General features: G+C 40.5%; 1 protein-coding gene across 2 annotated transcripts; it reads left to right on the top strand.

The window, feature by feature from the left end:
- The first annotated feature begins 21,481 nt into the window (after positions 1-21,481).
- Positions 21,482-95,459, top strand: Hsd17b4 (hydroxysteroid 17-beta dehydrogenase 4). 2 transcript variants are annotated; one of them, XM_060377284.1, is made up of 24 exons: positions 21,482-21,691; positions 23,312-23,365; positions 37,247-37,354; positions 39,642-39,701; positions 41,794-41,815; positions 41,919-41,965; positions 43,830-43,914; positions 45,472-45,659; positions 51,349-51,440; positions 54,460-54,484; positions 56,577-56,705; positions 61,469-61,569; positions 63,497-63,733; positions 65,444-65,495; positions 68,785-68,856; positions 70,049-70,152; positions 71,402-71,467; positions 74,753-74,822; positions 75,659-75,765; positions 76,955-77,041; positions 79,996-80,082; positions 81,724-81,862; positions 89,744-89,871; positions 95,127-95,459. In XM_060377284.1, the coding sequence occupies exons 1-24, from the start codon at positions 21,634-21,636 to the stop codon at positions 95,214-95,216; spliced, it is 2,208 nt and encodes a 735-aa protein (XP_060233267.1). In that variant the 5' UTR covers positions 21,482-21,633; the 3' UTR covers positions 95,217-95,459. The 2 variants fall into 2 exon arrangements, with proteins under 2 accessions (XP_060233267.1, XP_060233266.1); XM_060377283.1 differs by having other exon boundaries at positions 21,516-21,691; positions 71,402-71,499; positions 74,680-74,822.
- Positions 95,460-115,168: the final 19,709 nt, after the last annotated feature.

Below are 115,168 nucleotides of genomic sequence, written 5' to 3'. Positions count from 1 at the left end.
TAAAGGGAAGAACTGAATCTCACAAGTTGTTCTCTGACCCCCCAAAATAGGCACACACAATTTTATTTTTTGCTTTAATATCTGATTTTTTTTTTTTTTTGAGGCAGGATTTTTTTCATATCTAGCCTTGTCTCCCCTTAACTTGCTTTGTAGACGAGACCAGGCTGGCCTCAAACTCACCGAGATCCACCTGCCTCTGCCTCCCTGAGTGCTGGGATTGCAGGCGAGCGTGACGCACCCGGCTACTATCTGATTTTTTAAAAAGTAAGTATTTTGATTCACAGAAGTCGACTAAGGCAATAGATTCCTCTGTGCTTTGACTTTTCCATTTAAAAGGCTTGCAGACAGCTAAGTCATCTAAAACTGCCTAGCGTGTGGTATAAATGTGAGGCAGATAAGTAAAGGACAAATATCTTTATTGTCACCGCCACATGGGATAATTGATTATGTACCAGACATGCTGCTCTCATTCCTCTAGAAACAGATTTTTATCAGCCCAGTAGACACTGCCACTTCTCTGTGCTAAAGAGCATCCTCATTGTCTGCTGCTAAGATCACCCCTCCCCCCAAAGGATAACTCCCCACCGGTAGCTGGCTGGAAGTCACAGCATTGCGGCTTTCACCTGAGCAGGGACCCTGCTTTCACAGCTGAGCAGTCACACCTTTACCTTGCTAAATTATTCACTGAAGAACAGACTCTGAAATCCAAGGGTGGAAACATTCCATGGTGTTTTCAAACAGTGTGTGTCAGGAGTTTGGCATCTCTTCCTCCCAGGAAGTCGCTGGAGGGTGACTAGGTAGACCCAGCGGGGTACAGCGCACGCGCATCAGGCGGAAGCCGGCAGCACACTTACTTCCTGCTCCCAGCTTGCCAGGGAGCTTTCTCTCCAGGGCTCTAAAACTGGTATAGAATCAAGTATTTCATATCTTCATTTGAAAGATTAAGTCAAACGCAAGGGCCTATGAAAGCTGAAGACTGTGCCTTCATGGGATGCTGGTTTATTGTTGGCCTTCTGCCGTTACCCAAGAAGCAATACAAATAAACCTGAACCGAAAAGGAATCCAGCTACAGGCTTCAACAGATTCAGAGAACCCCATCCAATCCTGATCCCCTTTAAAAACCTGGCTTTTGCTTTCAATTTAGGAAAATTACTTTGGATTGAGTTGTGAAAAATACCGTCTGGCTGTTATTTAGGCATCACCTCTTAGATACATGTCTGTAAATTACTTGATCGTTTCTGCCGGCGTTGGTCAGCTATTGCTGTATCACAAGCCATCAGCAAGATTCGACGGTTTAAGAAAAAAAATAGCCTTCTCTCATGATTCCTAGGGTTAAAGGGCTCAACCAGGCCATTCCCTGTTTAGCTTTGGGACTGGGAAGTGACCTCTGAACCTCTTGCATGTTAATGCTAAGTAGGTGCTACATGCTCTGTACTTTTGGCATTTCTCTTCTCTCATGGCTTACAGTCATACTGCAGCTGCCGATCAGCGGAGGACCCTGGGCTGACTGGGCCTCATGATCTTATCTAGCATTTTCTACCTCCTTAGCGTACCACAGGTCCAAAAGCAGACGTTTCCAGTCCTTCGCCTGACTCACACCAAGACCGATCTAGCTTCACTTCCGCTCACTGCGCTAGTCAAAGCACGCCCCCGCCCTTCTGGGAGTCCCCAGCGGTACTGCTGGGGTTGCTGGTTCTCTAGGAGAACTCAGAGAACTCCAGGACAAGGTCACACGCACAGCTACGGTTTGTTACAGTGCACAGATACAGTCAGCAGAGGAAAAAGTGCACAGAACAGAGGCCAGGAGAGACTGATCTGAATGTTTCCAGGGGACTTCCTCCAGTAGAATTTTATAGCCCACTTAATTTTTCCAGAAGCAATGTGTAACAACATATGCAAAATGTTACTAGCCACCAGGAAAGCTCCTCAGACTCCTGGGATCCAGGGCGTTCACTGGGGCATGCAGCATCCGCTTGACTGACTTTTGTTACTGAGCCTCTAGCTTCTCCAATGGCAAAGGAACACAAGATGACTCGGGGCCCAGGGTGAATTTTAAAAATGGACACCCAGTACCAATGACATCTTCAGCATAAACTATTTGGCAGGCCTTCTGGTTCCTAGGTACACAAAGAAATTTTGGTTAAGCAAGGTATTCTGAAGTATAGAAATGATCTTTCAGAGTCTGGTGAAGGGTCTGTGTTTTCTTTGGAATGTGCACACACATGCAGCCTGGCTTCAGGATGGGAGGAACTGTGCCAGGGCATGAACTCTAGAATGAGTAGTTCTTTGAAGCTGTCTTTACAGACTAAATACCGTGTCATTATTTTTCTCTCCTGGCTCCAGCAAAGACACCAACACCTGGGGGGTCTGGAGTTTTTCAGGGAATTGTTTTCAACTAAAAACAAATACAAGAAATAATGATAGACTAACCCATTCGTACTTACATTCTTGTCCATCCCCACCTATGCCCGGCAAATTAATTTAACCATGCTATTTAAGAAACACTGGGCTCTGCAAGAACGCCTGAGTGCTCTTCCTAAAGTTTGCCGACTGATGGGGAGGCTGACAGTGGACAGTTAGTTTAGACCTAAATCTGGCTTCCTCTGTCACTGAGGATCTCAAGATATGCTTCCCAATATGAAGATTTTCAAACAGTTTGGATTTAAATTGATGTTTTTAAGGCAATAAGCTCAAAGTGGTGGCAGATTCCCTTTTCAATATCAATGGCAAATGTATGGAATTGTCTGTGCATGTGCATGAGCATGCATCGATGCATATGTATATTCTTTCTTGTATGAGGAACAGCGTATGTTTAAAAAATATGTATGGGTTTTTTGTTTTTATTCAAAACAAAACTGGTCATAAATGATATCATGGCAAGGTTTAAAGTACAAACCCTGCTAAGTAGAAGAACGTGAAAGCAAAGAACAGTTTCATCAATAGTTAATATTTAATTCATATTTAAATTTTCACAAATACCTGAGTGATGGCAACATAGAGAGAGGAACTCATTTTCTGAGAAAGAGTCTTGGTTATAGCCCCGGCTGGCACAGTACTCCTAATCTTCCAGCGTCCACCTTCTGAGTACTGGGATTATACCATACTTACTTTAAAACCATTTTTTCTTTAAATCATTTATCTTGAAAAGTAAACTTCTTCACTTTGGGAGGTAGAAGTAGGTGAATCACTGTGAGTTCAAAACCAGTCTGTTCTACACAAGTCCAGAACACCCAAAGCTACACAAAGAAACCCTGTCTCAAAAAAGAAAGAAAGAAAAGACAAGAAAAAAAACAAAAAAAAAAGGAAAAGAAAAGTAGACTTCTCCGTACGGAATGAAGTAGACAAAATCTGACTTCATAAGCTGTGTTCATTACATGTGGTCCCCCTGAGCCTCTGGGTAAAGATCCAAGAGTACACATTAGCACTTTTCTGAAGAGAGTGGCCTCCGTTGCAGCTATATTTGTGGACTTTTTTGTCGTTGACTCAGGAGCCAGTGAATTCTTCCCAGCAGTTGGCCACTTGTCACTGTCCTGTGTTTACTGAGTATTGGAGGAAAAGCACTACCAACATATCCTATTCTCTTGTTGACAGAGGTTAGAGAGCAATCTCAGGACAGATCCCTGAACATGGGGCCTGAAGTGGCGTTCAGACCCTCACTGAGACCCAACCACAGTGGCTTTCTCTGTCTCTAGGAAAGACAGGGCTCTTCTCCTTCACTGAACCATCCAGAGAGCTGTTCCAGATCTCTTCTAGGCAAATTCCCACACTTCCTGCCACTGGCTGACCATAAAAGAAATGTTAATTTTTCATGATAATGAAGACATGGGATTTTGAAATTTACCATTTAGTTTAACTTATTTTTAAAACATGGAACTGGAAAGACTGCTTTGTTGATAAGGAGCTTGCCATGCAAGCATGAGGACCTGATTTCAGATCTCTGGCACCCTCATTAAACAAACCAACCAACCAACCAACAACAAACAAAAAAACTACTGTTTTGCTTCTGTTATGAATTTTAATGTAAATATCTGTGTTTTGCAATAGGCAACCCCTGGGTCATTCCCAAAGGGTTGCAACCCACTGGTTGAGAGACAGTGTTCTAACTAACACAGCTGAGTAGGCCATGTAGCTGTAACCTGGGGGATTGTGAAATTGAGACAGGAGAACCTCTCAGGCTTTCAGGCAAGCCTCCCTCCTACCTAACCAAATTGGTAAGCTCCAGTATAGTGAGAGACCCTGTCTCAAAATAGAAGGTGGAAAGCATTGAGGAAGCACACATATGTCTTTGACCAGCATACGTGTGTGTGTGTGTGTGTGTCTGTCATCTCATCTGAAAATAATAATGTAAACATGTATGTTACTTATAGAGCACTTTGTGTTTTGAATCAGCTTGGATTTCCACAGCAGGCCAAGAGAAACACCTTACTGGCAGTCTTTGCCACACTTCCCACCTTGCCCCCAGGCTTTTAAAGAAACCTTTCCACAGACAAGACTGACTTGCCATTCCTTCCAGCTTAAGGAAAGAGAAAACTACCATTTTTTAAAATATCTATTATATGTGTTTGGGTGTTTTGGCTCTGTGTGTGTGTATGTATGTATGTATGTATATCGTGTGTGTTTGTATGTGTGTATGTATTTGTGTGTGTCTGTGTATGTATGTATATATGTATGTATGTGTGTGTATCTGCGTGTATGTATTTGTATATGTGTTTCTTTGTGTGTATGTACGTGTGTGTCTATGTATGCATGTATGTATGTATGTATGTATTTATTTATATATGTATGTATGTGTCTGTATGTCTACTGTGTGCATGCAGTGCCCACAGAGGGGAAAAAAGGAGCATCAGATCTTTTAGAAATGGTTAAAAGTCACCATGTGTGTTCTGGGAACCAAACCCAGATCCTCTTAAGAGCAGTGAGTGCTCTTAATAAGAAGACATCACTCCAGCTCCATCTTGATAAGAGGCTTTGACTTCCTGGCAACAGTGTGATTTGAATTTGGAATGTAAAACAAACCATGCTGTGGAGAATGGCCTAATACTAAAACAGCAATATTGAGGTGACTGGTAAGATGGGGCAAGGATGGTTTCATCATATTTCCTGGAATCTGGGGACCCACCAACATTAGCTTTTTTGTCACCTCACCAAATGGTGTTTCTGAGAGCATCTGGGTAAGAACAGAGGTGAACGCCTGGGTTCACCTTCTCCATCATTCCTAACTGGTGGCTGGGCCGCTGCTAGTCTAAAATCTTCTGAGTACAGATGAGAGTGAACCAAGGGGAAATCTGATCTGACTTGTCACATGATAAAGTTATTTGTTCCAGAAAAGAGGAAGTAGGGCATTGTGGGTACTTCAGGATTAGTTCTTGTGAAGATAAAATGGGCTTGATCCTTTCTTGCCTTTTTTTTTTTTTAATAAGTTCTGTCCCTTTTACAGACATTTTTCACACGTTGGTTATCTTGGAATTCAGAGAATTCCCCTCAGAGCATGATGCTGTCATAGCCAAGTGTTCTCTATGTGCCCACACAGAGGTGCTGGGCATTTGACGTCATCTTCTCCCACCATGAGTTATGCAGCAGCACGTTCCTTTTCTGAAGAGAAACTGGCACATCTGCTAGCTCAGTGGTTCTCAACCCTCCTGATGCTTCGACCCTTTAATTCGGTTCCTCATGCTGTGGTGACCCCCAACCATAAGATTATTTCTTTGCTATTTCATAACTGTAAATTTTAATGTAAATATCTGTGTTTTGCGATAGGCATTCCCAACGGGTTGCATCCCATAGTTTGAGAAACACTAACTCATACAGCTGGTAAGGGGTTGAGCTGACTAGGGCTTCAATCCACAAGTGTCAAGAACCCTCCTTACCCTCTGCCACTCACCCTAGAGCTCGCCAATGGATGGGTGGCTGATATGGGTCCCAGATACGCATTTGAACAAAGCACTCTGGCTTAAAAGAAGTTGCTGTCAAAACCTACTTCAGTTACATTAGCTCTGTGTTTACCTCTGTGATGCTTGCTCATGCATATGCAAATCAAAATGCCAACAGTCGGTATAACAACCAGCTTGCTGCTGCAAGTGTGAAAACCGGACTCTCTTGCTATTGTGTCCTCAGCTCTGATGGTTATTAAGCATAGAGTCGAGAAGGCACTAATCGGCCGTGATGGTGTGGGGGTTGCTTACGTTTATTGAGTAGAATTGACTGTAGCGGTCACACATAATGTATGTAAGGCATTTGAATAAAACAACAACAACAACAAAACAAAATAACAATAAACAAGTCCTCACAGTATGGGAAGGGCTCTTTTGTCATTAGCCTCTAACACCATCGCCATTGCTACTGCTGCTACCATCCCTATCACAACCGCTGGCATCATCTGCAGTACCCTTGCTGTCACCTACAGGATGGTGGCAGGATGTGAAGGGGATGAGAGTTTGCTGAGTGTAGACTGAAGCGGGTAAGATTCCTCTGTAGCAAACAGTTTCCTCTCCCAGAAAGGTTCTAAAATTCACATTTGCAGTACGTATCACCCATCATATGAGCTGTTTTTATTAACAGGGAAACCAATACCAGGAGTATTTAGGAAGCTTGCTTCATACTTGGGGCATTTTAGCTGATAGGTTGAGTGGACCTCATGCAAAATTCTTGGGATCAGAAGTAATTCAGATTTTGGATTTTTTTTTTAATTGAAAGAAAAAAAATCCTAAATGTTCCAAAAATCCAAAGACTTTTAACATGTGTCAGTTTACACGTAAAGAAGATTCAGGTTTACAATAAAATGTGAACCTTCATTTTGGGACATATATGCTGCCTATCACTTTATATCATGTTTTCTAAAAAAAACTTCTATAATATAATAACATATTTAACCGTAGGTGCCAGGGTTGTGCTCAGTTCCATCCAACCAAAGCCAAATTCCGACTTACTGTCCTGCTCACTCCCTCCAACAATGACCCCTGTCATTCCCCAGTGCTCGGCTGAGATCATGTTCTTGGTGCATTCTCGCTCTAAGAAAGGTGATTGGTCAGTTCTCTTTGAACCGCTCTGGCTCCTGGCTGTGGCTTTGACATGAATTCCATATGTACAAAATGTAATCCATATGAGCATCGCCTGAGTAGAGCCGGTCTTTTCTACTTGCTCTTTAAGACACACAAAAAAATTCTTAGTTTGTTGCCCTTGGTTTGCTTTGGTTTCGATGGTGGCTCCACTGTTTAAAATCCTGGAATTTCCAAGGTCATGGTATAGGGGAAGGGGAGTGATTGACACTTGTTATATTACTCTGCATTCATAGGTGTTGACCCTGGCTTACGGCTATGGGGTGAGTAGTGCTTTCAATTCACTGATTAAATCATCTCTCTCAGAACATAGACCTCTTTGCCCATATTACAACGGAGGTGACCCGGCCTGGATGTTATGCTTATCTTTGTGTCTGGTATTGTATTTTATTGTCATTCAATATGCTGAAGGGTTATTTAGGAATATATATAATCAAGGTCTCATCAGTGTTTGTGGCAGTTGACATCCACTGCTGAAGCCCATTCCCTGTTATACTATAACAACATCGTATTTTTTTCCTTAAAAATACCACCTGTCTCCATTTCACCTGCCCCTTTCCGGTAACAGCTGGACCAGGCCAGAAAGATAGCTCAACACTTAAAAGCACATGGCTTCGAACGCCTGACAACCCTGGAGGTCGTGTAGAGGAAAATGAGAGAATCAGAGCCACCTCACAACATCGTCTTCTGACCGGCACGCTCACTGTGGCGAGCACACTGAGACTCACATTCACATCCACTCAAGCACACTTAGCCACACAGACTCCCACACAAGTCCAAGTTAATAAAACAAACACAAACCAGCTGGGCATATGACCTTCTTCTGGCCAGTCAGAACATTTCATTCCTGTCCAGTAATGATTGGTTCAGGACTGAATAAATAATACAATGATGCAATCAAGACTGGCTTGGCTGTAGGGAGTAGGGATTATTGTAGCCTTGTTCAACACAAACTGAAATTTACAGGTCCCTGCATTCAGAATACTTCCCAAGTGCACAGGGTTCTTGGTTCAAATCCTGAAATAGATTGTAGATCTTCCCAGTCGTTTTTACTTATTTACTTTTTAACTGGTATTGGAAGGAACTGAGTCTGGTGCCTTGAGTATGTTAAGCAAGCATGCCTTGGCTGAGCTGTGTCTCTTTCCCTATTTTTACTTTTTGAGAGTGGGCCTTACTAAATTGACCAGGCTGTCCTTGAACTTAGTGAGTAACCCAAGGAAGTCATGATCTGCCGAACCTCCTGCCTCAGCCTCCCAAGTAGCTGCAATTACAGGCTGCTTATTGCAGTACAGCACAGCAGCCTCAGTTTATTCTAGTATCCCTGCTTGAGATAGAGGAAGAAGCCATCGTCTCTTCCCACTGAACAAGAGACAATGAGGCTGTGAGTCTGCAGCTTCCAGGAAGAAAAAGCCTGAGGAAAAACAAGTCTGTATTGCAAAGCCAACAAAAGAAGAAGAAATAGAAGAAGAAGAAATAGAAGAAGAAGAAGAAGAAGAAGAAGAAGAAGAAGAAGAAGAAGAAGAAGAAAAAGAAGAAGAAGAAGAAGAAGAAGAAGAAGAAGAAGAAGAAGAAGAAGAAGAAGAAGAAGAAGAAGAAGAAGAAGAAGAAGACAAAACATCCACTCATGCCATGACCTCAGGCCTAGCTGACATCAGTCTCCTTAGGAATTCTTCAGGTTCAAAGCTAATACACCACTGTCACCACCACCGCCACCATCATCATGCTCATCCTAGTCACTGTTCTATTGCTGTGAAGAGACACTGTCCTGGCTAGTTTTCTGTCAACTTGACACAAGCTAGAGTCATCAGAGAGGAGGGAACCTCAACGGAGAAAATGCTTCCATAAGATCAGGCTGTAGGCAAGCCTGTGGGGCATTTTCTTTTTTTAATTTAAATTTATTTCTATAATTTTTATAATTTATTAACTTTACATCCAGTACCATCCTCCTACCTCTTCCCCACCACCCCCTTTCCTTACCCCTCAGAAAGGGAGAGCCCTCCTCCCCTACCATTTGATCCCAGACTATCAAGTCTCATTAGGACTGCCTGCTTGTATTCTCTTCCTCTGTGGCCTGGCAAGTCCCCTTTCCCCCACCAGGTGGAAGTGATCAAAGAGCAGGCAACAGAGTCCATATCAGAGACATTGAGTATTTTCTTAATTAGTGGTTGATGTGAGTGGGCTCAGCGCATTGTGGGTGGGGTCATCCTGGGCTCCATAAGGAAGCAGGCTGAGTGAGCCATGGGGAACAGGCTAGTAAGCAGCACTCCTCCATGGCCCCTGCACCAGCTTCTGCATCCAGGGTCCTGCTTCATTCTTACTTCCTTCAATAAGGAAGCCAAATAAACCCTGTCCTCTCCAAGTTGCTTTGGTCATGTGCTTTGGCACGAGAATAGTAATCCTAACTAAGACAGACACCATGACCAAGGCAACTCTTAGAAAAGAAAGGATTTAATTAGGGGCTTGTTTAGTCCATTATCACGGTAGGGAGCAAGATGGCTCACAGGCAGTCCCTGGAGCAGTAGCTAAGAGCTACATCCTGATCCATAGGAAGAGACTCTGGGCCTGGCCTGGGCTTTTGGAAGCTCAAAGCCCACCCCCGGCGATAACGCCTCCTACAAGGTCACAGTCAAATCCTTCTAATCCTATCAATTGAGAAAGTGCCTTTATCAGATTGATCTGTAGCAAGTCTGTAGGGCTATGTCTTGATTGATGGTTGATGGGGAGGGGTAGGCCACTGTGTACACTGTCAGCCTTGGCAGCTAGTCCTGGCTGTACAAGAAAGGAGGCAGAGTAAGCCATGAGAGCCGTCCTGTAAGCAGCAACCCCTCCATGGCCTCTCTTGATTCAGTTTCTGCCTCTAGGTTCCTGTCCTGTTTTGAGTCCCTGCCTTGCTTTCCTTCAGTGATAAACACTGATTAAGGATGAAGAGTTGAGTATTTACATTCTCCTTGTGTGATCCAGTTCGGTGCCTGGCAGTACACGCAACCCTCCTGTGGTCTATCTGTCATAACTCCAAGAGGTAGAAATATCATTTTGCAGATGGGAAAACTTAGGCGTAGAAGAAAGGAATTATGGACGATTCCTAGCCTCTAAGCTATGGCCCAGGCTGTGTAGGTTCAGAGCCCCTCCTTTGCTCTTACGCAAACTGCCCACGACCTTCCTCCAGCCTGTGCACATCCAGTCTGGCAGGATTTGCCTCTGCCCTCCAGCTCCTGTGTGCTCTATACCAGGTCTCAACTCAGCAGGAGACTCAGGTTCTGGGACCTCCTGGGTCATCTGCAAGGATCATCACTGTGGGATTTTTAAGTGGCAATTATGGATGATGGAGACAGAACTGAATCATTTTGAGGAACTAGGATAGCTTTTATGAGAAGAATTGTTATATTTTGTCTGCCTGGTTCTCTATACATTTGAAGACGTCTCATTGTGGGTGGACAACCACCCTTTCCTAATGAATCACAATTGATTTCATTGTGCATGGTTGTATTGCAATGAACCAGATGGTAATGAAAGGTAATAACTTAATTTTATCAATAACGCTCTAATGGGAGGCAGAGCTGGCCTGAAACAAATGATATTTATCCCATGTGCATTCCTTATTGATAACCCATTTTGCTTCACAATAAATTTGAAACAGAACACTTTCCACTGTGCTATAGAATCTTCACGTTTCCCATGTCATGTCCCTGATTATAATATACATGCTGTGCTATTTGCCACCTGTTATCATTGTCCTGGCTTGTCTCCTGGAGACTGCGTGTGTATGTAGGTGACTTGGTGACAACAGAAATCAATGAAAGTTGTAGGCAGACGCTGAAACAGCACTGAGTAATTGGATAGGAGTGATTCTCATGATAGCAATTCACACACGGCTGCTGAAAGTCAAGGCTGTCACTGTGTATGACCCCAAAGGATTTGTTTGCATTGTATTTAAAATTCTAGATAGGCTGTATTAGGTGACTTCTATGGTTTAGAAGAGCAATTCACAAAGTTCCATTTGTTAAAGATTGATTTTCCAGTGTGGCAATATGGGGGTGGTGCTATGGATCCATAAGAGCTCAGACTTGGGATGTTCTTAGATCTAGACTTGGGATGTTCTTAGATCTTTGGAAACATGCCCAGAATTACTGAGGTGCCCTTACCCTCCTTGCTTCCTTTCTAGCTTGAGACATGAACACTTGGGCTTGTTGGACTATGGGTATCCACCATGAAATGGGACCCTCATCAAAGGCTTAAACAAATTGGCCTATCTCATCTTTTACTTTAACCTGCAGAACCATAAGCCAACATAAGCCTCAACTTTACAAGCAGCTTATAAAATAATTCATTATCGTTATTAGAGGCTCACTGATGTAGGGGGATGGCTTAGAGAGAGACCGAGGGGACTTGCCTTGATTCTTGCCTGCTCAGCATTTATTTCCTATAGTCGTTTAACCCATTCCAGTAAGTTCTTGTAGTGGCGATTCCAGTGAAGCTGATTTCCAGTGTTGACGCAGCTTTAGAACAAGTCTGACCAAATTCCCATTCTTGTGGCTTGATTCAGAGGCGGGAAATGACAAGGCATAGGACGGCCTTTATCCTCTTTTCTGAAGCTTCTAAGACAGATCTTGACTTCGTAACTTCTCCGAGCTAAAAAGCTAGCCTGGGGGTCTCTCAGGAATCCTGAGCTTTGGAGCCAGGTTGTAAATAACATTGGCTCTAACAGGTCTGGAGCTGGGAAACGGAACTGATAAAACAGCAGGGATGGAAGCTTATGGTGATCTGGAGTCCTGTGTTTCTCCATAATAAGTGAGTCTTGTGAAAGAGAGGCAGCACTAGTCGCAAAAAGTCTAAGGACAAGGAGTCTGTGACGGCGTACCCTGGGACTTTCCAAGTGGGAAATCTGCTGGAGGAGTCCGTGATTCTGGATGTGAGGGTGTGAGGACAGTAGGCTTCCCTGTGATGCAGTACAGGCCTCTCACCCCTCCGGATATTTTCATGCCCCAAAGATTTAGCTTTTCTCTTTCAGCAGTCCTTATCCCGTTAAGACCTCTTATTTTGGTTCGCTTCCACTCCTGAGCACCTTCTCCGCCACTCTGCTTAAACCACTTCTCACTTCGGGCAGTGTTCAATGAAATTCACATTTCCATTCAGCAAATGTGCTGGAATTCTTTGGAGACATGTTCTAGATGAAACCTAAAGTGTTGGAGGGAAGAGGAGAACTCAGTGACAGGCCTTTAATTCCAGCATTTAGGATGCTGAGGCAGGAGGATGATATATTTGAAGTCAGCCAGGCACAAACCTGTCTCACAAAACAAAACAAACAGAAAACAAAGTCCCAGGCATTTGACGTTTGTATTGGGCTGCATCAGTCAGGGCCTAAGGAATCACAGTACCATTGTGTTTCTCCTCGTACTTTTTGACTACCGGTTCTTCTTGTAGTCTGACTACAGAGGAGAATCATACTATTTGGCTCTATTAGCCATCCCTTTACTGGCCTACACTGTAATGAAAAACCAAATTCCCAAGCCCCTGTGTGGTTCCTGGGGATAATATGGTACCATTTATTGTAGCTGTTTTTAGGATATCCTGAGGAACAAAGGACCCGAGAGTGACAGGGCATTGTCGTTGGAGATATGTCCTCACACCATTCAAGAAACTGTTCCCCAACTCTAAACCTGATCTTTTTCTGCTACAGCCTACTATTGGCCTTTGAAAGTTACCACTGGTCCCTAATGTCATCCAACTGCTTGATGGCAAACTCAAAAAAGTAACTGAATTGTTAAAACGGTGATCTGGACTCTGGGGCAAATCAGAGAACAGACATCAACGCTGAAGGGTGTCCTGGGCCTGGAGACCCTCCCCCCCCCACCCCGTGCCATGGAATCAGTATTTACTGCATCCCTTTGTAGCATCAGTCTAGGAACACAGCAGTAGAAGCTGTTCTCAGCTTTCTCTGCCTCATCTTTGCAGCAGGCGCACAGGTGTTGGCTTTTCTCAGCTTCCGGATTATGAGGAGAAAGAGGCCTAGAGGAGTTGGAACAGAAGTCCTCACTATTCTCCAGCATTAAGTGGATAATAGCTTGAACACCACGTACTGACGCAATGTGGTGGCTCATACATGTAATCCCAATGCTGAGAAACGACAGTTGTCAAGAGTTCAAGGCCACCTTGAGCTTTAAGTAACTCTGTAGATGAATAAATAAATCCACACACCAAGTGAGCTGCTACTGTGGCTCTTTACTCCCTCTTGTGGTGGTGTGTTGCCACTGTCATCCACAACATACAAGCCTGTTTGGCGTCACAGTTCAGTTCTTCAACAGCAGGATATGATTGGTTATACAATCCAATGGGGGGAAGGGTTGGGGATTTCGCTCAGTGGTAGAGCACTCGCCTAACAATCCAATGGGGCAAAAAGCAAGAGAGTGTATGCCAAACGTGGGTACACTTTTCATAGAGCTCAGGAACCCAGCTATGAGAAGTCGTATAGGAGCAGAGGTTCCATAAGGGCCTCCTTTAACTGGCTGATGCTTGCTTGGAGTCAAGGTGGCTGCTAGCATTTGTCTCACCCTTCATGCTGGAAAAACTTAAGGCTCTTCCCCAAGATCCTTCCCTCATGCTGTTCACGTCCTGTGTCTTTGTATCTGAACTCTATTTGCTTTGAGTGCCCAGAATATCACAATAATAATGGGATATCACTTACAAAAGTAGGTTATTACATCACTGCGGTTTGACAAAATCTGGAAGCAAACAAGATATTTTTCTACACTGAGGCACATTGAGACACCCGAGTAATATCCAGCAATAAACACTGAAGGAGCCATCAAAGTCATGAAAACACACACACACACACACAGGAAGCCTAAATGAAAGAAGTGAAAGAAAGCCTAAGTGAAAGAAGCTCATCTCACAAGGCTAACAGGGATGGGGGGGTGGATTTCAGATGAGCTGACAATTGGGAAAAGGCAGACTGTGGAGATGGCAATGAGATCAAAGGAGTTGGGAAAGCCGTGACATGCATCAGACCAACCTCCAACACCCTCTTCATATGGAAAATTAACCTTTACTGAGACATTACCAGGGAATGTAATTCAGGAAATTAAGGACGTTTCCAACTCTATATAGATAAAATAAGAAAGGAGGTGGGATGCAATCTGGGGTAGGTAAAAATAGCTTTATTTCTCTTACAGAATGTCTTATCATATTTTAATGATTCTTTATTCTCCAGGCTAAATAATCAGGCCTCCTCTATCTTCAAGGTTGGATGGGCCATGCCTTTGAATCTGAGTTGTTACAATGATTTCAGTGTTTTCATGATGCCCAGCTATAAAAATCCCAGTTGTATTGTTTGTAAAAATGGAGGTCTACTCCCTTTGGTGAATTCAGCATGTTTTAGGGCTTCCCCTTTTAAGTCTTGCCCTAAAGAATTAGAGCTTGACACCAAATGAGCTCATAAGGCACTCCTTTCTACAGTCACTATTTTCTAGTAAAATAGCAATCAGAAAAAAGTTTCCGGATTTTTGAAATCTTGCTAAGCTTCTCCTGGTTTTCAAAACAGTTTGGGCCTTTTCTGCGTTCTGACCTTCTGAATAAAGAATTAGTGGAAAGCAGCATAAGGCAAAACAATATATAAGGTGGAAATGGAAAGAGCAAGATATTTAGAAAACTACATGGATAGTAGGATATTTTAGATATCCTAGAAACTAGAGTACGAGTAAGAAAGATATCAGAAGTAATATGAGCTACAAACTTGATCTAATGGCCATATGTAGAGACCAAGACCAAAAAACAAAGCACACATTCTTGTCAAATACATGTGGAATCTTTATTAACGCTGGCAAAATGATGGGTCAGAAGGCCAACCTGATATATTTCAAGAGATTAAATCCAGCGTGTCTTCTTTGATATGAATATAGTAAGTTAAAAATCATTGCTAAGAAAGATTATGAGAAACTCCTCCTGTTTGATATTAAATAAATCTGTAACTAGCTAACACGGGTGAGGTGGTGAGGGACCGCAGTGCTTGGAGATTTAGGTAGATGGTCTTTTGTTAAAAGCTTAACTTTTATATGCTGGTCGGCACTGAGTACCATTACTATAGTTTGTTCTTTGAAAGAAGAATTGATGTAATCTCCTCAAACTTCTAAGATAAGATTAATTTCAGCTGTAAGTCTCTCATGAATCTTACTTTTGCCAAATGTACACAATTCATACGACAGTGCAGAAACAGTTGCCTGCTTGCAATATTTAGAAAACACCAGCAGACAGTATGGAAGGTACAAACATGTTGCCAGATTGCAGCACAGTCCAGACCTGTGTAGCAGATGCCAGTGAAGTGATTTAAGGCTATCGAGGGATGCAGAAAAGAGAAAAAAAAAATCCTGTTTGGCTTTGTTGGATTTTCAGTCTACTGTTGCTAGCTGACCAGAGTTGGTGAACCTAAACTCCGCTGGGAAATATTTTTTATAAGCAGATAATTTATGATTCTGTCTGCTCCTTCTGATACTCTGCTGAAACCCAGGGCTTTTATTCCAGCTGTGTTGCAGCTACTGTTACCGCTGGGACTGGGCTTCAAGGCCCACTAAGGGCAGAGGACATAAACGTTGCTGCTCCAAAGGATGTGTAAGTGTCTTTCCTAGAAACAACTTCCTTTCTCCTCCTGCTCCCCCTCTTTCTCGGCTACAGGATCTCATTATGTGACTGGCCTCATCTCAAAATTTATGCTCCTCCCTGCCTCGGCATCTTCAGTGCTGGGATAATAGGTTTGTGCCACCACACGTGGCTTCCTGCAAACATTTTCTTCCCAAAGTCATATCAGTGCATATTATCTATTTATGGAAAAGTAAGATAAAGGATGACACAATTTAATCTCAGGTAGATACAGGAAGATGAGGAAGGTGCTTAAGGTCATCCTCAGCTACATAGCAAATTTGAAGCCAGCCTGGACTACAGGAAACCCTATCTCAAGAAAAAAAATTGTAAACAAACAAATAAAGAAACAAAATCCACAGTGTTGGCCAGGTATAGTGGCTCCTGCTTTTAGTCTCAGCATTCAAGAGGCAGAGGCAAGAGGATCTGATCTCTAAGGGTTTGAAGTCAGCCTGGTCTATATAGGAAGTTCTAAGCCAGCAAGGGCTACACAGTGAGACCCTCCAACCAAACAAAACAAAGAAGTGAGCAAAACAACACCACAAAAAAACAGACACACACAAAAACCTGTGTTGTGTTTATTTTGCTGGCTGAGTTTGAGAAGAAACCCAATCTAAACTTTGGCAAGCTACCACCATTTGTTGATGGCTGTGTTCCCCGGATGATTTCTTGTGATCTTTTAAGAAAAACATTTCCGTTTCTATCCACGACTTGACCCTGACTTCTGCAGTGGAATTCTTGGACGGCTTGTATTACCCCCAAATGAATCAGTTTTGCTATTTACCCCTGCTACTGAGGTAAATGTGAGATCAGCCTGTAAAAGCTGCATCCCCAAACCAGAATGTGACTCCATGCTTCAGCTACCTAGAAGTGTGGTTTTCATCACAATTCTTCATGTTTTGGTTCCAAGAAGGTAGTTCCCACATGTTGCCACGTTTGACGCCGCTAATTGAAGGGTTCAAAGTGAGTCTCTCTCTGTTTCACACACCAAGTTCTTCAACTGAAGATGGAAAAGTGAAGACTACAGGAAATAAGTCATATAGGTGGAAAACAGAGATTAAGCTCATTCTCTCCCCTTCTCCCCCAGGGCCAAATACACCCAGGATGCCCTTTCCTGGCTTAAGTGATAATCTGGACCAAACTGCCATACTAGGAAAAGGGGACAGCTGAGCCTCTTCCTAGCTGAGAAAGAGTCTTGGCAGCTGGTTGGTCCATGTTACAAGAAAGGAAGTAGAAGGAGGAAGCCCTCTGGAGAGAGGTGGGAAGTGAAAGAGAAATGGTAGGCGTGTGTTACTTTTCGTTCATGATGGTCTTAACCATCGGTAAATGTGCCTCATTCAGTGAACATCTCTGACTCTCTCCAATCAGATCGATAGTTCCTCTTTGAGGAGAAATACTAAGTATGGTAGTCTATCACAGGGTTGAGAAATGTCTTCTGTTTGCTGTGACCAAGGCTTACAGTTTAGAAAAGTTCTTCATCCCAGCTAATGATTTATTCTAGATAAGCTTGTGTAAACAGTTCTCTGTGGTACCTGCTGCTGGTTCCCTTTCCATCATCTCTGTGTCCTTGCACAGATGCTCTGAATTTCAGGATCACTCAAACACTTCCTCAGGGATTCCCCTTTTTCTAGCCAGATGGTGAATATAGGGATTCCTTGCTTTCTCTTGGATTCACCTTCCCCCAACTGCCCCCTCTCTCTCTCCCTCTTAATGCTTAACAGTTTCATTCATTCACATCCACAGAATCAACACTTCTTTTTATATTACTAGTCTTTTCTATTTTTAAATTTCTCATCCCTCTCCCTGCTTTCCAGCTTCAGTTTTCCAAATTCTTTCTGGTTTGCCTACAAAAAGTCGTCTTTGTATCTTAAAATCTGCAGGTCACCCCAAATTTATCAACTCTATCCATGTTACTCCTGTTTTTCTGCCCATTGACCTTGACAAACCCTTTTCTGCTCTTGGGGTATCTCTTCCACCTAAATCCCTTCAGTTTAGACCAATGCCTGTCTTCTGTAACCTCTTCCATGCTGTTGTGCCTGGAATTATATGCTCTTGTCTTTGTGTAATATGCTACTTGGGTTTTTGTTAACTATGGACTTGATAAGGATTTTGAGGAAGCTGAGATTTACCTAATTTGAAAGTGTACTTGGTTTAGCATAGTTCAAAGGATGGTGGTGGCACTGCCCTTTAATCCCAGCACTCAGGAGGCAGAGGCAGGCAGACCTCAGAGTTGGAGACCAGCCTGCGCTACAGTGGTAGAACACATCTACCCTGTGAAAGACCCTGGGTTTAATCCTTAGCACTTTAAATTAATTTTGATTGTAATAAATTGACTCATATAGAAATTACTAAAAATAGTACAAAGGCCAAGAGTTAAATTACAGCAGGTTTGAAGAATACTCAAGTCCACATACTCATCTCTCTAGAATTGAATTGGAGCCAGCTGCAGGTGGGTTGAGGACTGCTGAGGGAATGAAATAGACCATTTATTTGTCACAGACCGTATTATCCTGCCTTTAAGGAACATTTCCATTCTATCAAGCTTTTCTTTTATTCTAATGTACACTTAGGCCAGAAGACAGAAGAGGGAAAAATCCTAAAGGCCATCTATTTACCCTAAATACACCAAGGTGTGTATTTAAAACAGTCTGACTCTGTAGTCCTGTCTGGCCTGGAACTCTTTATATAGACCAGACTGGCCTTAAACTCATAAAGATCCACCTGCCTTTGCCTTCCCAGAGCCGGGATTAAAGGCACAGACCACTATGACTGGACCATTGTACTTTTAATTAGCACATATTGGTCTCTTTTTCTTCTCCAAATGGTACTAGAACTTCAGGGCAAGACAAGACGATTGTATAAATATATGTATAGAAAAATCCATACTTATAGAGTATGGATTTTGTAGTATATGAACTCTTTTGTAGTATATTAAATCAGACACAGTATTCTACTTGGATGATTATAATTTCTAAATATGAAGTACTGACACATTTATCTGTACACTTCCCTTGTTTGTCACCTTCATTTATCTATTTCTGTTGGCTGTAGTCCAGGACAAGCTAGAAAAGCCAGAACCGAATTTTGAGATTGAGATTGGCAAGTAGAATACCAACACCTACCCACCCCCAACTCCCCAGTTGGCTCAGGTCTAACAGGTGTGATCCAGAATGCACCTTCTCACAAGCTACAAATGAGTTAATTTTGCATTTCAATTTCTGAAAGCAGGAATAGCATGGTTAGACTAGTTCTTAAAAAAACCAGAGTGACAGGTTATTGGATTAATCAAGACAGATTATAAAACAAGATCAAAACATATTTTGCTATGGTAACTTTGGAACCTGAGCTACCCTCCTTTGAGCTAGCTTGAGGAAGATAGGCTCCACATTGTTGCCATAACTGTAGAGGCTTCCCCTTGAGGCCACATAACCCACAGTGTTTCAGAGTTGTCACCACGCTTATACCTGAGTCAGGTTCCCCACAGCTCGACTCACTTTTACATTTCAACTTAAGCTCCTGTTTAAAAATGCTTACGTGCTGGGCCTGTGTGGTCAGCAAGGAAAGTAGAAAACCCAGCTAGGAGCCGGCAGAAGTGCCTTGTGGGTGGAGGTCTGGGATAGGTTAGAGGTTGGAAGGTTTGAGGTTGGAAGCCCCAAGGTCTGGAGCTGGAGAAGCCCATGGTGTACTGTACCTCCTGTACCTCTGTCCTGTTTTCCTCCTTAAGCTCTTCCTGTGGGTGCTGAGCATAGGGCAGAGCCTGGAGCCAGGTAAGCAAGAGCCATCAGCCCATCCCTAGCCATGCCCCTAATAACTTTCTTCACTGGCTCTGCCTTTTCTAGTTGAGAACTGTCCATAAAATAATGTGCTCACAGTCGGAGTGAAGGAGCTTGGTTTTACCAACAGAGGTAAAGGCAAGGGCTTTAACAGAGTTGGAGAGGGCTTGAAACAAGCAGAACAGAAAGCAAAGTTTTCCTTGTAAGGAAATAATAAGAGTCAGGACAATAGGCAAATAATGGGTTAATTAGCATGTTGTTACTTTGTTTTATGTAGATTAAGCTGGAGAGAACATCATTATCTTGGCAATTGAAACTGGCCTGTGGAAAATTTGACTGTTATATGTCTAATTTGTTGAAGGCTTTGATATTTAAATTTTCATTTTCTTTTTTTCTCTTTCTTTTCCTTCCTTCCTTCCTTCCTTCCTTCCTTCCTTCCTTCCTTCCTTCCTTCCTTCCTTCCTTCCTTTCTTTCTTTCTTTCTTTCTTTCTTTCTTTCTTTCTCTGTAATGTTGAACCCAGGATATCAATCATGCCAGGCAAGCCTTCCACCGTTGAGAGGCATTTTCCCTCTCACCTTTTATTTTGAGTCCCGTGTGTTCTTTGAGCTCATCTGCTTGGGTTTCAGTGAGCATGGGAACTCAAGGGTCAAATGTGATAAGCAGATGGCTCAGAGAACAAAGTGCTGGCTTATCTTTTAGCTATCAGTCAAAGGACATGAACTTTGGCACTGAAGGTTTGGGTTAATCAGCTGGCAACTCCTCTTGCTCTGCTGGAGCACTGAAACCACATCTCCAGATCTCAGAACTAAAGTTGTTGGCTAGGAACCTACCCCAGAATCTACACTCCCTTTCCCCAGACACAATTGCCTAAAACTGAGGCCATATTCTCATTCAGGAGTGGCTCTGCACACTATTTGTTTTGATGAATGGTGCACCATAGCACAGATTGTCAGGACAGAGTGTGTCTTTCAGTTGCTTCTTCCTTGCATCCAGAGAGCCATAAAGACCTATTCACTCCATACAAAATGTATCCAAAATTTTCCTCTTCAACATTTCCTCTTCTGTCTCCTCTTTACTTTTCCCAGGTCCTTTATATGTTCTTGCCCATCTTTACTTAGGCCTCCTTAAAAGGATAATGTGATCTTTCCGTAAGGAAATGTATTTTAAGCACCTTCTGGGGTAACCTTGCTCAGAATAATTTTCTGCGTGAAATTCATACATTGAAATATGATCTAACTATCTCTGTTTAGTTTTGTGGCTCCATTCTCTTTCTGTCCCAGCCTGGCTAGTATCTCCCTTCTCTGTAATGCTCCTGTCGTTATTTAAGCACTTCACCTCTGCTTCACTTCCTTGGGACCGCCTTTCTTCCCTTCATGGATGCATAGTGTTCCTTTATTTTGCCACCGTCCGTTAGCTCACTCACACGCTTTTCTCTCAAGCCCTGTCATGCTGCAAAGCTACTGAAAGTTAAACACCGTACTATCACTAGCTTCGATAGCCCTTTTGTTCATCTGTAAATTTGTTTCAAAGACCTAGCTGCTCAACATTTGTTGGATGACTGACTGACCCTGTATTGGCGTTCCCAACATGTAAATACTCATCAGCAGCATTTTGTTTTGTTTTTGTTTTTGTTCACTGTGTCTGTTTGGAGACGGAAGTAGTGGAAATGGGGTCCAGGATTCTGTATTTTGACAGTTTCAGAGTAGTTTTTCAAATAGTAGGTCCAGGGGATACACTCTGAGAAGTCTTGATCACCGTGAAGGATAACTTTCTCTTTTAGGAGCTATGGCAAAAAGCTTCTCCAGCATGGAAGCCAAGTGTTATTTATCTAGGTCAATGGCTGAACTCAGAACACGTTGAGTGAATGATGAAGCTATAGAGAAATATATGCAAGTAGAGTGCGTTATAAGCAGATCCTGGTTGCGCTCTTTTCTAAAAGAATTTTCAAGCCACTTCTCTTGGACAATTTCCCACTAGATGGAATCGTACTGGACTACATTACCCATGATGCCAAGCCAGACACACGCAGGCGCACTTGGAAATACAGGCGCCAGTTTCCTGAAACCGGCAAGTCACTTGCTGGTGTCCCGCCCCTCCCTTCTCTGCCCGCTGGCTTGGTCTCGCCAGAGCGTACCCGGGGGCACTGCCAGTGTGTGCGTGGTGCAGGCTAGACTCATGGCTTCGCCTCTGAGGTTCGACGGACGTGTGGTCCTGGTCACCGGCGCCGGGGGAGGTGAGCCTCGCAGCGCGGCTGCGGCACGCAGCTGCGGGGTGCGGAGCTGGTGATGGAGCGGGAAGGGACCGGCGTGGGCCGGGCGCGGAGGGTCACTAGGCACCCCCGGGCAGGGGGCATGCTTGGCAGGTGCTCCGGGGCCCCAGGCCGGGAGGGAGCGTCCAGGGCCTACGTCTTTCCCAGGGGAGATGTCAGCAAGCTTGCCGAGTGCACAGCTGGGTAAAAAGTTCGCCCTCTCTCCCGTGTGTGGGCATAGACTTCTGCCTTTGGACGTTTAGGCCTCTGTCAAGTCACACATGGGCTTAAACTTTTTTTGGGCCTGGCATGACACCCGAGGAGTTGAGATGCCAGCCCCTTGACTTTGAGTGCTAAGGCGTTCAGTGTTTGTTTTCCTCTGGTTCAAGTTCTTGAGAGGGCCACACACCAAAGTTCACCGGAATTGTGGCAAAGGTCGCAAGCTCATGTGTGTGAAAGGGAGAGAGATACTGAGGGCAAAGGCATTTCTAAAGTGAGCCAGCCAGTGGGAAAGCTGCCAGTCTTTGCTTTCAAGATAGAGAATTGTGATTGAAGCAATACCAATTTTAAAGGCCAGAAAATTAACCAACTCACGCCCAGGTAGATGATTTCCAGTGAGATTTCACCATTAGTTTCACACGAGTGAGTGGACTCTAACCCCATGTGCAGGGTACTGACTTAATCAACCTTTGGTTTCACACCCGTCCTCCCCCCGTATCTAAAGGGCTTTCATTTACCTATTGTTTTTATTAAGGCAGGGTCCCATCTAGCCCAAGGTGGCTTTTAACTCCTGATCTTCCTCCCTCCATTTGTATATTTATCAATTTATCCTAGATATAAATTCACTATAAGCTTCTCCACTTAGCAATGAAATGTGTCAATTAAAATAGGAAAAAAAAAAAGTTAAAAAAGTTTAAGCCAGAGAGAAATCTCCCATCCCTGGCTGTTAAGTTCACAGGTCAGTTCCCCAAAAGATTATCAACTACTTGCCAGTCTCCTATATTCAGAGTTAAAATGGTTTGTAGTTGACAGTTGCATATTCAAGGTTATAGAAATCACGAGCTAATTTAGAATATGAAAGAATTCGGCAGAAGCATTTTGGAGCTCATACCTTTGAGCTCTCTTTGGATCTCTGTCATTGTCCAAGTAGCCTAAGACTTCAGGGACCTAAGTATGGAACCTGCCATTGAAGGCTAAGGAGATCAGATCAAGAAGTTGCCTCTTCAGGCCCTGTTTCTAAGTACCGAGGACATTTGAAGAGAAGCAGCTGCTTAAGCAGCAAGTGGCAGAGTCCTGGTAAGGTGGTGTCCGTCCCACTTTGACTCTTAAAATTTCACACAAATGCGACTCGTGGGAGGCTCCAGTCCACACTTGGCATTTTAGAGGTGAGGGAGAATGATAGGAAATGGGTGGAAAAACATGGTCTGGCCTTTTCTAACTTTTGCAGTCAGAAGAGGGTTAGGAAGACATTCAGAGTACTAACGAAGATGCTGTCTTCTGCTATTGTAGCTAATTGTTAACTTATTATTTTAAAAATGGAGATCAAGTTTCACAGACTAAAATAATTATACTAACATGTTTCAACTTTAATTTGTTTCTGATTAGGATTGGGCAGAGCTTACGCCCTGGCTTTTGCAGAAAGAGGAGCATTAGTTGTTGGTGAGTTTTTGAATTTTTCTTTTAAATTAGTAGGCTGTTCACAAATATACCATGACTGGTTTAAATTACTTTCTAAAGTAAACTACTTCTGCAGACTTTCTCATTGAATTGCTAAAGAGCTATTCATTATATGAAAGGAAATTCTTGACTTTTTGAGGTACAAGCTCATTCACTGACGAGATTAAAGGAGAAGCCCTTGATGAGTACCTTGGTAAAAGTAAGGAATAGTTGAAGGTGGACGTTTGGAGACAGGAAGTCGTAACTATGCGTTACTTATTGATTAGTAGGTGGATTAGACAAAGACAATCAGATTCTCAATGTACAAACCCGTTGTCTATTCCTCAGTTAAAAAACAACAACAACAACAAAAAGAAAAATGAAAGCTTTTTAAAACTTAAAAAAAAATGAATGCTAGAGTCAGTTATCTGAGTGTTAGTTTAAGGAAGGGAGCCAAGAGTGATTGAAAGATGTAGTATTGAAGAATACTGAAGGATTCAGCAGTGTGAATAGTTAGGATTGGCATCATGTGTTTGGACGCTGGTGTGGGTACATGAGCTGGTTTGTCCACAGTTGGGAATGAATGAGCTAGAGCAGGGATGTATGTGGGCAGATGCTCTGGCCTGCTGATATTTTGTAGCATATTTTCCAGGATAAAGCTGCTGGCTGGCAGTGGCCGCCTAAAGTGATATTTGGCAAGGGTGTGTATTCTAATCTCTTTGTCTAGTTTTCTTGAGGATGTTTTCTGTCCAGGCCAGAAGACTTGTGCTGTTACTGTTTTATCTTTCTTCATGTGCTTTGTTAAGTACTTGGTATTTTTATCTTTAGCCTGTTGGTTTACCGTGTAAATTCTACTCACTTTTTGAATTTTCACAGATCTTGTTAATCTTTTCTATCTCCTAAAGGACCCTAGAATATTTCCTTTTGCAAAGAGGGCATTTTGTTTGTTGATACTTTTATTGCTGACATGTTCTTTTCTGGAGGAGAGAATTTTTCTTTTTTTTTCATTTTAACTAAGATGTGAACATAGTATATAATAAACTTATTCCAAACCAGAAGTCATGGGGATTCTAGTAATCCTAGTATTTAGGAGGTGGAGACAGGATCAGAATCAAGGCCAGTTTTGACTACATAGTGAGTCCAATGCCAGCCCAAGCTACATGAGAACCTCATTCTCAAAAACAAAACAAACAAAAACCAAACTAAAACAGCAAGCAAACAGGCCCCACCACAAACCAAACCAAAACTCCCAGAACAACAAACTAAACACACAAAATTGCATACACAGCACTCACCCCTAAATCTCAAATCTTCATAAGTAATTTGATAGCTGGCAAGCTTTGACTCTAGAGTCAGGCTTTTTCTCAGAGTACTAAAGGAAATACACTACAGTGATGTAAGAGTCTCTGCATCAGTTCTTGTGTTCCTGTAACCTTCAAATATTTTAAATTCAGATGATGAGTTTTTGAATTGAAAGAAGAGACCAAATATACAAGGACAAAATGTTTATTTATTTTCTCATTGCTTTGGTTACTGTGGTAGTGCAGTGAGTCCTAGCTGTAAGTCCAAGGTGGCAGAATTAAAATATTTGCTAAACATGTCAGAAGAGATGGTTTTAGTTAGGTGTTAAAGGGCAGGATTCAGTTTTTGTTAAGCTACACACAGATACACACACACACACACTCTCACACTCACACTCATATTCACACACTCCTAAATTTCAAGACAGTTCTTCGTAGCCCAGCCTGTCCTGGGCCTTTTTGTTTGTTTGTTTTTACTAACCCTGGCTGGCATTCACCTTGCTTTCTGCTTCAACCTCCCAAATGCTGGACTTGGTTTCAGGTGTATATCACTACACCAGGCTTGAAATGGCTGACCTTTTTGATGGCTGCTTACCCTTTTATCATCTGTGACTTTCCTGGGAACTTTTTAGGGCCACTACAGTATTTTGTTCCTCCCTAATCAGCACCCTGCTCTTCCTTAGCATTTAAAACATTGCTTCAAAGCTGCAATGTATAGCACTAATTTTTTTGTTAATATATTTTTTTTGTTCATTGTGATAGTTTGGGTTATCTTGTTTCTGGAAGATTGATCCATCATATATCCTGTAATTGGCTCAGAGGACAGTAGGAAGTTTGAGACCTCAAGAAATAAAGTAGCTTGTCTCTAATCTAAATAATTTTATGTCAGATTATTGCTAGATTATGATGATTTTTACAGTCTTACATTGTAATGGCTTGTTGAGGTAGACTTCCTTTATGACTGTTCACCTGTTCCTGTGCTGTGATTCCAGATGATGTTATAGTAAATAAAAAAAAAGAATGTTGGGCTATATAATTATTATTTGCCCTAAGATTATCACAGCAGTATTAGCTAACCTGCTATCACAGATAATAAGACACAGACACCTGTTAGATGTGTAATTGCCCTGGGCATATATTTCACCTACACTGTCTCAGTATCCTCCAGTCCATCTCCCAGCCTCCATCCAATGCCATCCACCTTAATCCTCCTTCTCTGTTATACCTTCTATCCATAATCTCGTGGTACGTGCTTATAATTTTCATTTTGGCCTTTCCCCGCCATTATTGGAGTCCTTGCTCTCTGCCCACGTGTTTTTTTTCCTTCCATACTAATCCATTGTGGTGTTCCTCTTCCCCCTCTCTTCCTGTCCAGATTAGCTCTTGCCTGAAGTATTGCTATAGGGTCAGAGGGACGTGGCGCTGTGTGACTGATGGTTTCAAGTCAACTTGAATAGCTAAAGTCATCTGAGAGGAGGGAGCCTCAATTAAGAAAACACGCCCAGAGACTGGGCTGTAGGCCACCCTGTAAAGCATTTTCTTAAATCAGTGATGGATAGGGGAGGGCCCAGCCCTGGGTTCTGTAAGAAAGCAGGCTGAGCAAGCCACAAGGAGCAAGCCAGTAAACAGCACTCCTCCACGATCTCTGTATCAGCTCCTGCCTCCAAGTTCCCAACTTGTTTGAGTTTCTGTCCTGACTTCCTTTGATGATGGACTATGATGTGGAAGTGTAAGCCAAACCCTTTCCTCCCCACCTTGCTTTTGGTCGTGGTGTTTCATCACAGCAGTAGAAATCCTGTGAGACCTGCTGGATCTACCTGGTGGTTGGCTCTAGAAACTCCTACTCAGAAGTGGTGTGCTATTTTTGCTCCTATTTCTGTGACCAAGTCCTTTAAAGCCTGACCTTAAAGGAATCATTTAACAGAGGAAGACAATGCAGCTGGTCCTGATGGGCTAGGGTCAGAGGGAAGGGGAGGAGGACCTCCCCTCTCAGGAGACTGGAGGAGGGGCATAGGGGGAGAAGTAAAGGGGAGGGTGGGACTGGGAAGAGATGGGGGGGCCACAGCCGGGATACAAAGTGAATAAATTGTAATAAATAATAATAATTAATAAAAATGCAAACAAAAAACAAAACAAAAAGATGTGTTCTAATTTCATGATAACAAATGCTATGTTTTATATACCACATTATAAAGTATTTTGGAATATTTAAATTTGGGCTGAAGATTTGTTTTAACTAAGATACAAACTTCATTTTAAACCTCGTTTTTAGCTCCATCCTGTAATCCCAGTGCTTAGGACTTACAGTCTAACAACCTACATTTGGTTTTATATAAATTACACATTTCAGTAAAGGTTTGCACATGCCTGAGGCAATTGCTGTGAACTGGGCAGAAGGAGCTGTGCCAAGTCCTCTTGAGTAAGGTGGGCTCTAGAGCATGAACACAAGACAGGTTGAGGTCTTGTAGCAGTAACTTTAGTTGAAAAGTCAGAAAGTTTTGTTTCCTTGAACCAAGGAAGCCACATCTTGGATAAATTAAGTTACGCTTTTATGAACTAACCTAACCCTGACCTAACCTAATGAACTAAGGTGGACATGGCTCCTTTCTGTGCTATACTCAGACAGTAACAGATAAACCAAGTCTCCAATTAGGGCTACAGTCAGAGTGTTTCAACCCCTGTGTTACCATGAGAGCTGGAAGGAAAGTCCACTGATCGCCCTACACAGCAGGTGAAAGTTCACACCCTGCCTCTGTTGCCTAATTACATGATCTCTTTGTAGCTACCTTCCCTAATCTCTAGGATTAAAATGAGGTTAAATTGTGTGAAAAATTGAAGACCTTTATTGAGAGAAGATAAAGGAGCCAGCAGTACACCAAGTACATCAGCACCAGACTGAATTCGTTAGTCAATTTGAAAACGTAAAACAAATAAACAAACAACAAAAAAAATCCCCAAAAACCTTTTACATGAATTACATTTTATTCGCTTTGTATCCCAGCTGTAGCCCCCTTCATTCCCTCCCAATCTCACCCTCCCTCCCTCAAAAAAAAATAAGATTAAAGGCAGTTATAATATCTGAATAAGATCAAAGAAAAGAAACCTTTTAAAATTCATTTTTTACATCGTGTGTGTGTGTGTGTGTATTAAAATGGTGAAGCCTAGTCTGATAATGGTGTTTAGAGGTGGCACCTTTGGAGGAGATAAGGTTTCAGTGCATCTCTCCTCCACCATGGTTGAATCCTGGTAGCTTTCTGAGGAAAGAGAAGAGCCAGGGAGAGGGAGAAACACTGGTTCCACCTCTTGTCATGAGGTCATGTGACCCTCTGCCCCTCCCCTCTCACTGTGTGTGTGTGTGTGTGTAAATGTCAGAGGTTAAACTCAGATGCCATTCATTAGGAGCTGTCTGTACTGCTTTCTGAGACAGGCTTTTATTTGCTTGGAGCTCCAATTTAGTCAGGCTTGCTGGCTAGCAAGTGCCAGCTTTCCTCCTGTCCCTGCTTCTCCTGCCCTGGAATGTGTGCATTGCGATACTTTTCTTCTCTTTTCATACAGTTCTTTTATATGGGTTCTTGGGGAGCAAACTCAGGTCTTTCATGCTTGCAAGGTACATAATTTACTGACTGAGCTATATCCCAAGCTTTATACCTCTCCTCTTTGAGACAAGATCTCATATAACCCAGGCTGGCTTTGAACTTGAACTTGAACTTCTGATCTTCCTGCCTCCCTCCCAAGTGCTGAAATTGCAAATGTGCAACAGGTGCTCTAGAACCTAGGACTTTGTGCATGCTAGCAAGCATTATACAGATTGAGCTATAGCCCCAGCTGTATACAGTAGCTATATAGAATAGCCTGCTCTAGGCACTTAGTTATGGTAATGAAATGCACCACTAATCTGCAAGAAGTGGCAGTAGTTTGGAAAGGATGGTAGGAATGGAGGTTAAACTCTTCTGGGTATATTTTGAAGGGAGATAGGGTAGGATTTGTTGAATGTTTGTATATGAATTGTAAGGTAAAGAAATGTTAAGGGTGATCCAAGGTTTTTGAGGTGAGTACCTGAGAAATGAAGAGTTTTCATTTCCTAAGATAGGGAAGAATGCGGGAGGAACAGGCTGGTAGATGTGGGACATTCCTATTAGATTTGCAGTAGGCAGTGGGAGCAGCATCCTGAGAAGAAGGCTAGGGGTAGGTAGACACACATCTCTGCCTTCTCTATTTCCTCTTCCTCTCTCCCTGTCACTGCCACATGTAGCCCAGGCTGGCCTAGAATTCAGTCTATTGTCAAGGATGGTCTTCAACTCTTGGTCCTCCTGCCTCCACCTCTTGAGTGATCAGTCTCTGTTATATATTCACTCCTGGTCTCTGATAGTTTAGTTCCCAGGCAGAAAACACAATGTTAGGTTCAGTATTTAAGTGAACCAGAGCTGCTCCAGTGTCCTCCTCTGATGTGTAATCTGAACATTCTCCCTGCACAGGTCGACTGGAGCACCTGGAGTATGGATGAGCAGGACAAGAGGTCCAAGCATCAGTCTCATTCTTTCATTTCTCGTTTTCTTCTCCTTTAAGGATATGCTTGCCTCCTTCCTGGTGAGGCAAAGAAAATCAGTTACAGAGATTGCTAAGGCTTGACTGATATTATTGAAGCTGAATCCCAACTGTGCTGAGGTGTGGCCTTTTGAGTAGGATTAAGTCTTGAAGGCTCTGCCCTCAGGAATGAGATGATTAGCACCCATCTAAAGGGATCAGGGTTGAAGGGAGCTCTCTCTTGCACTTCCAACACTTTTGTCATTTAGCTTTAGCCTTCTTTCTCTCAGGAGGATGCAGCTACAAGACACCATTAAGGAAATAGAGGCCAGTCTTCATCACGTAACATTTTTGGGGCATTTTAATCACTCTAAGGGTAAAAATAAGTTCTGTTTAGTAACTACACATTCTTAGCACATGGTCCTGGCAGTGCAAGCCTGTCACTTGAGATTTTGCTTTCTGAATGTCTCTTCCCTTCCGAGCCCTCCACATATTTACACACATCTGTAGCCATTTTAGAAAAGATTCCTCCTGAGCCAAGGTGACTGTTTTTCTGCCAAACAGCGGGAACAATAAAGAGCCAGCTCAGTGTTTCCCTCTGTTCTCTGGCAGTCAGGTATAGCTTATGGGAAGCCTGACAAGGTTCTCAGCAACCACTGGGTATGCCTTCCAGAAACCTCTCTTTCTCTAGTGTATGCATGTGTAAATCACACACACACACACACACACACACACACACACACACACACACACATACACACACAGAGTATGTAAGAGAGAACATACATATAACACCTTGTTAATTTTTCTTTTCTCTCTCTTTTGAAACAGTTATTATTGAAAGATAGCCTTGCCTGCCCTTTTGCCTTCACTCCTAAGTGCTGGGATTACAGATATTTTACATTTAAGTTTTTACAGTACTTTTGAAGGCCAGTGAGATTGCTTAGCAGGTTAAGGCCCTTGCAGAAGAGCCTGATGGCCTGCATTCTTTCCCCAGGACCTATATGGTGGAAGGAGCGAGCTGACTCCTTCCTTTAAATTTTTCTTCAACCTCCACGTGAGCCTCATGGTGCCTGTGCGCCTGCCCTCCAAATACATACCTCTAAAAAGTCTTTTTGGTAGTGATCAGGACCTAAACATAAACTGGTTAAAAAAATCCATTAGGTTAAGCTATTGTAAAGTTAATCAAATGCTTTTCTTGGGATGTGGGAGGTGCTAGGGATTAAATCCAAGGTTTGTGCCTGCTACACACACACTGTGTTTTTCCTGATCTCTCTCCCCAGGTGAAGGAAATGACCTTTCTTCTTTTCTGGGAATTGAACTTTTTTTGAGTTTTATGCATGCTGGGAAAGTGCTTTTCCATTGAGCTATATCCCCAGCCCCAAAGTAATTACTTTAAAAACAAATTTCAAATTACATTTATTATTATTATTATTGTTATATTATTATTGTGCGTGTGGTGGGGGTATGCACGCCATTATGTACATGTAGAGTTCAGAGGACAGCTTGTAGGAGTTAGTCTTTCCTTCCTCCGTGGCAGTCCTAGAGATTGAACCATTGTCAGGCTTGGTAATTAGTTCCTTTACATACTGAGTCATTTTGCTGGCTTTCATCTCAGTGGAACTGGCTATGACTTGGTGACAAATCCTTTGAATGGTATATGAACATGAGTATGTGTACATTTTACAGTACTCTTTAAATTTTACCAGTATTACTCTTAATAAGTGGGTGGAGAGATAGGAGAAATTGCTTTAAACTATAGTGGAAAAGGAGCCTGTAAATGACAGAAGTGCTGAAGTGAGCCTAGGCTACATGACTTCTTCAGAGTTGGCTAATGAGTAACAGGAACCCCACTACAGGTTTGAGCAAGGTGCTCAAACTGACTCTACAACAGCTGCCTTGAGAACGTGACTCCAGTAGAGGGGTTAAAATCAATAGGAAGCAAGCAACCAGGCAAAGGGCGATAGAGAATTCCTCAGAAAGTCTGGCATCTTCTCACTGCGAACCTGAAGTTTAGAGTATGAAGCACTGCCATGGCACTAGATCCAAACTGGGAGCACAGTAAACAGGTGAAGATCCTGATGCAATTGAAAACAAACGGAATGCCTTAGGGCCTGTGCTTTTCAGAACTGGGAGGACAAGTGTTGTACAAATTAAAAGTGAGCTGGTGCTGGAGAGATGGCAAAGTTGGTGAAGATGCCTGCATCGAGGTTCTGAGTTAGATTCTCAGAAACCATGTTAAAAGAAAATGCTGTGTTAAAAGAAACCCTGTTAAAAGAAATGCTCAGGTGTCTGTGATCCTGGCACTTGGGAAGATAGACAAGTGGATACCTGGGGATCAGTGGCCACTTAGCCAAATGCAATCAGCGTATGCCAGGCTAATGAGACCCTTTCTCAAAACCAAGGAAGATGGGTCTTGAGGAACCACATCTAAAGTTGACATCTGATCTTCACACATCTGTGCAGATGCCCATGTGCACACATAGATCCTGTGCAAACGCATACACAACACAAAAGTACACTGTACTTTTATTTCTTCAGTTATGGCTTAATATTCCCTCCCTTCCCCTCTCCTTCCCTCCCCTCCCTTTTTTCATCCTATTTTTTGGGACAAAAATCTCATAGCCCATGCTGGCTTAGTCCTCATCCTTGTAGCCCAGGCCGGCCTCTGATCTTAGCTCTCCCTGCCTTAGCTTACCAAGGGCTGTGATTGCAGAACTTTATTATCATGTCTGACTCCTCTCTCTCTCTCTCTCTCTCTCTCTCTGTCTAATACAAATGCTCTGTCTGCATGTACACCTGCATGCCAGAAGAGGGCATCATATCATATTATAGATGGTTGTAAGCCACCATGTGGTTGCTGGGAATTTAATTCAGGATCTCTAGAAGAGCAGTGTTCTTAACCACTGAGCCATCTCTCCAGCCTCTGGCTCATGTTTCTTAGTATTTATTATTATTAACTGCCTCTAAAGAATTATAAAGTGCTAGGGCAAAAGACAGAGAAAGAATGAATTTCCAAGAATCATGCCTTGCACAGCAGATAAAAGAACTACAGACAAATGCAGATTTTACTATCACAAAACAGTGAAAAACAGTGCTATGATACTCATAGAAACACTCAGGTAGGACCTTTCTTTCTCAACATTTTGGTAAAAGGATTTATGATTTGTAATACATACAAAAAAAGCCATTTGAAAATATAACAAAGATAAGCTGGGCATTGTGGCACATACCTTTAATCCCAGCAGAAGCAGGCGGGCAGGTGGATCTCTGAGTTTGAGGCCAGCCTGGTCTACAGAGTGAGTTTTAGCACAGCAAGAGGGGAAAAAAAATACTGAAAAACAAACCAAAAAAAAAAAAAAACAAAAACAACAACAAAAACTAACTGCACAAACAAACAAAAGGCCACCAGAGAGACATACCCCAAGTAAAATGTGGTGAAATAAGCAGGCAGTGCGTAAAAGATATACATGACTAATAAGTGCTTCAGAATAAAGTGTTAAGTTAATAGTGCTCAAAGAAATGTGAGTTAAAACAATGGTCTAGAGTTTATGGCTGTTATTTGGATTGACAACCTCGATAATAGACAATACTGTGAAAAGTGGGAATTCCCAGACATGTAGCTCTGTCAGGAAGATTACCACAGCTGACTGGATGTGTCAGCACAGGTTGACACCCTGGTGGATCTCCTCTTAGGAGGAGAGGGGAGAATGGGTATGTGTTTGTGTGTCTGTGATGAGGGACTGGGAGGAGAGGAGAGGGGGCTGCTATCAGGATGTAAAGGGAATAAATAACTTAGTGGAGAAAAAAGATTACTAGAGCTGGATAATGTCACACTTTTAATTTATTTACCTGTGTACCTAATGGTGGAGTACTGTGTGTGTTTGTGTGTGTGTGAGAGAGAGAGAGAGAGAGAGAGAGAGAGAGAGAGAAAGAGCACATTAGTTTCAAGTGCAGTTCAGAATTCTGTGGATCCATGAAATTTCAATACAGCTGTTATTTAATGAAACTCTGAGAGTAAATTTTTAGGAGAGCCATCCCCCCAACCCAACCCAACCCAAGAAACAGAACCAAACCTCTACAGCCCATATTAGACTACCCAGCTAGCTCACCCATATGTGTAAAATGACAAGAAAAGAGGAAAATAATTTGCTTAAGAAGCAAAGAAAACCTGCCAGAGTGTGAGCTGATTATTCTTTTTGAGAGAGGATCTGATGCAGCCCAGGCTAGCCTAGAATTCAGTGTACCTAAGGATGACTTTAAAACTCTTGGTCCTCTGTCTCCCATGCACTGGGCTCCAGGGGTGTGCCAGGACACCTGGCCCATGAAAGGCAGTTTTAAATGGAGAATTTACAAATATATCAAGCTTTAGGAACGTGTGGTGGCTCTAGCTGAGACACTATCTGTAGCTGTCGTGATCTTCCATGCATGTCATTAACCTGAGAGGAAAGCCTGCTATATCCTCTTCTCTGAATTTTTCTCAAGCAAACATGCTCAGAATTTTTAGTAGAAATGATTGTTATTTTTTAAGGCTGAATAGCCTGGGTGTGAGAGAGGAGCAAAGTGCTGTTGTAGTAGGAACTCCTACTTCTAGACTAAAGTTTGCATTTAACGGTCTGAGAGTCTGGGTTAGTGTGTAAACTGTGTTTTCTGTCCCTGGTTGAAAATGACAGCAGTAGTTGTCATTGCAAACTCTTGAAAAGCTGTGGACATTAAATGCATCAGTGCATAATTGGTAACAGATGGGAAACCTACATCAAAACAAGCTGCTTGGTTGTTGCTTATCAACTGGAACTTTTACATGCATTGGAGTGGCGGCCATGCTGGATAGTGTGGGGACCGATAGTTCTTCATACTTGGTTACGGGTAAACTTTCAAGTTAATGCTTTCCAAGCCATTCAGCGCTTGAACATTGTGTTTCTAGCCCCGTGTTTGAGAGCTGGAGATTGAATGAGTTTGTTAGTTTAGTCCTCTAATGTAGAGAGAGACCTTTTGACTATCTGTTCCGACACTCTTTTTTTTTTTTTTGAATTTTATTTTTTTCTTATCAGTTACATTTTATTAACTCTGTATCCCAGCCGTGTCCCGATCCCTCATTCCCTCCCAGTCCCTCCCTCCCTCCCTCATCTCCACCGTGCCCCTTTCCAAGTCCACTGATAGGGGGGACCTCCTCCCCATTCATCTGATCCTGTTTTATCAGGTATCTTCAGGACTGGCTGCAAAGCCCTCCTCTGTGGCCCAACAGGACTGCTCCTCCCTTCGGGGGTGGGGAGACCAAAGAGCCAGTCATTGAGTTCCTGTTAGAAATAGTCCCTGTTCCCCCCACTTTGGGAAACCAATTGGTTACTGAGCTACCACAGGCTACATCTGAGCAGAGGTTCTAGGTTATATCCATACACGGTCCTTGGTTGAATGTCAGTCTCAGAAAAGACCCTGTGCCCAGATATATTTGGTCCTTGTGGAGCTCCTAGCCTTTCCGTATCAGACTAACTCCCCTTCTTTCTTATGATTTCCTGTACTCTGCCAAAGGTTTGGTCATGAGTCTTTGCTTTGAAAACACTGCTAGTTAGAGTCTTTCAGATGCGCTCAGTAGACTCCTGCTGTTCCGACACTCTTTAATGATGCATTCTTTTTCTCAGCATTAGCCGCTCTTCAGCGTTTATGTGTTTGGCTGCACTTTCTAACTTCTCCACTTGGAGGTAGTGTTTCATTACACAGTGGAGCAAGTCTCTCCATTTAAACGCCTTGGAAGTTCTTGTGGTATTTTACTTTGTTTATTTATTTATTTATTTAAAGAAGGAATCAAGGGAAGAGTGGAATGATATAATTACATTTTAATTACAAATGTAAAATTAATTTAAAAAGTCGTAAAACTCTTGCTTGTCTTAAAATTTTGATTATTTTAGTTTTTTTGTCATTTGAATAATTCCATGGGAATAAACAATTAATAGAATTCAGATTTTCAAGAATCATTCCCTTTTCCATGTCTTGGGGGTTAATATAAACTTGTTTATTATTTGTGTCTTTACAGAAAGTTTTAATTTTCAGCAAGATTGGTAATATTACTTGATTAGGAAAACATAATCTTGCCTAAATTTAGGAAAACTCATTTCTTTAAAAAACATCAAAAGAAAGAGACTGAAAACATATTTATTGTGGCTAAGTGCTGCTTTTTTTCTGTGTCATTCCTTTTTCTCCTTAGTCATACTACACCTTGAACCATTACTTTAATTAAAAGGAACACTTTCTTCAGAAAAGAAAACAAAACAAAGCTTATCAATATTAATTGTAGAGTGCTGCCTCTCACCATTTGTAATTAGCAGTTTACTAGGATTATGGTCCTCAGAATCACATGATAGCCCTATAGAAATGACCCGTTCACAATACAATCTCCGGCCCAAACATTTTTCTTGAATTCTGTTTTTCTAAGTTACTTGGCATTGATCTGTATGTTTCATTAGGGCTTAGATGCTGTTTTATAAAACTTGTGTTGAGTTTGCCATCTGTCCCTAGAATTTGATTACTTTGGCTTTGATGTTTCCTTTATGCTAAAGTCTTTCATTGTTCACTGAACTTTCAGTAAGTTAGAAACTGAGGGTGAGCACCATTCCCATGCGTTATGTGTTGCACTGTAGGTTTTCTCAGAAAATCACCAGTGTATAGTTGATGCTAGCACTTATATAATTGAGGGTATGGAGATTTTGTGTGTTTATTTGTTAAACATAGATGAAATCATACTATAAACTAGTGATCAAATATATTGTTTTTTTTATATAATTCATGGTCTCCTTTAATAGATATTTTCTTGAATTCTAGATTATGACATCTTGTTTTAGGAAAATTTACAAATGTTCTTCTCTGCTTAGTGGTTTAAAATCATATATATATATATATAATATGCACATTATATGCTTGCACACCTACATTAAATAAAGTGTTTTTGGACACGAGGAAGTTACTTTACAGTGTGCATCTTTAAAAACTTTATTGTAGCCTCAGCTTTACAGTGCACCGTTAGTATAGGCACTGTGCTACGTAGTGAGTCTATGTCAGTATTCATCTTGCGTAATTGAAACTTTAGGCCTATCAAAGTTACCCAGGTCCAATTTCTCCAAGTTTGTGGCATCCATCCTCCTATTCTGTGAGTCTGTGAATCTGACTCTTCCCAAAATGACATATAAGGGGAACCTTTAGTGTTTGTTCTTTTCTGGCTGCCTTACTTCACCTAGCCAGCGTCCTCTTACCCGCTGTCCCTTCGCCTGCAGTGGATGTTGAGCTGTTCCTGTACCTCAGCTGCTGTGAATGGTGCAATGCTTGTGTCTTGCCACTATTTGAAGAGAGTTTCTGTTTTTTTTTCTCTTTGGATTTTAGTTCTTCTGGCTAGGTGCATTCAAATGGATTGCTGGTAGTTTTCTTTTTAATTACTTTTTATTTTGTTAAGTCACTGTAATTGTACATATTTACGGGGCTCAGCATGCTATTTTCATACATGCATATGGCATGCATCAATCATGTCTAATCTCCACCTTTCCTGCACACTTACTCCTCACTCCCTTCTCTATCCCTCGTCATCATTAGGTCATTTTTAGGCCAACTTCTTTATTTGTTCTAAAGTTTCCAGAAATCTCTGTATTCTTTTATATTCTTGAAGTGATTTTTTTTCACACCCTTACCCCACTCATCCCCCACCTGCCACTGTTTTTTCAAAAGGGATTAAGTCCTCTTCCTTTCCATTCCAAGAGAAGAAAAGCATAGTGAAAGTAAAATATTCACTATCTGAACCTTAAGTATTTTTGCTGCTTGTATCTGTGTTGAAACGTAGTTTTCTTGGTGCTGGAGATGAGTCGGCCTTACACATGTGAGGCAAGACTCTAGAGCAGAGCGACATCCCAGCCGAGAGGCCCGTTTGATAACACGTACTTTACCTTGTGTTTAGGAAGATTGGTGATCATGGGTGGGAAGTGGGCACGTTGAAGAAACACACCAATAATTTGAATTTTATATCGAACACACTTGGGAGGTGGGAAAGAGTAATTGCTTGCTTGTTTTTGCATTGCAGTGAATGATTTAGGAGGAGACTTCAAGGGAGTTGGTAAAGGCTCCTCGGCTGCAGACAAGGTTGTGGAAGAAATAAGAAGGAAAGGCGGGAAAGCAGTGGCCAATTACGGTATTTGACAGACATAAACTGTTTACGTTCCTTCTGTTGATGAAAACTGCTCGCGTTAGTAATCCTTGAGAAATAAGTCAGCATTAACAGTGTAACTATGGAAACAGAGTTTATCTAAATCCTTTGGAACATACTTTATGTTATATGTGAGAAATCTCTAAACTTGTAATGTAGGTGATTTCACAAACTGGTCTGATTATTTAAATTTTAAATGGGGCTGTGTGTTTAACAGGCTTGTTTAAATTCAAGGTCTTACACACTTGCGCAGCATCATTTTTAACTCTTCATTTCTCTGGAGCTGGTTTATCTTAGCTTGGCTTCATTTTGACAGCTTACAGGGAAGAAACCAGGATATGATCCATATCGGATATTTACATTATAAGTCATAACAGTAGCAAAGTTCAGTTATGATGTAGCAATGATAATAATTTTATGGTTTGGGGGGTCACCACAACATGAAGAACTATATTAAAGGGTCACAGCATTTGGAAGGATGAGAAGTTGTGAGAACTTCAAGGATAAAAATCTCAGGCTCCTCCCCTTTGCAGCTCTCATTTGCTTAGTCTTTATCAAGGGGCAACAGCCCCTCCAGGTTTTCCAAGTGCTAAGGCTTTCCTGGGTTAGAGGCTCAGCAGCCATTGGAAGCACCGGGCAGGTGAGGCTCAGGAAGCCACTGGTGGCTGTTGGAGCAGGTATAGTCCTATTAGGCTTGCCTGGATGAGCCCTCAGTCTTACAGGAAGTGTGCATTTTCAGTCATCCCGACAGTGAGCACTGATGATCGGAAAATCTGAAATCCAAGTGCTCTACAGCCTACAGCTTGTTGAGTGCTAATATGGTTTCAGAAGAAGAGCATTCCACAACCGACCTCACCTGACAGAGTGTAGTCAGTCCAGCATAGGCACAGTAGAAATTATACATGAAATTACCTTCAGGTGTGAGTGTAAGGTGTCCAGGACATGTGAGTAAATATTTTGCATAGAATTGGGTTACAGCCCCAATATAGATCATTATGTATAAGCAAATACTCCAAAACTTGAAGAAAAATGATAGAAATACTCTGGTTCCAAACACTTTGGAAAATCACACACACACACACAGGCACGCACATGGGCCCCCCTCCCCATAACAACTACATCAACAACAACGAAACAGTGTTTCATTGTGCAGTCCAGGTTGGCCTGAGAACTTGAGATATCTTTCCCCAGCTCTACCACATTCTGGGATTCCAGGGGCGTGCTATAGCATCTGGCCTCTACCTGCATATTTTACCAAGGACGCTATGGATTCCATGGAAAGAAGTGACAATGTTACCTGAGTTCTGGGAAAGAGATAACATTACTCCTGCGTCTCATAGAAGGGTTGACATTTCCTGGGTCCTGTGAAGGGACTGATGGTATTTCCTGGGTTCTCCTTTGTTAATGAAGAGCCTATAGCGGAGGCCGTGGTAATGGCTGACAGCAAGCAGAGCCCCGCTTTAAGCTTACCAGCTAAATATATAAACCCACATCATTTGCTTTACTTTTTGTAGTTAATATTGCAAAATGGTGTATCTATCATAGGCAGCTATATAATAATGCACATGCTTATATAGATTAAATGTGTACCTCCATCTCTCACATCTTAATTTGCCATTAAGGTAAAATGTCTGTGTAGTTATGTAAAATTAAATATAAATTAAATTAAACTAAGTATTTGTTTGCTATGCTGGCCACACTTTTGGATACTCAGTAGCTGCGTATGCTTACTTTGGTTACTATATTGTGCAATGGTGAAACTAGGGCATTTTCAAATTCATAGGATGTTTAAAAATTTAATCAACATGTAATGACTTCTTACCTCCTTTTCTTTCCCATAAGCAGTTTATTGGATAGTTATGCTCTAGTTAATCCTTGTCAGCTTTTTCTTTCTTTCTTTTCTTTTTTCTTTTTTCTTTTTTTTTTTTTTTTTTTGAGACAGGACTTCTCTGTGTAGCCCTGGCTGTCCTGGAACTCAGTCTGTAGACAGGCTGTCCTCGAACTCATAGAGATCCTTCTGCTTCTGCCTCCCGAGTGCTGGGATTAACAGCTCTTGTCATAATTTCTTATTCATTTTATTCTATTTTTATTTTTCTGGTTAATGAATTGTCTGGCATAAGAATTTCTTTGGTAACACTAGACTCTGTTGATTGCTAAGTGCCTTTTTTTAAGTTTAATTCTGTTGGATGATAGTATCACTTATGTGCTCTGAGCCACAGAAAGACATTTGTAAGGGGGATTATTGAAGTTTTGTCCTCATTTCTGTTCCCAGATTCAGTTGAAGCAGGAGAGAAGCTTGTGAAGACTGCACTGGACACTTTCGGCAGAATAGGTGATGCTTGCTTCCTTACGTTTATGGTTTTAAGTTCTGTTTCTGTGGTAAAATATCCCCAGGAAAGACAACTTAGAGAGAAAGGGATTTATTTTGACTTGCAGATCTCAGATACAGCCTGCCATTGTGGGGGCATTGTGACAGGAATTTGAATACCAGTCACATCAGCAGTCAGCAGCAGGAGTAAATGTGTACCTGCTGCTTGCTTACTTGTACTCTGCTTGTTTCCCCCATCTTATAATTTAGAAAACCCTGCCTAGGGAATGGAGCCACCCACAGTGGCCCAGGTCTTCACATAGGCAAACTTAGTGTAGACAATCCTTCAGTGAGGCTTTCTTCCCAGGTGGTTGTAGATTGGTGCAAGTTGACAATGAAAGCTATTACATGACTCTAATGAGGCACTTTCTAGCTTCCTAATATAAAAATTTCAAATTGACATTTGTTCAATAAACAAATCTCTATTGCTAATTAAAATTTTGGATTTGTTTTATAATTTGAATATTTTATTTAACCTATTTTATTTTATGATGGACTTGAGGTGATGATCTTTTTGCTATATATATATTTGGCTTTTTTAATTTTTTGCATTTTAAGACATTAAAAAATTTCATGATCATAGCTCTTTTCCCTTTTTAATCATAATTCAGTTAAGTCTCAAATACATTTCTGAGATAAGTCAGTATTTTGGCAATTAATGGACTGAGTGCATTTTTTAAAATTATGTTCATTTGGGTTTAAATGATTTGATATCTTATAAATTTAGAAGAAATATAATGATGTATTAATAACTGTCTTAAATATAATTGTTAAATATAATTGTCTTAAGTGTAATGATAAGTATGTTAGGGTTTTTATGCTGTGATGAAACACCATGATCAAAAAGCACATTGGGGAAGATGGGTTTATTTGGTTTACATGTCCATATCACTGGTCATCACTGAAGGAAGTCAGGACAGGAACTAAAACAGGGCAGGAACCTGAGGCTGGAGCTGATGCAGAGGCCATGGAGGAGTGCTGCTTACTGGTGTGCTCCTTGTGGCTTACCCGTAGTGGGCTGCGCCCTCCTCCATCAATCACTAGTTACGAAAATGCTCTACAGGCTTGAGTACAACTTGAACTTATGGAGTCATTTTCTTAATTGAGGTTCCCTCCTCTCAGATGTCTTTAGCTTGTGTCAAGTTCACATAAAGCCATCCAGCACAATAAGGCTCTTCATTTTAGAGATATACTATAGATCCTTCCTCTTTAAATATTCTTCCTGACTTAGTCCCACACATTCTTACTAAAATTAATGGACAGCTAGAGGGAAACCAACTACGTGTTTTCAGTCTGGGCAGTGCTATTTGTCAATTGAATGTATCCCTTCTTTGTTTAGTCTAAGATACTCTAGTTTGGTTAGGGAAAAGCCATGGTCATGTGCCATCTGAAAGGGGCAGAAGCTACAGAGTATGAAGGCAGAGGACCTGAATAGCCACAGGATTCCAGTGGTTGAATCTTTGAAAACTTCACTTTCTTTGCATAGTGAGATTACAAAGATTTATCAACTAGAACATTAGTTTTTGCCTTTAGTGGGTTTGTTGAAATGCTTTCTTTTTATTATTTATTTATGTATTTATTTATTTATTATTACACAGGGTCTCATGCAGTATAGGCTATGTTCAAACTCTTTCTGTAGTTGAGGACAATGCTGGCTTTTATCTCATGAGCATTCTGCACTTGCTAATAAAATTATTGGATTACAGGCCTGAATCCCTGTCTTATTAGCTAAATGCAAGATGGCGTATGGTTGGTTCTGAGTACTCAGAACTCAAGAGGGTACAGTAGCTTTTTGAGCTAAAAGAATTTTGGTAGAAGAGAGGAGATTTAAATATTTGAGTCTGAGAGAGGAAGATATGATATGATGATATGTTTTTGTAAGTTGTTTTTTGGTATAGGTATAAAATTTTGTTTCTACAGCATTCTTGTTTGATTTAGTTTTTCTAAATCTGATTTTAAAAACAGTTTTTAAAATAAATGTGAGTTGTAAGCAAGTGCAAATTAATATGGTTGCTTTCATTTATGTAACTTCGATTTTTTTTTTTTTATATTGCAGATGTTGTGGTCAACAATGCTGGGTGAGTTTTTCTGTACTTTCATTTTTAGTAAAGTATATACCACTGTGTTTACTGCTGTGTATTTTCCCTTTCACTCTGACCATACTTACTATCAATATTTTAGAATCCTGAGGGACCGTTCCTTCTCGCGGATAAGTGATGAAGACTGGGGTAAGCTGTTTTTCATGCTTCTTTGGAACATTACTATCCACTTTGTCTTTTTAATATTTAATGCATTTATTCAGTTAAAGAAATACCTTCTATTTGCTATTGTTAATGTAAATACATTTACTCTATTTAAAATTATTTATTTAAAGAAGTATCCTATTTTTTAAACATTTGTTAAAAAATAGTTAAGTCATTTGCAGAAGGTACTGAAAGTAGTTTTGTGTCTTAGTATTAACTTTTTCTAATAGCTTTTACCACGTTTTATCTAGGAGTGTGTGTGTGTGTGTGTGTGTGTGTGTGTGTGTGTGTGTGTGTGTTTTCCGCGTGAGAAGAGCAGGATGTAGAAGAGGCTAGGGCACTACAAATTAAAAACAAAGATCTTAAGACAAGGGTAGGACAAAGCCTGGATATAAATCTGAAGTTTCTAATAAATAGGAAATATTTTTCATTTTCCTTCCCTGTGTTGCAAAGGTTGAGTTTATATAACAATGAAAGCAGTTTATTTTTGCTTTGTTCTGTTTGTGGTTGTTTCCATTGGTCATCGAAAGAAACAAGCCAGTGGCTGAGATGGGGCAGGCACAGCAGCTGAGGTGTGGTAATTACATCATTGCTAAGAGCTCAGCTGCTGCTCCTAGAGCTTTTGGAAGAGGCACAGTGTCCTTGTGACTGAGAACCAAGCAAAGGAAGGCTTTCAGTTCCTCCCCTGGTACAGCTGGGAAAGGAAGCTGAGGAGGAGAAAAGCTAAAGGATGAGATTCTGTCCTGCCCAGCATCTCCCTCCTGAGCGCCCCTTTGTCTTGCCTTACTTTCGCACTTACCCTTCCTTTCATCTAATATTTGTATGAAAACATTTTTCTTTTCGGAGTTGCAGAATGAAACCAAATAAGTAAGAATGGTCAAAATGGGACAACACTCAATCCAGGGTTTTTCTAAACAACACTCAATCCAGGGTTTTTCTGACGTGTTCCCTAAGTGGTCCACTCTTTGGCTTGAAGTCTTTGAAAAATAGACTCCTCTAAACATATTTGAAAGTCTTGAGATGATAGTGAGTAGTTTATGAATATTCCCTGACGATGAGCTGTGCCGTCTCACAGTGTTTTTGTTATTTTAAGTGTATGTTATATATGTAAAATGTAATATGTAAAATAACAATAAAAATGAGTATTTACTGTTTACATGCTTTTCATGCATGTGTAACAGTTCATGTAGGGGGGTGAGTATGCATCTATGTTTGAATGTCAGAGATGTTAGGTTGTCATCCTCAGGAATGCCACCCTCCTCCTGTGAGACAGGGCCTCTTATTGGTCTGGAGCCCACTAATTAGGCTAGGCTTGTTGGTTAGGAAGTCCCAGGGGACTGTCTTGCCTCACCAGCCCTGGAATTACACACATTGCAACCCTGCTTTTCCACATGGCTTCCTGGACTCTAACTCAGCACTTTTCCAGGTAAGCTATATCCCTATACACATTTAGTTAAGGGGGGTGGTGTAAAGTTGCTTTGGGGAAGTTTGTGTTGCCTGGTACACATTCAAGTAGAGATACAAAAAGACTGACTCAACTGTCCCCCTGGCCCTCTTGGGTTACATTAGCAAATTTTTATTGTGAATGGACATTAATTAAATACAGCATTATATTTAGATATATGCAAGGATTTTAATAGTTTTATAAATTATAGAAAACCTTGTACCATATGCGTATGAATTGTTGATTGGTAGTGTAATTTGTTCTAATTAAAGCTAAAGTGGTTACTTGGGTGTGACAATAGGTGGTTATGATTGCTTGATATAAAACAAATATGTTTGTATAAGTTCATTCTAAGACACACCTAACTTTTAACAGAATATATAATAAAAATAATTTCTTTTTCAGATATAATTCAGAGAGTTCACTTGCGGGGCTCCTTCCAAGTGACCCGAGCAGCGTGGGATCATATGAAGAAACAGAATTATGGAAGGTAGAGTTGCCTGTAGATGCCAGAGTGGATGTTTGCACAAAGTGCTGTGAGCTGGTTGTTTGGTGCTGGGGCATGTCCTCTCACACCTGTGCAGGCTTTGAAGTGTAGTCTAGTACACACTTACTAGGTTTGTATTTTTCTTTTGCCACATGCTTTTTATTATTAGTACATTTCCCATGAGCATTTATTGTTTTTATTGTGTTCTTGGGAAGACAAGATGTGAATTGATGTCTATTCATCCCAGATAGGGAGCCAACGGCAGACGAAAACATAGAACACCAGAGTTCAGCTTAGCAAAATGGAGTAATGAGCTTTATTGGCATTAGTTTTGGGAATATGCATGAGGGGCTACTAATAGGAGCAGCAGTGACTCAGAGACTGCTGCACCACCAAAATTATACCTCAGCATGGGTGACAGCTCATACAACCTGGACATTTGGACCTTACTGCACAGCCTCTAGGAAGCTCACCTGGTTAGAGAGTGTCTTTCCAGATGGCTCAATAGAATTGAGCCTTTCACAGACAGCTCAGCTTGGCTAAGAGTGTCTTTTAGTAGCTGTCCTGACTACTTATGTACCCTGGGAGAGGGGTCCAGTGAATCCTGTCTGTTCCAGGGACTTCCTGAAGTCTTTGAGTAGTTTAGTTTATTTACTAAGCTTATTGAGCTTTCCTGCAGCACAGAATGTTTTAGCTCCCCTTAGGACAGCCTGTTGTTTCACCCTGTAATCATCTGTGGCTTAATGAGCTTCCTTCCAAGATGGAAGATTTTAATTTATAGGAAACCGATACATAACAACTTTAGGAAGCAGGGTGAGCACTGAAGATTCGCTCCTTAACCAGAATGTTACTAGGTGTGACCAGTGACCAGGTGGACAGAGGTGAGCACCCTTTCTTCTGATGTGTGCCCACCATGAACTCGTCTTTGCAAACTCTTTGGGAACAGGACTTCTCTTTATTCCTGCACAAGTGTAACTCGCTTATACTTCTATAGATATTGTCCATTTATTCTGTCCTCTGTGATGTCAGGGTCAGTCCTGCAGATTAGGGATATTGTAGAAGCCAATTGTTTATGATGCTGATTTATTTGAGACTCTATTTTATATGTGTCGTGACAGTGAATTTGTTTTTATTTGTTCTAAGTAGAGTGATATTGGGCCAGTTTATAAGATGGTATTTAGTACTATACAGAAATGGAGTGTCGAAGTAATGACCATTGAAGAATTACAGCTGTTCTAATATTTTTTGCTAAAATTTTAATTTACCTGTTGCTAGTTTGTGTTTATAAATATTGTTGTTTTTGGTAGATGATATATAAAGATTCTTATATTTAAATCTAATTGGCTCTGACCGAGATTCTTTCTGTGTACTTTAGTCCTATAGCTGAATTTTGAAACATCACTTTTATATCAACATTATTCTAACTGTATGAGTCACAGCTGTGAGGGGTGAAGGACGGTATGCAGAGTTGCTTTTGACAGGCACCACAGCATTCAAATAGAGTTAGGGTTGCACTGTCAGAGATGCACATGGAGAGATGTTGTCGATGTTTTCTCTTAGGATCCTTATGACCTCCTCAGCTTCTGGAATATATGGCAACTTTGGCCAGGCAAATTATAGTGCTGCAAAGCTAGGCATCCTGGGTCTCTGCAATACTCTTGCGATTGAAGGCAGGAAGAGCAACATTCATTGTAATACCATCGCCCCCAATGCTGGCTCACGGATGACCCAGACCGTGATGCCAGAAGGTGAGTGCACTTAGATTCTGCAGGTCTGTCACATGGGGTGTGGAGTGAGCATCATAAAAGGGTTTAATTTATGAACACATGAAATAAAACTTCTTTCCAATTTCAAGAGCATTTTGTGTCATTTGTGGCTGTTGTTGAAAAGTTTAAAGTGCAATGGAAAAGACGAAAAGTGACCATTAATTTCCTTTCACCCCTAGTCTTTGCACATGTATCTCTATAGACAGGATAATAACATTTTTACTATTTTATAATAAGTATATCACAATTATTTAAAATAATAGATTTCTCATATAGATTATATAAAATATAATGTGAAATGGAGAGCATAAATACGGAACGAATGTAACAATTTATTTGAGAGGAGTTTGTAAACAGAAAAATTAGGCAGCGTGTACAGAGTTCTCATGTATGTTTCTTTCATGGTTCCTGCTAACACCTGTCGTGTGTGTTATAACTGATGAACTAGCACTGATTCATTGTTGTTAGTCAAGGCTTGTAGTTGCACCAGGACTCACTGTGCTGTGTAGCTGTAAGACTTCTTACAAGTGCATACCCTTACGTGTCCACTTTACAGAACCATACAGAACTCACTGGTGCCTCACTTATTCCTTCCCTTTTCCTTCTGGATGCCTGGGGGGCGGTTGAAACTCATATATTGTTTGGATATATTCCATGGTCTGGGAGTCACATGGTTTGTTTATTAACTTACATATGAGGGCAACTTGGTTGTCTTCATTTTTTTTGATTTTTTTTTTTTTTTGAGTTGTAATAAAGCTACTATGCTAGGTAGTTTTTATGTTAACTTGAGACAGGTTAGAATAATTTGGGAAAAGCAAAACTCAATTGAGAAAATGCTCCTACCAGATTGGCTTGTAGGGCATTTCTGATTAATGGTTGATGTTGGTGGGCATTTCTTGTAGTGGGGTATGCCGCTACATACCCCACTGGTGGGCAGGTTGTCCTGGATGGTACAAGAAAGCAGGGTGAGCCATAAGGAACAAGCCAGTAAGGAGCACTCTTTGGTGGCCTCTGTATCACTTCCTGCTTTAAGGTTCCTGATTTGAGTTCCTGCCCTGACTTCCCTGGAGGACAAAATAAACCCCTTTTTCTCCAAATTGCTTTTGGTCATGGTATTTTATTCCAGCAATAGAAACCCTAAGAAGATAGCTACAAATAAAAATTCATGAGTAAGTTTGTATGCACATAAATTTTTTGAGTATTTTTGAGAAAATATTAAGAAATGTGATTACTGGATAATTTGTAAAATATTTTATCTGTGTAAGAAACTACCAAATGGTCTTTTACAATGACTTTATCATTTGTATTCCTACCAGCACTGACGTAGAGTTCCTGTGAAATATCTTGCCAGCATTTGGCAAATCAAAATTAGTTTTATGTAAAGTGAACTTTTATTCTCCTGGTTCAGTTGTCTCCGAGGCTTACTGCCTCTGTCTGCTAACCTAGGCCTGGTCCCGGAACCTATCACTCTGTTACTGTCCTGATAAAACTGCCTCCTCTTTCTCTGCATTGCTCTTTAAGTAGCTTCCCTTTTCTCTCTCTTCTCATGAGAGTTGGGCATATCCTATTCTGTCAATTCTTTCTCTGATTCATCACTGTTTCTGCCACTCAATTAGACATCACTTTCAAACATGGGTCCATGTCAACATACCAAGTTAACCTTCATTGATTGGGATTAAAGGCATGTACCACCATGCTTGGACCTAAGCTTTTCTTTACCTGAAACTTGCTCTACACCAGGCTGGCCTTGAACTCAGATCTGCTTGTCTCTGTCTCCTGGATTATTTCACCCGGATCATACAGACCTAGAAGGTCTTTGGATGTGATCTCTTGCTAGAACAGCCATGTTCTGAATTAACATTCCTTTATAGTTTTAGTCTTTTAAGTAAGTGATAGGCCATTACTAGTTCAATTTGAGACCCCTTGATGACATGTTATGCACAGCATTTTCCTATGTTTTGGTATTTGGTGAAGTATCTATTACTGTATTGTCTATTATTATTGTGTGTTTACCCACAGTGTTTACATGTGGATACTTTTTATGTGCACGCGGAGGTCAGAGGTTAACTGTGGCGTTGGTTTTCTTATTACACCTTTACCTCCTTCTGTGGATTGAACTAAGATAAGATCTTTCTTTGTAGCCTAAACTGGCTTCACAGTTGAAATCTTGCCTCTGCTTCCTGGTTGTGTGCACCTGCATTCTCCGCTTGAGTTGGTTTGCTTTTTGAGTTTTAAGTATTTGTGTATTTTGGAAACAAATCCTTTGTCAGATACATTTTTTGCAAATATATCTCCCACCATGTGTGACTTGCCTCCTATTCTTGCTTTTTTTTCCAGATTTTTTCTTTTTATTTATGCTTCCCTTATACACTACATCCCAACTAGTTTTCTCTCCCCCACTCCTCTCATCCTGCCCTCCCCTAGGTCCACTGCTCCTCCATTTCCCTTCAGAAAAGAGCAGACCTTTTAGGAATATCAACAGAACATGACATAACAAGTTACTATAAGATTAGGCATAAACCCTCATATGACGGCTGGATGAGGCAACCCAGTCAGAAGAAAAGGGTCCCGAGAACAGGCAAGAGTCAGACACACCCTCACTCCCACTGTTAGGCATCTCACAAAAATCCCAAGCTAAACAGCCATAACATATATCCTGAGGACCTAGCACAGACACATGTATGCTCCATGATTTCTGCTTTAGTCTCTGTGAGCCCGTATGAGTCCTGCTTAGTTAATTTTCTTAGTGTCCTTGATTCCTCTGGCTACTAAAGTCCTTCCTTCTCCTCTTCTGCAGGGTTCTATGTTTGGCTGAGGGTCTCTGCTTCTGATTCCACTTTTGATGACAATTGGGTGAGACACTGATCTATGAGTATAGCAGAATATCATTAGGAATCATTTTATTGCCTTTGTGTGTGTGTGAGTGAGTTGTGTTTGGTTCTAGTCTAGCTCTGGTTCCTGGTCATTCAGGCAGTGTCAGGCATGGGCTCCCTCTTGTGGCTTGGGCCTCAAATTAGGCCAGTCATTGGTTGGCCACTCCCACAAGCCAGTATTGCCCCAACACATCTATTTAGCAGGCAGGACAGGTTGGAGGTTGAAGGCTTTGTGGCTGAGTTGGTGCCTGAGTCTCACCACTGGAAGCCTTGCCTGATTACAGAAGATGTCCAGTTCAAGCTTCATATTCTTTATTACTAGGAGTCCTTGCTATCACCATCATAGATTTCAGGAACTTTCCACTGCACTGTTTTCAATCGCCCCTTACCCCCAAGTGGCCCCCAGTTCCAGTCATCTCTCCCCATAATCTCTCCCTCTGTTCCTTCCTCCCCACCCTGATTTATCCTGTTCCATCCCCACCTGCCCCAAGTCCAGCTGCACAATCTATTCCCCTTCCCAGGGAGATCCTTGCTTCCCTCCTTTGCCTTCCTTGTTGTTTAGCCTCTCTCGGTCTGTGAATTGAAGCATGGTTATCTTTTACTCAACAGCTAATGTCCACTTATGAGTGAGTACATATTATATTTATTTTTCTGGGTCTAGATTAGCTCACTCAGAATGATTTTTTTTTCTAGTTCTATCCATTTGCCTGCAGATTTCATGATGTCATTTTTCTAACAGCTAAGTAATACTCCATTGTGTGAGTGATCCACATTTTCTTTATCCATTCTTTACTTGAGGGACATCTAGGCTGTTTCTAGTTTTTGGCTGTTATGAATAAAGCTGCTATGAACATAGTTGAGTAAGTGTCCTGTGGGAGGTTGGAGTGTTTTTTGGGTACATGCCCAGGAGTGGTATAACTGGGTCTTGAGGTAGTGCTAGCTATTCCGTATTTATTTCCATGGTAGCTGTACAAGTTTGCACTCCTACCAGCAATGCAGAAGTAATCCTCCACATCCTTGCCAGTATGAGCTGTTATTTGTGTTATTGATCTTAGCCATTCTGACTTGTATGGAATCTCAAAGTAATTTTATTTTGATTTGCATTCCCTTCATGGCTATGATTGGTGAGTAAGGAGACCTAAGTCAGGGTAGGCTCCTGGGAGGATATGAGGGGATTCAAGCAGAGACTCCTAATAGCAGTGACCATAGAGACTGAAAAGGGCATCCTCTAACTAGACTAGTCTTCTAGTAAAGGATGGGGAACAGGAACCCACCCACAAAAGCTTCGACCCAAAATTTACCCTGTGTATGAGATGTGCAGGGATAAAGATAGAACAGATAGAGCAGAGACTGAGGGAATGTCCAGCCAATGCCTGGTCCAAACAAAGACCCACCCTATCAGAGAGTGCCAACCCCTGGCACTATGAAAGATACTCTGCTAAGCTTGCAGACAGGCTCCTGAGAGGTGCACCTCAAAACACATGCAGAGACTCACAGCCAAACCTTGGTCAATGCATAGGGAGTCTTGGGGAATAGTGGGAAGAAAGAGAGAAGGACCCGGAAGTGACAGGAGTTCCACAAGAAAAACAACAGAGCCAGCTAACCAGGGCCCAGAGGGGTTTACCGAGACTAAAGCATCAACCAAGGACCATGCATGAACTGGACCTAGGCCCCCAATAAAAATGTAGCAGATGGGCAGCTCAGGCTTCAGGTGGGTCCTCTATAAGGGAAGTGGGGACTGCATCGGGCACAGACTCACTTGTTAGCTTTTAGATTATTTTCCTCTGATGGGACTTTGCCTTGCCAGGCCACAGGGGAAGAGGACATGTTCAGTCCTGATGAAACTCGATGAGCTGGGTTGGTTGGGAAAGGGAGCTCCCCTTTTCATGGGAGGGGGGAGGGAGAGAGGGTGTGACCTGGAGGGGAGGAGGGGAAGGGCTACAAGGATGTTAAGTGAATAAAATAAATAAATGAAAAAAAAGATTGATGAGCAAAACTGCATATAACATGCAATTAGATTTTATTTTAAAAATTTCATCAGAGTATAATTATATTTGGTTATATCAATTAAAATTTGTACTTCCATTATCCTTTAATAAATATAAGGTATTGTAAGCAAATAAGGTAGTATAGGACATAGTCATCTTTCATTGGTGCTTGGAAGACCTGAGTACCATAGACAGGAAATTAGCAGCTCGCTGATGAAGTCCTGGGAACGGGGAGTGGAGTCATGTGCTCCGCAGTGAAGTCCAGTCTCCACTTTCCTTGTGGGTTCTTTTCTGCACTAAACGCTGCTCACAGAGGTGCCGTGGGACATAATTCTTCCTGTAGTCTCCAGTACACCAGAGCGTTCTGTCCCAGTTACTATCTGTGTTACACTCACCAAGGATGCTCCATAGTTTCCTAGATTCCTGTTAAAAGGGAGCAGAGTAAAACAGCTTCGAGAGTGGTACCCAAGTGAGTGGTACCTAAGAGCATGGCACCTAAGAGTGTCAACTTTTATATTATTTTTCTCACCAGTCCTTGCCCAGGCAGCTCTGGTTTCAATGGATATATGCCACCCATCCTTAAAAGGCACATGTAACACCTATGATTGGAGAAACCTGAGAATATGTTAGGCTTTTCTCAGTTGGGATGAAAAAGTTCTACAGGCTTCTAAGCTTAATTATTTCTATATAATTTTGTTCCTATTTATTTTAAAAGTCTCTGGAGATTTATGTAAAGTATTTTCAGAAAGTAAAATAATTTATGAAATTTATATGCGTTCTTGCTTACAGATGTTCTTGCATTTGTTTCAGATCTTGTTGAGGCCCTGAAGCCAGATTATGTGGCGCCTCTGGTACTTTGGCTTTGCCATGAAAGCTGTGAGGAAAATGGTGGCTTATTTGAGGTATGTCAAAATGTTGTTTTTTCCCCCAAAGCATCATTTAGGTAACTATGTTTTTAAAAGATTGTATATTAATATTGCCAGGAAAACTTGGTACTGGTGTATGACTTGATTTGTAAAATGTTATGTATATGATTTTGTGGAACAAGTGTTAGACCAGGAAAGGGGGTGTACACTGATATCTCAGCACTCTGGAGCCGAGGTAGGAGGACCCTGCGGGGGCTCAGTAACAAGGCCTTGTTTCAAACAAAGGAATGCAGATCCCTGTCTTTTTGTTGTTTGTTTGTTTTTGAAAGTGATAATAACGTTACAAACTCTTTTTTTCAAAGCTATCTGTTTTTAGTATTTTTCCTAATTTCAATGTGGCTGATTTAATGTGTTTAGTAAAATATAGAAAGTCTCATTGATGTAAGAAGCTGAATAATAAAGCAGACATTTAGAGTCAGGTAGGCCAGAATTTGAACATTTGACCTAGCACTTGCAGGCTCTCAGGGTTATTGTGTAAATTATCCCTGTAGAGCTTTAGTTTTCTTGTGGTCTTTGTGACGAGTACAATCATTTATTTATTTTAAAGGTTTATTTATGTTTATATGCATTGGTGCTCTGCCTGCATGTCTGTGCGAGGGTACAAATCCTCTGGAACTAGAGCTACAGACAGTTGTGCACTGCCATGTGAGTGCTGGGAATTGAACCTGGGTCCTCAGGAAGAGCAGCCAGTGCTTTCAAGCACTGGGCTGTCTATCCAGGCCCCTATAATCATTTAAAGCCCTTGGCGTGGGAGCCTAGTATTTCCTTCCTGCAACTTTAATTATAAATATAGTAGGAATCATGTTTGAGTATGACAGAACAATAAATGCTGCTTGTTTATTTTAAATTCAGCAGTAATCTTTTGGTTTTATTTCTTTTATGAAGTTTTAAAATTTATGTTCTAAAATAAAAGCTGCACACACTTTCACCATTTGTTGGAGTTATACGTACAACTAGGGATTGAATTTAAGGCCTTATGCCAGGCCAGCTCTGCCACCATCTCTGCTAATTTACATGTTTTTGTGTATCTATTTGTGTTTGATCTCTTTATTCTTGCCTAAAGTGTTGTATATTAGACCTCTCTCTATTCCCATTTTTGAAACTCTGGCAAGAGTGAACCTATCTGTGTACACTGTAGCATTCAAAATATTTCTTAGCAGCAAAAAACCTGCTTCAGTTTGAAGTAATACATCATTAGCCACTTTCATTTGAATTAAAAGCCGGTGAATAAATTAAGAAAAAAGGTCTCTGTATATTTGAGCACAGGTATGTGCTTCTACCTTTCTAGTCCTACCAACTGAATGTGAGTTATATAAATTAGATGATGGAAGAACTGTGCACGCTTAGTTTTACAGAATGAAAACATTAATGGTACTGAGTCACTTAGAGTTTGAAATTTGCTCTGACCTCTTTTTTATCTATTTAGGAATCAAAGTTACTTATTTTTTAATAATTATATTATTGTTGACTGCACAAAATATATATCATCTTTGTGGAAACCTTACATACATAGAAATGTGAATAGGAGAAAAAAAAAACACATATTATTTTCCTGAGCACTATTATTAATGTTTTTTTATAATTTTTTCCAGTTTATTATTAGGTGCGCATTTTACACAGATTGTTTTTTTCAGATGGACAGTTTATATACATCCTTATCTTTATTATCATAATACAAAGATCATGCATACATATAGTCATATGTTGTTATTTTTTACTGTGTTGTGGACATTTTTTAAAATGACAAACATTTGATGCACACAATATAAAACATAGTAGTAAAATATCTGACCACCTGAGTTTAACCCTGAAAGTGTGCTTTGCGGAGCTCTGCTGGACCCTGGGGTTGCCTGCAGGAGATGCACGTTAGTCCAGCTGGTGCAGTTGCTCTGGCCCCTGAGTTAAAGGCCATGCCGACCAGGTCCTGGAGGGCCATCTCGGTCAGGTGACGTGGTCCAAGGTTAGAGATGCTTGCCCTGGAACCTTTTCGAAACCAGGGGAAACCAGAAGAAAGGCTTAGAAAGATTTTGATGAGGTAGAAGTCAGGAAATGAACCGCCCTTTGCAAGAATAGTAAGTCATGCCAACTGGGAATGAACAAAGAACCAACTGCCATATGAAGTGCCTCTCATAATGTTTGCTGAGGAGGGCAGGGGAACTGTGTTCTGTCCAGAATGAGTGTTGGGCAGGAAAAATGCCCCAAAAACTTCCAGCTAGCAAAGGAATAAATAACCACATTCTTTGACTTTGTAATCAATTAAGGTGGTTCCATGTGGTTCCAAATTTAGAATGTATGTTTTAGATAGGAAGAATATCTAGCCATATTTGTTGTTTACCTTAATTCTTTGGGTGGTGTCATGTTGCTGGTTTGTCTTTAACAAGTAGTTTGAGGATTGTTCACTGAAAGGCCAATATTGGAAGTGTTAAGTTGCCTTCTTGAGAATTTGCATCTTTCCCCAATTCCCCAGTGCCCTTGCTTGTGGTCAGAACCACAGCTGATCAATCCACATCAATTGGATATATTAAAAAGGTGTGAGAATACTAAAGGCAAAAGTTGATGAAAAGTCATAACGTTGGCCCCAGAGCCACTAAGGTGTCTCCTAGGATGCATTTCTCCTGTGCATGTGAAATTACAGTTAGTTCTGGCCAATAGTAGTGTGTGAAAGTGTGAGTTTCTTTAATCAGACAACATGCCCCATCTAAGGTTTACCTGTGTGATCTATAAAGTACTGTACAACTAAAACAGCCTTTTCCTGTGAAGATTAGAATGTGGTCCTCTGCCTTATCTCAGTCTCATGCAGCCCCACAGCATTGCCTGCTTCAGGCTTCTGCCTTGATGCCTTCAGCACTGCAAAGGCTTGGAGTCAGGGGGTTTACACAGCACTCTAATGCTTCATTACTTGTCATGTAGCGTCCTGTTATCCTCATCAATGAAGACGTTCTCTTAATGATTTCCTCTAGATGATTTTTTTTTCTTTCTTTTTCTTTTTTGTTAGGTTGGAGCAGGATGGATTGGAAAATGTAAGTCTCTGTTGGGTTTTGGATTGTGATAGACTTTCTGATTTTATAGCCTGTCTAGCCATTAGAGATGGACAAGGATTTTGTCAAATGCCTAATCACTGAGTGTATACATACTCGGACTTGAATACCGTTCCAGCAGAAGGTACTGAAGCATGGGAATTATTCTGCAGACATCTGTACTTCTAAGGACCTGTGCTATTCCTGTAGTTGGCACTTGGTTTAGTTTATTTTCTCTGTCTTATTCTCTTCAGATACTATAGTTTCCTTTTTGTTGACATTTATCCTCCAATGACTCTGGCATCCCACATATTTCTTGCTGTCTCATCAGAACAGTGAGTGGGAGAGAGAGCTGTTTGAAAGATGGGAGGAGCCTGCTGTAGATGGACAGGTGGACTCTGCATTTCCCTCATGTAATTCTCTTCTTTTTAGAAAAAAGATGTGAGGAGACAGTAAAAGAGTATAGGGGCCAGCCTTCGGGGACAGAGCTGCAGCCAGTCTGTGAGAACTATTTCCCCCAAATAGTAAATTCATTTGGCTTCACTCCTTAAACCTCTGAGCTCCAAATAGTTGTTTTATATCGTTAAAAAATGTGAAAAATTCAGGATCTCAGCTTGCTTTTGGTTGTTTGGTGGTATCATAATTAACCATAAAATTAATTGAGTTACTTAGAAGACTGATATCACTGGAGGATATTGTTGCACATTGTAGAGTAAATATATACATATATATGTGTATATATATGCATTAATGACTTCAGTCTAGTTAGATGTATAGTTACGTATATTTCTCAAGCATTTAGGTATCTTAATAGCACCCATTAAAATAGTGAGGTAAATGTTGCAGTAACAGCCATATGGACACTAGAAACTGGCATCTTTTCATTCCTTTATTGAGACTGATAGTCCAACCAAGGTTCGGAGATAACCTAGAATCCCTGCACAGATGTAGCCCATGGCAGCTCAGTCTCCAAGTGGGTATCCTAGTAATGGGAACAGGTGCAATCTCTGACATGAACTCAGTGGCTGGCTCTTTGATCACCTCCCCCTGAGGGGGGACCAGCCTTACCAGGCCACAGAGGAAGACAATGCAGCCACTTCTGATGAGACCTGATAGACTAGGGTCAGAGTGAAGGGGAGGAGGATCTCCCCTATCAGTGGACTGGGGGAGGGATATGGGAGGAGATGAGGAAGGGAGGGTGGGATTGGGAGGGGGCTACAGCTGAGATACAAAGTAAATAAATTGTAATTAATAAAATAATAAATAAATAAATAAAAGATGTCTTAAATTGAAGGGTCAACAATGCCCAGCTATCATGTTTAAATGTTGTTAGTAGGTTGTTATTCTTATAGAATATTTAAAAAAAAATGTTAACTTTCAAGAGGACTTAAGAACGGCTGTACTTCTTGTGACCTGCAAGGTTCTAGTAGGGCTGTGAGAATGGAGGATGAACCAAGGAAGGCTGGAGGAGAGTTGCTGCTGGTGTGTCCAGGGTTTATAACTGGAACCTGTGTTTACTGTCACTTCTGGTTCTCAGTTTCCAGCAGCAGAGCTTTGTCCTGTCCTGTCACCCCTAAACAAGGGGAGTGAAGTACCTTTGGCTAAGTAATCTGTGGCTGTGAGCTGAGCCTTTTGGCGTGGCCACAGGCAACTGAGTCTTCAGCTTTGTAAGAGGCTCTGCTGTTAGCAGTCCTGACAAAGTTAGAGGAGTTTTCTCTTCAGCTTCAGATATTTCTTTTTATAAAGTTTATTTTAATTTAATTTTGTGTTATTTAACTTGGCCTATGAAGTAGTAGGTTTCACTACAGCATTTTCAACTATTTATGTTGTATGCTTTGCTCCTGCTCATTTTCCCTTGCCCTTTAGCTGCAGAGCTTTCTCAAAAACAAACAAACAAACAAAAAACAAAAAAAACACAAAACAACAACAACAACAAAAAAACCAAAAAACCCCTGATATTTCTGCTAATGGGTTTTTAAAAGAAAAATGTATTCTTTTCTCTATGATTTTCTTTATCTTGAAGATGAGCTCTTAAGCATGTTATGTTCTGTTTTTAAGTTATGTGCTCAGCCTCATGTTTCCTTTCTATAACTAGTACGCTGGGAGCGGACTCTTGGAGCCATCGTCAGACGGCGGAATCAGCCGATGACTCCCGAGGCAGTGAGGGACAACTGGGAAAAGATCTGTGACTTCAGCAATGCCAGCAAGCCACGGACCATTCAAGGTAGAGACCCAGGCCATTTGGTCTTGGTCAGGGAGCAAAGCTGACAAGCTTCCTTCTTCAGTGCAGTTTCATCTGTGGTGATGCAGACACGGATGCCTTGGGAACAGAGTTTCTGCCCCCCTAGGTGCTAGGACCCTGCATACTGAAGTTAGTGTTGGTTAGTTTCTCAGTCCTGTGTGTTGGTTGGTGTGTTTGGTGGATGGATGCAATGGGGTGTATACTTGTGTCCTCATTTGTGCTATAAGAACTTTCTCCTCAGTGGTGGTTGGTTTCAGAGTCTTCCATTTGCTAATTAACCATATGCTCTTTTCATTTTTACATTTATTTTTAATTGTGTTTATTTATGTGTGTTTATGCGTGGGTATGTACACATGAGTGCAGGTGTCTGTGGAGTTCAGAAGAGGACATCAGATGTCCTGGAGCTGGAGTTACAGGTTTTGAGCTCTACAGTGTGGGTGCTGGGGACTGAACTCAGGCCCTCTGTAAGGGCAGTACACACTCTTAACCTCTGAGCCATCTCTCCAGTCCCTGCCCACATGCTCTTAATCTGACAGTTTTCTGTGGTACTCTAAAAGTTTCTCCTGTTTTGTGCTCAGGCTTAGCTCTATTGCTTGGTTATAGATGTGGCATTGATTTAGCACATTGTTTTTGCTGTTCTCTCTTCTATCCCACCTCCTCCTCCCTTTGTCACCTCTACATAATTTTAGGACTTCTTCCGAAAAATTCAGACCCCAACTGTTCAGCAAGATATTCCCAGATATTCTGGGCTGTGTTGTTTTTCTGTTAGCTGCACTCCTACCATGTGAAAATTTAATGGTAACTGCTCCTTACTGTCTTGTTTAAGGATGTGTGACTTGACTGAGTGACGCAGAGACTGTTTTATATTTTTTGTGGTCCAAATGGTGGAACTCAGGACCTTGGGCATGCTTGGCAAGCACCTTACCACTCAGGACAATCCAGTTTATATGGAATTCTTTAAAAATATAACAGCAGCAAATCAAGTCCAATTAGAAAATGGGGTACAGAGCTAAACAGAGAATTTTCAATAGAGGAATATCGAATGGCAGAGAAACACTTAAAGAAATGTTCAACGTCCTTAGTCATCAGGGAAATACAAATCAAAACGACCCTGGAATTTCACCTTACACGCATTGGAATGGCTAAGATGAATAACTCAAGTGATAACACATGCTGGAGAGGATGTGGAGAAAGGGGAACCCTCCTGCACTGCTGGTAGGAATGTAAACTGGTACAACCACTTTGGAAATCAATCTGGCGATTTCTCAGACAATTAGGAATAGTGCTTCCTCCAGATCCAGCTATACCACTGCTAGGCATATTTCCAAAAGATGCCCAAGTATACAATAAGGAAATCTGCTCAGCCATGTTTGTAGGAGCTTTATTTGTAATAGCCAGAAGCTGGAAACAACCGAGATGCCCCTCAACTGAGGAATGGATACAGAAATTGTGGTATTTCTACACAATGGAATATTACTCAGCAATGAAAAACAAGGAAATCATGAAATCTGCAGGTAAATGGTGGGATCTGGAAAAGATTATCCCGAGTGAGATATCCCAGAAGCAGAAAGACACACATGGTATATACTCATATAGACATATAATATAGGATAAATCTGCTAAAATCTGTACACCTAAAGAAACTAATCAAGAGGGAGGACTCTGGCTAAAATGCTCAATCCCAATCCAGAAAAGCAAAAAGGCTGGACATCAGAAGAAGGCGAAAAGAGGAAACAAGTCAGAAGCCTGCCACAGAAGACCTGTGAACGGCTCTTCCCTGCAGACTATCAATGCAGATGCTGAGACTTATGGGCAACCTTTGGGCAGAGTGCAGGGAATCTTATGAAAGAAGTGGGAGATAGTAAGACCTGGAGAGGACAGCAGCTCCACAAGGAGAGCAACAGAACCAAAAACATCTGAGCACAGGGGTCTTTCCTGAGACTCATACTCCAACCAAGTACCATGCATGGAGATAACCTAGAAACCCTGCACAGGTGTAGCCCATGGCAGTTCAGTGTCCAAGTGGTTTCCATAGTAATGGGAACAGGAACTGTCTCTGACATGAACTGATTGACCTGCTCTTTGATCACCTCCCCCTGACGGGGGAGCAGCCTTACCAGGCCACAGAGGAAGACAATGCAGTTACTTCTGATGAGACCTGATAGACTAGGATCAGAAGGAAGGAGAAGGGGACCTCCCCTATCAGTGGACTTTGGGAGGGGTATGTGTGGGGAAGGGGGAGGAAAGGAGAGATTGGGAGGGGAGGGTGAGGGTGCTACAAGGGGGATACAAAGTGAATAAAGTGCAATTAATAAAAAATTAAAAACAAAACCAAACAAAAGAAAAAAACAAGGAAATCATGAAATTTGCAGGTAAATGGTGGGAACTAGAAAAGATCATCCTGAGTGAGCTATCCCGGAAGCAGAAAGACACACAGTGTATATACTCACTCATAAGTGGGTATTAGACCTATAATATAGGATAAGATACCCAAATCTGTACACCTAAGGAAGCTAATCAGGAAGGAGGACTCTGGCTAAGATGCTCAATCACCATTCAGAAAGGCAAAAAGGATGGACATCAGAGGAGAGAGAAAACAGGGAATAGGACAGGAGCCTACCACAGAGGGCCTCTGAAAGGCTCTACCCTGCAGGGCAGTGAAGCAGGTGTTAAGACTCCTAGCCAAACTTTGGGCAGAGTGCAGGGAATCTTATGAAAGAAGTGGGAGATAGTAAGACCTGGAGAGGTCCACAAGGAGAGCAACAGAACCAAAAAAAATCTGAGCACAGGGGTGTTTCCTGAGACTGATATTCCAACCAAGTACCATGCATGGAGATAACCTAGAAACCCTGTACAGGTGTAGCCCATGGCAGTTCAGTGTCCAAGTGGTTTCCATAGTAATGGGAACAGGGACTGTCTCTGACATGAACTGTTTGGCTTCCTCTTTGATCACCTCCCCCTGAGGGGGGAGCAGCATTACCAGGCCACAGAAGAAGACAGTGCAGCCACTCCTGATGAGACCTGATAGACTAGGATCAGAGGGAAGGGGAGGAGGACTCTCCCTTATCAGTGGAATGGGAGAGGGACAGGGGTGGGGAAGAGGGAGGGTAGGATTGGGAAAGGAGGAGGGAGGGAGGTATAGGGGGGATACAAAGTGAATAAACTGTAATTAACCAACTGCTCACCTATCCATTCTTTTACCCTTACCCTACTCTCAAGTTTATGTCTCCCCCCCTTTTTTATTATTTATTAATTACACTTTTTTCACTTTGTATCCCCCTGTGGTTCCCTCCCTCCTCCTGTCCCAATCCCTCCCTTCCTCCACCCTCTGCATGCACGCCCCTCCCCAAGTCCACTGAGGTCTTCTTTTCCTTCCTTCTGATCCTAGTCAATTAGGTCTCATCATGAGTGGCTGCACTGTTTTCTTCTGTGGCCTGGTAATGCTGCTTCCCCCTTAGGGGGAGGTAATTAAAGAACACGCCAATCAGTTCATGTCGGAGACAAAACCCTGTTCCTATTACAATGGAACCCACTTGGATACTGAACTGCCCCAGGCTACATCTGTGCAGGGGTCTTAGGTTATCTCCATGCATAGCCCTTGGTTGGAATAGCAGTCTCAGGAAAGACCCCTGTGCTCAGATTTTTTGGTTCTGTTGCTCTTCTTATGGAGTTCCTCTCCAGATCTTATTGTTTACCACTTCTTTCCTAAGATTCCCTGCACTCTGCCCAAAGGCTGCCCATAAGTCTCAGCATCTACATTGATAGTCTGCAGAGCAGAGCCTTTCAGAGGTCCTTTATGCCAGGCTCCTGACTTGTTCCCTCTTTTCTCCTTCTTCTGATGTCCATCCTCTTTGCTTTTCTGGATAGGAATTGAGCATTTTAGCCAGAGTCCTCCCTCTTGATTAGTTTCTTTAGGTATACAGATTTTAGAAGGTTTATCATATATTATATGTCTATATGAGTGAGTATATACCATGTGCATCTTTCTGCTTCTGGGATGGCTCAGGATAATCTTTTCCAGTTCCTACCATTTACCTGCAAATTTCATGATTTCCCTGTTTTTTTTTTATTGCTGAGTGATATTCCATTGTGTGGATATGCCACAATTTATGAATCCATTCCTCCACTGAGGGGCATCTAGGCTGTTTCCAGCTTCTGGTTATTACAAATAAGGCTGCTACAAACATGGTTGAGCAAATGTCCTTATTGTGCAATTGAGACTCTTTTGGATATATGCCTAGGAGTGGTATAGCTGGATCTTGAGGAAGTGCTATTCCTAGTTGTCTGAGAAAGCACCAGATTGATTTCCAGAGTGGTTGTACAAGTTTACATTCCCACCAGCAGTGGAGGAGGGTTCCCCTTTTTCCACAACCTCACGGCACATATCTAAACATAGTAAAGACAATATACAGCAAGCCTATAGCCAATATCAAACTCAATGGAGAGAAACTTAAATCATTCCCACTGAAATCAGGGACAAGGCAAGGTTGCCCACTCTCTCCATATCTCTTCAATATTGTTCTTGAAGTCCTTGCTAGAGCAATAAAACAATTGAAGGAGATCAAGGGGATACAACTTTTTTTTTTTTTTTTAAACAACCCACGAAGTTCAGTAAGCATGGGTGCAAGGCCATCCACCAGGGTGGGAGGGTCGGGAAGTGTGCTGTAGCTCTTCCCTAGAATGTTGCAGTTTTTCTAACAGTTTTTACAGCAAAGCTCTATCCTTTCTTATCTTTTTAACTGTAGAATCAACGGGTGGTATAATTGAAGTTTTACATAAAGTAGATTCAGAAGGAATCTCACAAAATCACACCAGCCACGTGGCATCCACAGACATGTCAGGATTTGTAAGTAGGGGAAATGCCTGAAGCTCACCTTTCTATAATCCCTCCCTCCCTTCTCTCCTCCTCCCATTCCCCCTATCCATTCTCTTCCTCCTTTCTACCCTCCCCCCTATCCTTTTCTTCCTCCCTCCCTCCATTCCCTCTCTTCCTGTAACCTTTCTTTTGGAGGTGGAACCTCTGTTGTTCATCATGGAGAAAAATCAGTGGTGTTTGTTCAGAAACCATTTATGACTGTCTTTGGAATAAGGCTGAGTTTGACTTATAAAGAATTCATAAAGACGACATGAGCATGTGGCTTGAAGTCAGTTTTGAAGCTGTCCAGATAACTCTATTCTTTGTTTCAACTTTTCTTTGATAGTTTCCTCTGAGATTTTACTGGGTGGTACTATGCTTTTTGCGTTGATGGAGGACTGCCTTGCAAGCAGAGGAGGGGATTTGGGTATTATTTTTTCTTTCTTTTTTTGTTTTTTTCTCTCTTCAAGGTAATTTTTATTAGCTCATATGCTCTTTGCCCCACAGTGGGAATGTGCCATGAAGGCTGGAAGGAGCACAGTTATTCTGTGGACAATTTAAAACAGTGCCAGATCCTAGGGACACCTGTTATTTGGTGATATGGGCCAGTTGCATCTGGCCTGCTCTAGATGACTTCCTAGTCCAGAGACAGGGGATCACTTGGGATGATTTTGCATAGAATAAGGCTTCCTTCACCAATAGTAATGACAAAAATGGAAAAACAGAAGCACTGGCTAATTGCAAGACATTTGATTAATGAGACACTAATCAATGGATTAACATTTTTTGGTTGTTTTGTTAAAGGCAGGAGTGCATTTTGAGAGAAGGAAACTGGTTTCTAATGCAATGGTGATAGCCCTTGCTTTTCTGAGTTAAATATTTCTCTCACTTCTCTGAGTTTGCACACCTATATTCATAAGATGGAGATCAACATATTTGTATTACAAGAAAACTATGAAAATCAAATGATGGTCACCAAGACCAGGATATGGTATCATGACTATTAGATGAGCTTAATGCATGGTTACAGCTTTTGCTCAGTATGATGAAGGGCACTATAAAACACACACACACACACACACACACACACACACACACACACACAGAGAGAGAGAGAGAGAGAGAGAGAGAGAGAAACATACACACGTTTCCACAAGCTTAAGTTAGACCTGCAAGCATTCCATCCTCTTCTCTCAGATGTTGTCACCACACCCAGAGATTCAATAACATTCTATACATCTGAGCATTTTGCATCAGTAACTGTAACCCATATCTCTTTATAGCTCTTAATTTATAGGTTGAGAACCACTTGGGTATTGTTTTCTAAAGCTCTTCTTAGTGTCTGAGTGGGTTAGGAGAGTGGAAGGTATCTGCTCAGCTTCTGCCCTTGGCAGAAAGCTTTTCTCCATCTTCAGGGTATAGTTTTGCATGTAAATTTTGATACGTTTTCTTTGGGTTTGTGATGAATCAGGTTAGTTGCCCAGTTGCTGTGTTGACTATCCAACACCCTCCTTGCTATTTGAAGGTAACCAAGGAAGATGGCTGACGAAAAGCAGCTGAGATGATGTGGAATCTGGTGTTGATGTGTGGTGCTCCTATCAGTCATGACATCCCAGGATCCAGATGGGAGGGGAGGAGGGGAGGAACTGGGAAGAGTAAAGGGAGGGGAAACTGTAATCAGGATATAGTGTGTGAGGGGGAAAATCCATTTTCAGTAAAAGGGGGGAAAGAAGTGTATTAGACAAGAAAGGAATAATTTATTACATACAGCCTGGTAATTTGTTGACCCAGGAAGCTGTAGTTATCACTTAGAAATCTGATTTTAGGCCTTTGAATACTGTTACTTTACAATGATGATTTGAAATAGGGCCAGCAGATGCTGCTGTGGAGGCTAATAGTCTTCTTGTTTTTCTCTTAGGCTGGTGCTATTGGTCATAAACTTCCTTCATTTTCTTCTTCGTATACGGAACTGCAGAGTATTATGTATGCCCTTGGAGTAGGGGCTTCAGTCAAAAACCCAAAGGATTTGAAGTTTGTTTATGAAGGGAGTGCTGATTTCTCCTGTTTACCTACCTTTGGAGTTATTGTTGCTCAGAAGTCTATGATGAATGGAGGGCTAGCAGAGATTCCTGGGCTGTCAATCAACTTTGCAAAAGTATGCCTACGAAGAAACTTTTATTTGTTTATTTATTTTTGCTGCTTCTTTAAATGTTGTTGATAAATGTCTCATATTACTGTATACAAGTACATATACATACATACAATTTACACATAATATGAACACATATATACATTATATGAGTATTATATAAATTATCTCTATTAAAGTAAAATCGACTATGGTGGTTGGCTTAGGAATAATGAGTTAGTATATATTTTGATTTTTCTTTTCATGAATAAAAGAGGGGAGAGTCAGTTTAAAACTACAAGAGGAAAATACTTATATGTAGTCATATAATCCTGGAATATAGCTGTTAATTCTCTCTGCTGTTTACTTGTTACTGCAATTGCAAGTCTCTAAGCTTCCATTTCTGTACTTGGCTCTCAGGCCCTTCTCCACACAGGAAGACTGAGTCAAAGTGAATATATCTGGCTTATGTCATTCCTCAGTTTGAAGGGCCACACTTCCCCTTGCTCATCAAGCGTATCAGCTTGAGAGAAGCTGGGCACACATTCCCCTCCCAGCCATGGAACTACTGGCAGTTTTGAGCTGCTGGGAGAAGAGACCGTTTTCTCTAAACTAACCAGGCTTCAGTCAAGGACCACACATCCAAGAGTGTTTGGGCAGCACAGACTGCTCTTTGGGCCAAAAGTAAAAGGACACACAGTTAGGGGGTTCAGGGATGGGAGGTGAATCTGGGAAGGGTTAGGGTACAGGAATGAACATGATCAACAGGCATTGAATGAAACTCTCAAAAACGAATAAATTTTTTTAAGAAAAAAATCTTATGGGGCAAAAAAGAGTATAAACTGAAATCCTTGTAAGTGCCACCAGGCTTCCTCTTCGTAACAGTCATGATTAGACTGATTCAGATCTATGAGCAGATTTCTGTTTAGTTGAACTGGTAGCCCCTTGCTAATGGCTTTCCTAGTGCAGCACATGGGCACTCATTTTCTCAGACTATTTGATAACATTGGAAGGAAGGGCTGGAAACCTGTGCTGGGCACTTTGCTCTCTTACTCTCTCTCCCGTGTTATATGCTGAACAAGATAGATGGTCATATCCTGTGACCAGGACTGACAGACATCTGGAAATCTGTTTCTCAGTTCTCCTAGCTTAGGGATTCAAGGCAGCATGGTACAGTGAGGAAGGCATTCCTTGCTTGGTTCCCTCTTTTTCTCCTTTCTGGGTTTGGGAGAACACTGGAAAGCTGTCCTGTAGTAGTTGGTTTCTGTGCTTTGAGATATGCATAAAGGGAGTGTTGACAGTAATGTTTCTGCCTTTGGATATGCTTATAACATTTATCTAGTGTTTTAGTGGAGTCATCTCTACTCTGTGTCACTTGAAGTAACCAGCCAAGGCCCATTGGTTCATTTTTACTGAGCAGATACCTACTGAATGCCCAACATGTTGTAGGCATTATTATAAGCACTGGGAACAGAGCCTACTGGAATGACTCCATTGGTAAATCATGTATGGTCAATAAGGACCCCTGGGTGTTCTCTCCTCCAAAAGTTCTGTTTATCTTCATGCTGGTGTACTAATTATTTCCACATTGCATGTATAAGAAACAAAAAGTATGCTGAGACAGATGACACAGGATGACTACTGAGGAGCTGTGTGGATAGTAAACTGGCACCTGTGCCTAGCAGTACCCATGGGTACAAGCTGTTCGCTAATAAAATTGCATTTGTTGTAACATAGGTTCTTCATGGGGAGCAATACTTGGAGTTGTATAAGCCGCTTCCTCGATCAGGTGAGTTTATATGAAGTAATTGCTTAGTTCTGTCCTTTATTTCCCTGAAGTGGCATGGCCTAACCCTACAGAACATCAGAAGCTTTCATGTGTACCCTTAAAGCAGATGATGCTAACCAGTAGCTATACTGATTCCTAATTGTCTTCCATTCATGGTAAAACTGTCGATGTAATACTACCAGTTCATCTGTGTTGACATATGTGCCATTATGATTGTGTGTCAGTTGTGGTTCCTGTGGTATTTATCTTGGCATTGTTTTGCGTTAAAGCAAATGATGTTGAAAGATACAGCATTTATCATTTTTTCTTACTCCTTTTGAAAAGAAGAAAACAAATCTATCTAATAGTTTTTCTTGGGTGTTCACCAAAGCTTGCTCTATCTATCTATCTGTCTGTCTGTCTATCTATCTATCTGTCTATCTCTCTCTCTCTCTCTCTCTCTCTCTCTCTCTCTCTGTGTCTCTCTGTCTACCTAACTACCTACCTTTGGTTGTTCACCAAAGCTTGCCTAGTTGTTGCTATTCTTATGGGTTCAGGGCTGACCACTTTTATTGGATAACCGATAAATATAACAGCTGTCGTTGCCACCAGCCTATGAGTGCCCTCACTCCACCTTTCTGCCTGCCTTGCCATGCTGGCAATTGCCATGGTTTATAGGTATTGCATCTGGGTAGAATTGTTTAATTGCTTCCCTCCCTTAGTAGTTTGCATAGTCATGGAAGCTAGGATGCAGGATAGAGGCGTTCAGGTTAGATCCATGTAAAATCATGTGTCCTTTAAGTGTGTGGTATCTTCAATAGGGGCAATAGGGGCCCCCTTCAACCCCGAGAAGCAACCAGGTAATCCATACTGTTTTGGGAGCCTCTTAGGCTACCTTGACCAACCATTTGAAAGGGTTCTCATGTTTAATCCTGGGGTTTTTGTTAATATATGATTCTTGTGGTAAGCACTCTCAGCCCGAGTAACAACTTCCTTGAAAAAAAAAAAAAAAGCCGTGTGTGTGTGTGTGTGTGTGTGTGTGTGTGTAAATATAGAAATTTGTGTGTGTGTGTGTGTAAATATAGAAATTTGTGTGTGTACACATACACTTTATTGTATTATGTATAATCTTAGGTAAATAGAAAATATTATGATTCCTTGAGGCTTTATCCAACAACCTTGGTGCTACTTACTGCTCATGCTTTCCCTCCTTATTTTTGTATTGACCTCTCTCTGTCCTCCCTGGTTGGAACCCCTTTCTCATTATTCCATTTCCCACTTCACATCACCTGTATTTTTCTATTCCTCCCCTTCCCTCCCACCCCTCAATTATTCCTTTATACTTCCTAACTTCTGTGGCGGTTTCTCCATGTTGTGTATTCAGCATCTCAGAATTTGGAGCTAAGAACTGCAGATGGGAGAGTACATGTACAAAGCCCCATATTTTTATTCTTTCACAATAATTTTATGTGTTTTGATGTCAGAATATTTGTCCATGTATACACACACACACACACATATATGTATATATATATATATGTATATATATTTATATTGCCAAATAAGATGGTTTAAAAAAAAGGAAGATTTGGTATTTTTTCACATCATATTGTTGTTTGGGCTCTGTTTCCTCACCCTTCCTGCTGGTAACCATGGCAGATGGAACCTGGGGTATGTATGGCAGGGCTGAAAGAGATCTCAGGTGGTGGTGAGTGTGGGAGGAGCAGACTTCTCAGGAGACAGGCTTTTTAGTGAGATATATCCTTTAGTTGTGTAAATATTTCTAGGGGTGAGTAGGGCCTATCAGGGTAAATATACATTATTGACCAGGGCCAGGGTGCTGAGGATGCCTCATTTGCATAAGGAGGAATCCAGGTGCTGCTGGACATTACCTTATGGGGGAAGGCTGTTTAACCTGGGTGCCAGGCTACTTGGCCTCCTTGGAAGGGCAAGGGAGGGAGGGAGCAAAGGGCATGTAGGCCAGGGCAGGGAGGGAGTGGTCCTACACCTGCTGATCTCACAATGAGATTTCTGGGGTTTGGACATGCCTCGACTCCACTCTTGCTTCAAGGGGGCTTCCTGCACCCCATCCTATGGTTTCCTGGCTCCACATCATGCAGGAGTCTAGCTCCAGTGGCTTCAAAAGCCCTGAGGACGAAGATATGGCTTCCATGTAATGAAGGAAACGACCACCAACTTGCTGTTAAGGAGATGGCCCCTGAATAACTTGAGTCTCTCTATTTAATTTCAAAAGTCACAAAGCAGAGACTTTCAGTTTTATTTCCTCAAGTATGTTAGAAACTAGATAATGATTCTCAGAATTTTTTTTCACAAGTTTCCTTCTCATATGCTTTCTCTTCCTGAGGCAGATATTTAACTTCTTGGGCTCATAGTTAAGCATATCTCTGTGATGTGTGTTTAGCACATTGTATCTTAAATACTCAGGTGGCAACCTATGTAATGAACTTTACTTCCCACAAGGAGAGCCATCAGCAAAGCACTCAGCTGCTCTTCCCTGCAAGAGAGCCAGGGTTTCACCAACACCATAGAATGCAGTGGTCAGCAAGTAGCTAGAATCCCACCTTAAACCTTGATATTTTACTAAGACTCAAGGCATTGTAAACCTAAGGGCTTTGTGTCATGCTTTTAAAGCATGACAACTTTGTTTCAGTATATTTCAGAATAAATTTGTAGTCTGTTTATTTAGTCTGGGACAGTACACAGTTTGTGGTGACTGTGGGATACCTCACGGCATAGCAAATATCAGGAATAGACGCTTTTTTTCTTTAATCTGCTGAATGCCGAATTATCTGAGCTATTTCCTTCTTGCCATTTTTAGGGAAATACAGATTCTGCCCCAGGTCTCTCGATCTTGTGCATGTGTGGTGTCACTTCATGACAGTCCTTGTGTGTTTCATGTGTAGCCAGCTTAGTGGGTTCATTTGGGGAGCCATTGTTAAAGTAAGTAGGCATGTATTAAATATTTCCCTTAGGGATTTTATAAGATGAAGAGAGATTAGGTATATACTCCAAATGATTACAATTATACACTGAAATGAGTAGGACGATATAGATAATGCTTTTCTTGATTTCTTTTACATCTTTAGCCTCAAGTTGTATTTCTTTTGACTGCTATGTCTTCATTCATGTGTGTATGTCATATAGTTTTAAAATTCACTCTTTAGGTCTCATCGGGACTGGTTGAAGGGAAATATTTAAAACTTTAATTTTTAACTTTATTGAAGCAAGCGGAAACCATGATGAGTTCCTTGGTGTCTTAATGTAATTATTTATCTTACTTTAATTTTAGGAGAATTAAAATGTGAAGCAGTTGTTGCTGACGTCCTCGATAAAGGATCTGGTGTAGTGATTGTCATGGATGGTAACACATTTTCAATTTTATAATAATGTCATTATATTGATAGGTTTTTCATGCAACCAGAGAGACTGATTCAGAAGTTTGTATTCATTTTATAATTTGTAAGAAAGCAAAGTAAGCATTTTAAAATTCATGGGTTCTTTAAGAAAATTAAGGGAAGAGAGGAAGTGGGCTGGGCTAAGGCTGGGCAGGTGGGACATGTCAGTGGGCTGAAACAACACTGCTGAAGCACAGCAGTGAGACACTTGGCCTTGCACAAACCACAGCCAGTGCTATGCCTCCTGCAGTAGAGTTGATGCACCGGACTGTGTTATTGATGCTCTCTTCTGTGTTAGCTATTTGGAACTTGATTATTTTAGATTGCGGTTGGGTTTCTAGATTGTTGAACTCATAATACCAAGACCATAGCCACATTTTATCTATAGTAGGAAAAAGCTTATAGTAGTTTATAATGGTAGGAAAAAGCTTATAGAAATTTTTAATAAGTATTGAGTTAATAAAGTGCTAGCAATTAAACATAAAGACACGTACAAAAACCTAGGTTGAAGAAGAAAAGAAATAGAGGTGTCAAGTTTGCTGCTAAGAACAGTGTAATGGCTGCGCTCCTGACACGCCCTTTGTGTGGTAAATAATAGAGACCACGCCAGTCCTCCTTGACTCACATGGGTTGCCCCTCACAAACACACTGTAAGTTGAAATACATTTGGTAAAAAAATGCATTAAAACCCGCGGAAGGCTGCACATGATGACCTTGGCACTCAGTTGGTTGAAACAGGAGGAGCCTTTTTTCTGTCAGGAGCTCTTCTTTCTAGGGATAGCATACCCTGGCAGCAACTCTGTCCTTATCCCTGGTCACCCTCTGTTTAATGCTCTTCCTCAGTCAAAGTTTGAGTGCGGTAGCTTGAACTTTCTAGAGGAATTGTTTGAAATGTTTAAGGCAGATAACAATTGAGATACAGGTGGGATTTAAGAGGTAAAGTCTTCACTGTTCACAGTGAAGGGCTGGGGAAGCGCTTCTTCCTGCTTTCAGAGATATGAACACACTGCAAAAGAGCTTCACCAACCCCACACTCACTGTCTGTGCTGACCTGTGCACTAGTCGTATTTTAATTTTGAAACCATTAAAGGAATTTGTGAGCCTATCTTCATTAACTAGATGTATCTTTGTGTAATAATTCTTTTGTTTCCTTTATAGTCTATTCTTATTCTGGGAAGGAACTTATATGCTATAATCAGTTCTCTGTCTTTGTTGTTGGCTCTGGGGGCTTTGGTGGAAAACGGACATCAGAAAAACTCAAAGTAAGACTTTTTTGAGGTATATATTTGTACATCTTTATGGGACATATTATAGCAATTCAGTGTATGTACTAAATATATAGGGTAGAAAACACATTTGCATAACCTCAAACATTTGTATGTATTGGGAATTTCATACTCTTGATATAGGATATTTGACTTGTATCCGCCCTACTGTTCACACTGGCTGGTTCATGCCCATTGCACTTGTTTCCATCATCTCTTTCCTGTCTAATGACCACTGTTTATTTCCCTTTACAGTATTTTTAATTGTGTGTATGTGTATGTGTGGGGGTATGTGCAGGTGTCTAGGGGAAAGAGGAGGATGCTTCCTCCTGTCATGGTGGGTGCTGGAAGCCAAACTGTAGTCCCCTGCAAGAGCAGTATATACTCTGTCTGCTGAGCTGTCTGTCCAGCCTCCCCCGCCCCCCTTTTTAAAGATGGAGTCTAATTCTGTAGAGCAGCTTGGCTTTAGACTTGTAACAGTCCTTCTGCCTAAGGTTCCCAGGGTGCTAGGACTGTAGAAATGAACCTCCCCACCCAGCTTTCGTCATTCTTCTGAGACTGACCGACCAGTTTCTGAATGAGTCTTTCTGTAGTGGCTTTCCCTCAACTTCTCCTCTCGATCCCTTCCTCTCACTGTAGGAGCAGCTTCTTTTGTAGCCTTTTAGGATTATGTTTTGGGATTTGTGGGATAAATTTGATAATATCCAAGCTTTGAATTTCATAATGAAAAATTGTCAACACTGTAGAAAAGCCAACTTTATGTAATAGTGACACAATTAATATTTCTTTATAAATAACTAAAAAATTGATATGGCTGTTTAAATATAATACAATTTAACTCCAATCATGGAGGAATTTGATGTCTCTGTCTTCCATGTACACCTGCATTTTTATGTACTCCTCCCTACATAATTAATAATAAAATTATTATTTTGTTAACATTGCAAATTAAAATATGTGACTTGTTTAATTCTTAGAGCTGTCACCATGTTTTCACATAGGAAATACTACCTTTTGTCCTGTGATCTGGAGAATGGTTCCAATGATATTTCTTATAATGAAGAGTCATTTTGAGGAAATTGTAATTTATAAAAAGCTAGGAGTTATAAAAATTTAAATGTCATTTTCCTCTGAACATAAAATAATAAAAATCTTCTTTACCCAGTTTGTCATTTATTATATTGACATTTGGTTGTTTATTGGATGTCAGCTTTTTAAAGAGCAGTGCAATGTCTTTTGATTTCAGGCAGCTGTGGCTGTACCAAAAAGGCCCCCGGATGCTGTACAGAAAGACACCACCTCACTGAATCAGGTGAGAAGTTCTGATGCATCTGCTCTGTTAAGGTTTGCACATCCGTTCTTTTGTGTGTCTATAGTGGAGTAACTCAAGCAATGAAAAAATTAAACACCAGGCTTTGATTTGTAGAATAAGTTTTCAGAGAAGGGTGCTCCTTTGGAGTGATCCGCAGAAAGGCTTGCAAGTCCTGACTGGCTTTGCAGAAAGGTGGTGCGTGGATGCTTCGTCCTCAGATGTAGGGCTTGCAGTTTGGCAGGGAGAGTTGGGAAGGAATGATGGCAGAGTGTAGGCGAGGAGTAAAGTGTGATGTGTGAAAGATGAAGTCAGACTTACTTTGGTGAGTAATGGAAGACACTGTGCCTGAGCACATCTTGACAAATGGTGGAAAAACTGTGCTGCTAGAGCATAAACTTCATGCTGGGTTTTGTATTATGTATCAGTAACTTTTTAGTCAGTAAGCAAATTGGCAACTGTTTAAAGCCCTACAAATGTCACTTCTTGGATATATTATATAAATGTCCATAGAAGAATTTCTTCATTGGTAGCTGGCTTGACTATCCAAGAAAAACAAATGTTTCATGAAGAATAGAGATTTCTGTGCAGTGATGTAAACAGACCAAACAGTGAAGAGCTCTTAATACCAGGCATTGTATTTGAGGAGAATGAGAGAGAAACTAGCTTCACCAGATACATATTTAATGCTAATTATACTGTTTGGATTTCAGTTATTATTGAGTAGATTGTACTTTCCATCAGTATAATTCTTTATTAAAATCACTACTGTGCTAAATTGAGAGCAGATATGACATAAAAAACAGGTCTTCTTTGTGGGGACCCTTTCAGTTTAGGCCATCCCTTTATGGGGCCAAAAATTGAAAATATCACAGATGTTTGGTAGGTCTATTTGGGTCACTTGCATAGCTACCAGAAAATGCTAATTTTCAATAAGTAGCACTGAGATATAATCCTGGTAAAATCTTTGGACTTTAAAGATGAAGAAAATAATCTTGAGGGCCTGAAAGACAATGGTAAAGAAACTTTCCAAGGAAGGTAATTAGATGGGTGTTGGATTTCTCCAGAGCAGGACAGAAATGGGGCACCATTCTTGAGAAATAAAAATTTGTATCAATCCAGTTTTTCTTCTAAAAGAACATTCCACATGAAAGAGGAGCTTCAACTAATGAAGAGGTGATGAAGAAACCCTGATAAAAGGATTGAAACAGCAGCCAAGTATAAATCTAAGACTAGGCTAGAGACTGGAAGGGCAGAAGTGACACGATGGTAGGTGCTCTGAGAAAGTACAAGCAATGCAACCCTATGGGAGCCATGATAGGGTTGCAGACGCCCTACTGTTAAGGACATGTGAGAGGTGAAAGATAGCAATTAAATACTTAAACATGAGTTAGTAATAAGTTGAGAAACTGAGGAAGAAAAAGAACAGTGACAAAGAAAATTAAGGTAGCTGGAGAGATCATTCAGGGGTTAAGAGCCCTGGCTGCTCTTCCAGAGGACTCAGGTTTAATATTCCCAGCATCCCTGTGGTAGCTCACAATCTTCTTTAAGTCTAGTTTCAGAGTATCCAGTACCACCTTCTGGTCTGTGCGAGCATGAAGCATGCACATATAGTCAAAATAAATCTAAGAAAATGAAAATAGGGGCAAGAACGGAAAAGATAGATAGAGAGTAGTTGGGAGAGAGACACAAGGTGATCCTGCATACTGGATAGAGAGAAAACGCTCAGCAGCAGTGAGACTCTGTTTACCTTTGTGCATACTGTTCATATGGCTGATAGCGTGGCTTCCAGGATTGCTAGGTTGGAGCTGACATTCTTTTCCCACAGCAAAGTGCTCTTTGCTACTTTCTTAATGGATGGTGTTTTAGTACTGGAGGTGTTTACTTTGAAAAGGTTTTTTAGGTCTCTGTATATTGCAGGATCTCAAGTTCTTCCTTGGTGCTTTTTATTCACCAGGCAGCTCTTGGGGGGATATTTTTGTTTGATTCTGTTCTCCAAAAGAGAGGACTTTCCAGGGACTTCCATCTGTGGTCATGTGCATTTCTAGTCATCTGTGTGCAGACAGGGTTGGAATCAAGTACTAATCAAAGACTTTGTTGGCTTCATTTTTGCTAAAATCTCCTAAAATGATTTAGAAACTGCTGGTGTTCACTGAGGCAATACCCATGAGGTTTATTATTATTATTATTATTATTTTTTATCTCATTTAATTTCTCCAGTTCTTGGAAAGTGAGCCCTGTTAGCCTCTTAAAGTTTCCCCAATGAGAAACCCGAGGTTTTGCTTGGTAAAGAAAGTTGCTTAGCAAAACTAGGGCTGATGTGAACCCAGGCCCCTCTGGACCAAAGCCCATTGTGTAGTTTATGTCTGACAACTTCCCTTTGTGGCCCTGAGATGTGTTGTTTTTTTCATTGTATGCACAATAGTATACATTTTCCCGTGTTTACTATTTGTATAGTGTTTTAAAAAATAATCATTTAATTTTCTAACACACAGAGTCTTGTATTTAGAAGAACATAACTACAGGAAAGAATACTGAGCCACTGAAAAGTGAAAATTTTCTCAAGATCAGCCTTGTTAAGGAAAAGATCTTGAGGTAGAGCTGACTCTGACTCTAACAAGCTATTATAAGGACCATTAGATACCCAGCTGCCTTGTGGATTTCTTCCCTAACTCTGGAGAGCAATCTAGTTTGAAAACTGCACAGTTTAAATACCAGACAGTATGATGCCTTTCCCTGTCACTACCTACATTTTCCTGCTAATTCTGCCTTACCTGTGTAAATTAATGTGAATATCTGGCCTATGAATTTCCAACATACTGGCAAGTTATTTGGTTTGTTTTCATGCATGAACTGGTATTCAGGGTTTAGTGTGCCAGAAGATAAGTTTATGTGAAGTCTTTGATCTGTCCAGTATTATGTTATAAATTTCAAATTCAAAAAAGTGAAGAAAATTGGCATAGAATTTGCTTGGCTAAAAGAGACTTTAAACCTTTCCCTGTCCACACAGAATTTCCCTTTTTGTGAGTTTTCCTTTAAGCAGTGGTATGTAATTCTTGCTTTCCTTTCTTATTACCTTATCTCTCACTCTACTGACTTCAGCAAAAACTAAAACTTGTAACTAAAACTTAGTTACAAGCAACCTTGTTTTTGTAAAAGTTAGTTATACCTTAGACCACAGTCTGGATTTATGCACATATGCATTTTATTAATAGTTGGCCATGCTGCCTGTTCTACACTACTGCTTTCTCAGAAGACACTGAGTACAGCGATGATTTTTCTCTGCAGGCTGCTTTATACCGCCTCAGTGGAGACTGGAATCCCTTACACATTGACCCTAGCTTTGCTAGCATTGCTGGTGAGTTGTACATGATGTGAGTCACTGAAAGATATTAGCTCAGTTAACTAACTGCACATTTAAAGAAAGTGCTACTTATGACTGGTAATTGGAATAGCTTTTAAAAAAGGGTTCTCATACTTATTCAATGGCTATGGAAAGGTAGGAAGTTTTCAGAAGATGGTGTGTGGTTCAAGTGAAATTCAGACGGTGGAGTAAGGCCTCTGCCACTGTGGGTCTTGGATGAAGCTTTGGGGAAGGGTGTGAGCTATCATGAAGGGCAAGGTCATCAGGTAAGAACAAAAGGTTTAAAGGCTAGACAGGTGTATGACATTACCCACTGTGGTTTGTTTGAAACAAAATGAAGTGACTGTTCCATCCCTCGTACATTTATTTCATGTTTTTTCAAAAAAAAAAATTTTGTTGTTTAATTATTCCTGCTATTTATGGAACTTTTTCTTTCTTCTTTTTTTTCTCTCTCCCTCCTTCCCTCCCTCTCTCTCTTCCTTCCTTCTTTCTTTGTTTCTTTCTTTTTTCTTTGTTTGTTTCTTTCTTTTTATTTCTCTCTCTCTCTTTTTTTTTTTTTTTTTGAGATATAGTCTCAATATGTAGCCCTGGCTAGCCTGGAACTAGTTATGTAGGCCAGGCTGGTCTTGAACTTAGAGAGCTCTGCTTGCCTTTCTCTCCCCAGTGCTGTGATAAAGGTGGTACCATCTCTCTTGGTGTGTTCTGTTGCTTAATACATAGTAAAGTTCATAATTCATGCAATTGCAGTTTAAAAGACAGTAAAATGCTATATTAAATATATACTTGGATAAGGTACCTTTCATGTATAACAACTACCTAAATTTTCTTAGGTTTTGAGAAGCCCATATTACATGGATTATGTACCTTTGGATTTTCTGCAAGGCATGTTTTACAGCAGTTTGCAGATAATGATGTATCAAGATTCAAGGCGATTAAGGTATATGTCTCGTGTGTGTGTGTGTGTGTGTGTGTGTTTTGGTGTTGCGGGGGAGGGGCAAGGTTGAGACAAGATTTCTCTGTAGTCCTGGCCATCCTGTAACTAACTCTATAGAGCAGGCTGGCCTCAAACTCAGAGATCTGCCTGCTTCCGCCTCCTGAGCACTGAGATTAAAGGTGTGTGCAACCACTGCCAGCATGAGTACTTTTGAACCGCAGCATTTTCTTTAACAGAAGCTGTCAGAAGGCTGACTTTGAACTGTATAACATCACCTGCAATATTGATGGGATTTAGTGTTTGCAGTGTGTGCTTATGAGTTGATTTCAAGGGCTGGAGTGATGGCTCAGTAGTCTGAGCCTCTGTCTGCTCTGCTAGAGGCCCTGGGTACAATTCTCAGCAACCACATGGTGGCTCAGGCGTTGATTTCAAGACTGTACTGTTTACTCACTTTGTTAATAGCAAAGGAAAATGTTTCTGCCTACAATATGTTTGACTAAGCAAAAGATGTATACTTGAAAGGCACGTATGACCATGTCAAATAGCCTAGAAAATATTTATTAGTTTTTTTCTCCATGCAGGAGTGAAGATACATTTTCTGATGCCTGGCTCTTAATAACACTCATTATTTTCATGTTTTACATTTGATCATGATTATTTTTTTTAATTCAGTAGTATGTATATAAATTCACACAGTAAATGATCCTGCTCTAAAATGTGGAAGTATTTTCACCAGAGCCTTTAGCCCCTTATTAATTAGTGCCACTTTGAACTCTTTAAACTGTTCTGGTGGCTGCTTGTATCACTACCTAATAGGATTATGGTTTTGGTTTTTGATTTGTGTTGAGCAAATGCTGCTTACGATGCTGCCTTTTTCTTTTTTCTTTTTTCCCCAATGTTGAAAACTGAGTATAGGGCTTCACCTATGCTAGGCCAGCACTCTGCCAGCAAGCTCTGACCCCAGCCCTGATTCTCTTGTTTAGAGAGAGAAGAACTAGCTTATGTGTGTGTGCACACACACTGTCAGTGTTCATCTTTTATTATTTTTTTATATTTTTGTTATCTTCTATGAAACTTAAATATTTAAATCTCTACTTTTTTCCCCTTTTATTCTGACCTCAGAAAATTTCATTTCAAGTAGAAGAGTTTTCATGTAAAAACATTTTTAACACTAACACTCTTATTTTAATAGGTTCGTTTCGCCAAACCAGTATATCCAGGACAAACTCTACAAACTGAGATGTGGAAGGAAGGAAACAGAATTCATTTTCAAACCAAGGTATGAGTCAGGGTTGGAAGTGTGAGCTGTGTGAGCCCCTTCACCGCACATTGTCATTTTGTTTTCTGTTAGCATGTTTTGTGATTAGTAGTAGGAATCTGAAACTTGGGAGAAACTTGGGAGTACTTTTAAAGTCATTGCTGACTTTTAGTTGAAACTAAGATTCCTCATGTACCTTTAATTTTTTTTCTTTCTCACTAGTGAAAGATCTTGCAGCTTGGCTCAAAAGGATTGGAACAGCAGTTTATCTAGTCTACTAGGAAAGACATTTTAAATGAATTTTTGCTGAATTAGAGGCAGAGCTGCTTGTATTTTAGAGAGCAGTGAAGGTGTAGCCTTTAATTTTTTCCTGGATAGAAACCAAATGCTCTCTATCACACAGAAATCTATAAACCAACACCTTGTATCATAGAGCCTGGGCCTAATGAATGATTGTCAAGCTAATAAAAGTGTCTTTGATTTAAGCAATTTTGAGGGAGACTTAGTGATGCTCCAGAAAAGCACTAAAAGGACATTCATGGTTTCATTATTAACAGTTTAAAAAACTTTTGTTGCCTCAGCTAAGCAGCTAATAGCCTTCTGTTGGTTATTCTGTTATTACACGGAGCAGGCTTAATTAAGTACTGCAACAGAGATAGTGATTTATTTACGGAGACGACGTAAACACTGTTGCCTTCAATAGCAGCTCTGCATTGAAATACAGAAAAACCTAGGTTCCTAGGGAAATCTTGATGTTGGTAATGACTTGCTGATGGCCACATAGACAGCTTTTGAGCAGGTGTACAAATTCAGCTCCAATTGGCTCTAAAGCTCTAGTCCCAAGACTTTTTAAAAAAATTGTTTTTCCCATATTGTTTGTTCCTCCAGGAACTGGCAAGCTGGCAGAATTCTGCATCAGTATTAATGCCTTCCCACTGCTGGCAACATTTTTATGCTTCAGGGATATAATTTGTTTTACTTTGCAAATTTATTTTGTATTAAAGACCTCAGTGTAAGTTCTGCCTTATCCCTAGGCAATCTCTCTGATTTTTTTCTTTCTAAAATTTGAAGTCTTATTCTGTAGCCCTGGCTGCCCCATTAGAAGTTGCGATTCTCTCTGCCTTCAAAGTGCTGGTATGCACACAAGCACACTATGCCCAGCTAGGAGTACCTTAAATTCTATCCTTCATTCCCACTTACACATGCACGCACCCTGGCTTTTCCTGAAACCTTAGTTCTTTTAAAATCTTTGTCTCCTGTTCTTCAACTCTCTCATTTTCTAATTGTTTTGTATAAAATGTTTGTGGTGGAGCCAGGGTACGGGGATGAATACTAAGGATTGAACTCAGGGTGTTGCCCATGCTAGGCAAATACTGTACAACCCTAGCATGACCAGTACATATACAGTTTCTGTGAACCTGAAGAGCTGAAAAAACACCTAAATTTAATGCATTCTTTCCCTTTTAAATGACTCTAAAAATGCTTTCTCTTTTTAGAGTGCTTACTCCTTCCCCAGTAATTACAGGGACATAGAAGACTCCTACCTTGACTCCCTCCTTTTCATTGTATTTCAAGAAACATTTTAAACAAATATTTCAGAACTTTATGCCCATGTACTTACAAAAAAGCAATTTGCTAAAGTATATTTTGTTTTTTCATTAATTGTGTCTGTGCTTTTCACTATCTATAATTCTTTTTTTTTTTTTTAAGAACAAATTGTTGGGAAGGTATTTCCCCCCTTTTCAAGTGGGACTGGTTAAAAATCAAAGTTGTAACAATTGAACAATTACTACCTTAACTTTTGGAAATTTGTTGTCTATATTATAATTTTTCTTTGAGAGATTGTCTTTTGCTCTAGCCCTGTATGAACAGAAACATGCTGTAATAGTCCAGGCTGTCTTTGTGCTTGCAGTTTTCTTGCTTTAGCCTAGGATTGCTTTAGCTATCATTACAAACCTGGCTTTTGGTATTATTCTTATAGAAGAATAGTCACTGGAATGATTTGAAATACAGGATTAGGCCTGAGAGCTTTCTTTAATGGCAGGCGGAAAGGCTATTTAGATATTTACTTCATGCTATGAATAGTTCTAACTCGAATAGGATCCATAACTATGACTTTGAACACTCTCATCTGTTCTTAGCCAGTTTTAGCTTGGATTAATAGAACATATTTACCCCATTTGGGTATCAAGACACATCTGCTGTTTTCAACAGTTGTCTGCTTACTCTGGCTCCCCTCAGAATGTACTTGGGCTTAGGAAAAAGAAATCTCCAAAATACCAGTGTCCAGGCTCTACCCTAGACCATTTAAATTAGTAGTTAGGCTTAAAAATATTTATTATTTTTAAGTTGTGTGTAGGCGTGTGCTTCTGTATATGGTATGTGCATGTGCGTGCAGGTGCTCAGAGGCCTGAGGGACCTGATGTCCTGGAGCTCAGGCCACACATGATTGTGTGTGGTCTCATGTTTGGGGCTGGGAACAGAGCTGGGGGTCCTCGGAAGAGCAAGCAGAAAGTGCGCCTTATCTCTGAGCCATCTCTCCAGCTCCTTCCATTAGTATTTTGGAAGATGGGACCTGGTCATAGTTTTTCTATCTTCCTTCCTTTCTTTCTTTCTTTCTTTCTTTCTTTCTTTCTTTCTTTCTTTCTTTCTTTCTTTCTTTCTTTCTTTCTTTCCTTTCTCTCTCTCTCTCTCTCTCTCTCTCTCTTTCTTTCTCCTTTAAAGGTCTTATGCAGGCTTAATAACAATTGTATTAATTCAGAAAATCTTCATGTCTATTAGCTTATCATTTACATCACTGAACTTTTTAATCTGGTTTTCTGTTTGTTTTTGTTTTGCTTTGTTTGCTTGTTTGTTTTTCATTTCAAAGAAATGAAAAAGTATGAGGTTTCTATGAAATGGCTAGCATTTCAATGTGGCACTGTAAACTGTCTGAGTGAACCGTATTTCTTCCCTACTTCACTTCTTCTCCTCAGGTCCAAGAGACTGGAGACATTGTCATTTCAAATGCTTATGTGGATCTTGTGCCTACATCTGGAGTTTCGGCTCAGACACCTTCTGAGGTAGGCTGCAGAGGCTGGCACCAGTCACTTCTGTGTATGCGTCTTAGGTAATGTCACTTCAGGATTGTTCAGGCTACTTCTTTTAGCGATGAGAAAGCTCTTGAAGAAATGACACTAACTCAAAACTCATTGGAATGAAAAATCATTTTGAATAGCTAGAATTTTTAAAATCTTTGCAGAATATTGGGATACTTTTAAAAGGACGTAGTTGCCTGTTTTAAGAGTGAATTTCTCAGTTTTTATGAGAAACCTTTAAAAGTATTTGAAGAAAAAAGGTGAAAAGTTAAATGTTGTAGGAATCTATTAATATTTACTATGGATTTATCTTCTGGTAAAGCTTGCTGTTAATCCTAGACAGCCATATAACCAAATCACCACACAAAGACTGGGTTTATTTAGTTAACTTAGAACACAATGCTGGGCAATAGCTACTCTATCCTAAACCTCCAAGCCCTCATAGTTTCCTAACATTTAGATTTCCCACATTATACTTGCTTTTCGTGAAATCTTAGGTCCAGTCCATCTCTCCAATTCGGTTTAAGATCTCTCCCTTTTCTCCTCCCACTCATTTCCTGCCCTCTGGCTCCTCCCAGCTTAACATTGTGTCTAGTTGCTTTATTTTGGCCTGTTTACACAGAGTTGAGACAGGATGCTTAGAATGAGTATCACAATGCAATATCCAGATTGAAACGGGGGGGGGGGGGGAGGATCAGCATTTGAATGAACAAGGGTAAGGTGTATACATTTTAAAGAACATTATACCAACAGTTAAATAACCTATTTTTCTTGATTTAGAAGTTTGTATGCAGATATGAAGATGATAGTCTTATTTATCTTTTAGTAAGGTTAAGGCTTTTGATAAAAATATTTATATTTTATGTCCAAAATATTAACTTAATAATATTGGCACTTTCATACCCATGATCTTTTTCAATCATGAAACATGTTATTACATAACTAACAAAAATTAATGTCTTTTTAGATTAATCTAAGATGAAAGTCTATGAAGTGTTACTGCCAGAAAAAAAAAAATTAAAGGCTTCATAGAATTTACTCGTGTTTTTATGAGCAAATAAATGACCATAGAGCTTGATTATTTGCTCAGTGTTTTATAGAGGTTAATTAGACATAGGTACACAGTTTACTTACTATTTTTTAATGAGTTAATTTGTATGTGAGGTGATTGGGTGCACTCACCTGAGTAGGCACACATGTAGAAGTTGACGTAAGGTCTTCCTCAGTTCATTCTCCCCTTACGTTTGAGACAAGGTCCCTCACTGAACCCGGAGCTCACCCTCTCAGCTGGACTGGCTTCCAGCGAGTCCTGCATCAGCTTGGTCTGTTTCCCAGCACTGGGGTTACGCCATGTGTCTCCACATCCAGCTTTTAACACAGGACTTCCTGTCAGGACTTCATGCTCATACAGGAGGCACTTTATTCTTACACTGAAGTATTATTTTAAAATTATAGTAAAAAATTGAAATATTCTGGAAGGGTAAAGCAGTTCTGGCAGGTGAAATAAGCCTACTGTGCATAAAATAGTTTAGCTGTGTTTACGAACAGGTTAAAGACTACTTTTAGTGTATGAATTTGTAATAATTTCTTTGTGAAGTTTTCAAATAAGGTTTCCTCTTTTCTCAGGGTGGAGAGCTTCAGAGTGCTCTTGTGTTTGGGGAAATAAGTCACCGCCTTAAGGACATAGGGCGTGAGGTGGTAAAGAAAGTAAATGCTGTATTTGAATGGCATATCACGAAAGGTGGGAATGTTGCAGCCAAGTGGAGTAAGTAATATTCCTGACTTTGTATTATTATAAGGTAACTTTCAGTGGAGATAAAGTATGTTTTATAATCAGTAGTAGTTCCTTTGAAAGCAGGTAAGTCTGACCTACATAGTGTTTTTTGTTGTTTTCCATGAGAACTAATAGGTTTTACGTCACTCAAAGGCATGCATTTTTTCTTAAATGACATACGTTATTTGACATTTGTTCATGCAATTCTCTCTCTCTCTCTCTCTCTCTCTCTATATATATATATATATGCAGTTCTACCTACTCTTATCTACCCCAACCCTGCCAATTCCTTTCTCACATTCATGTATTTTTGTTTTGTGACCCACTGACTTTAACCAAAGCTGTGCATGTGAGCATATGAGCATGGTGTGGAACTATGCATTACAATGGTGCAGTCCCTGGCGGCTGACAGCTGAAGACATGACTGAGTGCCCCACCTCCCAGCCTTCATCAGTATCCAATAGTTCCCCAGGGCTGGGATCCCAAGAGAAACTACCCCCTATTTCACCACTGACTGTTGACTGTGTAGGCCCAGTGCGTGTAGACACAGCTGCTGTAAGCTCATGTTTCTGTTGTAATACCTAAAGTCAGTACACTTGGCATTTTGTATGTCCACATCCACAGTTTCCATCAGCTAGTGATGGGCTCTGTGTCACGATGACTGTGATGATTAGTCCCAGGACCATTTTCTGAAGAAAGAAGAATTGGAAGATTAGAAAGAGTGAAGCATGTTTCCAGTCCTCTTACATCTCCTTCTGTTCTGTCTTCATTATGTTCTGTAGGATTGGGGGAGAAATCAGGCTTATCAGTGAATACTTCATGGAACGTTTTGGTTACATTTACCTTTTGTCCTGGAAGCCCATGGAAAAGAATATTTTCAGTGAGAGTCTAGCAGCTCTTGTCTCCTAAATTTTATAGTAACATGGGAAAACCTGCTTACAGGGTATTTTTTTTCCCAGAGAAATAATATAGTCTATAATATTCAAAAACAGAAATTTATAATAACAGTAATTGCAAAGACAGTTAATATAACAGAAAAATAAAAATTTTTCAAGGCAGACTGAAGATAGCATTCAAAAACTATAATTGTCATATAAAACATGTAAATTTTTTGAGTTGCCTTTAAATTTATCATGGGCTAAGACTATCTCTTCAGAATATTTAACTAAGCCCTACAAAGTAAATGTATGATGTTGAGCCTCAATAAGCCAATTCTTTTAAAAAAATTTTTATTAATTACACTTTATTCACTTTGTATCCCCCCTGTATCCCCCTCCCTCCTCCCCTCCCAATCCCTCTTTCCCTTCCCTTCTCCACGCATGCCCCTCCCCAAGTCCACTGATAGGGGAGGTCTTTCTGTCCTTCCTTCTGATCCTAGTCTATCAGGTCTCATCAGGAGTAGCTGCATTGTCTTCCTCTGTGGCCTGGTGAGGCTGCTTCCCCCTGAGGGGGAGGTGATCAAAGAGCAGGCCAATCAGTTCATGTCAGAGATTGTTCTGTTCCCATTACTATGGAACACACTTGGACACTGAACTGTCATGGGCTACATCTGTGCAGGGGTTCTAGGTTATCTCCATGAATGGTCCTTGGTTGGAGTATCAGTCTCAGAAAAGACTCCTGTGCTCAGATTTTTTGGTTCTGTTGCTCTCCTTGAGGGGCTCCTGTTCCTCTCCAGGTCTTACTATTTCCTACTTCTTTCATAAGATTCTCTGCACTCTGTGCAAAGGTTGGCCATAAGTCTCAGCATCTGCTTTGATACCCTGCAGAGGCCCTCTGTGGTAGGCTCTTGTCCTGCTCCCTGTTTTCTCCTTCTGTTGTCCATCCTCTTTGCCTTTCTGAATGGGGATTGAGCATTTTAGCCAGAGTCCTCCTTCTTGATTAATTTCTTTAAGTATACAGATTTTAGTAGGTTTATCCTACATTATATGTTTAATATCCACTTGTGAGTGAGTATATACCCTGTGTGTTTTTCTGCTTCTGGGATACCTCACTCAGGATGATCTTTTTCAGTTCCCACCATTTACTTGCAAATTTCATGATTTCCTTGTTTTTTTTTTTTTTTTATTGTTAATATTCCATTGTGTAAATGTAGACCACAATTTCTGTATCCATTCTTCAGTTGAGGGGCATCTGGGTTGTTTCCAGGTTCTGGCTATTACAAATAAAGCTGCTACAAACATGGTTGAGCAAATGTCCTTATTGTGTACTTGAGTATCTTTTGGATATATGCCTAGGAGTGGTATAGCTGGATCTTGAGGATGCACTATTCCTAATTGTCTGAGAAAGTGCCAGATTGCTTTCCAGAGTGGTTGTACAAGTTTTCATTCCCAGCAGCAGTGGAGGAGGGTTCCCCTTTCTCTACAACCTCTCCAACATGTGTTGTTCACTTGAGTTTTTTATTTTAGCCATTTTTATGGGTGTAAGATGAAATCTCAGGGTCCTTTTGATTTGCATTTCCCTGAGGACTAAGGACACTGAGCATTTCTTTAAGTGTTTCTCTCCCATTCTGTATTCCTCTACAGAGAATTCTCTGTTTAGCTCTGTACCCCATTTTTTAATTGGATTACTTGATGTGTTGCTTTTTAACATCTTTAGTTCTTTATATATTCTGGGTATCAGCCCTCTGTCAGATATAGGGTTGGTGAAGATCCTTACCCAATCTGTAGGCTGTTGTTTTGTTTTGATACGGTGTCCTTTGCTTTTCAGAATCTTTTCAGTTTCATGAGGTCCCATTTATCGATTGTTGCTCTTAGAGCCTGTGCTGTTGGTGTTCTGTTCAGGAAGTTGTCTCCTGTGCCAATGAGTTCAAGGCTTTTCCCCACTTTTTCTTCTAACAGATTTAGTGTGTCTGGTTTTATATGGAGATCTTTGATCCACTTGGACTTTAGTTTTGTGCAGGTTGATAAGTATGGATCTATTTGCATTTTTCTACATGTAGACATCCAGTTAGACCAGCACCATTTGTTGAAGATGCTATCTTTTTTCCATTGTATGGTTTTGGCATCTTTGTCAAAGATCAGGTGTCCATAGCAGATGATGAACTGTGATGGCAGAATTATGGTCAGTCAAGGTTTGGGCTAGACTGTGTGCTCTGTGGCTCCCATGACAGCTGTGAGCAGAGGTTTGGAAAGCACAGGCAGAGCTTATTAGCTTTGCCACCTTGATAACTCACGCAGGAAGAAAATGGAACAAAACTTTGGTTGTGGAGGATTGTCTATCATTCCTGTTTATGTAGAATTTGGCTTACAAGCTTCAGCTGTATAATTTGTAATGCTAAATATGTAATATACTTTCCCAAATAATTTGTTTGTTGTTTGAATATTTTATATTAATGGGATGCTTCAAACTATTGAAATCGTTTGTGAGTACTTACTGTGTCCTAAAGACATCATGCTGCTGGACAGAATGTGTTCCGTATTCCTTAGAGTGATAGCTTTAAGTACATGGCTTGGAGCAGGTTGGCTTCTTTCCAATCTCATGTCTATAATCTTTTACATTACATGAACGTGTGTACAGACCTCACCTACATATCAAGATCATGCAGATACTGTGTGTTTTTATTTGAATATTGTTTGGTGAAGAGAATTAGTTGAATTTTAATGATGTTCGTTGTGATTAAGTGTCCAGAACTAACTATACACCTGGACTGAATCCAGGTGTACTGCATGACAGTGGTGGGACCAGGATGCTCTTTGAATGTTAGTATTCATACATTTTGGAAACTTGTCTCCATGTGGAAGAAGGTGTAGGGATTTGAGGACTGGCTTTCCCTGCAGACAAGAATCCACACTTTCTTAAATTAAATTTTTATTTTTATATTAATTACAGTTTATTCACTTTGTATCCCAGCTGTAGCCTCTCCCATCCTCATCTCCCAATCCCACCCTCTCCCCCTTATCTGAGAATCCACACTTTTTGAATAAGCCATTGACCATCAGAATCTATGAGCTCTGGTTTGGAATTCATCTTCTGATGAAATAAAATCAGATTATTCTTTAAAAAAATTTCAGCTTAAACATAAATTAATTCTTTATCTTTTGAGATAAGATCTTGCTTTATATATAGCTTAGGCTGGTCTCAAACCAGAAGCATAGGCATGTGTCAACATACCAGGCTTGTACACAAAAATGTAAAGGTGCTGATTCTAGAATTTGGGTTGAGATTCAGAAGTGTCTCGTGAATTTCCAGAACAGCTTGTCTTTGGAAAGAATCTGGTATGTAGTTATCAGTAAAGGATTTCCTCAGAAGTGACAGCCACTGCTGTCTAGCATAGTTCTTGACTGCATGCTCAGAGCAGACCAGCTCAGTCCCCTCTGTATGTGACATTCACAAATTCTTCTCAATTCAGTAAATTCTGGTGTAGAGATAAAACTGTAAAGATTGTAAAGAGAAGTAACAGTTATCTCTCTTCTAATACTTCAGAGTGCTAAAATTTTATCCCATTTTGTAAAACTATGTGTATTTAAGAGTAACTTGGAGACTTAAGGTTGTAAGGGTGAAGGCTACTCTGTTATTCCAAGAACAAAGACATTCTCTGACACAGAGCAGTTATCAATGTCAGGAAGTTAACACTGATACACTGTCATTATCTACTCTACCACATTATTAATGCTTCACCATTTGTCCCAATAGTGTCGTTTAAAGCAAAGGAATAATAACAGTAATAGTAGCAACAGGAGAAATGGAGAGAGAGAGCAGTACTGTGGGTTTGGCCTGATCATACTCTGTTATGTCTCTGGCTGTTGGAACCTGGATACATTTGTCTGTCTTACTTCTTACCTTGATGTATTGGAAAACATATTTTGAAGAATATTCTTTAGTTTATATTTATTTGATACTGTTCATGATTAGATTTATGAACTTTTGGCCAGAATAGTAGCAAAGTATTGTGTTCTTGCTGTCTGTCTGTCTCTTTTTTTTTCCTAAAAATATCTTACATTTTTAGAGGGGACTGGTGGCTCTCTTCTTCCTTGCAGCATTTAGGAGCTGAGGTAGGATGATGACCCATGAGTTTGAGGACAGCCTAGGCTACTGGATGAAACAGGTTTGCATTTGTTGCTACTGTTTGCTGCATAGAGCACCTTCTTTCTCACCCACTCACCCACTTAACAGTCCCTAATACTTTCTCTTCAAAAAAGTGTGTTGTATTAGGGGACAAGATGGGCTTGTGCCCTCAAGAACCTGGCCATCCTAGGTCTAGGAGGCACAAGCAGCACATTTTTTCTTCTGTAGCTCCTTTTGTGATTTTATCTTGCCCCTCCCTGGAAAGGTGGTAAATTCCATGTGAGACTTTTCTGAATTCTTTCAGAGGCTTAGTGATCAGAAATTTGAGCTATAATCACTCGTAAACTCAGTAAACAGTGCCATTGAGTGGAAGTGCACCATCTGTGCTTCTATAGTGAGACCTTACAGGTATCTGAATCTAGAGGATTATGGCGGATGGTTCTCCCACATAAACCTGAGCCACTTGCTAAGAATGATTTTTTCTTCTTGTATTAGAGTTAGGTCTTAGCTTGTCATAGTGTCAAGTCTTGGGTGAGGGAAGGTGTGAACCACCAGAGTGCTGTTGCCCAGGTTTGCTTCTTCCCTCTGAGAGTGATGTGTGTGAAGTACAGTCTTATTACTGAGTGGGATTTGTATGTACACCCGCCCAAGAGGGCCTTGGGCAGAGTTCTGCAGGATTAAAATTATAGACGCTTAGCCTGTTGGTTGACAAAGGTTTGCTTTCTTTTAAACTTTTCCATACTCCCTCCTTTCTGTCCTCTTCTGTTACCTGTCTTTCTGACTGTAGAGTTAATACATGAAAGTAAGAACAGGCCCTTTGTTCTTCCTGTTATACTTCTGGTACCTCTGATACTAGTCTAACAGTCACACTGGAAGCCTAACAAGGAAACAAATGAAGCATCCAAAGTGAAAGGTCCTTCCTTACTCCTTGTCTTCCTAGACTAATCATTAAGTTTGTGTTTTTTCCTCAAATCTTTTTGTTTACTTGGTAAAATTCTCTTCTGCAGAGACTTGGGGTGACTTAGTGTTTCAGGACTTGTTAAGCAAAAAGGTAGTTAAGTACTCTGGATGGTCTTACAGTCTTTCTTATGAGAGTTTGTAGGTCTTTACATTCCCTAGGAGCATTGACATAGCTGCAGCAGCCCTGACCCCTGAGAAAGAGAACACACATTCATGAGGTGACACTGAAGCTGTATGCATGATGTCAATCATGGGAGACAGCTCACACTTCCTGCATGTAGCTTCAGCAAAGCTCTGTAAATGTACAGAAAGCAATGGAGTTAAACTGTGAAATAGTTATCCCCCCCAGGTACTAAGCTTGTTTCTGGAACAGTTACCCTTTCTATAAAAAGTTTGCAAATGGAAGAGAAGCTAGTTAACCAACCAACCAACCAACCAACTAACCATTATAGCAGTACATGATAAGTAACACAGAGACACAGTGTGCTGAGAGCGGGACTCGGGAGCACTCAGTCCTAATGAGATGACGGCATAAAACACCTTCCCTCAAGGCTCAGGGACCTATGCAGAGGAGGTGAAAATGGATGGCTCCAGGGAAACAGTGTTTTCCAGACACAACAGGACTGACAGACACATGAACTCAGAGACTGTGTCAGTATGCACAAAGCCTGCACAGGTTCAAACCAGACAGTGTTCCGAGGTGATGAAGTGGGTGCAAAGTGCCATTCCTATCTCCTTTTTTTTTCTTTTCTTTTTTCTCTTCTCCTTGCTTCACTTCTCTTCTCTCTTTGTTTTTCTTTCTTTCTTTCTTTTTGAGACAGGCTTTCTACATAGTCTGGCAGTCCTGAAACTCACTAGACCTGGCTGGCTGGCCTTGAACTCACAGAGATCCACCTGCCTCTGCCTTCTGAACGCTGGGATTAGAGGCGTGTGAGACCATGCACAGCTCAAAAAACTATTTGCCATTTAAATGAATTCCTGCTAAGAAAGGAAAAGTCGTTTTTTTCCAATAGACTCTCGTTGGGTACATTAACCACACTCCAGGGCAGGTCCCATGCCCAGGAGTAGCTGGTCAAAGCAAAGCGAGTTCTCTGCTGCTGTGTGTGAGAGCATGTGCTTTTTCTTTGTTTTGGCTTTTATCTGTATTATTTTTTGTTTGTTTGATTTTTGTCTTTTTTTTTTTGAGAGAGAAAAAGACCATGATGTGCGTAAGGGTGTGGGAAAGGATTTGCGAGGAGTTAGGAGAGGAAAAACAGGATCAAACAATAGTACATGAAAAATGTTTAAGAATAAAATTATACATTATGATTTATTTGTGAATAATAAGTGTTTTTTAAATTTAGTTTTCGAACCCTGCTAGTCAGGTGGCAGAGCCTTTGCTACAATTCAGATGTTAGAAGGGTGGCCACATTGTGCCGTCCAAGCAGCCCCACATGCTACTGTACTGAAAGGCTTTGCTCATGCAGTTTAAAGGCCTCAGCCATATACGTCCCAGCAACCTCACTTCCCTTTAGTAACTTGCTCCACATTTGATTCATACTTATACGAGTATTTCTATTATATGAAATTTCTCATAAGAAAAAAAAAACTTAATGACTTGACTGTTTTGAAGAACTTTATGAACAGTAGCACCTGAAAAGATTTACAGAGTCCACCTAATGGTGCACACTGCAGGACGATGGCTGTGAGCTCAGGGCCAGTCGTGTTTACCGGGGGAGACCTTGTATCAACCAACAACAACACCAAAAATTTTCTAAATGACGAAAGTGTGTTCTAGAAGTGGGATAAGTATAGAATACATGAATATTGCCTAAGTTGGAAACGACAACAGTTTCCGTTTTGGTTTGCTTTTTGTTCTATGATATTTTTGAGAAAAAAGAAACACATATTGTTTTCTTATTTTCTCAGCCATTGACCTGAAGAGCGGCTCTGGAGAAGTGTACCAAGGCCCTGCAAAAGGCTCCGCTGATGTGACCATCGTCATTTCCGATGAGGATTTCATGGAAGTGGTCCTGGGCAAGCTTGACCCTCAGAAGGTAATGTTCTTAAAATTTTCATTTACCAAGTTTATTCTTACATTCCCATTAGCAAGTCATATTTTAAAAATTACTATTTCAGTTAATATTTTTCAAAAGATTTTTTTGAGGGGGTATAATTCTTCTTTGCTATTTATTAAAACAATATAAAACACAGTTAGAGGTGTAAAACTTGTAATGATATTAGTTGAGTATCCCTGGCTTGAAGTGTTTCAGCTTTCAGTTAATGAATTTTCAGAGCTTTCCACAGATTTTACTGGCATAGGATCCCTAATCCAAAAATTAGAAATCTGAAATGCTCCAAAAATTAAAAAAACAAACAAACCAACCTTGATTTTCATTCCTCAGGAAGTTTTGATTTTTGAAACATTTTAGAAGTCAAAGTTTTGTATTAGTGGCATTCAGCCAGTATAAAGCCTTAATAACTCATTGAAAACCTAGAAACAGGATATTAAGCTAACAGTCACTGTTCTGCTGAAGTTGAAGCATTCCAGTGAATGCCAGTGGAAATCTTCACTAAGTCAGAATACCATCTGAGCCTATTGTTGATAGTATTCTGAATCTGTTACCTATTTTCAAACACAATTGAAAGAGCTAATTTAGTAATTTACATAGAGGAGAAAATTTAGTTCTTTAGTTTGTGATTATACTGCCTGAAATCCCAAGCATATTATCTGGTCCTTACAATGAGTGGGCTCAGATAAGTGTTTGAATGCACAAGTATCAAGAAACCACTTCCACATAGTAGCAAAACTCATGAGGTGAAAGAACTGTAGAAAACATGTTTAAAAGCTACACATTTATGTATATGCTATACAGAATACCTGTTTACAAAGAATCTTCAAAATTTGAAACTTTCTAAGAAATGCATCTTTCCCTCAGTCCCTGGTGAGGACTACCACTGAGAGAACTGGAACAACAAAACCAGCCCGGGCTGTTGTTCCTTTCCCAGGGTGCACAGCAAGGGGTTTTGGGGTATATGCAACCACAGCAGGAGAGGAGGGAATTGTAACTTGTTGCTGGCACACGTTATGGGCCTTCTGTATCAGCTGCTCCACTATGGTCTGCTGACAGAACTGCATGTGAATGCAACCGAGTGTCTCTCCCTGTGAAATGCTTGGACTTGGACCAGTGATGATCAGATGGCAAGTGCTTCAGGCCCCTCATCAATGTTACAGCAGCCAGTCCCAGAGAATCTTTCAAGTAACAAGGCCAGCAGTAATAGCTAATGGCTGTCCCTGAAAGAAGTCACTGCACTCGTTATTATCACACAGTGCGCACCCTCTGGGCTGTCTAGACCACACCTGTCTGAACTGCTTGAGTCCTCCAGCTCTTGCATAATCTGTACAGATAGGAGGTCTTTGACTTGAGGATGTTTTATTGCCTAAACACTAGTGATGGTCAAAAGAATCTGTGGGTTCCAAACTCAAAATTGCATTAACAACCGATATCCTAAGACACATTTTCAAGAGAAATTTGGCTTTTAAGAAGGCTGTCCTATGAAAGTAGGAGTAATATTTATTCAACTATGCAGCATAAATGTCAACATAAGACCGACATAAGATCACATGTGAGAAGCAAATGCTGTAATATGGAACCTCTTGACTATGGCAACTCTTTAGTAATGGATCCTAAGATGCTAAAGTAGATGAGGTTAGAGAGATGAGTGGTTAAAAACACTCTCCATTCTTGGAGAGGACCTAGATTCAGTTTTAAGCATTCATATAGGTGGCTCATAGCTCTAGCTCAAAGGGAGCTGATGCCGTCTGGTCTCTGTGATCACCTGTACACATAAGTTCATGCAGGTATGCACACATAATAAATCAGCCAATCAATCTTTTATATAAAAGAGCTCAAAAATTATGGTTGAATGAAATTAGGAAGATCTGCATGATATAAATAAGATATTCTTCAAATAGGAAGACATCTTGGAAAACAGAGCTCAATAACAGATAAAAACTTTAGTCAAAAAGCCCAACTAGATCAAGTAGGAAAAAGAATATTAGCTTGAAGTAGGTCTTTCAGAATGTCACATTCAGACAGAGAAAAAAAAAAAAAGAATTAAAAGACTCAGTATGTGTGGGACACCATAAAAATATCAGACACCTGCATCAGTATACTTATGAGTTAGAGTTACAGACAGAAACCGTTCAGTGAATTTGTGGTTGAAAACTTGCTTAATGTTGGGCAAGGCACAGACATCCAGATACAGGAGTCATAGAGTTCCCAAGTAAATATGATCAGGAGAAACATGTACTGTCAAACGGCAAAGGAGGATTCTTTAAACCTGAGAAAGTGCCAAATCACACGTAAGTCTAACAAGCAGGAGAGAATGGAAGGATGCATTTTAAGGCCTGAAGAGAAATAATTGTCAGCAAGGTTATGGTATCAAGCTCTTCTTCAGAGGGAAGCAGCAGGGAAGGAGTTTGAAGACTTACCACATCAGCAATACAGAGGTGTCTAAGGGAGTACCACAACTAGAAGTAACATAAGTTAGGAAAAGTGTAAATCCTATTAGAAGAGCAGACATGCTAAAAAATAAAATCATTGTCAGTACAGTCAACTACCAAACTATAAAATGATAGGAAAAAAAGGGAGCTGGGAATTCAAAACTAGAAGAAAACCAACATATTACCAACATAAATTTATACCTTTCAGTGGCAACCAAATATAAATGCTTATATTTCACCAACTAAAAAAAAAACAGACTTATTGAATAAGTTAAAAAATAAGGTTTAACAAGGTTCTGCATACACGAAACTCATTTTACAAAGTAGAATATCAAATGAACTGAAAGAAAAATTGGAAGATGACATTCCAAAGTAAATAGAAATGTTGAGTGGGGATGTGTGTAGCTACGTTTGTATCTGAAAAAGATGACAACGACAAAAACAGATGAGGCCTAGTATACAGTGAGCAAAGGCCAATGCATCAAGAGATGGGATGATTGTAATTGAATGTGCATCTAATATTGGAGCACTGAGTTTAAAAGAAGCAAATACTGTTAGACTAAAGGGACTAACAGGCTTCAATATAATAAATAATGAGAAAGTTCTATACCCCATACAACAGTGAATAGATAGATCATTCATTGAAAACAAAAATCAGAGTTAAACTCTACTATCGATCAACTATATCATAGCTCAAATGACTTAACGTATACAGCCTATCCAACAGGTACAGAATTCTGCTCTTCAGCACATGGAATATTTTCTAGAATAGACCAAACATTGAGCTACAGAATAAATGTTAATTATCCAAAAAAACTTTAAAAGTGAAAAAAACCAGGCCCAGATGGCTTTCCTACTTAATTTTACCCTACTTTTAAACAAGAACTGACCCCAGTACCTGCAAAGACAGGAGTCCTTCACAGGCATTCTGTAAGGACAGCTCTGCTCTGTTACTCAATCCTGACAAGGATACACATGCATGTGTCATTGTCCTAGATAGACATAGAATGGTTCTCAGCAAAAACACTAGCAAAGCAAACTCAACAGCCTGTGTGTGTAGAGTGAGCACACAGACAGATACACACACACACGCACACACACACGAAGTATTCACCACAATCAGAGATGCAAGAATAATTCAACATATGCTAATATGTCATATCAATAGAATGAAGGAAAAATCACATGATCATCTTTATAAATGCAATAAAAACATTTGATAAAACTCAACACACCTTTCATGATATAAGCTCAGATCAAATTAGGTATGAAAGGACCAAACTCCAGCACAATAAAGGGTTACCACAATAAAGGATTCCACAATAAAGGATACCACAGATGGGATCCTGTAGCACAGGGAGAGCCAAAAGCCTGTAAGATCATGAGCAGGACACGGTTGTTACTCCTCCCACTCTTAAATGTGCAAGTATTAGCCAGAACACTTGGGCACCAGAAAGAAATAGAAGACAACCATAGATTACACATGTGCAGTCTCACCAGCTCGTAAACAGGACTTGTTGATGTGGATGGAACCTGCACACAGAACCACAGGCAACTGAGGGAAGCTGAGAGTAGACCTACTCTTACCCTGGGGAGAGCCCCCAAACCAGTTTTCCATTCTGAGTGGTCATTCCTGAAAACATATATATATATATATATATATATAACATTATATAGATGAGCAGGTTGTATTTATATATTTAGGAGTAGACTATGCATATGTGTATCAACAGTTAAAGGAGTAGAGTTCATAAAATTGAGAGAAAGAGAGCAGAGGGTGTTCATGGGAAAGGAGGAAAGGGAAGAAATGACATAATTATGTTTTAATTTCAAAACCATTTTAAAAAGCTTTAGATAGCGGACAGGAGGAAACTAAAAAATATTTGGTTTTTCAGATAATGTTTTTATATGTAGAAAAACCTAGATTCTATTGAGAGACTTAGAAATGTTAAAATGTAGATGGTTACAGAATTCATTTAGCATGTCAGCCTTCTGCAGGACATCATACACTCTTACCATGTACCTTGCACATTACTAACCCATGACAAGGTGTGTCACTTCAGTGCTGCTGTTCTGTGTCTTCAGAGGTGTAGGGGATGGAGCTTCGGAGAGGTTAAGTGGTTTGCCCAGGTTCATATTGGTAAGAAGTGACAGGGCCTGGGCTTAACCCCAGTGTTCCTGTGCTGTCACCCACACACCACAGCTTATATGACATTATATGGCCACTGTGTGGTGGACATGTAACTAGTATCTTCACTTTGCTTTCAAATTCTGAGTAGAAATTTATTAAGAAACTACATGAGATGGCTTATGGTCAAGAGTACTGGCTGCTGTTCCAGATGACCCAGGTTCAATTCCTAGCACCCACATGGCGGCTTACAACTGCTTGCAATTCCAGTTCCAGGGGCTTTGGGACCCTCACACAGACATGTATATACAGGCAGAATACCAATAATGAGATAAAAATAAATAAATTTTGAAAATAAGGAATGCAATATCATCTTTTATCTGTGTATTCTCAAATTCACATGTAATAACAGAATAAATCCAAAAGAGTAGATTCAAATAGAATTTTCAGGCCTGTCAAGTCAGAGAACTCAGTCTATGATTTTTATTAACATGCAGGAGTCTTTTTTCTCAGCTAAAATTATGTGTGCTGTCTATAACTGTTACACTCTTATGGCTAGAGTGAAGCTGCCTTGTCTAGCCACTGACACATGTGTTGTCATTATCAACAACTGTCTTTTTGAAAAAGAGATCAAGTGTAAGGGTAACGGTTGGTGCTCTTCCTCCCCTGCTTTGCAGGCCTTCTTCAGTGGAAGACTGAAGGCCAGAGGGAACATCATGCTGAGCCAGAAACTTCAGATGATTCTTAAAGACTACGCTAAGCTCTGAAGGGCACACTGTGCTGTTCACAAAAATGGAATAATTAAATACTGTCTACAAATTACGCTCCAGCATTCTGTGAGGTAATCAACAAGATGCAGCAGAAATCGCTTAACATTTTCAGACTTCAGATAACTTTTGGATTTTCATTTTCTACTAATTTTTCACATTATTTTTACAAGGAACTGTAATCTAGCTAGCAAGTAATTGTTCTGTTCATAGATCTATATCTTAATAAAAATTTTCAACCAAGTCTGGTTTCTGTAGAATTTGTAATAGTATTAGTATGTTGAAAGGAAAATTGAATGAATAAGAGCTACTTTAATACTTGTCTCACTTATTTCTTTTCTCTTCATTGATATCCTGTATTTCATGAATTTCCAAGTATGTACTCATTTTCCACTGTGAGAATAGTGCTGTGCTTAAGAACAAAGCCTTTTTGCTCTCAAATAGTTCTTTGATCCCCTCTGTTTGAAATTTTATATTTTCACCATGTTTTTAAATCCACCAAAGATAGGACATTTTTGCTCCCACCAGCAGCCGGAAATCTAAAAGATAGTGTCTAGCAAGCATGATCGCAGAGCTGTTTCCCCCTTCGTTTCCCTGGATACAGTGTACCTGGGAATGAGCCTTGTGGGCTTGTCTGCAAAGGGACAAGGGGTGTGTGCGTGGTGAGGCTGGGGTGGAGTGAGCTTCAGTCTTGTGCTCAGGGTCACTTTGGCTAGGACGATGGTTAATCTCAATTATCAATGTACAGAAGTGAGAGAAACTAGTAAAGGAGACTTTAACATGTGTTTGTGAAGTCATCTCCAGAACTGATTTGATCACGAAGTCTCTGAACTAATGCGCAGTGAGAAATGCTAAGCAGCCTCTGGAGTGGGCAGTGTTGCCTGGGTGGGACCAAGCCTGACAGTGTAGAAGAGTGAACACAGCGGCCCTAGAGAAGGCGGCTGTACAGGAACATGCTGCTTGCTGCACACCCCACCTCAGTGCTCTCCGGGAGCTTTCAGGGAAATCGTTGTCTCTCACTGACTCAGTACCTCACTCAGCGCAGTAAAGCCTGTGCTACACACCTTTCCTCCCACCTTAGCTTTGAGGTGCTGAGGAAGGAATATGTGAACACTTCCCAGTAAAAACACTGAATCCCAAGTCTCTAGTAAACTTTGTAGACAAAAATAATAAAAGAGAAAAATAGAAATTATAAAGTTTCATTAGAAAGTTTATATATTGCTTATTGGAGAATATAAGAATTGATGTGCACTCAACAATATTAAATTATTCCAAAATGCTAAAGGGGCATAAGACTAATCATATGCTTTCTTATCTGGATATTAGTTCACAAACCTTTACGACTGACACAGAGGTAGATAAGATGTCCAAAACTCAACTTCCTGAAGACAAGGGCCGAGCATCTAGGTATATAATCAACACTTTCATTAATGAACAGTGGCATTTGGCTGATAAACTACTTCTACTGGGACACTACTGAGCGTCCCCAAGCTCACCATAAGCAGGAAGCAGGAATTTAGTATAATAAAGTCCAATATTGTAAGACTGCCTTGGCTTTATGAAAAGTAAATTGGCAAAGAGTGGATCACTGCACACTAAGGTCAAGTCTGAGGGACCCATTTACTCAGCTGCAGGGACATGCAGCAGTAAAATGGTACGGCATGATATCTTTATGTTAAGTGGAATAAGACAGGTACAAATAGATAAATGGCACATGTCACACCTCTTCAACTGTTTGTAGAAACAATAAACCGATCTTACAGAATAGAGTAGAATATTGGTCATTAGAGAATGAGAAGGGCAGAGGAAAAACTGTTCCGCTTTTCTACCAGAGGAGAGTCCTACTATTTCAAAATTATTGAGTCTTCAGTTTCTAACACACAGATACACTGCAGAGCACAAAACAGGAGATGACACAATTGTCAAATTGCTGCATAAGCATGTGGATCAGACCTCTGGTCTACAGAACCTGTGTAAACGTTGGGTGGTGTGGTGGTCTCCTGTGATCCATCCTAGGGTGGAGACGGATCCCCAGAGCAAGCTGACTGTGAGACTGGCCATACAGGCAAACTCTGGGTTGACTGGGAGACCCTTAAAGAAGGTGCATTAAATAAGGTGCAAGGACAAATAGGAATGATTCTTGACAACAACCTGAGGCCTCTGCATGTGCACACACACACACACGCAAACAGGCACGCATACATATACACACGTGTACACATGAATATGGAAAAATTGCTGTTTTTAGAAATAGGTGTTTACTATCTTTGATTTTATACAGTGAATGTAAGTACAAAGTTATTATAATGTACCCCATAAAACTCATACTTCATACAAATCTATCTCAACAAAAGCAAAGCAAAAATAACACAATGTGATAATCTTCTAATCACAGAGTGACTAAAAATGTGATCTAGGTGAGGAGGACACATGGACAATGAAGTAGTCCCCCTAGTCAAAGAGCTGGGAGATTAGAGGGTGGTCTGGCATGTCTCGTTCCTCTCTGGCTCACTCCACACTCCACACCAGTCTCTGTCTCCCTCTGGTTCTCCCTCTCTCTCTTTCTTCCTCTCTCCCTCTTTCTCTCCCTCTGCCTCTGCCTCTGCCTCTGCCTCTGTCTCTCCTTCTCTGTCCTTTTAAAGAGTACACAAACCTATTTGGGTGGGTTGAGCACATCTCCTTATGCGTCATGTTTCAGCTTGATTTGGGGCTATTTGCTCTTCATTTGCTCTCCTTTGTCTTTTAGATCGTGTGTATGTGTGTGTGTGTGTGTGTGTGTGTGTGTGTGTGTGCTCTTCATTTGCTCTCCTTTGTTTTTTAGATCTGTGTGTGTGTGTGTGTGTGTGTGCGCGCATGTATCTGGGGAGACTAGAAGAGCATGTGGGAGCCTTGAGGAGATGGTGGTTGTGGATCCTCCACAGGAGCAGCCAATATGCTTAACCATTGAACCATCTCTCTAGCCTCACATACTATTCCCCAAATAGCACTTTTTAAGACCATGAGTACTTTTAATTGACTGAATATTTAATTAAACTAATTGACTGAATATGTAATTAAACTAATGTATTGCATAACAGAGATTTAGATGTGACTAAAGACAATATCCAACTTTAAATAGCTGAAAACACTCGAGTAAATCCAACCTTATTGTACTTCTTTTTTTTTTTTTACTTTTTCTTGATACTTATAAAAGTATTAATATCATTATCAGTATAAAAGATCATTATCAATAGTAGAATATGTCTTGTAAGTAAATTAGAATTAATTACTCTACATCCTCAGTAGCTTCTTGGGGACTAGTTGGAATCTTAGAGTTACTTAGTGGATATTTTCCCATGAGTTAAATAGATTGCCTCAGATAAGAACTACCAGTGTTTGTTTCTAGAACTGACACTTTCACAAAAGAAAATCACATTTGCAAATGGTAGTTTAAATCTGAGAAGTATAATGTGGGTGTGTTGGGACAGGTATGAGAGACGGAGCAAGGACAAGGTCACCCAGGCCTCCACATAATCTGTTCTAAGGCATTTCAAGCAGTATTTCCAAACATGGCTTCCCATCTGATCTTGCCTTAGAGTTGGCTCTTTAATTAAGATGGATGGGGCTCTCAGGAGCTGTTGCTGTTGCTGAGAGCTGGTGGAATTTCTGCTTAGTCTGGAATTACAGAACGTCCTCTTACTCAGCAGTTTTCAACCTGGGGGTCGCGACCCCTTTGGGGGTCAAACCATCGGAAAACACAGATATTTATATAACAATTCATAAAAGTAGCAAAGTCACAGTTATGAAGTAGCAACACAAATAATCTTATGGTTGTGGATTACCACAAAACGAGGAGCTGTATTACAGGGTTTCAGCACTAGTAAGGTTGAGAATCACTGCTCTAACGGAGGGGTGAAGCAGGAGACTGCCAGTGTTTTGCAACCACTCTGGGCAGAGTGTTTGACATTCTTAATTCCTGGCTTTCTTTATACAGAATGTATAAAGAATGTACCCTAGCTCTACACACATAGCACTTTCTCTATGAATTAAGGATTCATTAAGTACAGTTTTATGACGTGTCAGAGATGTTCCTCTTCCTAATCTTCCCCCTTTTCCTTCTCATTGCATACGCAAACTAATATGTTTGGTATTTTAATGATAAAAATCTTATAGCTGACAAAGAAAAATTCTCTCCTGGTTTTAATTAGGTTATCACTGCTATAAAATAGCACAGAGAGACCCGAGGGATAGTCTGTAAACTTAAAGTTCTATGCAAAAGCTCATTTTCTTTTTTCTTTTTTTTACCTATTTTACAAGTGAGATTATAATGTTACAAATACTGAATTGCTATACGTAGAACTGTGGCTTTATCATTTCGATATTAAAAAGTTTCAGGTTCTGAAGACAAAGCAATGTCCAGATGTTGCCAACAGCTGTCTGTTTCTCCACAAAGAAGTAGTAGTGTACAGCTGAATTCTGAGGTAGATGACTATGGGGAAATGCTGACAATTATTAAGAGAGGGACTGAAAGCATGGACAACTCAGAGATCGGGACAACTAAATAAGAGACACTTAATACCCTGGAACCTGCCAGCCAGTGGTAACATCTGGGGATTTGAGTGTCCCTCTGCTGGAAAGGGTGAAAGAGAGTTCAAGAAAATGGTATCAATACAGTTATCAGCAACCATGGCTGGAAAGTATAGGCCTCGCCGACTTATATTTCACTTAATAAGCAAGGGGAAATTTGGTATCACTTCACAATGAGTCCTCTGTAGCAAGGAACCATCACAAGAAGAAAGTATCAATTTGTATTGTTCTGTAGCACAGTCACCCTGAACGTTCTCATCTCTGGGACCCCAGATATGGTTCAAAGGCTTAATGAGTATCTTTGTCCATGAACCTGTTAGGCCCAGCAGAGTGACTGGGAGCTAATGGGCGCACTATTATGGGGTCCAACACTGTTGGAGATGCATTTTGCACCTTGGCAGTGAATGTAGGGTGCTACCCTCAAGAACCAGGTCAGGGTGTTGGTCCTGAGACCCAAAACCAGGATAGCTTTGTGTGGACTCACTCTAGTGCCAGGAATGAAAAGAAAGGTCTGTGCAGTTACCCAAACGTCTCCCCACTGTGGCACACTCAGCGGCCTGATTCTAAAGGACAAGAAAGGAAAAGCCGTGATTACAAGCCCTGACTCTCACAAAAGAAGAGTATGGAAGAGAGAAAGAGAGAGAGAAAGAGAACTTTCATTTGGTTATAGTTTGGTATTCTTTCCTTTTTCTTTTTTGGTGTGATTTTGTTTCCTTGGTTTCAAAGGGTTTTGTTGTATTGTAATTTGTTTGTAAAAGAACTTAAGGTTGGGTGGGTAGGGAGGGGAAGAGGATCTTGAGGGAAGGGAAGAATATTATCAAAATATACTTAAATTTAAAAATTGTTTTAAACAAAAATATAATGATAAAAGGGGCTATAATGGGTTTATATGCAACAAAACAAATGAGATAAACTCACACAAGCAACACACAAAGAAATAATACAATAAACATTAAAAAAATAAGTTGGAGTGTGATAGAAGATGACAATCTACACCAACTTCTAGAGTTTACATATGTATGCACAAGTGTTCATATCCTTACCAACATGTGCACACACATGCATATGACATGTGCACATACATATGTACAACACAATAGTAACAACAAAGACACTTAAGGGAGCTGCACCCAGGGAAAAGCATTACTAACATAAACTATAAATTCAATTAGAAGGGAAGACATAAGAGCTCATAAAAACCAGAATCAATCATCATCTATACGGTAAATCATTAAACCACAAAATTAAATAAAGAGGAAAAGAAAACAATGTTCAAAATTATTGGAAGTAAAATAATGGTAAAATAATGATAGAAAGAATTCTTACCTATTCATAACCTGAGATGTAAATGGAATAGTTAATGTTGTTAAAAGACACAAATTAGAAGAACAAAACAAAAATCAAGAGTCCGCAGTATACTGTCTCAGTGATGTTCACAATATGGAGATGTGACTGATAGCAGAAGGGTGGAAACAGTATTCCAGACAAATGTGAACACGAAGTGTATATGTACAGCTATACTAACATTCCACAAGTCAAGAGTTTAAGATGACGTTGGAAGACAAAAGAGGTCATTGTATATAATCAAAAGATCAATAAGAGCTATCATGGTTGTAGAGCTTTATCTACTTAATGTTGGAGTATTCAATCTTAGAAAACAAATAAATACCTATAGGCCTATTAATTAAAATTGAAATAGTATATTATGTGTTGTTATGATTACAATAAACTAAAATGAAAAGACAAAAACAAAATAAATTTCAGAACACATACAAATACCTGGTGCTTGGCAGCACATTTTTGGATGTACAATAGGTAATCAAGAAAATCAGAATGCAAATGAAAGAATTTTTTAAAACATGAAATGGAAATATAAGATACAAAAAGGAAACTTTTAAGCAAGAGTGCTTATCCATAAAAATTGAAGAACTCAGCCAGATGTAGTGGTGCTGCCATTAATCCCAGCACTCAGGAGGCAGAGGCAGGCACATCTCTGTGAGTTTGAGGTGATTCCAGGACAGTTAGAGCTCTGTTACACAGACAAACCCTGCCTTGAAAAACAAACAAATAAACAAACACCCAAACCAAAACAAAAAAACAAAATTGAAAAACTCAAATAAACAACATATCATCATGGATAAATGACACAAAATTAAAGAATTAACAAAAATCAGAGAAAAAAATAAATAAAAGAGGCTAAAAGAACAAAAGATAAATAAGGTTAATTGGTTTTATAAAAAGTAAAATTGGCAAATATTTAGTTATACTAACTGATAAAACAAGGAAACATCTCCCAAATAAATAATATTAAGATGAAAAATAAGACATTATAATCAATACAAGAATCCAAAGACAATTGTGGAAAACTATGTGTTAACATTTTGTAAAATCTAGAAGAAATGATAGAGTTTTATAGAGGTTGATTGACAATTAAACTTGAATCATGAATACACGTGCACACACGTGCGTGGGCGCACACATACACAAACACAAAACCCTAAATATACCAGTAAGTAGTAATGAAATTGAGTCAGTAATAAAAAGACTCCCAACAAGGAAATGTTCAGGATCAGATGCTTTTACTACTGGCTTTTACTATACTTTAAGAAAAGAACTAATGCTGATTTTTCTCAAATTATTCCATAGGATTAAAAGTGAGGGAATCCTTCCAAATATATAAGGCAAGCATTCTGTTACCCAAACTGAAGAAGAACACAAGAAAAAGGAATCTATAGGCCAATAACTATGATAACAATGATGTAAAATTTCTTAATAAAATACTAGCATATCATATCCAACAGCACACCAAATTGGTCATACCCAATGGCCAAGTAATTTTCACCCCAGGGATACAAGGATGATTTAATATATGAAAACCAAGGTAAGTATGACACTATTATCAAATAAAATTAAGTACAAAAAGTTGTATTATCATCTGAATGGATACAGAAAATCATTTGTTAAATGTCAACATTTCTTCCTGATAAAATCTTTGAACAAATTAAATATAGAAGGCTTATACTTCAAAGTAATAAGCCTATATATGAAGACCCCAGCCAAAGTGCTATGGTGAAAGCTGGAAGGTTTTGTTTAAGTGCCAGAATAATAAAATGAGGTTTGCTCTCATTGTTCTTATTCAATATAGTAGTTAAGGTTTAAGCAATTTCCCAAGAGAAAGAAATGAAATACATGCAAATACAATGGAAAGAACTCAAATTTTCATTGTTTGCAGATGATTCTGTGCTTACTAAAAAGTTCAACCAAAACAAATTACAGGAATGAATGAATTTAGTAAAATTCCATAAAACAAAGCCAGTATACACATTATTAGCTTTTCTTTATACAACCAGAAATTTTCTGAAAAAGAAATCATGAAAGTATTCCCATTCAAGTCGCTCCTGAAGGATCCCAAGAAGTATCTTTACGTTACTAAATGAAAAATATATACATGCAAATTACAATACCCTGAAGAAAGAAAGTGAATAAAGTACAACAGACAGGATGATATTCCAAGTTCATTGACTGGAAGATTAATGTCTATATATACTTAAAGAGTCAATGTGTTACCCATCCCAGTAATAATGACATCTTCACAGAACTAGAAAACTTTGTCCCAGAATTCACAAGAAACAGAATGGACCATGACCAGGCAAAGTAATATTTAGCAAAAAGAACAAAGTTGGAGGCAGAAATGGAACTATAGAGCCATGGCAAATCAAAACACCATAATGTTGGCCTAAAAACAGATACAGAGACCAGCGAATATGGATCTCAGAAATGGGGACATGGTTTCCAGCCAGCAAGTTCTCATCAAAGGTGCTGGAAATATGCATTGGAGATCAGACAGCTTCTTTAACAAACGGAGCTGTAAAGAATTGGTATCCATAAAAATATTGAAATTCGACTCTTTCTCTCTAACGCTACACATAAATCAACTCAAAATGGGCCAAAACAGGAAACATAAAACTATGAGAGGAAAATTTAGGGGAAACACCTGAAGACATTGGGATAGGCAGTGGTTTTTCTGAATAAGATCCCCCAAAATACACATAGAAAATAAACATAAAAGCTGACAAATGGCGTTATGTCAAAATGAAAAGCTTCTGCACAGCAAACAATCAAAACATTGAAGAGATGATCAATGATATGCAACTGTTCATTGGACCTATGTCTAGCTTTCAGAATATGCAATAAACACAAAACTTGATAAAACGTGAGCGAGTTGATATAAAACAGTCAGATGATGTGACAAAAGAAAACACACATGGCCAACAACCATATAAACAAGTGCTTAAATATCATTAGCTGTCGTGAAAATGCAGATTAAAATGGCAGCTAGTGTTGCCCCCAGTTAGAATGACTGTTATAAAGAACATATGCTTGTGAGAGTGTGGACCATGAGGAGCCCTGATACACTGATGAATGGGGATGTAAACTGATCCATCCACTTCTCAGAACAGTATAAATGTTCTTCAAAAAAACAAAAAAACAAAAAAACAATGAATTTTACAAGCAGAATTTCTAATGATTCTATAAAAATGTAAGATTTTATAACAAAGAATATAGGACTGGGTGTCTAAAGGACAGTTGTTTTTAAGAGTTTGGTTAAACAAAAAAAAAAGAAAAGTTTGAAAAAGAAGGTTAGTGACAATTCTTTTGTAAAGATATCTTTAGACAAGAAATATACTTGGGACTGGCACTTTTCTAGTGGATTCTAAAGCCAGGAATCAGTGGAATCAAATGCACGCGGTCCACCCAACGAATGTATTCATCCATTTGCCGACGTGGTATGTGGTTGCACAACCTTTGCTCACTCGACTCCAGTGCTGGAGAACCTTTTTGAGGCTGGGGGGCCTACTGCCTCAGGAAAGCATGGTGCTGTGTTTGGAAATTCAGCACTGTGCTGACATGGTACCCGGTATAGTCTGTTGACTTTGGTTTTTACTTAATAAAACAGCAGAGAATAAAGCTCTCCTGTCTTACAGAGTTGGCTTAAATCTATTCCACAGAGGAATATGGTCTATCAAGAATGGCTAAGACTCGGCTTTCTGGACCACTGGTGTGATACCTGGATGCATTCTCTTGCTTGTTCTTTGGTCACCTCTCATGGAGTTAAGAGTCAGACGAGAATGAATTTGAAAATCTGATTACACTGCCTTAATGTTTTGTGTTTCACTTTTCAAAAGATGGTGTTGAACAATGTCTGCATGTAGGTGGATGAAAGTAGACTTCAGTGATTAAGATACTCTGCCTCGTCAGCGATGAATCATCAAGATCAGGAACCCTGAGGACACAAGTTTGTCTCTGTGTGATGAAGCTTGTTCTGTAAAGATCTAATGTCTGAGAAGGAAACATACATGTCAGTGTACTGTAGATGGCTCTGGGTCTTTTAGGTAGGAACATTTTCCTGCTTGAGTTACTCTATCCCAGAGAATTCCTTAACCTAGGACCCTTCTGCAATTGTTTTTTTGTTTGTTTGTTTGTTTTTCTGCATTGCTTGAGGGGCCTGGTCCTGACCTGACTCCAACAGGCATCTCATGTCAGTGGGATGCTTCTTATCTCTGCTCACCATTCCCAGGGAGAGACATTAGCCCTATCCTGCAGGGCAGATTTCTGGGGTTCAACCATTATTCACTTTATTTCTTGACATCGGTAGCTTAGTTTTCTTGATGTCTTTTTGGGTTGGATTTGTCCAATATCCAACAACTTTCTAAATAATACATCAGCTTTCTAAACTTCTGAGACTGTATTTTAGACCAGTGGTTCTAAAATAGAGTTCCTGAGCCAGTCAGACCAACATCTCCTGGGAACTTGTTAGAAAGGAAAGGTTTTGGGCTTTACTCCAGACCTACTGAATCAGAAACTCTGGGGATGAGGTCCAGAAATAAGCTTTAACAAGCCCTCCAGGGGACTGTGATGCCCAGTAATGTTTGAGAATTCTGTCTTTGACTTTCATACTGTCCTTTGTAGACATGGGTTAGGCCACTTTGTTCACTCCTTCTCTGTCCTAGTGAGGGTTTGTTACTCTGCTCTGTATCTCACAGCCTTGTGAAATGCAGCAGGAGGGCCACCACTGTATTCACTGACCAACGAATAGCAGCAGGTCACAGTTACTATGAGGGTGCTGTGAGCCACATACCTCAATGCTGTGACTCAGACATCACTTTTTATTTATTCTTCTCTCATATTACAAACCAACCATGGTTTTCCCTCCCTCTCTTCCCTGAATCTCTTCCCCCTACTTCCTGTTTTCACCCCTCTCTACTTCCCCTCAGAAAAGAGCATGTCTTCCAGGGACATCAACCGAACACTGCATAACAAGCTACAATAAGACCAGGCATGTATTTTTACACCAAGGCAGGACAAGGCAATCCAGTCCAGGCAGGCAAAAGTGTCAGAGACATCCATGCTCCCACTCTTAGGAATCCCACAAGAACACCAAGTTACTCACCCACACTTATATGCAGAGGACCTAGGTCAGACTCCTACAGGCTGCTGATCTCCGTGAACCCACTTGAGTCCCAGTCAGTTGAGTCTGTGGGCAATGTTCTCATGGTGCCCTTGACTCCTCTGGCCCCTCTGATCCTTCCTCTCCCTCCTCCGCAGGATTCCATGAGCTCCACCTAACACTGGCGGTGGGACTCTGCCTCTGCTCCCATAGGTGGCTGCAGGATGCCTCTCTGATGATGATTATGGTAAGCTGTGGTCTCAGAACACTGCAGGCAGAACAAACTGTAGGTTGGTGGTTTTGGGGGTGGGTTGGTATCCCAGTCCCTCAACTTGAGGCCTTACATGGTTACAAAAGATGGCTGGTTCAGGCTCTATAGACATCACTTCTTATTGACATTAAATGGACTCATGGTGAATAATATACAATTCTTCTAGAAAAGGTGGGAGTGGTGACTGAAGACTCCAGGGATGGAAAGGAAGTCAGGATAGATACCCTGTTTCGCAATCAATGTCTCCTTATTTCCCCCTTTTCTTCTTTTCCCTTCCTGTTACTGCTTGCTTTCTTCCTAAAGGAACAGGTGAGTAGTTTGACAACATTATTAGCTAATGAATAGAAGAGAGCAGTGTCTTATTTATAGATCTGGTGTTAAATGTGAGAACTAAGGCAACTCTTCATGGTTGCTACTTAATTTCCTCAGAAATAACTACGGGGGAACTACAATACATCTTTGTTTAGAAGCCATGGTTTTCATTAAATTTAATTAAGTCTCCCACAAGCTTTAGATTTAAGATGACTTCAGAATGCAGGTGGCTTCTGTTAAGTATAATTATGTTCCCTTTATAGCCATGGTTTGGGAAAGCTGGGGCGTCAGGCATCAGCTCTATAATGAGTACCAGAGCTCTGGTAGGTGCGACCAATCCTTGGCAAATCTTTCCTCTCCTCAGCCCCTCTTCCTGCTCTTCTTCCCTCTGTCCCTTTTTGCAGAGGTCCAAGGCTAGTGTGAATGTAACAAGAGCTGCCCAGCTGTGCTTACAACTTTGCTAATTAGTTGCCAACATTTCAAAGGTTCTCAGAGGGAGTCTAGGTTTGGTTGATCACTGGGAAGGCATAAGTATCTGATTTCAGATTTTATTTTGTAAAAAAAAAAAAAAAGCCACAGACCCAGGAACAGGCAAGAACAGAAATCTGAGGCAAAGGCGAGTCCAGAGACTTGGGGCCTTGTCATGGGGCCTTGAGTACATGGAGCTCCCCCTTGTCTTATGTTTAATCTTGTCATCAAAACCAAGTTTATCTTTTTAGTTCCAATTTAAAAGGAATTGGCACATAGTTCTTGTGTTTAGTGCAGGAGGACTGCAGAAAGCTCTCTTATGTAACCAGCAATGTCTCCTAAATGACAATCTGAGTCACGGAAGTAATCTGCTCAAGGTCACACAGAATAGAATCTCAGTGTTCGGAAACATAACCGATGTGCAGCCTTCTAAATCGAGGACGTTTAGGGAGTAGGAGGGGACGGGTGGGGTATTATTAAACAGCTACGGTGTACAAAAGAGGTCCTTAGAGACCCAACATTTTCACATGAAAAGAATTCACTCAGAGATTCCAGACCTGTATTTTCTGCAACCGCTCAAATTTTATATCAGCATTGATTCTTACCTAAGAGCATAATCAACCATTGCCAAAAGTAGTGAAAGAAGGCTGTCAGTTTGATGTACAATTACACCTCCCTCAGCTTAAATGCAGATTAGGTCAATTCAGTTTCTTTTGAAACAGAGATTTCCCCTTAAAGTTGCAGGCAGTGTCTCTCCTATTCATGTTATTTGATTCTAGCCCTAATCTGGCCCATATTTAATGACATGAAAACCTGCTTTTGAGATCTTTGGCTGATAGGAACAAGTGTTAGGATATGGAAAAAACATTGTTTTAGCGTTGCTTTTGGTACACAATTAAATCATCAAAATGTAGGTTTTGATTTTCCTTGATAGTTCTTAATATCTATAGTTGCTGTTACTATAATCAACTGAAAAATCAGATCTCTTGATAGTTACACAAAACAAAACATTTCAACCCAGGACTGAATACAGACTGGGCTCTAGTCGAGTTAAATGATTTTGTTAAATGTATTAATGCTCCTGTTTGGTAGTTTGGTAGTTGTGTAATACGAGAGTTGATTATATTGTTGGACATGTCATGAAAACAAGCTAGTCCTCCAGTTAATGTGCTTTAAAGCAAAGTGACTGGGGCTGATCCACACAAAGACTAACACCCAAGCACAGCCTGTGTTAACGATGGCTGCTTTTGGGCACACATAAATGCCTTTTGGGAACATTTGGCTTGTAGCCCTTGATATTCTTAATGCAAAGTTACATTCCCTCTAATAATTCCTGGGCTTGTAGGATACAGCTGCAAAATCTTAGATACAAATTTTAGGTTATAGGTTGTAGCAGACCTAAGCTGTATTTTCTGTTCTATTTTCTTGAAGTTCCTCATTTAAGGAAATCATAGGACATTTGTGTGGCCCAACAAAGGCTACTGGTAAACAATCCGCTACCCTCTGTGTAGCTATGAAGGGTGAAGAAGGAAGCCTGGGAAATACTACCACCAAGTTCTTTGGACAACTGGATAACCCTCCCCCTACTATGTCTAAATTGGTTCAGGACCTTGGCATTAGTATCACTGGATCCAAAGTAGTTGGGTGAGAAAAGATGACTTGTTGTCTTCATTCAGGCTGAAATGATCAAAAGGAAGGAGGGCAGGGATGTAGTCTCCAAGGTTGTGTGTATGGTACGCAGCTTTGCTTTGCCTTATGCCTCCCGCCTGACTGCTTAACTTTATAAAATATCTTAACTTCTCTCCCCAGTATTTCCCTCCATTTACTACTAGCTAACTGCCAGCATGCTTATAAAGAAATGCTTTACCTGTGATAAAATCCCTGGTGGTAAACCACTAACTTATAAGAAGCATTGGGATTCAGTTGCTCTGAAAGACAGGCAAGTTCTAAGCGGTGGGATCGGAGTTTTCCCCGATGAAGAAGAAAGCACTGGTGGGTGGGCAGTGTGTGGATTGTTGGGGGACAGGGACAGCTGCTCCTGACTAAGTGTGGGAACCAGCAAGGCTTTCCTCTCTTTTGTGGTCCTGTGTCCTGTGTGTCTCAGGCATGGAAGACCTGTGGGGAAACTTGACGTGTGTCCTGAAGCCTGAAGCATCCTTGTTAAAGGCGCCTTAAGGAAACCAATCTCACCACTCGACAGTATGAGCTTTTCTTTCTCCAAATGCGATGGAGAAAGAGGCCCGAGAGCCACAGAGAAGCGGAGTATAAACTAGAAAAGCAGAACCCAGGAGAAAGACAAGCATGGCTGATGTGTTCTCTGTTTTTGGATGCTAAGATGGCCATCTCATTTTGTGTTTGTTTATTTATTTTAATAAATGAGCTTCCCCCCCCCCGATTCTGTTGCATAGAGACTGGGGCTTCACAAGTGAAAACAGAAGAGCTACAATCTTTAACACAATTTCTTTTTGATGTGTGTGCTTTTAAGTTTTTTCTTACAAATTGTAGTTGTTAACATGCTCTGGTATTATGTACAGTAGTTAGCAAACTGGGAGAATACTAAAAAATACTTAAAAAAAATTAAGGGACATCTGGGTTGTTTTCAGAGTCTGGCTATTATAAATAAAGCAGCTATGAACATGGCTGAGCAAATGTCCTTGTTGTATATTTGTGCATATTTTGGATATATGCCTGCGAGTGGTATAGCTGAATTTGAGGTAGCACTATTCCTAATTTTCTGAGAAAGTGCTAGATTGATTTTCAAAGTGTTTGTACAAGTTTACATTCCCACCAGCAATGGAGGAGGGTTCCCCTTTCTCCACATCCTCTCCAGCCTGTATTCTTACTTGAGTTTTTGATCTGAGCCATTTTGATGGGTGTAAGGTGAAATCTCAGGGTTGTTTTGCATTTCCCTGATGAGTAAGAATGTTGAACATATCTTTAAGTGTTTCTCTGCCATTTGGTATTCCTCAATTGAGAAAGCTCTGTTCAGCTCTGTGCCCCATTTTTAAATTGGATTACTTGATTTGTTGCTTTAATTTCTTGAGTTCTTTATATATTCTGGATATTGGCCATATACCCAAAGAAGCTAAGCAAGAAGGAGGACCACAGGTAAGATGCTCAATTCTCATTCACAAAGGCAAATGGGCTAGACATTGGAAGAGGGAGAAAACAGGGAACAGGACAGGAGCCTACCACAGAGGGCCTCTGAAAAACTCTACTCAGCAAGGTATTAAAGCAGATGCTGAGACTCATAGCCAAACTTTGGCAGAGTGCAGGGAACTTTATAAAAGAAGGGGGAGATAGAAAGACCTGGAGGGGACAGGAGCTCCACAAGGAGAGCAACAGAACCAAAAAAACTGGGCCCAGGAGATTTTTCTGAGACTGATACTCCAACCAAGGACCATGCATGGAGACTAGCTAGAACTCCTGAACAGATGTATCCCATGCCAGCTCATTGTCCAAGTGGTTTTCCAATGGGAAACAGTCCAATGAGAACAGGGACTGTCTCTGATAGGAACTCAGTGGCTGTCTCTCCGACCACTTCCCCCTGAGGTGTGGGGGTGGGGTGGGGAGCCTTACCAGGCCACAAAGGAAGACAAAGCAGCCAGTCCTGATGAGACCTGATAGACCAGAGTGGAAGGGAGCAGAAGAGGGAGGGAGGGCAGGATTGGGAAGGAGATGAGGGAGGGGCTACAGTTGGGATACAAAGTGAATAAATTGTAATAAATAAAATAAATTAAAAAAATTCAAGGAAAACTTACTGATGACAGTTCCCTGAGCTAGCTCACATGTAGCAAGCAGGTACAAGGTATTCATGTCAATACACTGTTATGCTCAGTGATGAAAATAATACCGGCTGTGTTTGGGAATTATTTGTGCTAGGGAACTGTCGCAGAGCATAAGATGCATATTAAGTATATGTGAAAATGGTTTGGAATAAGAAGTTCCATGTCCATAATGGGCAACCCAGTGTCTCCTCTTTTGGCCCATCAGTCTCCACTGTAGCCATTTAACTCACTGAGGACAATGGAAAACCCACCGACTTCTCATTGCTCATCATCAGCTTTACCGGATTCACATCGGTAGAAGCCAGTAGAAGCATTTTGTCTCCCAGTGAGCTTGGACATGTTTAAAAATGTGCATGTGGCCTGGCAGAACGGGTCAGTGGGTAAGGGTATGGCAACCCTAGTGCAACCCTCTGAACCCGTGTTAAAACCACTGGATCACGGTCGGGTCTGATGCCCTTTGGGTGGATGACACCTAAATGAACATCAGTACAAAGTCCCAATTTATTTCTAATATCAGAGATCAGACCTCTACTCTTGCCTGATGCATCTAAAACAAAAAGGGGGAACTGTAGAGAGCTGCGGAATGCTATGCCTTAAAGATGGAGCTGGTTTCCGCCTTCCACCTTCCCGATAGTGAGTGCTCTCTGTCAGGAACAACTCCACATTTGGCTAAGGCTGAGGATCTGGCTTGCTTCCATGTATGTGGACCTATCTGCATTGCCCACGTGGCACGCCTGGGCTGGCTTTCCCCAGGGTCCGATGATTGTTCAAGGTTCCTGAATAAACTGCATTGAAAAAAAAATGTAAAGAAAACCAACCAACCAACCAAACAAACAAAAAAAACCAAACACCACTGGATCTGGTGAGACACATCTGTGATTTCAGCACTCCTACTTTGAACTGGTGGGCGGAGACGGGAGAGATCTCCCAGGAGCATATAGGCTATCCAGCCCATGATACATAGTATGGCAGAAACAGGAGAGGTTCAGTGTCAAAAACAAGATCAGAACAAAGAACTGACTTTTGAAAGCTGTCTTAAGACACATGCCCGGACACATATGTGCACATGGCATGTCCATGACCATACACACACACACACACACACACACACACACCCATACAGTGAGAGAGAGGGAGAGGGAAAGGGAGAAGAAGAGGGAGAGATAGAAAGAGAGAGAGAGAGAGAGAGAGAAGAAGGTTTACTTTGCAAACCTGGGTTATTTTTCTCCATTCCCTCTTGTATATATTATGTGCTGAGATGCTGTCCCTCTGTTGAGTATAATTTTGATCAAATTGTTTCTCTATCATAAATAGTTTGAAATAATGACTACTCAAAATGATTACAAAGGAAGTTAGAATCCCAACACTACCCAGGAGGCAGAGGCAGGGGGATCTCTGTGAATCCAAGGTTAGCCTAGTCTATGTAGCAAGCTCCAGGTCAGGCAGGGCTGCAGAGCAAGACCCTGTCACATTAAAACAAAACAACATCAAAACAACAGGAAAAACAGAAACAAAAAAAAACCCCAAAGCAAAAACAACACCCCCCACAAACCACCACCACCAACAAAAACGAAACCCAAGCTAACCAACCAACAACAAAAACAAAGTTGAACACAGATGAGAAAAATATTCCGCAGGTCTTCTTATATCTACCCCATGACTTGCTGCTTTCATTACATATTTTAGACATAATACAATTGATTCCATATGCTGTTTTTATAAGCTGTAGTCTTTCAATAAAATATGTGTTTTCTGCTCTTAAATGTGTAGAAAAAAGGAAGTAATATATCTTCCTTTGAGTTCTAGTCAGGATTCTTTTATGTTAATGTACTTTTAAACAAATGAAGCTTCTGGACTTCAGGAGAAAAGTCCATTTAAGCAATATCTTTGGGAAATAAATGTGAAGCAACAAACTTTAATCAGAAATGTATTAAGAAAACATGACTAGCTCTTAACAAATGTAGATGTGCTTTTTTTTTAACCCCATGGAACATAAACCCACATATAAAACATCATATTATAATAGTGTTTTAAGTATATAGTTACATAACACATACATGGTTATACATTACATATGGTGAAGTATACACAGGCAGAAATAGGTAGATAACTATAACTACAAAAAAGGAAAACTATCCCTATCCCTAGACAGCGATATGATTAGGTAAAGCTCCTTCTTCCTGTTTCAGGCTAGCCAAACAATTCATCACGCACACTGAAGGGAGATACTGTGCTTCTACCTAAGATGTTGGAAAGCAAAATGTAGGAAACAAGGGGTTATTGTCTAGAATATAAGATATTCAAATAGCTTACCACAACATATACATTCATACATATACATACATACATACACACACACACTCACAAACCTGCACACACACATACACTCACACATGGATGCACATATGCACACACACATACACACACACACACACCTGACTCTAATTTGAAGATGGTAGTTGATATGAATAGACATTGCTCAAGATGATATGACATGGCCAACAAGTGTGTTAAAAATAGCTTCCATTACTAGTTAGCAGTAAAAGGTGAGTAAAAACTACAGAAAGGAATCATCTTACCCACTAGAACAGATAGTACTGCAAAGAGGGACATGGCACGTTCTGGGGTGAAACCATAGAAGAGGAAACTCTTATTGTTGGTACAAATGTAAATTATTATAGTTACAAGAAGCACCAGGCAAGTTCCTTAAGAACAAAACTATCTTGTGGTCCAGCACTCCTATAACCACAAATACATATTCAAAGGAAATGAAATCAGGGTCCCGGAGAAATATGGCCACTAGAATGCTGACTACTCTAGTCTGTTTTCGGTTGCTCCAATAAAACACTCTGATGGAAAGCAGCTTGGGCAGGAAGGAGTTTATTTCTTCTTGTGTTTTCAGGGCACATTACATCACTGAGGGTGTGAAATCAAACCGGAACCGAGGCAGACATCATGGAGAAAATTCTGCCGACTGGCTCGCTTTCCAGCTTGTCCTCTGCTGGATTTCTTATACTGCCCAGGCCTGCCTGGTTAGGAATAGTGCTGCTCACAGTGAGCTGGCCCCTTTCACATCGATCATCAATCAAAACAATTCCTCAAAGACATGGTAACAGGGCACTTTGATTGAAACGATGCTTCAGTTGAGTTTCCCTCTTTGTAGGTGACTCTAGATTATGTCACGTTAACAAGGAAACATGATAACAGCACATGATAACAGCATTGTTTATGAAAACTAAGCTGTGGAAGCCGTGTCCATCAATTAATGAGTATGGTATATATACAGAAGAATGATATTCATCTGTAAAACAAATGAAAATCTATCACTTTGAGAATCATGGATAAGACTGAAAAGTATTATGTGAAATACGTCAGACGTGCACAGAGAAGTACCACAGCTTAGTACCTACACGGGGAAGATATAACTTTCACCTTATAGAAATAGAGAGTAGAGTGGTGGGAGCCAGAGCAGAGAAGTAGTTATGAAAGAGAGAGGGAGAGAGGATACTGAATCGACACAGTCTGAGATTACGTAGAAAGTGTAACACGGTAGGTTAACTGCGATTGATAAAAATTAGCTGCATATTTCAAATGGATGTAGGAAGGGTTTGACTACTCCTACCTCAAAGAAATTATAAACATCTGAGGTGACAGAAATGCCAACCACTGATTTAAATTTTACACACTACGTGCACACATTGAAACATTACATTAAAAAGATATAATTACTACAAAATATCAATTAAAAATAAAAGACAAAAAGCAAAATGATCAAAAGGACAAAAGCTAACTATGAATAATGATGTTCTGAAAGACATAACTGTATTCGTCATCCTTCTTGTCACTGATCAAATACCTGGAAAGACGTACTTCAAGGGAAGAAGGGTTTATTTTGGCTGGAGGTATCCAGCTGAGAGTCCAGCTATGGTGATGGGAGCGGGCGGCATGACCCGCTTTGTTTCCCAGACCCTCCTTGGGCTGGAAGCAGCCAGCTGTAAGCCCTCACCCCCGCCTATCTGACCTGTGTCTTTCAGTTAGGCTTCATGTCCCTAAGGTTTCCCAACCTGCCCAGATAGAACCATTTGGGACCAAGAGTCTA

This window comes from Meriones unguiculatus, chromosome 2 (genome assembly GCF_030254825.1).
Source record: "Meriones unguiculatus strain TT.TT164.6M chromosome 2, Bangor_MerUng_6.1, whole genome shotgun sequence".
Lineage (NCBI taxonomy): Eukaryota > Metazoa > Chordata > Mammalia > Rodentia > Muridae > Meriones > Meriones unguiculatus.
The sequence above is the reverse complement of the archived record's forward strand: the minus strand, read 5'-3'. Positions and strand labels throughout refer to the sequence as shown.

Coding starts and splice junctions, on each gene's coding strand:
- Hsd17b4 (XM_060377283.1), top strand. CDS start 21,634: ATGGCTTCGCCTCTGAGGTTCGACGGACGTGTGGTCCTGGTCACCGGC. Junction 65,496..68,784: donor TAAGCCGCTTCCTCGATCAG/GTGAGTTTATAT, acceptor CTTTAATTTTAG/GAGAATTAAAATGTGAAGCA. Junction 70,153..71,401: donor GGACATCAGAAAAACTCAAA/GTAAGACTTTTT, acceptor TTTTGATTTCAG/GCAGCTGTGGCTGTACCAAA.